General features: G+C 46.0%; 1 protein-coding gene across 1 annotated transcript; it reads left to right on the top strand.

The window, feature by feature from the left end:
- Positions 1-39,606: 39,606 nt before the first annotated feature.
- LOC136582280 (PRKC apoptosis WT1 regulator protein-like) lies at positions 39,607-87,840 on the top strand. Its single transcript, XM_066583182.1, has 7 exons — positions 39,607-39,755; positions 58,951-59,337; positions 61,715-61,786; positions 80,670-80,704; positions 82,206-82,290; positions 82,476-82,580; positions 83,766-87,840. Exons 2-7 carry the CDS (start codon positions 58,960-58,962, stop codon positions 83,850-83,852), a joined length of 762 nt encoding a protein of 253 aa, XP_066439279.1. The 5' UTR covers positions 39,607-39,755; positions 58,951-58,959; the 3' UTR covers positions 83,853-87,840.
- The last annotated feature ends 56,339 nt before the right edge of the window (positions 87,841-144,179 follow it).

Here is a 144,179-nt window from a genome sequence, read left to right on the forward strand (position 1 = left end):
TCAGTACCAGAGGAGTGGGGGCGGAGATCAAAGTAGAGCTTGCAGCTCTCTCTAAATGCAAAAAACTGATCTCTCTCTCCGGAGAAGCAATCCGGAAGCGTGGCTCGAGGTTCTGACATCGTTCCTGGAGCGGACGAGGGCTGCATGGGACCTGCAGCTGCCACTTGTTCCCGTGGCTGCAAGCGGGCTGTTAGGTCCTGGGCAAGGGTCGTAAGGACCTGGACCTGGTTCGCTACAGCCGCCACGGCCTCCATCGAGGGGCTCAAAGTTGCCGGGCGGATGCAAGGGTCTGACCTTAGTTCGGCCAGTGTTACTGTCAGGACAGTGTCCGGGATATGGGGGTCCCTGAGATATCCCGCAACCCCTGTCCCTGCCTACTTGCCCCCCTGGGCTAACCCCCAGGGCGACAACTGGGCGACGGTCCCTACCCTCACTAGGGAAGCGGGACACGGGAGACAAACAGACACTGAGACAAGCAACGGTAGAATGGTCAGACAATCCGGGTAGGCAACAAGAGGGTACGCAGTACGGAGGGGTCAGGCAAAAACGTAGTCAAGTCCAAAAGCAGGTGTCAGAAAAGCCGAGGTCACAAGAGCAGTCAGGATAAACGCGGGTGCAGCTGGAGAACCAAACTAACACTGGCGAGGCCTGAGAGGAAAACACACCTATTTAAATGCTGTCAGCGCTCCCGCCCCAGAAGCTGATTGGGGCGGGGAGCCTGACAGCAGCAGGGCTAATCAGGGCGGTGCTGGGGACACGCCCCCAGTCTAGCTGCACAGACAGTTACTAGGGAAGCCAGCCTGGTAGTCAGGACACTAGAAGCACCGGCTGCCTCCCTAGCAACCCGGCGGCGACCAGTCTTACAGCGGCCCGGGGAGATCACAAGAACCGGGGTACCTCTGCGCCGCGCTCCCGCACCCCGGGTGGCCGGACCGGTGGTGCGGGCACGGCGGCCCCGAGAGTTGCCGGTTCTGACACAACTCTTGGGGTACCATCAGGGGCGTAACTATAGAGGATGCAGGGGATGCGGTTACACCCAGGCCCAGGAGCCTTAGGGGGCCCATAAGGCCCCTCTTCTCCATATAGGGAACCCAGTACTATGAGTAAAGCATTATAGTTGGGGGTCCTGTTACAAGTTTTGCATCGGGGCCCGGGAGCTTCAAGTTACGCCTCTGGGTACCATGAAACGTGTACCACCACTTTCAGCTTCATGCCCCACCTGCAGGACACTGAATTAGTGTGCTGTGAAGGATATAGAACATCCCATGCTTACTGGAAGACGTGTCTGTGGTCAGGTGCAGCCTGCCGCTGACAGCTTTCTTCAATGCCATGGACACATTATCATTCACATGGCTGTCAAGGACAGGGACCGCTTTTTGAGCAAAGAAATTATGTCTCGGTATCTGGGGCTGTGGGTTAGCATCATGTTGCAGAAGGGGTCTGTGTCCATTAGCCTGTAGGGCAGCATTTCCATTGCAAGCAGCTGTGCCATGCTTGCCTTCAGGCTCTGTACTTGTGGATGGTTGGGGTGGTATTTTTTTTTTACATTCCCATACCTAAGGGATGGAGAACTGGCTGATGACCCGAGATATGCTGGAATATTGGGTAGATGGCAATGTCAGTGTAAGTGGTGGTGATGGTAGTGGTTGAGCTTCTCAACTGCGAAGGAGAGGCCTGAAGTAGTTGTGCTACTGCCCTACACAAAACTGTGCTCTCTGCTTGGAGACTACTGTATGAACAGGGTGGGAGATGGAGAAAGAGGCGGCTACAGCAGCGGAAGAAGGAGCAGGATGAGGCTGACTTTTGCCCTCTGCCCCAGATGGGCTTCCCAAGGCAGCTGGTGGTGGGAGTTCATGTTGGATGTTCATACATGTGTTGAGGTTGTTTACGTTCTTGCAATATTTTATACGCTTACTGCAGATCTTACAGATGACTGCTCCTCTGTCACCAGCTCTGCTTTCAATGAATGCCCAGGCTACACAAGTGCTGTGAGCAGACCTAACTGTGGCCTGATGCTGCTGATGCGACTAGTAGTAGCTGAGGGTGGTGGCACTGCCCTTTTGTTTTTCTGTGACACCCTACTCGCTGCCTTTGCAGAGTGCCCCACAATGTCCACCCCTTTTCCCCCTGCGAGCTGCTAGCATTACTTTCCATGTCTGTCCATGTTTGGTCAAGTACATTATCTTCCACCTCCTCTTCATCGTTCTTCTCCTGAGAGAGCTCTATGTCACAGCAAGCACAGGGAGCTGGCACCTCTATATCCACATCCCCCTGAGTACATATTAAAATACCCGCATGCACTGACCTACCCACACCTTCTGAGAAAAAAGTGGTTGGGCATCAGTGCATTCAATGTCTTGGTCTTCTCCCTCTGGTTGTTTGGACTATCCAGTTGCTATCCATGACACTAAATCATCAAACAGCCCCTTAGACTGATGCAGGTGGACTGCTTCGGAGGGTGGTCGGGTTTTGGCAGGGAACGAAGTAGAGAGCAAATGCTCATGGCCGACCGGTGTAGACTGTGTACCAGCGACTGAGAGGAAGAGGAGGTGGTGGTACTTGAGGCATGCTATGTCACTCACTCTGACCTGTTCTGTGTGCTCCAGATGTAACGAACAGGCAGAACCAATTCTAAGGAATGGCAGCAGGCGTGCCTTGTCCCCTGCAGAACATGGAGCCATTGATTCAGTGGGAGCCGCCTGACGTGCCAACTCGACCCGTCCCCTACCACCTCCAGCACCACAGACACGTCACCTACTTCTTGCTTTCTTCATGTTTCATTTTTCTTTGTTTAGTTTGTTCGGTTTACTTATTAGTGTAATTTTATGTAATTCATCAGCTAGCTTTGAAGTTCGTAGAAAACCACTGCTAGCTGCAAATATTTTGCTGGTCCCTCCAATATATCCCTGTTATAAAAACGTTCGCACAGCAATAATATATCCTCTGTTGAATATCTGTCCCTAACAAGACACTACATTATATATAGGCATATAAATGCGATGCAGCTTCTTTCTCTGCTCCCTCCAATAGAATCCCATTTAAGCTCTCTGCTGGTATACAAGCGTTTGCATCCAGCAGCAATATATCCTCTGTAAAATATCTGTCCCTAACGACAGACCATGTTATATAGGCATGTAAACGTTATGCAGTTTCTCTGTCCTGTGCTCGACTGGAAAAAAGTCGCTGATTACAATGTGCATATAAATATAAATAAGCCCTAGCTACGCTACATTAAAAAAGCAATACAATACCTAGCAGGCACTATTCGCTGGTCCTTCAGACTTGCTTGCAGTTCTCAGCCGTGGACAGAAGAACACTTGCTGGTAACGGGTTCGTAAACCCCACCTCCAGCAAACAATGGCTCTGATTTGTTCTCAAGCACAGCGGCTGAGCCAATCAACGCAGTGCTCGATGAACCAATGCGATTTCTGTGATTGGTTCTTCGAGCGCTGCATTGATTGGTTCTTGAGCGCCGCGGCTCAGCTAATCAGAGCCATCACTTCCTGGAGGCAGGGTTACAAACCCCATTACCAGGAAACGATCTTCTGTCGGCAACTGAGAACAGCAAGCAAGCCTATCGAGACTCCTGGGACCACCAGGAGGAACCCGGACGGTGCCTGCTAGACAAGTATGATAAAACATCCCCTGAAAATATGACTACATGCCTCTTTTGGGGCAAAAATTAATATACAACAGAGTCTTATCTTCAGGGTAAACACGGTATCTATCTATCTATCTATCTATCTAGCTATCTATCTAGCTATCTATCCATCCTACCAAAAGTAATTGAAGATATTAACAAGAATCAAAAGCAGTATTTTCTCCATATGGTAATACTTATTGGAGCTCCTTTAGCACTAATGACATCAGATAATCTCTGTGGCATACTTTCTACTAATTTCTGACACACTTCAGCTAGTACTTCCCTGTATTCATCCTGAAAACAACTGTCGCGTTCTCTCAAAAAAGATGCTTGGGCTCATCTACAATGATGCAAGGAGTGTCATCATTGAACAGTTGAGTGATGGAAGAACGTTCTATGAACTGATGAATCACACTACTCCATCTTGAAATCCGACAGGTGTGGAGAAGGCCTGAGGAACACCTTCTGCCTCAGCATGTTGTGCCAACAGTTACATACGGTGGAGGTTCTGTTATGGTCTTGGAATGTCTTACGTGGCATGGTCTCAGTCCATTGGTTGTAGTGTCGAGAACCATGAACCCGGAGGTATACCTTGTCATTCTAGACAACAATGTGCTGCTGACAATGTGGTAATACTCTGGGAATGGTCAGCCATACTTGTAGCAAGACACCGTGCCTCGTCACAAAACCAACGCTGTTTTTGAGGATATAGATGTTCCACAATTGGACTGGCCTGCACAACCTAAACCCTACTGAACATCTTTGGGACGAACTGAAATACCTGGTCAGGAATTATGAACGGCATCCATTTTCTTTGAGCGAACTGGCCGGATGTTTGCAGGATGGATAGAGGGGAATACCAGCTGAACTGTATCAGAGGTTGGCAGAAAGTATACCATGGAGAGTACCTGATGTCATTAGGACAAAAAGAGACCCCACTAAGTATTAACAAAGGTAATAAATACTACTTTTGATTCTTGCCCAGGTGTCAATTACTTTTGTCAGGATAGTCCGTCTGTCTGTCTGTTCATCTATCTCTGTCAGTCTGTCTATTGCCCATCAATCCCATTGTTTATTCAGTGTTTTGTCTCTATTCCGCATAGTGATTTGCTAAGATTTACTGGCTGCTAAGGTAACAAATTGGCAAAAACAAAGAAGTCTCATCTCTCCACGGGTCCTTGTGATAGGAAATTAAAGCTGAATAAGTGTATCTCTGTATTTGTGCATTGTAAGAAGCTCCCCTTTATTTCTGCAGAATCTGAAATTATGCAATACATGGCAGGCCCTGTCAAAAATAATCTAGTAAGCCTCGGAGGGAAAAGAACTTTTTTTCCTGTAATAACTCTTTCATATAAAGCTTAGTTTCTATAGCATCCTAACAATAACACATCCCCCTCGGATGGCACAGTCCCGTTATATCTACCTTTTATGGCTCTGTATGTTAAAGCCTATATAGCCCGAGGGACTGGGAGACGTTCTGCGCTGCATGTATAAACACTCAGTGTAACAGAGCAATATCTGAACATGTTACTTAACCTAAAGACGTCAGCTGAAGAGCTTATGCAGTTCCTACTTTGGACTAAAGCAGGATTTCACAGTTGTTCTTAGATCGCCTCTAGCCTGAAGCTTTTATTACATAAAATTATTATTTATGGGTCCTGGCCCACCTGCATGTTCTTAAAAGGACAGTAAGGTCTAATGCCCACGGCCGTGACGGGCTCCGCAAGCGGAATACCGCAGCGGAGTCCATCCTGGCCCTCCCCAAAGACCCCATACTCACCTCCGGATCCGTGGCGTAGCTCCTGCATGACACCGCCGATTGTATTAAAGTGCAAAAAAGTTTTAAAAAAGTTAAAGGTTCAGCTGCCCTCATGGATCGGATCCATGGGGGCAGCTGAGCATACTCACCCCTGTCCTCCGTGCACACACAAATCGCTACATCCATCCTGACCCCCACATCACACACACAGCTCCGCTAAATCCATCCTGATCCCCACATCCCACACACAGCTCTACTACATCATCCTGATCCCCACACAGCTCCGCTACATCCATCCTGATCCCTACACATCACACACAGCTCCGCTACATCCATCCTGATCCCCACACAGCTCCGCTACATCCATCCTGATCCCTACACATCACACACACAGCTCTGCTACATCCATCCTGATCCCAAGACATCACACACAGCTCCGCTGCATCCATCCTGATCCTCAGACATCACACACAGCTCCGCTGCATCCATCTTGATCCTCAGACATCACACACCGCTCCACCACATCCATCCTGATCCCCAAACATCACACACACAGCTCCGCTACATCCATCCTGACCCCTACACATCACACACACAGCTCTGCTACATCCATCCTGATCCCAAGACATCACACACAGCTCCGCTGCATCCATCCTGATCCTCAGACATCACACACAGCTCCGCTGCATCCATCCTGATCCTCAGACATCACACACCGCTCCACCACATCCATCCTGATCCCCAGACATCACACACACAGCTCCGCTACATCCATCCTGATCCCCGCACAGCTCCACTACATCCATCCTGATCCCTACACATCACACACACAGCTCCGCTGCATCCATCCTGCTCCTCAGACATCACACACAGCTCCACCACATCCATCCTCATCCCCAGACATCACACACACAGCTCCGCTACATCCATCCTGACCCCCACACACATTACACACACAGCTCCGCTGCATGCATCCTGACCGCCACACACATAGCTCTGCTACATCCATTCTGACACCCACACATCACATACTCAGCTCCGCTACATCCATCCTGACCCCCACACATCACACACACAGCTCCGCTACATCCAACATGACCCCCACACATCACACACAGCTGTACTACATCCATCCTGACCCCCACACAACACACAGAGAGCTCTGCTACATCCATCCTGACCCCCACACATCACACACAGCTCTACTACATCCATCCTGACCCCCAAACATCACACACAGAGCTCTGCTACATCCATCCTGATCCCCACACATCACACACAGCTGTACTACATCCATCCTGACCCCCCACACATCACACACACATCTCTGCTACATCCAACCTGACCCCCACACATCACACACAGCTGTACTACATCCATCCTGACCCCCACACATCACACACAGAGATCTGCTACATCCATCCTGACCCCCACACATTACACACAGACACACAGCTCTACTCCATCCACCCAGACGACTCCAGCTCCAACACACAGACAGATAGACATGGACAGACACAGACAGACACACACACACACTCTTACATTTACTTAGCAGTCGTCATGTGATTCCTAACTACTCCCACACATGGTATCACATGACATGACATCATCGGAGGCCTTGGAAGTTGTCAGCTCTGCAGGCCTGTGTTTTCCCTGATGTCAGGACTGCCGGAGGAGAGTTAACTGGCGCTAGGGGGTAGTGCAGGCTCTGAAAATACCGGCCTGTAACATAGTATGTAAGGCTGAATGAAGACAATGTCCATCTAGTCCAGCCTGTCTATCCTCCTTTGTTGATCCAGAGGAAGGCAAAAAACCCCAAGGCCAGAAGCCAATTAGCCCTTTTGGGGAAAAAAATTCCTTCCCGACTCCCTAATGGCAATCAGACTGTTCCCTGGATCAACCCCTAATAGTTCCTACCTTCCTATATACCCGGATTGACAATTAACCTAAGATTTATATCCTATAATGTCCTTCTTCTCCAGAAAGACATCAAGTCCCCTTTTAAACTCCTCTATGGATTTTGCCATCACCACTTCCTCAGACAGAGAGTTCCACAGTCTAACTGCTCTTACAGTAAAGAATCCCCTTCTATGTTCGTGATGAAACCTACTTTCCTCTAATCGTAGCGGATGTCCTCTTGTTACCGTCACAGTCCTGGGTGTAAACAGATCTTGGGAGAGATCCTTGTATTGTCCCCTCATGTACTTATACATGGTTATTTGGTCGCCTCTTAACCTTCTTTTTTCTAGAGTAAATAGTCCCAATTTGGATAGCCTCTCTGGGTATTCCAGTCCCGTCATTCCATGTATTAGTTTAGTTGCCCTTCTTTGAATCCCTTCAAGCACTGTGACATCTTTCCTGAGCACCGGTGTCCAGAACTGTGCGCAGTATTCCATGTGAGGCCTGACTAGTGCCTTATATAATGGAAGGATAATGTTCTCATCCTTCGCCCCTATACCTCTTTTAATGCACCCCAAGACTTTCTTTGCCTTTGCAGCAGCTGACTGGCATTGGTTACTCCAGTTTAGTCTATTATCCACTAATACCCCCTGTAATAGGGCCAGTAAAAAAGAAAATACAGGCACAGGCCTGTGAGAAAAAATACTGGAAAGTTTCACCTCCTTTCATGAATCGGATCCATGAGGGTAGATGAAAATACTCACCCCGGTCCTCCGTGCTGTCCCCTGGTAATCGGGACCTGCCACGGGCTTCTGCACATGTGCCAATTTGGTGTGCATGTGCAGCAGCCCGGAGAGCCCGGCAATTTTAAAATTCCACTGCACCCGGCTGTCAAAGATAGCTTAGTGGAGGGAGATGTGACTGGGGACCACTGTATGCGGTTCCTTGTCACATAATCACTGTTATCCACCGGATAACAGTGATCATGAAAAGCTAAAAAGTGTAAAAAAAAAGTTTAAAAAGTTAAAGTCCCATCTTCCCTTACGGATCGTATCCGTGAGGGGAGATGAAATTACATAACTAAGGTCCCCGGATTTTTCCCCCGATGGGATCTTTATCCGCGGAGCTTACCCCAGATTCAGCGCATGCGCCCATCAGCATAATGGTGGTTTAAAATCTCCCTGCTCCTGGCTACCAAAGAGCCTGGAGGTATTACGGGGACCGCGATATGCGGTTCCTGGTCACATCACCGTTATCCAATGGATAACGGCGATCACATAAAAGTTTAATAAAAAGTTGGCAAAATGACGGACACATGCGCAGGAGCCCAGGAAATTTTAAATCTTCTTGCTCCCGGCGACCACTGGTCGCCAAAAGCCTGGAGCAGTGACCGACAGCCTCATTGAAAGGGATCAATCTACCTTAGGCCGGTCTCACATGACCGGATAAAAATTGCAGATTCCGCATGCGTCTGATCCGCAGTAATACGCAGATCAGTCAAATGCACTGGATTACACAATTCGGCTCACATAAGAGGGCCGAAATTACGTAATCACTTGCAGAAAACAGAACGCAGCTCATTGTGCTCCATGGTTGCGGATATACCGGCAGCCCATATGCGACTACATTGTGCATGAGCTGACAAAAACGGTGTATTGCGAATGACCTCTTATGCGAGTACGCAGTTATGTGCAGTACACGGCCGTATGCAGGGTCACAGCCGGGCTCACAGCTTGAATCCATGCGGACCTCCGCAAGCAGATTCCACATCCGGCCGTGTGAATCTGGTGTTATTCAAACCGCTACCTGTAATACGTAATTTACAAGAAGCCCCGGGAACGTTCGCCTTCCTGCAGTTCCAGGAGCAGCTTGTCGAGCGCCTTCTGTGTGAGACCGCCGCATCTCAGCAAGCTTACGAAGCCTTACAGAGTGCCACTTTTTACACCCCATCCCTGCCGCTGGGGTCAAGAAATACCCCCCCAAAAAGCATTGGAGTGGGAGGGATACCTGGTTTAATTGCCCTATGTGCCCATCCCAACCAGCCTCTGTAATTACCCCTGTTTTCAGACATAAAACGCAGTTTATATTATTACTTTTATCTAAGATTTAGGGAATGGCAAAAAATGGGGATGGGGGAATTATTTTTAGGGAGTTAATTATTTTTCTGCACAAGTGGGCAATGGGGCCAGGAATTTATTTAGATGTGCCCTGAAATCCAATGGGTGTTCCCTCTATTATAGGCCTAGCCATGTGTCCTATAAGTAGATCGGGGCTGTAGTGGGTATGTTTCTGGACACGGGACAAACAGGGGGATCCATTTTGGGGTGCAAGTCTTCATTCATATGTATGCCATACAAAAAAATCTGTTTTTAAAATGAAACAATTGCTAAAAAAAATGAAAATCGTAATTATTTCCTTATGCTTTCCGTAGATTCATTCAAATACTGTGGGGTCAAAATACGCAGTACACCCCTAGATGAATTTATTAAGGGGTCTAGTTTTCAAAATGCAGTCATTTGTGGGGATTCTCCATCATTTTGGTGGCTTAAGGGCTCTATGAGTGTGCAATTGGGCCTAAAACACCTTCAAGCAAAATGTCTGTTCTGAAAGCCACCGGCTGCTCCTTTCAGTTTGGGCCCCGTTGTGCATAAGGACATAAGATTAGGGCCACAATGGATATGTTTCTGAACACAGGACAAACAGGGGTATCCATTTTGGGGTGTAAATTCTCATTTTCATGTGCACTATAGAAAAAAATCCTGTCTTTAAAATTACATGTTTGCAAAAATATGAAATTTTATTTTTTTTCTCCTCTAAATTGCATCAACTGCTGAAAAAACTGTGGGGTCAAAATACTCCTGACCCCCCTCAGTGAAAAAAACAATGTCAGAATCACCTGGATATGCAAAACCTTTATGGAGTTATTCTATGTTAAAGTAACACATGTCAGATTTCCAAAATTTGGCTTGGTCATTAAGGCGCAAACAGGCTTGGTCACTAAGGGGTTAATGCAAGTTGGGGCGTTACAGTCCATGTTAAAAGGTATATTTTCTTTGCTCAACTCTATAAATTACAAGCGTCTGTTTTTTGTTTTTTTTAAATAAATATTACTTTAATACAAATTTTAAAATTTTCAGCAGTTTTTTTCTTGGGCAGCCATAGCTGTAAAGGTGGGAAGCAGTAGTGGCATAGATGTCGTGCTGGACGGCCAGACTTGGAAGAAGGATCATATTATTTAAAACTGGCGGTACGCTGAGGACCTGATCCTCTTTTGAGTACTATAATAGAAGCAGTTATCAAAGAACTTGATATACTGAAATATAAAACTGCCAATATAGTGCCTTTCCCTGAAAATAAGACCCTGTCTTATATTAATTTTTGCCACAACAGAGGTGCTAGGTCTTATTTTCAGGAGGAGGTCTTATTATACTTACCTAGCAGGCTCAGTCCAGGTCCTTCCCGCTGCTCTCCGGAGCTCCAACTCAGTTCCTGCAGTCCTCGGCCACCCACAGAAGATCACTTCCTAGTTGCAGGATTCATAAATCCCACCTCCAGGAAGCGATTGCTCTGATTGGTTCTCGAGGGCAGCTCAGCCAATCAATGCAGCGCTTGATGAACCTTGAAGGGACACCTTGAAGGTGATTGACCCCTTCCCGCCCCATGACGTAAGAGTACGTAATGGGAGGCGGGTACTTCCCGCAAAATGACGTACCCTTACGTCATGGGGATAGCGCGAGATCAAAGCAGATCTCGCGCTATCCCGCAGCGGGAATCGGCTGTCACTAGTAGCCGGCGTCCCGCTGCAATAGCAGGGGGCATCGGAGATGCGCCCCCCCCCGCGCTGTTAACCCCTTCCCTGCCGCGATCTAAGTGTCTCCAGTCGGCTTTCGCGATGTTATCGCGTCCTGTACTGCCATAGCCTATGATCGCTATAGTAAGCGATAAGGCATGGCAGGGAAGAAGCCCTGCCATGCATTTTGCAGTGATCTGCAGTGCCTATCCCTCAGAGGGACACAAGTGTGGTAAAAAAAGAGAAAAATAAAGTTAAAAAAATAAAAATGTAAAAAAAAATGTTAAACCCTTTTTTTATGCTTTTTCTCATATTAGCATAAAAAAATAAAGAAAATTTAAAAACCCCACATATTTGGTATTGACGCCTCTGTAATGAAGCGTACAATACATTGAACATGCTTTTTATCCTGCATGGCAAAAAGCATAAAAAAATGCTAAAAAACTGAGGCAAAAATGCAACTTTTTAGCATTTTGCCTCCCATAAAACGCAATAAAAGTGATAAAAAAACGTATGTACCCCAAAATAGTACCAATAAAAACTGCAGCTCGTCTCACAAAAAATAAGCCCCCACAGAGCTCCGTCCATGAAAAAATAAAAAAGTTATAGGACTTTGAATGCAGTGAGTTTAGAAAAAAAAAATTATTTCCAAAAAAAGGGTTTTCATTGTGGAAAAGTGGAAAAACCTAAAAAAATAAGAATTTGGGCATCGTTGTAACCGTACCGACCCGCAGAAAAAAATGTGTTGTATCATTTATGCTTCATAATTAACGCTTTAAAAAAAAAAAAAAAAAAATGGCAGAATTGATGCGTTTTCTCTCCTTACGATCATAAAAAAAAATTATAAAAGTTTTACAATGTAGTCTATGTAACCAAAAATGGTTCCAAAACAATCTACAGTTCGCCACGCAAAAAACAAGCCCTTATACTGCCGTGTTGACGGAAAAATAAAAAAGTTATGGCTTTTGAAAAATGGAGATGGAAAAATACTAAAAATCGTTTGGTCCTCAACGCCAAAATAGGCCATGTCCTTAAGGGGTTAAAGAGACTTATAAGGCCATGCTAGCTTCTCTGGGTAATTTATGCAAATAAGGAAGATGGAAAAATACCTAATCAGTCAAAAAGATTACCTAAAAAAGCGTCTTGTAAATTATACCATCTGCTCGTGTCTACTAAAGATGAGCGAACGTACTCGTCCGAGCTTGATATTCGTGCGAATATTAGGGTGTTCGGGATGCTCGTTACTCGTAACGAGTACCACGCGGTGTTCCGGTTACTTTCAGTTTCCTCTCTGAGACGTTAGCGCGCTTTTCTGGCCAATTAAAAGACAGGGAAGGCATTACAACTTCCCCCTGTGACGTTCAAGCCCTATACCACCCCTCTGCTGTGAGTGGCTGGGGCGATCAGATGTCACCCGAGTATAAAAATCGGCCCCTCCCGCGGCTCGCCTCAGATGTCTTGTGAGTTAGCTGAGGGACAGTGGTATCGTGCTGGAGCTGCTGTAGGGAGAGCGTTAGGAGTGAGTGTAGGCTTCAAGAACCCCAACGGTCCTTCTCAGGGCCACATCTTAAAGTGTGCAGTACTGTGTTAGCACTGTATATATTTTTTTTTTCAAAATTGGATCTGCAGAGCATTGCGCCCTGCAATAGGGACAGAAGTGGTGGTTAGGCAGGGAGAGTGTTAGCAGTGAGTGTAGGCTTCAAGAACCCCAACGGTCCTTTCTAGGGCCACATCTATCCGTGTGCAGTACTGTCCAGGCTGCTGTTAGCAGTGTTGCATACTTTTTTTTCTTTCTCAAAACCGGCTGTGCAGACCATTGCACCCGGCATTAATACTACAGGGATAGAATTGTGTAGGCAGGGCCAGAAGACATACATTATTCATTGAATAGAAGCAGTGTGGCTTGTCCTTTGAAAAACAAGGGAAAAAAATCTATTTCGCCTGCCTCTGACAGTCCTCAGGGCTCTGGGTACGTGTATGCTGCGTGCAGAACGTAAAAAAAAATCAGACGCAGCCAGCTACGTTTTACTGCAGGCTTGCGCCAATTTTTTTCCTGCATGGGAAATCCCTGATCTGCTGGAGCCAATAACTTTGCATCACTGCAGTGCTGTGACACATTTGCAGGGCCACAACACAGTTATTAAACTTAGTAGTATTCATTGAATACACGCAGTGTGGCTTGTCCTTTGAAAAACAAGGGAAAAAAGTCTATTTCGCCTGCCTCTGACAGTCCTCAGGGCTCTGGGTACGTGTGCGCTGCGTGCAGAACGTAAAAAAAAATCAGACGCAGCCAGCTACGTTTTACTGCAGGCTTGCGCCAATTTTTTTCCTGCATGGGAAATCCCTGATCTGCTGGAGCCAATAACTTTGCATCACTGCAGTGCTGTGACACATTTGCAGGGCCACAACACAGTTATTAAACTTAGTAGTATTCATTGAATACACGCAGTGTGGCTTGTCCTTTGAAAAACAAGGGAAAAAATTCTATTTTGGCTGCAGGCTTGCGCCAATTTCTTTCCTGCATGGGAAATCCCTGATCTGCTGGAGCCAATAACTTTGCATCACTGCAGTGCTGTGACACATTTGCAGGGCCACAACACAGTTATTAAACTTAGTAGTATTCATTGAATACACGCAGTGTGGCTTGTCCTTTGAAAAACAAGGTAAAAAATTCTATTTTGGCTGCAGGCTTGCGCCAATTTTTTTCCTGGCTTGGAAATCACTGGTAATACAGCATGCTGAGGGGTAGGGGTAGGCCGAGAGGACGTGGATGCGGCCGAGGACGCGTAGGCCCAAGTGAGGGTGTGGGCACAGGCCGAGCTCCTGATCCAGGTGTGTCGCAGCCGACTGCTGCGCGATTAGGAGAGAGGCACGTTTCTGGCGTCCCCACATTCATCGCCCAATTAATGAGTCCACGCGGGAGACCTTTATTAGAAAATGAGCAGTGTGAGCAGGTCCTGTCGTGGATGGCAATAAGTGCTTCGAGCAAGCTATCATCCACCCAGAGTTCTGCGCCGTCCAGTGCTGCAAATCCGAATCCTCTGTCTGCTGCTCCTCCTTCCTCCCAGCCTCCTCACTCCACTACAATGACACATGCTCAGGAGCGGGAAGACTCCCAGGAACTGTTCTCGGGCCCCTGCTCAGATTGGGCAGCAGTGGTTCCTCTCCCACCAGATGAGTTTATCGTCACTGATGCACAACCATTGGAAAGTTTCCGGGGTCCGGGGGATGAGGCTGGGGACTTCTGGCAACTGTCTCAAGACCTTTCAGTGGGTGAGGAGGACGATGACGATGAGACACAGTTGTCTTGCAGTGAGGTAGTAGTAAGGGCAGTAAGTCCGAGGGAGGAGCGCACAGAGGATTCGGAGGAAGAGCAGCAGGACGATGAGGTGACTGACCCCACCTGGTGTGCAACGCCTACACAGGACAGGTCTTCAGAGGGGGAGGCACGGGCAGCAGCAGGGCAGGTTGCAAGAGGCAGTGCGGTGTCCAGGGGTAGAGGCAGGGCCAGACCAAATAATCCACCAACTGTTTCCCAAAGCACACCCTCGCGCCATGCCACCCTGCAGAGGCCGAGGTGCTCTAAGGTCTGGCAGTTTTTCACCGAGACGCCTGACGACCGACGAACAGTGGTGTGCAACCTTTGTCGCGCCAAGATCAGCCGGGGAGCCACCACCAACAGCCTCACCACCACCAGCATGCGCAGACATATGATGGCCAAGCACCCCACAAGGTGGGACGAAGGCCGTTCACCGCCTCCAGTTTGCACCGCTGCCTCTCCCGCTGTGCCCCAACCTGCCACTGAGATCCAACTCCCCTCTCAGGACACAGGCACTACCGTCTCATGGCCTGCACCCACACCCTCACCTCCGCTGTCCTCGGCCCCATCCACCAATGTCTCGCACCGCACAGTCCAGCCGTCGCTAGCGCAAGTGTTGGAGCGCAAGCGCAAGTACGCCGCCACGCACCCGCACGCTCAATCGTTAACCGTCCACATAGCCAAATTTATCAGCCTTGAGATGCTGCCGTATAGGCTTGTGGAAACGGAGGCTTTCAAAGCTATGATGGCGGCGGCGGCCCCGCGCTACTCAGTTCCCAGTCGCCACTGCTTTTCCCGATGTGCCGTCCCAGCCCTGCACGACTACGTCTCCTGCAACATTGTACGCGCCCTCACCAATGCGGTTAGTGGCAAGGTCCACTTAACTACGGACACGTGGACAAGCACAGGCGGGCAGGGCCACTACATCTCCCTTACGGCACATTGGGTGAATTTAGTGGAGGCTGGGACAGAGTCAGAGCCTGGGACCGCTCACGTCCTACCCACCCCCAGAATTGCGGGCCCCAGCTCGGTGGTGGTATGTTCGGCGGTGTATGCTTCTTCCACTAAAGCACCCTCCTCTTCCTCCTCCTCCTCAACCTCTGTCTCGCAATCTAGATGTGTCAGCAGCAGCAGGACGTCGCCAGCAGTCGGTGTCGCGCGGCGTGGCAGCACAGCGGTGGGCAAGCGTCAGCAGGCCGTGCTGAAACTACTCAGCTTAGGAGATAGGAGGCACACGGCCCACGAACTGCTGCAGGGTCTGACAGAGCAGACCGACCGTTGGCTTGCGCCGCTGAGCCTCCAACCGGGCATGGTCGTGTGTGACAACGGCCGTAACCTGGTGGTGGCTCTGCAGCTCGGCAGCCTCACGCACGTGCCATGCCTGGCCCACATCTTTAATTTGGTGGTTCAGCGCTTTCTGAAAAGCTACCCACGCTTGTCAGACCTGCTCGTAAAGGTGCGCCGGCTCTGCGCACATTTCCGCAAGTCCAACACGGACGCTGCCACCCTGCGCACCCTGCAACATCGGTTTAATCTGCCAGTGCACCGACTGCTGTGCGACGTGCCCACACGGTGGAACTCTACGCTCCACATGTTGGCTAGGCTCTATGAGCAGCATAGAGCTATAGTGGAATACCAACTCCAACATGGGCGGCGCAGTGGGAGTCAGCCTCCTCAATTCTTTTCAGAAGAGTGGGCCTGGTTGGCAGACATCTGCCAGATCCTTCGAAACTTTGAGCAGTCTACCCAGGTGGTGAGCGGCGATGCTGCAATCATTAGCGTCACCATTCCTCTGCTATGCATCTTGAGAAGTTCCCTGCAAACCATAAAGGCAGCCGCTTTGCGCTCGGAGACAGAGCCGGGGGAAGACAGTATGTCGCTGGATAGTCAGAGCACCCTCCTGTCTATATCTCAGCGCGTTCAGGAGGAGGAGGAGGAGCATGAGGAGGATGAGGAGGAGGGGGAAGAGACAGCTTGGCCCACTGCTGACGGTACCCATGCTGCTTGCCTGTCATCATTTCAGCGTGTATGGCCTGAGGAGGAGGATCCTGAAAGTGATCTTCCTAGTGCGGACAGCCATGTGTTGCGTACAGGTACCCTGGCACACATGGCTGACTTCATGTTAGGATGCCTTTCTCGTGACCCTCGCGTTACACGCATTCTGGCCACTACGGATTACTGGGTGTACACACTGCTCGACCCACGCTATAAGGAGAACCTTCCCACTCTCATTCCCGAAGAGGAAAGGGGTTCGAGAGTGTTGCTATACCACAGGACCCTGGCGGACAAGCTGATGGTAAAATTCCCATCCGACAGCGCTAGTGGCAGAAGGCGCAGTTCCGAGGGCCAGGTAGCAGGGGAGGTGCGGAGATCGAGCAGCATGTACAGCCCAGGCAGTGCAACAGTCTTTAAGGGCCTGGACAGCTTTATGGCTCCCCACCAAGACTGTGTCACCGCTCCCCAGTCAAGGCTGAGTCGGCGGGAGCACTGTAAAAGGATGGTGAGGGAGTACGTAGCCGATCGCACGACCGTCCTCCGTGACGCCTCTGCCACCTACAACTACTGGGTGTCGAAGCTGGACACGTGGCCTGAACTAGCGCTGTATGCCCTGGAGGTGCTTGCTTGTCCTGCGGCTAGCGTCTTGTCGGAAAGGGTGTTTAGTGCGGCTGGGGGAATCATCACAGATAAGCGTACCCGCCTGTCAACCGACAGTGCCGACAGGCTAACACTCATCAAGATGAACAAAGCCTGGATTTCCCCAGACTTCTCTTCTCCACCAGCGGACAGCAGCGATACGTAAGCAATACGTAGGCTGCACCCGCGGATGGAAGCTACGTTCTCTCTCACCATCCAAAACGGGGACATTTCTGCTTCATCAATCTGTGTCTAATATTCCTCCTCCTCCTCCTCCTGCTCCTCCTCCTGAAACCTCACGTAATCACGCTGAACGGGCAATTTTTCTTAGGGCCACAAGGCTCACTCATATAATTTTTCTAAAAATTTTTTATACGTTTCAATGCTCTTAAAAGTGTTGGAACTTTAACTTGAACCAATTTTTCGTTAAACTGGGCTGCCTCCAGGCCTAGTTACCACTTAAGCCACATTAACCAAAGCGATTAATGGGTTTCACCTGCCATCTTGGTTGGGCATGGCCAATTTTTACTGAGGTACATTAGTACTGTTGGTACACCAATGTTTTGGGGCCCTCACCTACAGTGTAATCATAGCAATTTGTATGTTCTTCGCCTGCACTCATGGTACAGAAGTGTGTGTGGGGTTGGCCTACACTTTAGCTACATAAATGTAACTTGGGCCTTTGCTTTACTGCAGCTACTGAAATGGAACTAAGACTGCGCTCCCACTATACTGCTGCTTCGGAATTGTTCCTGGGGCCTGTGTAGGCTGCTACTATTACTGAAATGGAACGAAGACTGCGCTCCCACTATACTGCTGCTTCGGAATTGTTCCTGGGGCCTGTGTAGGCTGCTACTATTACTGAAATGGAACGAAGACTGCGCTCCCACTATACTGCTGCTTCGGAATTGTTACTGGGGCCTGTGTAGGCTGCTACTATTACTGAAATGGAACTAAGACTGTGCTCCCCCTATAATGCTGCTAGTGATATGTTAGTGGGGCCTGTCGCTAATGCTACGGCTGAAATGTTACTAATTCTGGGCTCTGCCTATACCGCTGCTAATGGTATGTCTCTGGGGTGTGGAAACAGAGGCTTCCCAAAGACATGATGGCGGCGAGGCCATTTCCCAGCAACGCTGTTACTGTTAAGGTGCATATAACCACGGACACGTGGAGAGGACACGTAGTGCCTCCAAAACATCCCCCGCCACGGCCCACTTAATCCTGGCCACATTCAGAAAACCAACAAAATAAAACCGCGCTACTAGGTCCGCAGTCACCACCACATTACCACCAACGCGGTTACTGTTAAGGTACATATTACCAGTCTGACTGGGGCATGCAGTGTGGGCCGGAGCCCACCTGCATTAAGCACGACATTACTACCTCAGCTGTGTTGGGCAATGCAATGGGATATTTCTATGTACCGCCGGTGGCTTCCTGGCACCCACCCATGCTGTGGGTCCACAGGGAATTATAAATGCATCTGTTTCCACTTGTAAAGAACCCCAGTCAGACTGGGGCATGCAGTGTGGGCCGAAGCCCACCTGCATTAAGCACGACATTACTACCTCAGCTGTGTTGGGCAATGCAATGGGATATTTTTGTGTATCGCCGGTGGGTTCCAGGGAGCCACCCATGTTGTAGGTGCACACGGAGTTTAACCTACATGTGTCCACTTGTATAGAACCCCAGTCTGACTGGGGCATGCAGTGTGGGCCGAAGCCCACCTGCATTAAGCACGACATTACTACCTCAGCTGTGTTGGGCAATGCAATGGGATATTTCTATGTACCGCCGGTGGCTTCCTGGCACCCACCCATGCTGTGGGTCCACAGGGAATTATAAATGCATCTGTTTCCACTTCTAAAGAACCCCAGTCAGACTGGGGCATGCAGTGTGGGCCGAAGCCCACCTGCATTAAGCACGACATTACTACCTCAGCTGTGTTGGGCAATGCAATGGGATATTTTTATGTACCGCCGGTGGGTTCCAGGGAGCCACCCATGCTGTCGGTCGACAGGGACTTCACAATAGGGAGTTGTACCTGCCTGTGTCTATGAATTAAAAAGCCCGGTCTGACTGGGGCATGCAGAGACACCTTGACAGAATGAATAGTGTGTGGCACATAGGTTCCCCATTGCTATGCCCACGTGTGCAGCTCCTGATGGCGGTGGCACAGGATTCTATTTCTCATTGCTTCTGTACAGCATTGTGGGCTATCGCCCCGCCCCTTTTAAAGAGGGTCGCTGCCTAGCCGTGCCAACTCTCTGCAGTGTGTGCCTGCGGTTCCTCCTCATGGCAGACGCACTTCTAAATAGACATGAGGGTGGTGTGGCATGAGGGCAGCTGAAGGCTGCGCAGGGACACTTTGGTGTGCGCTGTGGGGGGGAGGGGGGGCGGTTGGGCAGCATGTAACCCAGGAGAAGTGGCAGCAGAGTGTCATGCAGGCAGTGATTGTGCTTTGTTGGAGGTAGTGTGGTGCTTAGCTAAGGTATGCATTGCTAATGAGGGCTTTTCAGAAGTAAAAGTTGTTGGGAGGGGGGGGGGCACTCTTGCCGCTATTGTGGCTTAATAGTGGGACCTGTGAACTTGAGATGCAGCCCAACATGTAGCCCCTCGCCTGCCCTATCCGTTGCTGTGTCGTTCCCATTACTTTCTTGAATTGCCAAGATTTTCACACAAGGAAACCTTAGCGAGCATCGGCGAAATACAAAAATGCTCGGGTCGCCCATTGACTTCAATGGGGTTCGTTACTCGAAACGAACCCTCGAGCATCGCGAAAAGTTCGTCCCGAGTAACGAGCACCCGAGCATTTTGGTGCTCGCTCATCTCTAGTGTCTACACAAGAAATATCTTTTTTATGCAAATGGGAGAAAGAACTGGACATACACTTGTTTAATGATGGTATCAAATCCGAGAACTGCTGCATAGATGTCATAGTTGGCCTAGGTTCAGGACGTGGGTTTGTCCTTGTCGGGCTGATCGCCCCACTTTAAGTAGGGGTATTTTCCCCCTTTTGGCTGATAGGGATAGACTCTCCATCTTTTCCCCTTGCTTGTGTTGGGTGGTGGTTTTAGTTTTTTATATGGGAATTTCTGGAGTTCATTTGTCCCATGTGAATGGTGACTGGCTTAAACGCTCAGCACAGCTGTGATAGTATAATTGATGCTAATCAACCCTTTGATTGTTGGCGGTGTAACAAAAAGATCAGCAACTTATCAGAGCTGCTGGCAGTGGTCTCATGTGGATGTTACATCCAATCAGGACATGCTATATCTGAAAATCTGAAAGACTCATAGGCTGTGAACAAACAGACGGCAACTACACCCAAAAGAGTGGTAAACAATAAAGAAAACAGACATCAGGGAAACACTGTCCCTGTAAACCCTTTACACAGAAAAGGGACTACCTCTAGGCAGATAACCCACCCTAACAAGGGCGAGCCTGACTACGTACCAAGGCCACTAGCAGACCCTACATGGGAGAGGAGAAAAGCACGGAGAAGACGATATCAACAATAGTAACTGTAGTACTTAGCTTAGTGAAGAATCAGGAAAACAGGAGATCCAGCACCAACCTCTAACTTCCACCACAGTCAGAGGGAGACTGAATTAAACAGCAATGAGCTAAGCACAAGGCCAGGTTAAATAGTCCTTCCAAATTACCCACAGGTGAAACCAAACAAATCTCACCTAAAACCACTCTCACCAGATCCACAATATGAAGAGAGCTAAATACAAGACCTGAACCAGATTGCTAGAAAGGAACAGATCCTAGAACCGCCACAACAGGGGAGCAATGAGTTTGAGCTGGATTATTATTTTTACACTTGGGGTACCTAATTTTATAGACAAAGATTATCTCAGAAAACCCCTTTAACATGATATTTTTGTCACACAATATAGTAACATAGTATGTAAGGCCGAATGAAGACAATGTCCATCTAGTCCAGCCTGTTATCCTCCTGTGTTGTTGATCCAGAGGGAGGCAAAAAACCCCCAAGAGCAGGAGCCAATTAGCCCTTTTGGGGGAAAAATTCCTTCCCGGCTCCCTAATGGCAATCAGACTAATCCTTGGATCAACCCCTAATAGTTCCTACCTGCTTGTATACCCGGATTAACAATTAACCTAAGATTTATAACCTATAATATCCTTCCTCTCCAGAAAGACATCAAGTCCCCTTTTAAACTCCTCTATGGATTTTGCCATCACCACATCCTCAGGCAGAGAGTTCCACAGTCTAACTGCTCTTACAGTAAAGAACCCTTTTCTGTGTTGGTGATGAAACCTGCTTTCCTCTAGACATAGCGGATGCCCTCTCGTTACCGTCACAGTCCTGGGTAAAAACAGATCATGGGAGAGATCCTTGTATTGTCCCCTCATGTATTTATACATAGTTATTTGGTCGCCCCTCAGCCGTCTTTTTTCCAGGGTGAATAATCCCAATTTTGATAGCCTCTCTGGGTATTCAAGTCCTCCCATTCCATGTATTAGTTTAGTTGCCCTTCTTTGAACCCCCTCCAGTACTGTAACATCCTTCCTGAGCACCGGTGACCAGAACTGTGCGCAGTATTCCATGTGAGGCCTGACAAGTGCCTTATATAGTGGGAGGATAATGTTCTCATCCTTTGCCCCTATACCTCTTTTAATGCACCCCAAGACTTTATTAGCTTTTGCAGAAGCTGACTGGCATTGGTTGCTCTAGTTTAGTCTACAATCCACTAATACCCCCAGGTCTTTTTCCATATCACTTTTCCCTAGCGGTACCCCATTAAGTGTCTATTGGTGACATCCGTTTCTCCTGCCCATGTGCATAACCTAACATTTTTCAACATTGAACTTCATTTGCCATTTTTCTGCCCAAGCCCCCAGCTTATTTAGGTCCGTTTGTAGCCGTACATTGTCCTCCGTTGCATTGATTATATTGTATAATTTTGCGTCATCTGCAAATATTGATATTTTGCTGTGCAGTCCCTCTATCAGGTCGATGATAAATATATTGAACAGAATGGGGCCTAATACTGAACCCTGTGGCACCCCACTAGCGACGGTGGCCCAATCTGAGTACGAACCATTTATTACCACCCTCAGCTTTCTATCTCTGAGCCAATTCTTTACCCAGATACACACGTTTTCACCCAATCCGAGCTGACTCATTTTATATATCAGCCTATTATGCGGCGCGGTGTCAAATACTTTAGAGAAGTCCAGATATACAAGATCAATAGACTCTCCCAGGTCCAGCGTAGAACTTACTTCATCGTAGAAGTTGATCAGATTGGTCTGACATGATCGACCCTTCATGAACCCATGCTGGTGAGGAGTTATTCCGTTGTTCTCCTTGAGGTTCTCTTCGATGACGTCTCTCAGAAACCCCTCGAATATTTTTCCCGTTACTGAAGTGAGACTTACTGGCCTGTAGTTACCAGGCTCACTTTTGGTCCCCTTATTGTAAATTGAAACCACGTTGGCAATGCGCCATTCCAATGGTACAACCCTGGTCTTGATAGTATCCACAAATATTAGATATAGCGGCCTAGCTATCACATCACTTAGTTCCTTTAGTACCGTTGGGTGTATTCCACACAGACAACACAGACAAATATAAAACTTACATTTTCCATGGATTGGCTGCGGGAGGACGCCGTAGGAGGTTCTCCGGCATTACTGTGTTGTTTCATTCTGTGTATATTTGAGCTTGAGAAAGGCTGCATGTATCCAAACGCGTTGCTCATATTTTATTATGTTAAAAGTCCGTATGAAGTACCTTTAAAGATACTGACTACTTTTATCTTATCCACACGAGGCGGAGATACATTTTTTGTTATTTTTACTAGATCCAGGATTTGGGCTTCTAAATGTGCGATGTGCACGCATCTTGCGCAACAGTATGCACCCTCGATCGGCTGATCAAGGAATGTATACATTGCACAAGTAGCACACTGGATGACATTGCCAGGCATGGAGCTCATCCTAGTGGGGATCTACAATTAAATTAAAGAAGTAGTGAAGATAGACTTGCTCACACTCCGCTCACACGCTGCCGCCTATGCACAAACGCTCACACGCTGCCGCCTATGCACAAACGCTCACACGCTGCCGCCTATGCGCAATCGCTCACACGCTGCCGCCTATGCGCAACCGCTCACGCGCTGCCACCTATGCGCAACCGCTCCCACGCTGCCTCCTATGCGCAACCGCTCACACGCTGTCTCCTAAGCGCAACTGCTCACACGCTGCTTTATTTTTTTTTCTTTCACTAAATCACCCAATCCTGCTGCACACGGACACTTATACACTCAAACTCTAATACCCCCCCCCCACACTTAGTCACAGACACACACACCCTGGGACACACACTTAGGTTCACGCACACACACTAAAAACACAGAAGAAACACACTTAAATTCACACACACACACACACTAAGACACACAGAAGATACAGCTCCTCGCAGCTCTGGTGACGTCACCTGCTCTCCCGGCGGCCGCGCTCTCTGCCCTCCTACCGCTCCGCTCCGGGATCTTCAGCGGGCAATCCTCCAGCCGCGCTCTCTCGGACTCCTGGTGGCCTCCGGGCACCGGTAACGGCTCCTGCGCCGCTTTGGTGTCCCCTTCAGCCCTGCTCCTGGTTCTGCCTCTGGCGCCTGTTTCTGGCGTCTGACGTCTGACAATGAACCCTGTAAAAATAAAAATCAAAATCCAATGTCAGAATGGCTTTTTTCCCCCAGTTCCACCCTAGAAGTTTCACAATACATTATATGGTACATTAAATAAAGCCATTAAAAAGTACAACGCATCCCTTAAAATACCAATTCATCCAACAAAAAAGTCCTGATATGGCTATGTTGATAGAAAAATAAAAAAAGTTATGACAGTAATAAGGGGGATGAAAAAACAAAAATGACTGCGGCTGGAATTGTTCCCTTGAACTTAATAGCTTATTGAACTCCCTTTTGCAGCAATAATTGCAACCAAATACGTTTGAGATCAGTCTTTCAGATCATTGCTCAGGAATTTTAGCCTAATCTTCTCGCTGAGCTACTTCAATTCAGACGTATTGGTAGGTTTTTGTGCTTCAGTTGGTGCAACAGCATCCCCGCTGGGTTTAACTCAGGAGGTTGACTAGATGAATTTAACATTTCATATAGTCTCTCCTCAACCACTTTGCTTTTGTGGTACAAATATTACTGTAACACCCGTATGCATAAGCAGGGCAGCTTACGGGGCAGTACTAGTGGTAGTGGGTATGGGCCCTGACCTGCAGGTGTAAGGCGGTTGTAATAGTCTTGTAATACAATGGACATTTTGCACCGTCACAACTTGATGTTGTTAAATGGGTCACTGTCTAAGATTTTGTGTACCATGTGTTTTGAGGTTCTCTTAGTATGTTGTGCTCTTTAATAAAGTCCTTGATCCCCTGTGTTGCAAACAGTAGTATTGGCATATCTATGTCAATTATAGACTTTATGACTGGTAAGAAAATGTTTTGTTATGTAACTGTTCCTTTAAATTTGCACCTCCAGGTTGTTGAGTGGAGTGGGGCAATGGTGCAGGGCATGGTAACTCCTGTAATCAGATGGCCTCTAGCTGATAAATCTCCATAGGGCAATGGAAGTCTTGATTAGTAGGTGACGATGAGTACGGAAAATAGCTAACGTTCCTGTTGAAGTAACCCGTTAATGAAAACTAGGTTGAGAAAGCAGACATGTAGTCTGTCCAGGAATATGTACCAAAGAGTCATAAGGTGCTGAGGCAGACCTTTCACCGGTCCTACTTCAAATGTTTCCTGGTGGTGCTATGAAATGAATCGCTTGCAAGTCCCATGGTCTCCCCTTTGGCAAGTCTAGAGTCTCAATAACACTTGACTATTAACAAGGCCATCTCAAAGAACTGTAGATGGTGGAATACAATGCATAACTTCACTTTTGTGATCATTACCCCAGCACAGTCTCTTAGAAAAGCTAGTTTCCCGAACTGGATTCCAGCACCAGATACTTGAACCAGGTTCAGTATCTGTAATATGAATCCTATCACCTAATGCAGGCATGCTAAAGAATTGCCTTAATCTCTTTCCTCAGTGTGCACATTTAACAGTTTTACTGAGGCTGACCTCACTTACAAGTCATTGTCAATAAACTCTATGATCTGCTTCCTTGTTGCCCTGTCCCTCCTGGTAGTGCAGGTAGTGGATTTCCCTGCTGTAGTTCGGTACTCTCACAGCACAGTCCAGCTCTTTCTTAGTCCGTCATACAGCCTCTCTTTTGGTCAGCAGCCTCTTCTCTCTGGATCCCAGGGTCTTCTCAATCAGTCAGGCAGGCAACAGGTCATCTAACTTGACTTTCAGTCCCTGCGCTCCTGTTGGGTAGGAAAATGTATCTTTATTAGTTGAAAGTCTTAGCCAATTAATAAGTGCCTACTGTGCATGCACAGTTCCACTGCGACAAAATTGGTTGCAAATTTTGAAGCATGCTATAATTTGGGGAAAATTTTGCACAAGTCCATCTGCAGGTCAGCTCTGCTGCAGCTCTCACTGACCTAGTCTCTCTTTCCTACACTCTCTGAAATTGCTGAGTCACACTAGAGCATGGGAACAGGACCTCTCTTTTAAATCCAGCACTTCAGCCAATCAGTGGGCAGATTAGTAGACCATAGCAACAAAAATCAGAGTGAACAAAGTCACGAAGATCCTGGCAGACGTATAAATAAAGTATAGCAGCAATATTCATAGATATATGAACCACTTACATGATTGTAGGGTGCCAAGGGGGTAGCAAGGTAACTGAGGGCCTAACAAGGACCCCCAAACCTGCCATTGGTATAAGCCCATCTGTTATTGCAATACTGACAGGCAATAATACTTCAGGTCCCCTAGCAGGACTTTGAAAAAAGTGAAATAAAATGCAATAAGGTTTAGCTAAAAAAAAAACCCTCCCACACCAATTAAATTAAACACATTTTTAAGATAACACCGTCTTGACATTCAGTATACATGTACGTAGCCTTCAAAATGACTTTCCACTATCTGCTGTATTTGTATGATGCTGAAAAGTAGTGGGCTCAGAAGCTGAGCACATACCATCTTCAACAGGAACTAGCTGAAATATACAGCCAGGTTGCTGCCAGAACAGCAAGATCAGAGTAAGGGCTCATTCGCACGAGAGAATTTGCACAACTAACTTACATGTGCAAAAAACCCCACGAATATTAGAACCAATGGTTTCCTATGGAAACGTTTAGATGAAGAAATTTTAGGCGCACGCAAAAAAAAAAACAAAAAAAAAACACACCTAAAAAGTTAGGACATTAGCGACTGAAATGCAGCAACTGACATTCCCTGCTCTGCGAAAATATAGGTCTTGCCCTATCTTTGGCGTACAAAGCACAGGAGTGTCCAAAAACTCCTATGGGAGACTATGAGAGCCAGCCGGCAAAGGGAGATGAACGATTTCCCTACAGTGGGTATACAGGGGTTCTCCTGCAGGGGAGATTAAGGGATTCCTGTACATTGGAGATGGAGGGGTTCCCCTGCTGGGAAGAAGAAAGTTGTGCTTCTGGGACTTGTAGTACTATGGGTTTCCAAGAGCACGTTCCCACAGGTGTAACATAATTGAGCTGGCTGGGTGTGGTGTTTTCCAGGCAGTCAATCACCACAGGTCTGTTGCACATAAATATCAGCCCTCTGGCTTGAGGGAGCTGCTGTTCCTCATTTCCCCTTGTGTTTGCATTCATGCTTGTTGCTCTGTGATTGTGAGCTGCGATTTGTTCTGTCTGTCTGAGCTGGTTGCCAGACATGTGGTGTGAACAGTCCGGTTTAGTTGTATATGCGTTCCATGCTGTTAGTGTGAACTGTGTCTTGTGCTGCTTGGTTCGTTTACCATCTCTGGGCAAGTTAGGTCCTTAGGTTCCAGCACGGGGCCATCCCTATCAGGACGATTGCACTGCTTGCAGGCAGGTTTCCTGGGGTTTGTCGGTCTCATTAGAGTAGGGGCCCGTGAGACAACAAGGACCCTTGAAGTGGGCTTACAGGCTTAAGTGACTTGGCCAACCCACAAACTAATACCTCGTATCTTAGTTATTCCCTCTGGCTATGTGTGCAGGTATGCTTGGTGAGTGTTTTGGGTCATTTGTCAGTCCCTGCTTTATGTCTGTTTTCCAGTCTATGTCTTTCCACCAGTCCACTGGTTGTTGGATGCCTGATTCTTGTTCATTTTTCCTGCCCGTTTGTTGGTGGGAGGACGCCAAGACATCGCACTCCCTTTGTCTTTTGGTAGGCGGACGCTAGGGCTTTGTTTGTCTGTCTCTGTGTCTAGCCACCCGTAAAACAAGCTGCCACGTCCGTCCTGGCTGCTCCTGTGCCATGTGATCCCAGAGTCCCATTGACAGGCCAGGATGAATGTAACATAATCATTGCCAATAAAATTGAGCTAGACGCAGTTTGTTTCCTGTTCTGTCACTTACTAGGACAGGTGGGTGTCTTGTGTTTGTTCAGTCTTTGGTTATGTCGGTCCACAAGTCCTGTTCGCAGTTTACCTTTTGTTTCAGTTCCCTGTGTATTTACCTGTGTTTTAGGCCCTATCCTGCTGTGCGTCCTATAATAGGCCCGTATGGATAAGTCCTATGCAACGTTGTGTCAGTAGAAGTGGTTGCCATCTTTTTTCCCTCTGGACTTGTGCATTTTTTTGCAGATTTCTGTGGCTGATGCCAGTTGTGTATGGTGCAGAGGTTTTGTTCAGAGGTGCACAATTTGTTATTTCTTCCTATATGTCATTTTTGCCTTGGTGTCAGGCCCCTTTTAGATAAGTCCTTTACAGGTGCGTGGTTTGGAGGAGTTCCTAATCTTTTATGCCTTAAGGTGTCCAGAGGCCCCCTTTTTAAAGAGGAGGTACTCTTAGGTTGTGCTTCTGGGACCTGTAGTACTATGGGTTTCCAAGAGCACATGCCCACAGGTGTGACATAATTGAGCTGGCTGGGTGTGGTGTTCTCCAGGCAGTCAATCACCACAGGTCTGTTGCACATAACTATCAGCTCTCTGGTTTGAGGGAGCTGGTGTTCCTCATTTCCCCTTGTGTTTGCATTTATGCTTGTTTCACTGTAGGTGTGAGTTGCGATGTGTTCTCTGTGTCTGAGCTGATTGCCAGACGTGCTGTGAACAGTCTGGTTCAGTTGTGTATGTGTTCCATGCTGTGTTAGTGTAAACTATGTCCTGTGTTGCTTAAATCGTTTACTCTCTCTGGGCTAGTTAGGTCCTTAGGTTCCAGCGTGGAGCCATCTCTATCAGAACAATTGCCCTGCTTGCAGGCAGGTTTCCTGGGGTTAGTTGGTCTCGTTAGAGTAGGAACCCGTGAGACAACAAGGACCCTTGAAGTGGGCTTACAGGCTTAAGTGACTTGGCCAATCCACAAACTAATACCTCATACCTAAGTTATTCCATCCAACTGTGTGTGCAGGTATGCTTGGTGAGTGTTTTGGGCTTTTTTCAGTTATGGTTTATGTCTGTATTCCATCCTGTATCTGTTCCACCCATCCACTGGTTGTTGGACGCTCGGTTCTTATTTGTTTGTCCTACCCGTCTGATACTCAATCCATATCCTGTCCACTTTGTTGGTAGGCGGATGTTAGGGCCTTGTTTGTCTGTCTGTTCCTGCCCCTAGCCACTAGTATAGTAAGCTTACACGTCCATTCTGGCTTCCCTTGTACTGGGTGACCTCAGATTTCCATTGGCAGTCCAGGTTTAACGTAAGAAAGAGATTCCCTCGCAGCGGGGATGGAGGGGTTCCCCTCCATCCCTGCTGTGGGGGTAATCCGTTCTTCTCCCCTGCAGGAGAACCCCTCCTTCCCCACTGAGATGAAGGTAGTGGCGGGTGATGAAGGGAAGGCCTTGGGGAACCCCCTTCATCCCTGCAGTGAGGCTTCCATTCACTGGAGAGAGAGAAATAAAGGGAAGCCCCAGGGAAACCCCCTTCATCTCTAGGGTGAGATATACCTTCACTGGAGACAGGGGGATGTAGGGAAGCCCAGCGGAGATGAAGAGTGTTCCCCTGGGGACTCCCTCCATCTCTCTCTCCAGCGGCACATCTTTTCAGTCAGTCCTGGCTGTGTGAACAGCCCTGATGCTTGCAACTAGTGCTACAGAAAACCGTTCATTCATATGATTTTCGGCAGCACTGGCTGCGATTTTTTTTTGCACAGCTAGCTTCTGCGTGCTTTTGATGTCCTTGTGAACAACCCCTAGACTTAAATCCCAGATTTCATAAAGAATTGCAGCATTGAAGTGGTTTAGGCCCAGGGGATTCTCTTGTATCCCATCAACCCATCATGGGAGGTTTATGGAACATAGAAGAACACCATCATTGGGTGCAATACAACTCCAGCAAAACTTAAGAATCGCTCCCATCTCTGCAATCTTAGTAAATCTATAAGGGGGTTAATAGGACGGAAAATGACAGGCAATAATGCACTGCAAAACGGCAGTATCTCAGTGTATTGATCAAGCCATCGCAAGTCCCTTAGGCTATGTTCACATCTGTATTCAGGTGTTCCGTTTTTTTCTCCATTATTGGAGCACGAAAGGGAATCCCTTGGCTGAGCAGATCCATCTTATGCCAAACGGACCTCATTAACTATAATGGTGTACATTTGGTCTCCCTTTAGCTGTCCAGTAATTTACTGGACAAAAAATTTCCCTCATTAAGAAGCTCTGTTAATGTAAAAATAAATACATTATTGCTCTTAGAATATGGCAACATAAAAACAGATAATTTTTGTAAAAAATCTTTTTAGTGCAAAAGTAAGCATGAAGAAAGTATATACATTTGTCATTACTATACTCATATTAATTCTCAGAATAATGTTAACATGCCCTGTATACTGCATGCTGTAAGAGCAAAAACAAAAATTGGGAGTGCCGCTGAAGTTGATAAACCAAAATTATGGCCCTTGAAAGTAGGGAATGGAAAATGTTACTGCATCATGAAGGCCAAAACTGACGGTGAGGATGAGGGGTTAAAACATACACCCATTGTAAAAAAAAAATCCCTTACCTAGAAGGAGTTGTCGGAATTGAATGAAACTTTTTGTGTGATTATAGTGTTGATATAAGAAAGTGATTACAATATCAGAGCAAAAGAATAATTTACTGTGGAAAACTGACCCCTTGTAGGGAGGCTCTAGTACCCTGTTGTACCACCTCTAGTTTGGATGCAAGATGTGATATGGGCGGGCATGGAGGCTCTAGTACCCTGTTGTACTGCTTCTAGCTTGGATACAAGATGTGATAACAGGCGGGCATGGAGACTCTAGTACCTTGTTGTACTGCCTCTAGCTTGTATACAAGAGGTGATACATAGGGCATGGAGGTTCTAGTACCCTGTTGTACTGCCTCTAGCTTGGATGTAAGATGTCATACTAGCGGGCATGGAGGCTCTAGTACCCTGTTGTACTGCCTCTAACTTGGATGTAAGATGTGATACTGCGGGCATGGAGGCTCTAGTACCCTGTAGTACCACCTCTAGCTTGAATACAAGAGGTGATACAAGTGGCATGGAGGCTCTAGTACCCTGTTGTACTGCCTCTAGCTTGGATAGAAGATGTGATACAGTTGGGCATCGAGGCTCTAGGACCCTGTTGTACCACATCTAGCTTTGATGAAAGATCTGATACAGGCGGGCATGGAGGCATACAGGTTCATTATCTCTCGTACCACTACTAGGAGTGACCGACTGTTGTATGCGATGGCCCCCAGACCATCACACCCGCATCAAAGGCAGGATTGGGGCACTCACCCCTAGGTCGACAGACATGAACATGACGGTTGTCAGTGCCCAAACTAAACCTGGATTTATCTCTGAAGACAACCCGGTTCCACTCCATAGATGTGTAGTTTTGTCGTTCGCAACACCACTGCAAATGAAGATGATGGTGAGTGAGTGCCAAAGGCCGTACATATAATGAGCACCCTGAGACCAAATGTCCTTCAGCCAAGTGCCTACAAATGGTTATAACAGACACAAGGGCCTGTGACAATGGTGCCTCCTATCTTTGGATGACGGACAACAAAACAGTTGGAGCTACTTGTAATTGTCGGATGATCAGAAGCTTCTCTCTACTGGTGGTCTGTCAAGGTCGTCCTGAGCCCAGTCGCCTTGTGTGCATGCCCTGACACATCTAATGGTCTCAACACCTTACAATCTAGTCAAAATGGCCCAGGTGGGGACGATTTGTCAATACGACCATCCAGCTTCTCACATCCCAATAATGCGCCCCATCACAAACTCTGTTAACTGAGAACAATCTCTTTCATTGGGTCGTACAGGCGTCTAATGGTTAACAATAACAAGCTCTACACAAGTTGTAAAAAAAAGTGCATTACAACCAAGTAGCCTCTGTGACCCTTTTTATAGGCCAAGGGGGGAACCACTTTTTGGTCCTCAGTTGGCAAGACCCTTTGTCTAATCACACCACAACTCTAATCATTTGCATATCTGCCTGAAATGTAACTGCATGTCGAGTTTTACAGCAAAACAAGCACTCCTTCTAGGGGCTGGATTTTTTTTGACAATGAGTGTATTTAACTGTTTCAAAACAATAAAAATAGTTAAATATAGGGCACCGCTACAATTTTAACAACCCTTAGAATAAAGTTAACTTATTATCTATACCGCATGGCATATGTTGTAGAAACACTATAGCAGCATTGCATTGTTTTCTCCATTCTCCATTAAAAATTTAGAAAAAAGATTCAATAAATACTCCAAAATGGAACCATTAAAATTTTCAAAAAAAGCAAGCCCTCATATGACTAGGTCAATGGAGAAAAAAAAAGTTATTGGTCTGGAATGTAATGACTCTTAAATGACTGATTTCGAAATAACATGTCTTTATTATGTAAAAGTACTAAAGAGTAAAACAAACAAAAACAAGACTTATATGGTATTGTCACACTCGTACTGAAGAGCAAACTAAAATAAATGCGATATTTTTACCACATGGTAAACACCGGAAAAAATGTAAAAAACAATGGCAAAAATGCTAGATAGCTTCCCATCCCCCCAGAAATAGTAAAAGTTAACTAATAAATTAGATGTACCCCAAAATGATAGCATTAAAAAATACTACTTGTCATAAAAAAGCAAGTCCTCATACAGCTACATGTACCTTATTATCTATACCGCATGGCACCCCATTTCACCCCACTTAAACATTTCTTAAAGTTTTTTAGTACATCATATGGTACATTGTAATTCAGCTTGTCCCACCAAAAACAAGCCCTCATTCAGTTATGCAAAGCAGGAATGAAAAAATGAGAAGGAAAATGCAGGGAAAGTGCTGTTTTTTTATAGGGTTATGGATCCGCTATGGATCTCTTTCGGCGGGCATCACATTATAGTGACAGTCGCACTGATTTCAGCGGTCTTTCACTTATACCGATCTGTTCTGTGGTTTTGTAAATCTTACTTATGATAGTGTGTAGCGCGGAGTCCAATATAGTTCTTAATATACATGTGTTTATTGTCCTCCACGTGCCATTCCCTGCTGCTGATTGACAGGTCATTCCATATTAAGGTACCTTTATATAGGGCGATTAGCCCCCAAATAATTGCTGGAAACAGAAATTTCAAGAGATGGTCGTCCTGTGCAAGTATGGCCACCGAAAGTTCACTGAGAGAAATTCGCTAACTTGTCACTTGGTATTTAGTTCACCTATTGTCCCGTGTAAATTGGTTGGTGCTGATTGCTTGGTAACTGCTCAGACCCTGCTGTCCTCCTTCTAGTCATCTGCTTCCAACTCTATCTGCAATGATAGAGGACCTGGCAAGCAGCTGATCAGCAAGGATCCTGGGCGATGAACCCCACTGATCAACTATTAATGACGAGAGATGAGCGAGCGTACTTGCTAAGGCAAATTACTCGAGCGAGTAGTGCCATATACGAGTACCTGCCCACTCGTCTCTAAAGATTCGGGTGCCGGCGGGGGGCGGGGGAGAGCGTGAGGAACGAAGGGGAGATCTCTCTCTCACTCTCTCCCCCCTGCTCACTCCCACAACTCACCACTCACCAGCGCCGACACCCGAATCTTTTGAGACGAGCGGGCAGGTACTCGCATAAGGCAATACTCGCTCGAGTAGTTTGCCTTAGTGAGTATGCTCACTCATCTCTATTAATGACCTATACTGAGGATAGATCATAAATAGTAAAGTTCCGGAAAAACTATTTTAAAGGGTTAAAATACAAGGACAATGCACACAGTAACGTTCCAGTACAGACCTAATAAACACGGGGATTCCTTTACGGGGCAGAGTAGCTGCTGCATCCATTGAGGCCTGCATGGTGTACGCTAAGTAGTCCTCCCATTCTAAGATTAGAATGAGAGGACTACTTAGCGTGCCGCTCAATGCACCGCAGCATTAAGTATAAAACATACATCCCAGGACTCAGCGGGTCACCTACTTTGAGCCCATAAGCCTATCTTGCTTTCACATATGCAGCAGGGGGTTCCATTTTCCTGTTCTGTTTTGGAAGGACAGAAAAGGGGAATCTCCTGGTTGAATGGATCTGTCTGTTGAAGAAACCATATGGCGGTCTCCGCTCAGCTGCCCGTCATTTTAACCAAATAAAAAGTGCTATTTCTTCTGGTATTTTTTGACGGTTCTGCAACGGAAGCTCCGAAATGAGGTTCTAGCACAGACGGGAACCCAGATTTATAGGGCTGAGAATATCTAACAGAGTCCCTTTAATATTGAAGGAAAACTATGAACGGCGTCATGACCCATTAATATTACATTTATTCCACTCTTTTAAAAGTTTCCTATTTATATACTAGGACAATGCCAGTCCCATTTTTTGCCCTTTAAAGGTAATAATTTCACCTCAGAGAATGGTCTTCGCTCTTCTCACAGGCCATGCTGGCAAGAAAACCGTCTCAGCCTGTCCTGTGACATGGACTGATAACTGTGCATACAGCTCAACTGCTAGACGGCACATTTCAGGCATACCGATGTCTGGCCTCCACTCACGTGCCGCACTTCACAGCAAGCCACTTGGCTGGCACAAAGCTATTGAACCTATTTATAAAACCAAAACAGCTCAGCTGCTGCAGAAACTCTTAAGAAACACTTCACTCAAATGATCTTTCAAATACATACGAAAATTATTTTCAGTCATCTGCATGTGATGGCCAATAAGAGCAAAGGAGCTACAAAAATATCAGTATAATAAGTACTAAATGGCGGTGATACCATGCCGATTATACGTAAAGTCTAATTCAGCAGTCATGGTTGAAATTGTTAAATGTCTGTTATAAGATTATCATTCGGGAACCAAGCGAAGAATTCCAAAAAAGGTTTAGCAAAGAGGTTTGTAAAAAGTGGCAGAGAGCTTGGAAGAAGGGGTTGGCGTCATCAAATTCACTATAACTTACAGCAGAAACTAGCCTAAATTATAGGTATAAATGTACTTATATTTCAGGAGGATTACTAGAACACTATTAATGTATGGAGGCACTATTTCTGCATGGGGACATAGTGAGGGCACTATTGTTGCACAAGGGCATTATTACTATATATGAGCACAAAGAGAGCACTAATACTGCATAAGTGCACAATGGTGGTGCTAATACTTTATGGGAGCACAAAGGGGACACTATTGCTATATGGGAACATTATTACTGTATCGGAACACAAAGAAAGCTTTATTATTATAATATAAGAGCTCAATGGGGGTACTATTACTGTATCAGTGCTTAAGGCAAACACTGTTAATGTATAGGGGAAAAAGGGGTGCTAATACTGCATGGGGTACTATTAGTGTATGTGGCACAAGAAGCACTAATACTGTATGGGGAAACTGTTATGGTATGGAGGCACAGAAGAGGCACTATTACTGTTTGGGGTCATTACTACTCTATGGGGATACAATAGAAATACTATTACTGTATTGGGGCACTATTAACATAAGACGCATGGAGGTACAACAGGGGACTTACACTGTACAAACAAGGGGGGCATGGTTATTGTTTGTGAGCACAAAGGGGAGGGGGCACTATTATATGGTGGGGCACAAAAGGGGAGTACTGGTACTAGGTAGGACACTATGGATGGAGAGTTTCAGTACTAGTGTGGAAAAATGGGGATGTTCTGTAAAAGGGAGACACCAAAAATGCCAATGAGTTAAATGCTGCAGAAATTAGTTGTGGCTGAAAAAGTTGCCATGATGGTCTGGGTAGGATGGAGAAGAAAATAGATTATGTCACTTATGAGTCAATGGATTTAATTGTACATATCTACTTGGGCCCAGAGGTCGATTTTTGCATCATTGATAAACCCCTTCCCTCCTCTACCTGCCTTCTATAAAGACATACAATGAATACCTCCTTTTCTGGAGGATTAAAGGGGTTGTCTCGCGGCAAACATCAAAATTTTACATTACCCCATTCCCCCTGTCACCCCCCTGGCATAAAATAGCAATTTAAAGCGGTTTTTAAACTGCTTGCTACTCACCGATCCGACGAAATATGGAGTTATAAAAATCTTCTCCCTAAGATAGCCGCCGGTCCTTTCCCAGGGATGCACTGCGGTTTTCTCCCATGGTGCACCGCGGGTCTTCTCCCATGGTGCACCATGGGCTCTGTGCGTTCCATTGCCGATTCCAGCCTCCTGATTGGCTGGAATTGGCACACGTGACGGGGCGGAGCTACAATGACGACGTGGTGACCAGCTCTCCGGCACGAGCGGCCCCATTCACCAGCCAGAAGCACGGACTGCACAAGCGCGTCTAAAAACGCCAGAAGACATCAGAATTAGACGGATCCATGGCGACGGGGACGCTAGCAACGGAGCAGGTAAGTGAATAACTTCTGTATGGCTCATATTTAATGCACGATGTACATTACAAAGTGCATTAATATGGCCATACAGAAGTGTATACCCCCACTTGCTGCCGCGAGACAACCCCTTTAATTCTGGAGGCTGCCATGTTACACTGCCTTTGAGCAGCTACATAGATTGACAATTGGGTGTTAGAGAAGCCAGATGTCATCAGATAATTGTGATGCCTTTTTGCTAAGAAGGGACTGTCCAGATGGGGGTGCTGGCTATGGAAAAAGGACCCTTTTTCTAATCTCAGACCTCGTCAAATGGAGCCAGTTGAGAGTTGGTGGGAGGGATAATAGAGCAAAACCAACTACAGAGCAAGCTGAAACGCTTCACTGGATTATTTTCTGTCTTGATCCCCAACTGTGATATTCTCGGTTCTTACCTCTTCTTGCTCATATAGTAAAAATCTGTGTGAGTCAAGCAAATGTAATGGGTTAATATATTTTTCCATGAAGGACCTTTTTCGGTAAAGGGAGCTATTACAGATTATATTAACCAGAACCCTCGGCTTTATTGCAAACAGGATTACGGGGATAAAGTAATGTTAATAAGAATTGTTCCATAATATAACTGGGGATCACTGGAAGTTGTGAAGTTAAAGTGGTGAAGTGGGGGAGGGGACACATAAGTTTTGGAAGAAGAGGAGCTCTTATTTTGTTTTGAATATAAAGACTGGAGGACCCTTATCATGCCAGAATTATCAGACTGGGGGGAAGTTTTACAGAATTAATACTAAATGTGTAGTGCCTTCACTGCAGTACACTGACCTCCATAACCATGTGGCTACATCTGGTACTGCAGCTCAGCTCCATTTATGCTTTTACAATCTTATAAAGCTTCTTACACCTACTAGGTGCTCTCCCTAAGGAGAAGCTATACTCTTGCTGTTCATGCATACATGACCACAGAGGCCAGTGCCTGGCTGCAGCAGTCAAGTGAATGATGGACGATACATAACCGCTGCAGAAGCATCCCTGACTGAAGCGGCGGTGTGGGAACGAAACTTGTGAGCAGATTTTTTTTTTTCCTTTTTCATGCCCATTTCTCTGTCCTCTGCCCATTTTTCTTAATCTTGAAAAGTCCCTTTCATTAATACGGGACTTTCATACTGAAGGTTCTACGTCCTCACAACTTAGTTTTATATACTTTGCTATGACCATCTGATAATTGAGAATATTTGGTCATGGCGTGCCAGCTGTGATGAAAGATTGGGCCTGAGGTGACTTCATAATTTAAGTCCTGGTCCACGTGATACTCACTCCAGCACATGCTCAGTATCATTTCAGCACTGGACACTGACCAGGACATTTCTCTGCCAGTTAGTAGACTGATTCAATGGTCAGAACTGGGCACCCCTAGCCGGCAAAAACAGCATAGGTGTGTATATATTTATTTCTGCCTCTCATAGAGGACAATGGTTATACTCTCTGTCTGATGGCGTTTCAAGTCAAGTCAGTGGTTCTGGATCCAAACCTGCGTCTGAGTTCATTACATCTGTCTGGTGATTTACTTTATATGGGTTGATGTTACGTCTTTTCTCCTCTACTTTTGTGGTTCAATTTATTGTGTTTGATATAGCATTTGCCACAACACCTTGTCATAATTTAGAAAAGTCAGCAACGCTCCAGGTTCCGGAAGTGGGGCTGCCCTTATCAGGGCGATCACCCTGCTTTTAGGTAGTGTTTGCATTAGTAAGTTAGGGTTAGATTCCCTTATTTCCCTATCTTTACATTTCCTTAAAAAATGTGTTATATTATCTGCGTAACTGTATATTTGTCCTTTAAGGCCACATTAGTTGCATCCAGTTTGTACAAAGCAATATATTTGCTGGGTCTGGCTCGGATGTAATCATTTGGTAAGAGAAGTGCCGTTAATAAAGTAATTTTACTGCAATATGATAAAATCTAATGAAATTATACAATAATATAAACAATATAATGCGCTTTAGCATCTTTATTCTTTACTTCATGTGAATTAGTCTATTACTTTCTGTTATCAATCCTTTCAAGCTGGATAAGACTTAAATGGGACTACAGCCAAAAATATATAAACAGCACTTTTGTTTATAAGAATAGTAGAACTGACTGAAGAGTTTGGAACCACATAACAGCCTGAGGCTGCAGGTATAATGACTTCTAGGTTTATTTTTTTATAATTTATAGTGGGTGTGTGTGTGTGTGTGTGTGTGGGGGGGGGGGGGGGTATTACTCCTAATGCTGTTTCAAAACTTCTTTTTACAACTGCCATTGATATGAACCTCTCTTCTTTTCCTAAAGTCAACAGCTGAGTTGTGTATTGTGATGTTCCACAGCAGCTGAGTTGCGTATTATGATGTTCCACAGAAGCAGAGGAGGTGTGTATTCTAATATTCTACAGAAGCTAGGATACATTTCCATATAAAATACAAATTGCAGCTGCTGAAGAAACTCTTTTTTAAAGTGAGAAGGAGCACTACTAAAGTTTTTGAACTTTTTGCAGAAGTGACAGAATGCCTCTTCAGGAAAAGATATGTAGCATTTGGGTGACACCAGTCATTTCTGTATAAGGGCTCTTTCACATGTGCGTCTGTGCAAATGAGCACGCTTGGAGGCACTTTTGTGATGCACATTTTAATGTACTTTTTTGCGCACACAGGGCCTGTTATGTTATTTTACCTATAGTTTTGCGCTGTATTTTACGCATCCTCTTGTGTATTGTGTGCCCTTTAGTGAGCAAATGTACAGAAAATAGAGCATGTTCTACAAAAGGAAATGTAAATGAACCCATTGCAATCAATGGGTTCTAATCTTTGCGTATTGTGTGCGCAAATACATGTGAAAATGGAGCCCTAATCATCAGGTTTTGACACCTGATTATGTGGTTTCTATACATCTACTTACAGACGTGACAGTAGATTTGACCTGTATTATAAGGTGATCATTTGAAATTTAGGGTTCATTCACATGGGGGAAAGCGTGTTTTAGCCATGTAAATATGCCCATGTATTTCGCCCGTTCTGGCATGTATTTGTATGGACAAATAAACTGTGTATTTGCACATGCAAACCCCCCCCCCCAAAAAAAATCGCATTGATTGTGCATAAATACGCACGTAGGTTTCCTGTATATTTCACATCTATTTAGGCACGCGCATTGATTTTAGTGGGCTTCCACGGTATGTAATATGCACCAAAATAGTACATGCCATGTATTTGTTTTCCCCGATCGCACATTGCGTGAAAAAAATATGCTCATGTGAATGAACCCATTGAAATCAATGGGTGCTTTTCACTGCATATTACGCATGCAAAATTTGCGCCCGTAACATATGGCACGAATACGTTCATGTGAACGACCCCTTTGAGGTCATTCCAGCAGATAAGATAAATTGCAGTGACTGGTGTGTTCCTCATTGTGTCAGGTGGGGGAGCTCACAGATCACGTTCTGCGGAGCTCTCTGCCCTCCCGTCATTATCCGCGCACTTGTTGGCTCCTGTAACCACAACAATTTATTTATTTGACTTTTTCCAAATTTTTTTGGGAAAGTAAAAAATCCGGTCTAAATTTAACCATCAATCCAGAGGAGCGTTCTCCCATTTTTGTTAAATGAAGGAAATGATTCACTGCCTTTGGAAGAAAAGTATGCCAAGTCGCAGGCACGTTCCTATATAAGGAGTCTGGGGTGTGCGGGAGGGGGGAGAGGGTTTGTGAGGCTTCTCCTGTCAGGATCAGAGGTTTCTGGTCCTTTGGGAAGCGGTGTCTGATCTGCAGAGCTTTGGGCAGGGGGTCTCACTCCTCCCCCAGGGAGTTCCCACACTGCAGGCGGAAGCAGAGGGATCCTCTCTCCAGCAAGGAGGTATCAGGCATGGGGTCATCTCCCCCATTTCTGGACTCATTGAAACACTTCACCAGCATAACTTTTCTGCAAATGTCCCCAGGGCAATTAACCATCTTCTTTTTGTGTATGCCTATGTCACCCCTTTACTGCTCACTATGCCTGCTTGGTTACATCACTGCACCTGTGTTATAGCATCACTGTACCTGTCTAATTGTACCTGTGTTATGACATCATCATCTTAGTGTATCATTGTACCTGTGTTATAACATCATTGTCTTATATTACCATTGTACCTGTTATATGACATCATTGTAGTACAAGACTCTACCTGTATTATTACATCACTGTACCTGCTATTGCATTCCTTGTGTTATCACATCACCGTACCTGCTGTTGCATAACTGTACTTGTATTATTACACCACTGTATCCGCTATTACATAACTGTACGTTTGTTAATACATGGCTGAACCTGCTATTGCATTGATATACTTGTCTTATTACATCACTGTAGCTGCTATTGCATTACTATACTTTTGTTAATACATTGCTGAACCTGTTATTGCATTGATGTACTTGTCTTATTACACCACTGTATCCGCTATTGCATTACTATACCTGTATTATTATATCACTGTACCTGCTCTTGCATAACTATATCTTTGTTAATACATGGCTCTACCTGCTCTTGCATTGATATACTTGTGTTATTACATTGCTGTACCTCCGATTGCATTACTGTACTTGTGTTATTACATAACTGTACCTGCTACTGTATTCCTGTATGTGTGTTAAAAGATTGCTATACCTGCTGTTTCATTATAAGAACTGTGTGATGACATCACTGTACCTTTTATTGCATCTATATATCTGTGTTATTACATCATCATACCTACTATTACATTACTGTACCTATTACCACCTCACCGTTCCTATTCGCTTATTACTGTGCTTGTAGTAATTGCTTTTGCTGTACCTGATATGACATCATTGAACCTGTGTTAGTTTATTCAGTGTCATATATAGAAGGTATGGGGCTATAGAGCAAAAACCTAAAGCCCCCACCCCCATCTCCATTAAGGTGTCTGGTTTTGACACCCAGGACAGAAGGGCCTGGTGAGCGTTTCCTGTTTTATGCCCTTCACGGTGACTATTGGGCCAGTTCTCTACCTTCTTGTTTGCTAATAGTGTAGTTCCTCTTTGGAGGGGGTCCTACATACATTCTTGTAATTGTAACGTTGATATAAGGGATTACAATATCAGAGTAAAAGGGTCATTTATTGTGAAAAACTGAACCCTTGTAGGGAGGCTCTAGTACCCTGTTGTACCACCTCTAGCTTGGATACAAGATGTGATACGGGTGAGCATGGAGGCTATAGCACCCTGTTGTATCCCCTCTAGCTTGGATACAAGATGTGATACAGGTGGGCATGGAGGCTCTAGTACCCTGTTGTAGCGCCTCTAGCTTGAATACAAGATGTGATACAGGTGGGCATGGAGGCTCTAGTACCCTGTTGTAGCGCCTCTAGCTTGAATACAAGATGTGATACAGGTGGGCATGGAGGCTCTAGTACCCTGTTGTACTGACTCTAGCTTGGATACAATATGTGATACTGCGGGCATGGAGGCTCTAGTACCCTGTTGTACCGCCTCTAGCTTGATACTAGATGCGATACGGGGGGGGGGCATGGAGGCTCTAGTACCCTGTTGTACCGCCTCTAGCTTGATACTAGATGCGATACGGGGGGGGGGGGGCATGGAGGCTCTAGTACCCTGTTGAGCCACCTCTAGCTTGAATACAATATGTGATACAGGCAGGCATGGAGGCTCTAGTACTCTGTTGTACCGCCTCTAGCTTGATACTAGATGCGATACGGGGGGGGGGGGCATGGAGGCTCTAGTACCCTGTTGAGCCACCTCTAGCTTGAATACAATATGTGATACAGGTGGGCATGGAGGCTCTAGTACCCCATTGTACCGATTCTAGCTTGGCTACAAGATGTGATATGTGCAGGCATGGAGGTTCTTGTACCCTGTTGGGCCGCCTCTAGCTTGGTTGCATGATGTCATATGGGCAGGCATAGAGGCTCTAGTACCCTGTTGGGCCACCTTTAGCTTAGTTACAGGATGTGATATGGGTGGGTATGGAGGAGTACAGGTTCCATATGGCATCCTGTGGCTTATTGTTCCACATTTGCTGTAACTGAGTGTGCAAACTCCAAGACTGTTGAAGTTGCTGTACCAGATAGTCCAATACATGTTCTATTGGCGATAAATCTGGTGACCGAGCAGGCCACGGAAGCATGGAAATGTTGTGGAGACATTCCTGTGACCCCCTTGTGTGTGCGGCCTAGCATTATCCTGTTGGAAAATGCTTCTTGGAAGCCACCATGAAAGGAACACATGTGGCTGCAGGATGTCCTGAACATATTGCTGAGCTGTCATTGTCCCTTGTACCACTACTAGGTGTGACCGACTGTTGTGTACGATGCCCCCCACACCATCCCACCACCAGTGGGGGCAGTGTGCCGCCCCAAAGCAAAGGTGGGATTGAGGCGTTCATCCCTAGGTCTCCAGACATGAACACAGCCGTCATCAGTGCCCAAACTTAACCTGGATTCATCGCTGAACACAACCCAGTTCCATTCTGTAGCAGTCCCGTTTAGTCATTGACTACAAGACTGCAAAGAGAGGCAACAGTGGCTGTCAAATGCAGTACACATAATAGGCGCCGTGAGACCAAAGGTCCTTCAACCAGGCGCCTGGAAATGGTTCTGATAGACACAGGGGTGTAACAATGGTGCCATCAGTCTCTGGATGGCGGAGAACTAAACAGTTGGAGCTGCTCCTGCTTGTCGGACAATCAAATGATCCCCTCTACTGGTGGTCTGTCGGGGGCGTCCTGAGACGGTCATCTTGTGTGATTTCCTTAATGCATCCACTGGTCCCAACTAGAGATGAGAGAGCACGCTCGTTTAAGGCTGATGCTCAAGAGAGCATCGCCTTTTCGAGTAACTGCTTACTCTTCTGAGCACCATGTGGGGCGGGGGGGAGAGTGAGACAACTCTCTCCCCCTCTCACTCTCCCCTGCTCCCGCCACCCCCACTGCATGGTGTAAAAAAAGAGGAACCAATTTTGGTGCAAGCAGGTACTACGCAAAAATAATTTGTTACCCTACAGCAATTGTTTCTGCAGGAGTATGGCCCCCTTGCTTGGCCTGTTAGATTTACCTAGAATTTATGCCAGAAATCTGCTCTAGCTCATTAGGCTAACTTCATATGGGTTAGCGCAATATGGGGTCAGCATGTGAATTCCCCGCATATGCAAGGCGTTTTTATGTAAAAACAACCTTGCAACACCAGTGAATTAGCGATGTTCTGCCGCGGTATCAGCCACAGTGGAGGATCGCAGAGTTCCTCCAATTGTTTACAATGGGAGACCTCGGATCGCGTGCACCTAGCATGTGGTGTGATGCCGCCACCAGTCCCTATGGAACACAATGGGAGATGCGAGATCGTGCACAAAGATAGTACATGCCGCGATTTGTTTCCCACATCACGTTGCGGTGCCATGTGGAAAAACATCGCTCATGTGTATGAAGCCATTCAAAAGAATGGGGTTCATATTTGTGCGAGAATTGTGCGTCTTGCAATGCACAAAAGCTGCGTGATTTTCTCGCCCGTATAAAGGCAGCCTAACTGATATAGTTTTTTAGGCGCACGAAAGATGTTTTTAATTTATTAAGAGACTAGCGCCCCGTAATACATTAGGCAATTCTTACTCGAGCAGAGAACATGTTAACACCAGAGTATATTTCTTATTATTTACAGTGCATATTTACCAAACTGTCTGAAAAAAACTCTTTGTTGCCCATAGCAACCAATCTTTGCGCAACTTTCATTTCGTATTTTGCTGTTTAAAAATGAGAGCTGCATTGTGATTGGTTGCTGTAGGGGGCAAAGACTGTTATTCTTTTAGATAGTTTTATAAATTTTCCCCTTCAAAAAGAACATGGTGACCTATTTGGACATCCGTGTATCTGGCCAATAGAAGCGTTGGGGAAGATTTATCAAGGCATTTTTGGCGTGAAAATGTTGCACAATCTGGCACCAGACCTGTTTGTGCAAAAAATTGTGGAACTTTTTGAGTGGTACTTTCCCCAAAAGGGGTGTGACTTGTTGGGATGGAGCGTGGTCACCCCGCATTGACACATTTAGGTATAATGTGAGCCAGAAAGTGACGTAAATTATACCAGAAGCTAGCGTAGCTTTCTGCGTATATACAAAAAGGAGTCAAGATGTGCCTAAGATATGAAAAGGCACGCAACTCTTCATATGTTGCATTGTGCGCTGTTGGAAATTATATTCAGACCAGCGTTAGAGTACATGACATGTACTTGTACTTGTGTAGCAATAGTACTGTAAGTTGTATAATTGGATATGTTTACTTAAAGGGTTTGTCCAGTTGAAAACTATTGATGGCCTATCCTTAAGGCCCATTTAGACACCATTTAAAATTCACTCAAAAGCCATCTTTTGAGCGATAATCATTGTGTGTAAATGTGCCCGTCTTTCACTTTTCTGCCAAATGATGAATTTCAGTTCTGCATGAAATCCATTATTCGTCAGAACAGATGATAAGCAGGACCGCACACTGTGTTCTGCCCGGGGAGCGCTGATTACAGCTGATTACATTGTCCCAGCTGTCAGCCCTGTGGCAGTTCAAAGGGAATGTACTCAGGGAACAGCAGGTGAGGCTCACATGCTACTAATTGGTACTAATAGGCATTAGTACCAAGTAGTAGTTTATGCAAAATGTTCGCTCAAAAGCCATATCTTGAGCGACCATTTTTGTGGTGTAAATGCACCTTAAGCATAGGCCATCAATAGTGGATCAGTAGGTGTCTGTCACTAGAGATCCCTGCTAATCAGCTGTTTGCTAGGCCGATGTGCTCCTGCCCTGAGCTAATTTCTGCAGGAGGCAGACAGCTCTGTTCCCACTGCAGTGGTCAAGCTTGGTATTACAGGTAAAGAATCCAATAACTTCAATGGGAACTTGGTCTGCAATACCAAGGCTAGCCACTGCAGTGGGAATGGAGCTGTTTGTCTCCTGCAGAAATTAGCTCAGGGCAGGAGCACATCGGCCCAGATAACAGCTTATTGACGAGGGTCCCAGATAGCTGACACCTGCTGATCTACTAATGATAGCCTATCTTATAGATAAGCCATTAATAGTTTACCATTGGACAACCTCTTTAAAGGGGTTGTGACAAGATGACAACCCCTCTTCATAGGTCCTATTCTGGCTCATGAAAGCCATTGAATAGGGGTTCCTGCTTATGAAACCACCCGTTCTGCAAGCTTTGAGCTATCCTTATATGGCTATTCAACAGAATGGCCGTCAGGTTAGGGTGGCTTTACACAAGACAACTATCATGTGCATAGTTGCTTGATAAAGCTAATGTAAGCAATGATTGTTCCGTGTAAACATGGCCACCAACCAGGTGACAAGCGAGAATTCGTCACTAGTCCCTTTGTTTCAGCTTACCTAAAAATAGAGGCTGATTATCTTCCCATGTAAAAAGGAAATTGTTTGTCTTTCAATGATTCACCAATAACTTTGCAGGGAGGTGTGCGCTTCAGTGACAGTGAAAATGAGCGCAAGTGAATAGTAACATATTATGTAAGGTCAAAAATAGATGTATCGCCATCCATTTCAGCCTATTACCCACCCAATGTTGATCCAGAGGAAGACAAAAAAAAAGACCAATGAAGTAGAAGAAAATTTTCCCAATTTAAGGGAAAAATATCCTTCCAATTTGGCAATCAGAATAATCCCTGGATCACCGACCCTTCCAATGACTCTCCTCGGTCCAGCTAAGATCTTACCTCCTCATAGAAGCTGATCAGTTTGGTTTGACAGTAATGATCTCTCATAAACCCATGCTGATACAGAGTTATACAGCCATTTTCCTTGCGGTTCTCCAGGATAGCATCTCTTAGAAAACCTTCAAACATTTTACCGAGAATAGGAGTAAGACTTACCAGCCTATAGTTTCCTGTTTCTTTTTTTGAAACCTTTTTGAATATCAGCACCACACTACCTACATGCCAAAACAGTGAAACAGACCCCTTCAATATTGAGTCCTTAAATGTAAAAAACAAGGGTCTGTCTATTACGTTACTTAATTCTCTTAGAACCCCAGGTGTATGTCGGGTGTATGCCATTGGACCTGGCGATTTGTTTATTTTAATCTTCTTAAGCCTGCTTTGCACTTCTTCCTGGGTTAGAGTGGTGATATTTAATAGGGAGTTTACTTTATCACTCTGCATCTCATCTGACATTTCATTTTCTCCTGTGAATACACTGGAGAAAAACCTATTTAATAGATTTGCTTTCTCCTCATCCACCTCTACAATTTTTCCTACATTATTTATTAAAGGGCCAACACGTTCAGTGTTAAACTGTTCTTTAACTAAGGAAATACTAAAAAGATTAGGGTTAGTATTACTCTCTCTGGAAATAAGTCTCTCTGTCTCCACCTTTGCTGCTTTTATCTGATTTTTACATTAATTTATTTTTTCTCTATAGGCTTTTAGTGCTTCTTTGCTGCCTTCTTCTTTTAGTAGAGTAAACGCTTTCTTTTTGCTGTTTATTGCGCCCTTTGCAGCTTTATTCAGCCACATTGGTTTTCTCCTATCCCTAACCCCTTTATTCCTGTAAGATATGAACCTCTCACAGTAAAAAATTAGAATATTTTAAAACATTTCCCATTTATTGTTTGTACTCTTATTCTTGAGGACATTATCCCAGTCAATATAGTTTAGGCATGGAACTTGGCCTTCCTAAAGTTTAGTATTCTCTTAGCTCCCCTATAATACTCTTCCTTGAAAGACAAGTGGAACTGTATTATATTATGGTCGCTATTTACCAGGTGCCCCCTAATCTGCACCCCTGTTATTCTCTCAGGTCTGTTTTTTAATATTAAGTCCAAAATGGCCATCCCTCTAGTCGGGTCCTGCACATATTGGGTAAGGTAATTATCTTTAGTAATTGTCAGAAAGTTATTACTTTTATGTGATCCGCAGGTTTCGGCTTCCTAGTTTATATCCATATAGTTAAAGTCCCCCATAATAATTACCTCATTGTGATTTGCTGCTTCATCTATTTGCCTTAATACTAGGTTTTCAGTGGTTTCTGTTATATTTGGTGGTCTATAGAAAACCCCTATGAGGATTTTATTGTTGTTTTTCCCTCCATGTATTTCCACCCATAGAGATCCCATATGTTTATCTCCGTCCCATATAACTTCCCGTAATGTGGGCTTTAAACAGGATTTTACATAAAGACAAACCCTTCATTCTTTCTGATTTTTATGATCCCTTCTGAACAGACTGTAACCCTGTTAGTTTACCGCCAGGTCACAGCTTTCATCCAACCAGGCCTCAGGTATTCCTGCTATGTCATAGTATGCACCCTGTTCAAGGACTGCATACATGGCACAAGATGTACACTGTACCGCATTGTCAGTCATGGAGTACATTCTAAATGGGGCCTGTGCAGATAGATTTACAGACCATCCATTTACTTTTCACCTGTCACTCCCTTTCAACCAGAATAAAAATCATCGCTGGATCGCTGACCTCTTGTTGCGTGTGAATGGTCCCTGCTCAGCTCAACTTAGCAGTGATGTCAGCACTCATGCGGTCATTTAGCCGACAGCCGTTCTGTGTAAATGAAGTATTAGCCTCACACGCTCACTTAGGTAATGATTTATATAGCTTTTATCTGTAGCCCTTCTGTAGTCGCTTTCACTCATTTGTACGCTATCAACTCACTTAGCAGCTATTTAGAGTGATGCTAGTTGTCCCAAGTCAACATCAGGGCTCAGTCAGCTGTGGCAATCTTCACTGTATGTTCTCAATGAGGTCGGCGCAGCTGCCACCGGCCTCATTGACCACAAGGTGAAACCCCTGTATGTGACAGCATCCAAGGGTTTCACATCCAAGGAATCCTCTGCTGCAGCTGTCACAGCCGCAGCAGGTGATAGCCGGCACTGCACTTTATGTGGAAATTTTAAACGCAGCCAAGTGCGTTTTTTTCAGCGTCACGCCTGCTTCAGGCACGCGAATTTCTGTGCACATGCGTTTTGCACAAAAAAATCTACAGCAAAGAAACACCCGCCGTTAACTGCGACTTCCTCTAGCAGGAAGTGGGACAATCAAATGTTCACCCCAGGTGCAGCACACATACTGAGGGTGCCTTTACACAAGCGTGTTTATGTACATTGGCATGCAGCCAATGGTCCTTTTGTATGGGACAACATGTCAGGTGCAATGTGCCCTACAATCATCCCAGCAATTTTACGCAGGAACGATCATCGCTCAGTGAATGGTTGGTTAGTTCTTAGTGACCATGTCAAGGCTACAGAATAGTGTTGGAGAAGGGCAGCCCACAAGAGATGTCCAAAAACTGTGGGGGGTCAAGACAAACAGAGTGGAAGGAGAGGAAATCTCCCTTCCCACAGGGGACTCAGTCCCTGAAAGCCACTGAAAACACCATGGTAGCGGCGAGAGCTACAAGAATAGTGTAAGACTGGTCCAACATGACAGTTAGCGTGCGCACACAAAAAACGATGCCTTTTACGGACAAGTTTAGACTAAGGGAAAATTTCCCCAAACGGACTGTGTTGCAATGGTTATGTGGTGTGTTGACGAAGTAGTATATGACATGGCAGATCTGCACTATTTCGTTAGAGAAAATTTTGTCTGGCACACTGGACAGACCCGATTAAGGTCAATGGGGTCCATCAGTTCGCACTCAGATCCATTTTAGGAACGGGCATTTTTGTTGTTCGGTTCGGAGGATAGAGTTGAACAATGAAAATCAGGTTGGCCGTGGACACAGGTGTAAACGTGGCCTAAGATCCCTTATAGAGATGAGCGAGCGTACTCGCTACGGCAAACTAATCGAGCGAGTAGTGCCTTATGCGAGTACCTGCCCGGTCGTCTCTAAAGATTCGGGTGCCGGCGGGGAAGAGCGGTGAGTTGTGGGAGTGAGCAGGGAGGAGCGGGGGGGAGACAATGAGAGAGAGATCTCCCCCCCTGTTTATTCCCGCTCTCCCCGCTGCTCCCTGCTCCCCGCCCCCCGCCAGCACCCGAATCTTTAGAGACGAGCGGGCAGGTACTCGCATAAGGCACTACTCGCTCGAGCAGTTTGCCTTAGCGAGTACGCTCGCTCATCTCTAATCCCTTAGGATCTGCCCTGTAGGACTGCTTAAAGCAACAATATTGCTTAATTTTGAGGGCTCCTTCAGACGAGTATGGTTTTCTCCCCCTACGCTCCCGGGATAATCATGGCAGTATATTGGGACAAAACAAAACCACTGATCTCTATGGGGTTTCAGTAGTTTCGTTTTCACCACCTCCTTTCCCAGCAATTAAACTACATGCGGGGAAGATTGGACAGCCCCTAACTTCTTGCCTCTTTTTTCAAACCCCTGTGCTCTGGTGCAGAGTTTAAACTACCGGGGAAGTTTAAACTAAACTAAAGAGAAGATCTTCCTCTCGTTCAGGCACAACTACGCTTCGTGCCCCCGTGCATAGTTGCGCTTGTGGCACTGTGAATAAGCCCTACAGATGGGGAAAACAGAGCGAGAGCAATATAGGTCTGTAATGGGTTATCAAGGCAATCCCTACTCATATACCCTACAGGGGCGTTTGTTATGCCCATATTCAGTCCGTATTTTTTACTGACAGAGTACAAACCCATTGAATTAAATTTTTGATGAGGACTGAAGGCGGATTCAGACAAATGTCTTGCAGAGGCATATAGACTTCTATGGCAGCTCAAAAAAGGCAGGAAGAGGGAGTTACCCTGCATACAACCAAGGGAAAAAAGACAGCTGGCCCTAATTAGGCATTTAATTACCTTTCTATTCCATGGGAAGGGTCTAATACACAAGAGTGTGAACTGGCATTTCGATCACAAAAACAAACGATCGATCTGCTAGCACGGACTCAACAGCCTGCTGCTTGTTATCTTCTAACTTCTTTATTGCGAAAATACATTTCCTACCAGCGAATGTATTGACGCATACGCTCGTCTGATTAAGCCCTGATGTGGTGCATTAAAAAAAAAATTTGCAGCAGGTTCTATTTTGGTCTGTATTTATGGACCAAATTGCTCATTAAAGTCTATGGATGTGTATAAGCATTAGCATCTGTATTAAATGCGTTTTTAATGCACCCTATTTTCTGTGGACTGTGACAATGCTAGCATCATTTGGGCCTTCTTGCTCTTTTTTTGTGCGTGAAAAATGGAGGACACACGGATGTAATATGGCTAGAGATGAGCGAGCACCAAAATGCTCGGGTGCTCGTTACTCGAGACGAACTTTTCGCGATGCTCGAGGGTTCGTTTTGAGTATATTTTTGTATATCGCCGATGCTCGCTAAGGTTTTCATTTGTGAAAATCTGGGCAATTCAAGAAAGTGATGGGAACGACACAGCAACGGATAGGGCAGGCGAGGGGCTACATGTTGGGATGCATCTCAAGGTCCCAGGTCCCACTATTAAGCCACAATAGCGGCAAGAGTGGGCCCCCCCCCCTCCCAACAATTTTTACTTCTGAAAAATCCTCATTAGCAAGGCATACCTTAGCTAAGCACCACACTACCTGCAACAAAGCACAATCACTGCCTACATGACACTCCGCTGCCACTTCTCCTCGGTTACATGCTGCCCAACCCCCCGCACGACCCAGTGTCCACAGCGCACACCAAAGTGTCCCTGCGCAGCCTTCAGCTGCCCTCATGCCACACGCTGGCCTCATAGCCACACCATGTCTATTTATATGTGCGTCTGCCATGAGGAGGAACCGCAGGCACACACTGCAGAGGGTTGGCACGGCCAGGCAGCGACCCTCTTTAAAAGGGGCGGGGCGATAGCCCATAATGCTGTACAGAAGCAATGAGAAATCCAATCCTGTGCCACCTCCATCAGGAGCTGCAAACGTGGGCATAGCAATGGGGAACCCATGTGCCACACACTATTCATTCTGTCAAGGTGTCTGCATGCCCCAGTCAGACCGGGGTTTTTTATAAATAGTCACAGGCAAACAACTCCGCAATGGGAATTCCGTGTGCACCCACAGCATGGGTGGCTCCCTGGAACCCACCGGCGGTACATAAATGTATCCCATTGCAGTGCCCATCACAGCTGAGGTAACGTCCGATTAAATGAAGGTGGGCTTCGGCCCACACTGCATGCCCCAGTCAGACTAGGGTTCTTTAGAAGTGTACACATGGAGTTACAACTCCGTGTGGACCGACAGCATGGGTGGCTCCCAGTAAGCCACCGGCGGTACATAAATATATCCCATTGCATTGCCCATAACAGCTGAGGTAACGTCCGATTAAATGCAGGTGGTCTTCGTCCCACACTGCATGCCCCAGTCTGACCGGGGTTCTTTAGAAGTGGACACATGGAGCTACAACTCCATGTGGACTGACAGCATGTGTGGCTCCCTGGAACCCACCGGCGGTACATAAATATATCCCATTGCATTGCCCATCACAGCTGAGGTAACGTCACATTAAATGCAGGTGAGCTTCGGCCCACACTGCATGCCCCAGTCTGACCGGGGTTCTTTAGAAGTGGACACATGGAGCTACAACTCTGTGTGGACCGACAGCATGTGTGGCTCCCTGGAACCCACCGGCGATACATAAATATATCCCATTGCAGTGCCCATAACAGGTGAGGTAACGTCCGATTAAATGCAGGTGGTCTTCGTCCCACACTGCATGCCCCAGTCTGACTGGGGTTCTTTAGAAGTGGACACATGGAGCTACAACTCCGTGTGGACCGACAGCATGGGTGGGTGCCAGGAAGCCACCCGCGGTACATAAATATATACCATTGCAGTGCCCATCACAGCTGAGGTAACGTCAGCTTTAATGCAGGTGGGCTAAAAATTAGTAGGATTACACTGTAGGCGAGGGCCCAAAAAATTGGTGTACCAACAGTACAAATGTACTTCAGAAAAATTGCCCATGCCCAACCAAGAGGGCGGGTGAATCCCATTAATCGCTTTGGTTAATGTGGCTTAATTTGTAACTAGGCCTGGAGGCAGCCCAGTTAAAATAAAAATTGGTTCAGGTGCAAGTTTCAACGCTTTAATGAATTGAGAATTGAAACGTATAAACATTGTTTACAAAAGTTATATGACTGAGCCTTGTGGGCCTAAGAAAAATTGCCCGTTCGGCGTTATTACATGAGGTTTCAGGAGGAGGAGCAGGAGGAGGAGGATGAATATTATACACAGATTGATGAAGCTAAAAGGTCCCCGTTTTTCATGGTGATAGAGAACGATGCTTCCATCCGCGGATGCAGCCTATGTATTGTTTAGGGTGCAGCCTATGTATCGCTGCTGTCCGCTGGTGGAGAAGAGAACTCTGGGGAAATCCAGGCTTTGTTCATCTTTATGATTGTAAGCCTGTCGGCACTGTCGGTTGACTGGCGAGTATGCTTATCCGTGATGATTCCCCCAGCCGCACTAAATACCCTCTCTGACAAGACGCTAGCCGCAGGACAAGCAAGCACCTCCAGGGCATACAGCGCGAGTTCAGGCAACGTGTCCAGCTTCGACACCCAGTAGTTGTAGGGGGCAGAGGCGTCACGGAGGACGGTCGTGCGATCGGCTACGTACTCCCTCACCATCCTTTTACAGTGCTCCCGCCGACTCAGCCTTGACTGGGGAGCGGTGACACAGTCTTGCTGGGGAGCCAGAAAGCTGTCAAAGGCCTTGGAGAGTGTTCCCCTGCCTGTGCTGTACATGCTGCCTGATCTCCGCGCCTCCCCTGCTACCTGGCCCTCGGAACTGCGCCTTCTGCCACTAGCGCTGTCGGATGGGAATTTTACCATGTTTGTCCGCCAGGGTCCTGTGGTATAGCATCACTCTCGAACCCCTTTCCTCTTCGGGTATGAGAGTGGAAAGGTTCTCCTTATACCGTGGGTCGAGCAGTGTGTACACCCAGTAATCCGTAGTGGCCAGAATGCGTGTAACACGAGGGTCACGAGAAAGGCATCCTAAAATGAAGTCAGCCATGTGTGCCAGGGTACCTGTACGCAACACATGGCTGTCCTCACTAGGAAGATCACTTTCAGGATCCTCTTCCTCCTCCTCCTCAGGCCATACACGCTGAAAGGATGACAGGCAAGCAGCATGGGTACCGTCAGCAGTGGGCCAAGCTGTCTCTTCCCCCTCCTCCTCATGCTCCTCCCCCTCCTCCTCCTCAACGTGCTGAGATATAGACATGAGGGTGCTCTGACTATCCAGCGACATACTGTCTTCCCCCGCCTCCGTTTCCGAGCGCAAAGCGTCTGCCTTTATGCTTTGCAGGGAACTTCTCAAGATGCATAGCAGAGGAATGGTGACGCTAATGATTGCAGCATCGCCGCTCACCATCTGGGTAGACTCCTCAAAGTTTCCAAGACCTGGCAGATGTCTGCCACCCAGGCCCACTCTTTGTAAAGAATTGAGGAGGCTGACTCCCACTACGCCGCCCATATTGGAGTTGGTATTCCACTATAGCTCTACGCTGCTCATAGAACCTGGCCAACATGTGGAGCGTAGAGTTCCACTGTGTGGGCACGTCGCACAGCAGTCGGTGCACTAGCAGATTAAACCGATGTTGCATGGTCCGCAGGGTGGCAGCGTCCGTCTTGGACTTGCGGAAATGTGCGCTGAGCCGGCGCACCTTTCCGAGCAGGTCTGACAAGCGTGGGTAGCTTTTCAGAAAGCGCTGAACCACCAAATTAAAGACGTGGGCCAGGCATGGCACGTGCGTGAGGCTGCCGAGCTGCAGAGCCACCACCAGGTTACGGCCGTTGTCACACACGACCATGCCCGGTTGGAGGCTCAGCGGCGAAAGCCAGTGGTCGGTCTGCTCTGTCAGACCCTGCAGCAGTTCGTGGGCCGTGTGCCTCTTCTCTCCTAAGCTGAGTAGTTTCAGCACGGCCTGCTGACGCTTGGCCACCGCTGTGCTGCCACGCCGCGCGACACCGACTGCTGGCGACGTGCTGCTGCTGACACATCTAGATTGCGAGACAGAGGTTGCGTAGAAGGAGGATGAGGAGGAGGAGGGTGGTTTAGTGGAGGAAGCATACACCGCCGCAGATACCAGCACCGAGCTGGGGCCCGCAATTCTGGGGGTGAGCGGTCCCAGGCTCTGACTCGGTTCTAGCCTCCACTAAATTCACCCAATGTGCCGTCAGGGAGATATAGTGGCCCTGCCTGCCTGTGCTTGTCCACGTGTCCATTGTTAAGTGGACCTTGGCAGTAACCGCGTTGGTGAGGGCGCGTACAATGTTGCGGGAGACGTGGTCGTGCAGGGCTGGGACAGCACATCGGGAAAAGTAGTGGCGACTGGGAACCGAGTAGCGCGGGGCCGCCGCCGCCATCATGTTTTTGAAAGCCTCCATTTCCACAAGCCTATACGGCAGCATCTCCAGGCTGATCAATTTGGCTATGTGCACGTTTAACGCTTGAGCGTGGGGGTGCGTGGCTGTGTACTTGTGCTTGCGCTCAAACACTTGCGCTAGCGACGGCTGGACGGTGCGCTGAGAGACATTGCTGGATGGGGCCAAGGACAGCGGAGGTGAGGGTGTGGGTGCAGGCCGGGAGACGGTCGTGCCTGTGTCCTGAGAGTGGGGTTGGATCTCAGTGGCAGGTTGGGGCACAGGGGGAGAGGCAGTGGTGCAAACCGGAGGCGGTGAACGGCCTTCGTCCCACCTTGTGGGTTGCTTGGCCATCATATGCCTGCGCATGCTGGTGGTGGTGAGGCTGGTGGTGGTGGCTCCACGGCTGATCTTGGTGCGACAAACCTTGCACACCACAGTTCGTCGGTCGTCTGCACTCTCAGTGAAAAACTGCCACACCTTTGAGCACCTCGGCCTCTGCAGGGTGGCATGGCGCGAGGGGGCGCTTTGGGAAACAGTTGGTGGATTATTCGGTCTGGCCCTGCCTCTACCCCTGGCCACCGCACTGCCTCTTCCAACCTGCCCTGCTGCTGCACTTGCCTCCTCCTCTGAAGACCTGTCCTCAGTAGGCTTAGCAAACCAGGTGGGGTCAGTCACCTCATGGTCCTGCTGCTCTTCCTCCGAATCCTCTGTGCGCTCCTCCCTCGGACTTACTGCAATTACTACTACCTGAGTAATAGACAACTGTGTCTCATCGTCGTCGTCCTCCTCACCCACTGAAAGCTCTTGAGACAGTTGCCAGCCTCATCCCCCGGACCCCGGGAACTTTCCAAAGGTTGGGCATCAGTCACGACAAACTGCTCCGGTGGGAGAGGAACCATTGTTGCCCATTCTGGGCAGGGGCCCGAGAACAGTTCCTGGGGGTCAGTCTGCTCCTCAGAATGTGTCATTGAAATGGAGTGAGGAGGCTGGGAGGAAGGAGGAGCAGCAGCCAGAGGATTCAGAGTTGCAGCAGTGGACGGCGTAGAACTCTGGGTGGTCGATAGATTGCTGGATGCACTTTCTGCCATCCACGACAGGACCTGCTCACACTGCTCATTTTCTAATAAAGGTCTACCTCGTGGACCCATTAATTGTGAGATTAATCTGGGGACGCCAGAAACGTGCGCCTCTCCTAATCTCGCAGCAGTCGGCTGCGATACACCTGGATCAGGAGCTCGGCCTGTGCCCACACCCTGACTTGGGCCTCCGCGTCCTCAGCCGCGTCCACGTCCTCTAGGCCTACCCCTACCCCTCAGCATGGTGTATTACCAGTAGTGCAGAAACAGAACGCTGTAATTAAATGTGCCGCTTATTGGCCTGTGGTTGGAGGCTGACTTCGCTTACGGAACGCACAGCAGAGCCAGGAAAGAATTTTGCGCAAGCTTGTAGTGAGATGTAGGTGCGTATGACTGAGCTAGTGGAATTCACAGCGCAGAAGCAGTCAAGTGTCCAAAGGCCACTAGTAGGCCTTAAGTATTTTGCTTCTATTTTTTTAAAGGCTGAGCTGAGACAGCAGACAGATACTGTATGTAGAGTATATATGTATACTGTTTCCCTCTGGACGGGATGACGGCGGTGATGTAACGGGCAACGCAGAGCCAGGAAAGAATTTTGCGCAAGCCTGCTGTAACACTTAGCTGCGTAATAATTAGGACTACTACCCCCAGCAGAGATGCAGTACACTCAAGACGATCACAGGCAGCCCAAAGATAGTATTTTTCCCAAATTTGTTTGAAAAAGCCCACTGCCTATATAGACAGTATATCTCTTTCCCTGCCTCACCAGTACTGGCCCTATACTATGTACAAGGACTGCAGACTGTTTCCCTCTGGACGGGATGACGGCGGTGATGTAACGGGCAACGCAGAGCCAGGAAAGAATTTTGTGCAAGCCTGCTGTAACACTGAGCTGCGTAATAATTAGGACTACTACCCCCAGCAGAGAGGCAGTACACTCAAGACGATCACAGGCAGCCCAAAGATAGTATTTTTCCCAAATTTGTTTGAAAAAGCCCACTACCTATATAGACAGTATATCTCTTTTCCTGCCTCACCAGTACTGGCCCTATACTATGTACAAGGACTGCAGACTGAGGACGCAATGCTCTGCACGCCCGATATGCAAAAAAAAAAAAAAGGACAACACTGCTCACAGCAGCCTTAACAGTACTGCACACGGTCAGATGTGGCCCTAAGAAAGACCGTTGGGGTTCTTCAAGCCTAAAATAACTCCTAACGCTCTCCCTATAGCAGCAGCACTGTCCCTGATCTATGTCAGAATGCATCTGTGGCGAGCCGCGGGTGGGGCAGATTTAAATACTCGGGTGACACCTGATCTCGCCAGCCACTCACTGCAGGGGGGTGGTATAGGGCTTGAACGTCGCAGGGGGAAGTTGTAATGCCTTCCCTGTCTTTCTATTGGCCAGAAAAGCGCGCTAACGTCTCAGAGATGAAAGTGAAAGTAACTCGAGCATCGCGTGGTGCTCGTCTCGAGTAACGAGCATCTCGAACACCCTAATAGTTGAACGAGTATCAAGCTCGGACGAGTACGTTCGCTCATTTCTAAATATGGCCGTAAAAAAAAGCACACACGCACCAAACAGGCACTAAAAACGCACATACACATGCATTGAAAATGGTGCGTTTTGTTACAGACAAAATTGAATTTAGCAGTGTGATTGAGCCTTAAAAGGAGTATTAAGGGAAACTCCCATCACTACGTCCCCCATGCATTAAAATAAAAAATTAGCAGTTAGTCGCCTCTCCCCCATTTGCCCTCCGTCGCTAGTTCTTGTCTCTCTGTGATGCCACTTTGCATGCTGAGCCTGTCCACAAAGAAGCTGCAGCAGTTATTGGCAGCGCTCAGCGATAATGGCTGAGCGCTGTCACTGGCTGCTACAGCAGGTTTATAGGATGTCACAGCTGCCAACAAACAAACAGAGGAGACCAGAGCCAGTGGTGGGAACCGAACGGGGGACCGGAGAGAGGTGAGTAACTGCGTTTTTTTTTATTTTATTGCATGGGGAACCTGTTGATGGGAGTTTCCCTTAACTCGGACAACCTCCTTAATGTTTATTATGATTTTGAACCTTTTGTTATTAAAGAGTTTTTTCCATTATTGCAAATGATAGCGTATTGTTGTTGTTAGATATTTAGTCGTTCACGATTCTAGGCGACCCTAAAGGCGAGCTCCCTCCATGTTTTTCGGGTTTTGCACTGCTTCTTTCAGTTGTGTGATATTCACGCCAGTATCTGCTCTGATAGTATCAGCCATCGTGTTCTTTGGAGGCCGGGTCTTCTTTTGCCACTGATATGTTCAAGCATTATAGATTTTTCTAGCAACTCTGCTCGCATTACATGGCCAAAATCCGTGAGTCTGAGCCTGGCTGTCTTGCCCTCTAGTGATATATCGGGTGTAATACGATTCAGGACTTCTCTGTTACTCTCGACGTCCATGGCATGAGTTAGCATATTACCAGTATATAAGATCACATGTTCATTGGTATAGATCTGACTATAGGAAGGGTCCACACTAATTTACCACAGTGGCACCTTCAAAGATTTTTCAACTACAGTGATGCACCATTTCAAGTCCTGGTCAAGTTAGAGGGGCTTCTGACTCTTCAGAATTGATCGGGTCCAAGAGACCACAGCTCTGGAATAGGATTGGGATAACGGGGTGTCAGCCCCGACTTATGTGAACTGTTTATTGACAATAGCTCTCTGTCATTCTGGTGATAGGCACCGACAGGAGCATGTTTCTACATGGTTCAGATAGCCGGCTCAAGGTTGACTCATCCTTCTGAGGTCGGTAAAATGAGTACCCAGCTTGGTGGGGAAAAAGGAATAACAATTACCTGAAAGCACTGCGGAATAAGTTGGCACTATGCAAATAACAAGATTTATGTGTTTAGGGTTGATTGGTTGGCTGAGGGGTGGATCAGCTCAGTCAGCCAAGCAACATTTGTCTGTGCACATTCACTCCAATACCTCTTTCAGAGGGCGCCGGTTATACTCTCTAGTCTGGTTTGAGCATGCATGCTGGTCAGATCTCTAGCTGTTTTCGGTCTGCATCCTGTCTGAACCCAGTCAGACTCTTGTCTGAGTCTTGTCTGACTCCCATCTGAAGATACTCTGTCTGAAGTTGTTTCTGGTCTCGTTGACAGCACCTGGTTCAGCCCTACTTCTTTGTTAAGATAAGATCTGTTTTACTGATATGTTGGGGTGTTGCAACATTATGTTTCTTGTACACTGGTGGTATTATACGGTGTGTCATCTTTGCTGCTATTTCCTGTTTCCATCTAGCGAAAGTCAGGGTCGCCCAAGGTTCCTAAAGTGGGGTTGCCCTCATCAGGACGATCACTCTACTTATAGATAGGGTTTGTCTTTGTCTGAGAGGCCAGGGCCACTTTCTCTTAATTACCTGTATTTATATCTCCCTATTTGACATTTTTTGTTATCTGCAGTTGTAATAAATAAAGTGTATATGTTTTGTCTATCTACATTTGTCGTGTTTGCGTTAGTCTGTCCATTTGTCCATTTAAGACATTCTATTTACTCCCGTGTAGGCCACGTAGGTTAAGTCCTGCATGAATGTAACAATATCCTAGCATTATGCAATAACATTATATGATAGAAACAGCTCTTTAATAAAACATTCAGAGATTTAGTGTAACACTCTTTTTCTAGAATCCAAAGATGTCCAGAGATATGAGAAGTAATAGTTCAGAGCAAGTCCCATTTATGGAAGAATGGAAAGCACGGAGAGAAAGAATGAGGCTGCGCTCATCATCTAGCCTTGTTAGTAACAAGTCCACAGATATCCAGGTTCAACAAGAAGTGTTACTCCAAACACAAAGCTGGTCCTCACACATAGGACAAGCATGTGATAAAGATGCAACTTCCAACAAAGTCCAGTCTCAAGCTGCTTTAGACGTCGAAGCCCATGATCCAGTGACTTCAAAAACCAAGGAGAAAAAAGGAAGCACACAGAAAAAACACCGAACCCAAATTGAAAAAAGGAGACTTAGGGAGAAAAGGCGACCAACAGGAATAGTTAACCTGATTATAACAGCGGTAAGAACCCATATAGCCTCACTGAGCGCCCCATCCTTAGTCATGAAGTATATTCGGATGATGTTTTTAAATGAAAGGGGTATATCTGTCTTACATATGTATCACCTACCTCTGGGGAGCTTCAACTATGCAGTTCTGTCCTTTTCCCTGAACATTTGTTGCCCAATACTCCCTACAATTCAATAGGGATTTGTCCCCTTTTGTGTGCAGCAATCGCCATTAAAATCTAGTCATTGGAGCAAGTATGTCCACTGCTCCATTGAACAATATGGTGAGTCTAATGGCTGAGAATGGATGGAAGGAAGAATCCAGGACTCCTATTTTCACAATAGTTACCTATAATAACTTGAACTCAGCTATTTGAGCATTCCCATGATCATGGCTGTTCCAGCAGACCGACCCCCACCAATCAGATACTTATCCCCTATTCTACGGATAAGGGATACGTTTTTATTCATGGTACAAACCCTTGAAGATGGGAATACCCTTTTAAAGTTGAGCAATTAAACTGAGAATTCTATATAAAATGAACAAATATTACTTATTTTAATGTATTTCTTTGAGGCTTCAAACTACAGAATGCTGTAACTAAATGACTTTCAATTACCCCTTAAGGACCAAGCACAGTTAATTTATGGCGCTTGGTTCTGGGCTTTAATCCCTGTCAATAGTGAAATTTCAGCGTGGAATTAAAGCTCCTGCAATGTAGCTAGTCACAGCTGAGGACCCAGAGGAGAAGGTAGAAGCGTTTTTAAACTACTTCTGCCTTCTCTTTTACAGGCTACGTAGCACTCAATGAGTGTGCTATGTAGTGCAAAGAGAAAGCAGAAGTATTACTTCCGCTATTTGACCTGGTTGTCAAGGGCTGTTGGGTGTCCCCTGCAACTGCAATGCTGCAGGGTCCTAGCAGACCCTGATCTGCTCTGTTAGTGACTACTGTCACTACAGTGGGATGTTTTCTCCTATAACTGGGGCTCCTATGGATGCCCAGGTTACAGTGGTAAAGTATGAGATTAAAAAAAACAAACAAACAATGGGAATGACCCCTATAAGTCTTATATGACGTCATAGGGGTCATAGATGTTAAAAAAAATAGTTACAAAAATGAGTACAAAATTAATTACAAAATAAAGTAAAAAATATATACGTAAAAGAGGAAAATGACCCATCGCTGACACCAATCGAAACCGTCACCATATGCGCCCTGTAATCCAAAACTATACAAATGATATAATGAAATGTTTCAAACAAAATGAGGAGCCCATTTCGGTACTTTATTTTAGTGTAAATATACTAATTTTAAAAATAAACTATAAATTTAAAAAGATGTATATTTTTTTAGCTGTATACCCTCAATAAAAAACGGGGGAAAAAGTCAGTGAAAAAGACATTAAAAACTAGCCCTACATGTCATGGGGGAAAATGTAGCAAAAATAATTCTGGTAGCTGAAGGAAAAAAATATGACAGTAAAACCACCACATGGGTAACATCCCTAAAACGTGTCTGGTGCTTTATGACCAAAACCCCCTGGTCCTTATGGGGTTAACGACAATAGTTCACTTTTACAACGGTTTCTATTAGTCCAGTGCATGTTACATTACATTATAAAGCAATTTTGCAAATACTTCAGGTAAAAAATGAGTCCTCATTAGAGATGAGCGAGCACGCTCGGATAAAGCAGTTACTCGAGCAAGCATTGCTCTTCTCGAGTAACTGCTTACTGGTCCGAGCAGGCTCGGGGGACAGCGGGGGTGAGCGGGGGACGGCGGGAGGTAGCGGGGGCGGAAAGAGAGATATCTCTGTCACTCTCCCCACCGCCCCCCCGAGCCTGCTCGGACCAGTAAGCGGTTTTTCGAGAAGAGCAATGCTCGCTCGAGTAACTGCCTTATCCGAGCGTGCTCGCTCATCTCTAGTCCTCATGGTTCGAAATAACAAGCAAATCCTATAGAGTGATTTCATGCTCTGTACCATCTGTCCCCTACTTCTTACTAACTTACATTTTGTAGGATGCCAATAAGTAGGGGATAGATAGAGCTTTCTGGTATAAATACTTAAAAAAATATGGTACAGGGTGATTCAAAAAGAGTTGATTTCTTCATTGATAAATTGACATATAACAGCCAGAATGACATGAAAATGTGGAAGAATTCTTCAAATTTTGAATGCACCTTAAAGATATTCGATGTGGGCGCCATGGGTGACTCTGGGCAGAACTGGACTACTGACTTGATATCTGCCGTATCACCAAAGGTGCCCAAATTGAACATCTCTAAAATGCCAAAGTTTCTGGAAAAAAAAAACTTTTCAAAAACTGCTGAACAATGTATCTGTAATGAATACTGCTTCCAATGAATAACAGCGATTGTTGACTTGTAGGATACCGATATAAATGAAGAAATTAATGCAGATGAAGGGAATAAAGAGCAGGATACTGTTATACAGAGTCAGGTGAGTCTAAACATTCACTTGGAATCACATTCTATATACATTCTATATACCCTGTAAAAAATCTGCCTTTTTTGTGTCAGAGAGTAAAGTTCAAAAACAGCAGCTTATGGCATGGCAATGACGGCAGGGAAATGCAACTTTACTGTACAGTCATTTACATATAGGAGGTTGACAGCAGCAGAATACAGGATGGCGACTCCCTCCCCTCCTGCGATCTCTATAGGCCGTAGGAGGTTATATTGTAGTCGCTCAGCCCCAGCAGGGGGGAACTTCCAGGCCAGGTTTGCTGCAGCCCATATTTAAACCCATCAACCTACTTTGCCATGTGTGGGGGGCCAACCAAGACTCCCAGAAGGGTAATACAGCAACTGAACAACCAGCAAGATGGTGGCCATCGGAGCTTATGTGTCGCCCCTCCTACTGCCCCAAGCATGGGGGCGCACTAGCTGCATCACCCTTTGTGTTACACAGGAAGTGGCACCTTCCTTCTTATTCATGGTTGGCGCAGCAGCAGCATCATCTAACATGTCCAGGGAAGCCAGACAGTGCCACGAACATTCATATGCACGGGGGAAAGGGTTTGCAAATGTTAGAGAGGCTCAGCTCTTCAAAATGGACTCTGTTAAGGTAGGCTCAACCCCCACCTTACAAGACATATAGGCACTAAAGAAGTGCCTATAATAAACCCTTGAATATTTCACTTTGGTGGTGCTTTGAACTTTGTATGGGATTTTGTGGTGAGTCTGGTAAAGCTCAGTCCAATTAAGCCATTGTTCAAAGGGCTGATTATAATTGTAAGACTGTATAGTAATACCGCCCCCAGTAATAATACTGACCCCCATAGTAGCCCCGATAATAATAGTGCCGCCACAATGGCCCTGGTACTAATAGAACCCCCTACAGTGCCCCCATTGGTAATAATGCCTCCTATCGTGGCCTCAGTAGTAATAGTGCTCCCCATAGTAACCTTAGTAGTGATAGTGACACCCATAGTGTCTGAGTAGTAATAATGTCCCCCATAGTGGCTCCAGTAGTAATAGTGTCCCTTATATTGGCTCCAATAGTAATAAGTGACCCCCATAGTAGTCCTAGTAGTAATAGCAACCCCCTAATAGCCTTTGGCTGGGCAACATCCCTACAGGCATTCCCCTCATCCAGCCTGCAGTCCTACTCCAGCGCTGCTTAGTCTGTAACACTGACCTCTCTCCACTGTATCTGCACTACATGCAAGATGGCGCACGCAGATGCTGCGGGAAGGGGGGGGGGGAATGGTCATCGGTGAATGTCTGTTAGGTTGTTGCATGGCTGACTGCCCACATAAAAGGAGATTGGGAGCCGGGATTGGCTGGGAACATGGATGTCGGTATGCTGCCCATTAATGTTGTGGTCTTATTGCATTATGATTGGATTATGTTGGTGGTGGGTGGCACTTGCTGTATATTTAGGTCATGTCTGTTCTATTGGAAACCAGCTTGAAAAAGACCCATTGGGTTGAAACGTTGTGGCTGGTCTTGTGCACCATGGGCCACGATAAAGTCTGTTGACTATACTAATTGCGCTGTCTGGAGTGCTGCCTGCATACATTACTGTTGGACTGTTCTTAGAACCTGGGATCCGGTTCCTTCTGACGTGCAGCATTGTACCTTGAGAACTCCTGCCCTTTATTGGTGTTGGTGAGTGCTACTGATACTGTTTTTTTTTATTGATTGGGCCACATAAAAGGAGGTGGTTGGCTGGATTCAGCCTGTGGGCTTTAGGTTTGACGTGTGTTCTAGTAGATAGATTTTCCTAAGCTTGATATTAAACAGAATGACCAGTCGTCTGCTATTAAATCCAACAATCTGCAATGGTATTACTCATCTGACATTGATAAAGTAAGACAATAAAACTGAATGGCACATCCTCCAGGAGACACTGTGTGTCTGGTAGCATGCCCAGCAATGCCACTATGTGTTGTGTTGAGTAGTATGCCAAATATAGTAATACAGTACATTGTAAACTATGCAAATACACAAGTCAATCTCTAATGTCATGCCAAGCAATGAACAAAGAGCAGTTATAACACAATGGTGTACCCAGTACTAAGATTTAATGAGCAGTAAAATATAAAGCAGCAAGCTATGTAGCCTGCAAATGTTTTTCAATGCCTTTTTTAGGCTCAATACGCCCTTAACCCCTTTATGACTGCCCAATAGTAAATTTACGTTGGCCGATCGTGTAGGGTGTATGAAACAAGCTCAAGAGCCAAGTCCGCACCATACCATGTGGCGATTAGTCATTTCTTACAGCTGACAGCTGCTGGTAACTGCCACGATCAGAGTTAGCTCTGATTGCAACAGTTAACTGTTTAGATGCAACAGTCAAAGCTGACCACACATCTAAACAGTCAGCAGTAAGGGGAGATCTCTTCTCGCTCCTCATTGGCACCCTCCCAATCCAATGCGATTGGGAGATGTTGATGGGCTAGCATGGCAGCCCACAGACTACTGAAGGCAACACCAAAAATTGCTATGTACTGCAATACTTCAGTATTGCAGTATATAATAGAAGACAAAAAATGATTGCAAGTTCAAGTCTCCTGTGAGGTCTAAATAACGATGTAAAAAAAGATATAATGACATTTTTTTGACAGTTTGATTCAAAAATAAAAGTTTTAAAAGTTCAACACCCCCTTCCTTTTGGCCATTTTACTCATAAAAAGGCTAAACAGTTTTTAAAAATTCCACGTTTGGTATTGCCATGTAAATAAAAGTCCAAAATATTAGAATATCACAATATTTATCTCACATGGTAGAGGCTGCAAAATCATATGGCCGTGTCAATGGAAAAAAGCACCTTTTAAATGCCCTTCTGTAAGCAGATCGTATCAATTCCTAGCGCAGGAGTTTCCATTAACTTTCTCTCCCATAGGAGTCAATGCGCAAAACACACCTATGCTCTATCTTTTTTAGGTACATACTATTTTGCGCTGCAAATACTGCGCATATGAACACTTGTATAAGAACCCACTGCTTATTTTAGAAGCGTTCATTTTACATGGACCTAAAACACGCTCATCTGACCGAACCCTTAAAGGGGTTGTCCCGAGGCAGCAAGTGGGTCTGTACACTTCTGCATGGCCATAATAATGCACTTTGTAATGTACATTGTGCATTAATTATGAGCCATGCAGAAGTTATAAAAAGTTTTATACTTACCTGCTCCGTTGCTAGCGTCCTCGTCTCCATGGTGCCGACTAATTTTCGCCCTCCGATGGCCAAATTAGCCGCGCTTGCGCAGTCCGGGTCTTCTGCAGTCTTCTATGGGGCTCCGTGTAGCTCCGTGTAGCTCCGCCCCGTCACGTGCCGATTCCAGCCAATCAGGAGGCTGGAATCGGCAATGGACCGCACAGAAGAGCTGCGGTCCACGGAGGAAGAGGCCATCTTCAGCGGTGAGTAGAGAAGTCACCGGAGCGCGGGGATTCAGGTAAGCGCTCCGGTGAGCTTTCTTTACCTCCCTGCATCGGGGTTGTCTCGCGCCGAACGGGGGGGGGGTTGAAAAAAAAAAAAAACCGTTTCGGCGCGGGACAACCCCTTTAAAATAAAGAAAAATTGGCAGTGAAAATTTACCAACTAACAATTTTCCAAAAGGTCCTAAAATAACTAAAAATCTACATGAAACGCAAATGGAAGAATTCTTTATGGTTAGCTTAATTTTTTGCAATTCATTTAGTTTTATCCACTTACTACTAGAGATGAGCGAACACGTTCGGCCCCGCCCCTTTTTCGCCCGAACACCGAACTTTGCGAACACCTCGGTGTTCGGGCGAAAAAGTTCGGGGGCCGCCGTGGCAGCGCGGGGGGGTGCGGCGGGGAGTGGGGGGGAGAGGGAGAGAGAGAGGGCTCCCCCCTGTTCCCCGCTACTGCCGCCCGCGCCGCCGCGCATCTCCCCGCCCCCCGGCGGCACCCGGACACTTACGCGCGAACACTCCAGTGTTCGCTAAAGCCGGTGTCCGGGTGCGGATGTGTCCGTTACGGACACGTTCGCTCATCTCTACTTACTACATTTATAAACATTCAGGTGCAAAGTTGCTTAAATAGATTATTATATTTACTGACATATAAAGGCGTGAGGTTCTTAGCACACATTTTGGTCAAAACATGTGAGCCCATCTGCCACGTCTAGGCGACCTCTTGTAGATGGGGCCCTACACTACACTAACCTCTCCTAAAGCCTGGTGGGCTAATCCCTTTAGGTTCTCACTGCCGCCGGCCCAATTGAGAACAATGGGCGATATCGCAAAAAGATGCCGTGAAACCATTGAAAATCACTGGTTTGATAATTCTGCGTTTTCACTCCCTCTCGCATTGTGCAAAAATCCCGCAATTTTTTCACCATTGTGAAGCCAGCCTGAGGGTTTGTTTCTAGCAAACGACTTGTATTTTTCAATAGGACTATTTAAAATACCATTATTTCTCATTACCTTTAGGAGAAAAATGCAATTGGAGATCTTGTTTTCCCTTCTTACACATTGATGCAAAAATGACATGATAACTGTTGGTCAGTAAGTTTACAATGGTTTCAAATCTGTATGTTGTTTTTTTGTTGAACTACTTAAAAAAAATCAAATATAGTTTTTTTTTTTAAATTTTCACTCGCCATCTTCTGACCACCATAAGGTTTGTATTATTCTGTTGATGCAGCGTGTGAGGGCTTGTTGTTTTCAGGATGACTTGTGGTTTCTATTGGTGCTATTTTGGAGTTGATATGACTTTGTGATCATTTTTTATTTAATTTCTTTTCTTGGTAATTCAGTGACTGGAAAGTAGATTTTGGCAGTGGGTATTCGTGCAGATGGCGTTCACTGCGTGGGCTAAATAATGCCTTATTTTAATAAGTTGGAATTGTATAGGCTCAAAGATACCAAATATGTTTTTTCGTTTTATTTTATTATAAATTATGGGGTAAGGGTTTTTGTTTTTTTTTACTTTTGATATTTATTTTTCGTAATTAAAAAAAAACATGACTTTTTAGTCCCAGAAGGTAACTTGTAACTGTATTTGCAATTGTTTGATTGCTTATACAGTATACTGTAATACTACAGTATATTGCAATATATTCTATTTCTGCAGACTATCTATTCGGACATGTCACAGGCACGTCTTAATAGGCAGAAATACATGGCAGTCCTGAGGGTCTTTATAAGCTGTCAGAATTGACAGCAGCATTTAAATGTTGAACAGTCGCAACTGGAGATATCTCCGATGGCAGCTGTTGTGGCCAAGTGTGAGCTGTCAAATTCAGCCAACACCCTCAGTATATGGAATGGGCTTGGCTTCCCAGCCCACTTCATACGAACCCCATCTCACATCCACTATACATATACAACAAATGTGCATGGGTTAAAAAAAATATATCCGGCCTCCTTCACCCCTTAATAGCCGGCCATCACACACCTCGTTTCCCCATCGCTCATTACAGTACTGTTATGGGAGTGAGGAAATGCAATTACCAGTAAATGAAAAATAGTCATAGACATGTGCTAAGATGTCATTAAGCAAAAAAAAAAATCTGGCCTCCTTCCACCCATTAATAGTCGGCCATTGCGCACCACTGTATTTCCCTGCACCCTGTGGCAGCACCATCAGCTGCTGCTGTCATTGGTTCGGGAAAATCCGTTTACTGGTAAGATAAAAAAAAGGTTTTAAGATACAGCACATGTCTATGAGTCTATGGGGCACAGATGTTGTGGCGCCTGTACTTACCGCCAGCTGGGTGGTACTGCTGGCTCTCTTCTCAGGGGTCCCTCGCCGTCCTTCCTCATGATGTTCCTGCAGGGCTCAGGAGTGCCGCTCGCTCAGGTGGTTGTAGAGCCGGTGTCTAAGAGGGTTTTCAAGTTGGAGAATGAAAACCCTCTAAATTTGGCCTGGTCATTCAGTGACAGCTGGAACTGCTTGGTCTCTTCTGCTTCCACGGTGTCCAAATCAAATTGCAGATGGAATTCAGGCTTAGATGGCGCTGGAGTGTGCGGTGGGCCATCCTCAGGGTTTCCACAGAGTCCCAATCTATATGGTGGAAGAAGCAGTATCTTCGGATGTTACCATGGACTCCTAAGCGTTTGGCCGGATTTCTCTGGAGGAGCTGAAATGAGAAATGTATTTATGATTTACAGACTTTAATTACAATAATCTGACTAAGAAAACAATAAAACCATTAAAAGTTATTTTTGCAAAGTTAGTAGCACAAAAAGTAAGCATAGCGCACTTACCTGTATGATGATGATCATAGCGCTGAACGTAGACCGGTCAAAGAGTGTTGGATAGTACTTACGTTCTCCAGTTATCATTTCGTTAACGATGACACCAAACGAATACCAGTCTACTCCAGCATTATATTCCTCCTCAGCAGTAATCTGCCATAGAAAGAAAACAGTTCATAAATAAGCCTTACATCATTGAAAAACCACAACCCAACAAATATTGGAACGATTCTTCTCCTCTCACCTCAGGAGCAACATATCCTTCACTTCCGGCATAGTCGGTGGCTGCTCGGTCTCTGTCCATGTTGTCCAAGGAGAGACCGAAATCGGTGATCTTCAGATGCCCCGTCTCAGCCACCAAAATGTTTTCAGGCTTCAGGTCTCTGTGGATGATCCCCTTGGTGTGGAGGTGCTGGATGCCGCACACCAACTCCGCAGCGTAGAATCTGTCAGAAAAAAAATAAGAGGCCCAAGATCAGCCGGCGGACTAGCAAATACTTGTTCGTTGGCCAATGAATCATCCTTAATGCGGGGATAAAAGTGTTCACTCATCGGCAGCACATCTCCCCGTGTAAACAGCGGGATGTGCTGCCAACGAATTCTATCTGTATGTGGATGAAGGAGCATCGTAACGATCGTTCCTCCCCATACTAGTGATCACCTGCCCATATCAAACCACTTTGAATATTCACCTTGCACTTGTGATGTTAAGTGGTCTATTTGGCTGCAAGAAGTTGTCAAAGTCCCCGCAGCTGAGATATTCAAGTCCAAGCAGAACGTGCATCTGTAATACAGAAGAGACAGATAAGGAGGTTGGTTAATATGACATTATAACGTTATAATATTACAAAGTCCACATCTACATTGCACATAGCGGGGGAGTTTGGTGACTTGTGATAACTATACCTTGGTCTGAAATGTCCTTGGACAAGGAAGGGACTGCCACTTGTTAGCTGCAACACGCGGTTCTCCACCATCACATCTCGCAATTTGATTTCAGCAAGCAGGCCGCTCTTGCGGATGATCTTCACTGCAAATTGCTGGCAGGTGGCGGTATCCTCTGCCAGCACAACGCTCCCATAGGCTCCGTGGCCGAGCACATGATCGAATCGTAGTCTATCTCTGATGGCCGTAGAGACGGTGCTACTGGAGCCAGTTGGCCGAACACCGCTGGGTCCTCCTAACAGGGAACATGATAGCAGAAGTGATGATATTTCTAATAGGACCAACTGATTATAACGTGTTTGTTCTCATGAGTGTGTTTTGCATGTGCATTTACACGTGTGCGGGAAAAATAAGACCTGCTCTATCTTTCTGCATTTTGTGCAGCAAAGGTCCACATACAAGTCTATGTGACGTGTGCGAATACACAAGATGATGCGTGAAACACTGTGTTAAACCACGGGGAAAAGTACACATCTGGACCTCATTAGGCTAAATAGCCTTTTAATCCATGGGAGGGGGGTGTCGTGTGCACCTGTGAACTGGCCCTGCGTGCGCAAAAAGTGCAGTACTGTGTGCAACCTCATTTATGTGCAAATAAGCCACGCTGAGGTGAGTATTTTTGCGCATATGCTTATATGAAGCATTCCTAAGATTGTATTAACCCTTTAATGACGCGGCCATTTTTTTTTCATTTTCGTTTTTTCCTCCATTTAAAAAAATCGTAACTCCTCTATTTATCCATCGACGTTGCTGTATGAGGGCTTGTTTTTTGCGGGATGAGTTATATTTTTCAATGGTACTATTTATTGTAGCATATAATGCACTGAAAAACTTAAAAAAAATTCTAAGTTTAGTAAAATAAAAAGAAATGACGTTCTGTCATCTTTCAGTGCGTCCTGTTTCTACAATGCAAAAACTGACAAGATAACTTTATTCTATGGGTCGGTACGATTACTACGATACCAAACTTGTATAGTTTTTTTTTCCGCTGTACTACTTTTATTTTTTTTCAAAAACATTTAATTTTTTACAATTATTTTCTGCTGCCATCTTCTGCACGCTATAACTGTTTTATTTTTCATCGATGTCATTGTGCAAGGGTTCATTTTTTGCGGGACGTTCTCTTGTTTGCGTTGGCACAATTTTGGAATACATACGACTTTTTAATCGCTTTTTATTGCAGTTTGTCTAGGAAACAGGGTAACTGAAAAAGTGCATTTCTGGCATTCTTTTTTTTTTCGGACGACGTTGACTGTACGAGGTAAATAATGTGCTACTTTGATAGATCAGACTTTTAAGGACGCGGTGGTACCCAATATGTATTTTTCTTTTATGATTTAGATTTTTTTTATTATAGATATGGCAAAAGAGGGTGATTTAAACTTTATTACTTTTTTTTACAATTAATAAAACTTTATTGATCAGGGACGGCTTGATACACAGTTTGCTAAGGCAGCCCTGGGGCCTTTCAGAAGGACCCCGGCTGCCATGACATCTGCATGGCTCCCTGCGGTCTCACGCATAGAATTCAATGAATGGCCAAGTGCTGCTTGTGATTGGTTGAGTGCTTTGACCAATCACAGGCAGCACTCAGCTGTCATTCAATGAATGTCTGAGAGCTGCCTGTGATTGGCTGAGTGCTTAGCCAATCAGATACAGCCCTTTCAGCAGGCGGGTTTTTAAATCCCCGCTGGCTGAAAAAGCTTCAAAGCAGTGGAGAGGTGAGTATAATTTTTTTTAACACATTCTAGAGATTATTTTCAGGGAAGGGCGTATATTTAAAGTCCTTCCCCGAAAATTCCTGCAGGGGTTGCCAGTAGCCCATTGCTTTCAATGGGACTGCAGAAGTGCCGGTCCCATTGAAAGCAATAGGAGAACATTGCGATCCTCTTCCACAGCTGTAGCAGGAGATTCTTAACTCCCCACAGGGAGTCCCATTGTCACTGAACACTGTGACAGTGCTGTCATAGTGTTCAGTGACACGGGGACTCCCTGTGAGGAATATTTACACAGCAGCGCGCGGAAAGGTGAGTGTATATATATTTTTTATTTTTTTATTTTTAATTTTTTTACACAAATAGGGATTATTTTCAGGGAAGGGCTCATATTTCAAGCCCTTCTCTGAAAATCACTGTAGGGGTTGCTGCATCCTATTGCGTTCAATGGGGCCGCTGCACTGCTGCAGGGACCTGCATTCACGCGTTTTTGTGCGCACCTATGTATGGCACATGCTCCTGTGAATGCACCCTAACAGTGAGTTTTGCATTTCCACCCTAACCCCTGACTCCTGGAGCTCCTGATCACTAGGAATCATCTGCACTACATAACATCTTACACTACCCTCAAAGAGCGGGGACTGCAACCCCCATCATCCATAAACTTTGCTCCTAGCATGGCCAGGTAGGAGCGCAACCAGCAAGCTGCCCCTCACTCTGGGCTTTTGTAGACTGGCGTCACGAACTGCAACAACCATTATCCACCATTACTCTTTCACTTGTAGCATAGTGGATGGGAGTCAGAGTACATTAGCCACCATGAACTCAAGCTGATGCCCAGCTCTAAAGGATGCTGTGTGCGATTGTAGCTTCTACTGCCTCCAGTTCTCATGTAAATAACCCCTCAACACTAGAGGACATACATTTACATCCTGTAGGTTTGGGGTATGTATGGAGGGGAATTGTTGGTCGATCCTGCTCCGTACAATGTGGATGCCGGCTGCTTACTACATCTGACACCTGTCTGCAACAGCTCCGATAAGCAGCGCCGCTGATCGGAGCTGTTAACCCTTTAAATGCCGCGGTCAATTCTGACAGCGGCATTTAAATGCCCTGATCGATGTCCAGGGGTCCCACACTGCCCACCACGATACGATTGCCATGGCAATGGCAGCTGTTGTTTTTCTGAAAGACCCCAGAGCTGCCATTGCAGATTGCCTATCAAACCATGCCTGTGGTGTGGCTTGATAGATTGCCTATCAGATTGTGGTATAATTTATGCTATGGCATTATATCATACTACAGGAGCGATTAAGCCATCGCAAGTTCTTGTCCCCTCTGGAGACTAAAAAAGTTTCATTAATTAAATTAAGAAATAGAAGTAAAAAAATTTTTTTTGCCATATTTATACTAAAAGAATCTATATAATAAAACCCAAAAACATATTGGTATCCCTGCGTCCATAAAAGTCTGATCTGTCAAAACATTATTTACCCAACGTAGTGAATGTTGTCAGAAAAAAAGATCCTCCTAAAGATGGCGGAATTTCATTTTTTTCCATTTCACTCCACTTAGATTTTTTTCAGTACATCATATAGTACCAGTGAAAAATACAACTAAACCCCTCAAAAAACACGCCCTCAGACAGCGACAGGGATGGATAAATAAAATAGTAAGGATTTTTTAAAAGTGGGGCGGAAATTTAAAATGGAAAAAAAGGGCCGCGTCCTCAAGGGGTTAAAGAATTTCAAAAGCAAAGCAGTCGCCCCACAGACTCTTGGAATAGGACGCACATAAAAAGTCCTGTTTTATTTCATTCCACAATAGAACGTTCCATATATAAACACACATTTCAGCAGAGATGAAGCGACGTTTCAGACAACAGTGCCCATTATTATGATATTGAGGCGTTAGGCTGCATACAGCAGGAACCCTATTGGTATCAGGGCGAAGTATGGAGAAAGGGGGGCACAGAAGCAGGTCCCTAGCAATGAAATGCAATGCAACCTGGGTAAGACAGTCTGCGGTGTGGACAGTGCATTGGGGTTAGTACGCTCATACATTGTTCTCTATGGGAGTGCGCTTGCATAGCATGCAGGGAGGAGCCCAATGCCCTGTCCACACACTGACTTCCCCAGGTGACAGCATGAGGATGGGGAGGCAGGAAGACATTCTAAGCCCATCTCCAGACTCTATGAAAACCATAACTTAGTATATGGCACACCAAAGTGATGACAGGTTCCCTATAAGACCCTAGTAACACCCTTGGCTGCTAATGATGCATCAATTGGCCACTTGAGAGTCTCCGTAAGCGCTTGGTAGACCACGGTCAACAGCCATGAAGAGTACTCGGGGATGCTGAGATGAATTCAGCTCAGGATCCCCGCCTTTCAGTTGATCGCTGGGTCTGCTATTGATGTAGACAGCTCTGGAAGCAAACAGTGCTGTCTGTATTGTAGTGGCTCGGTTTGGAACTGCAGGCACAGATCTCATTGAATCAGCGGGAGCTGTGCCTGTACTATCAACCTGGGCCGCTACAATGTTGACAGCACTATCCGCTTCCAGCGCTGTGAATACGGACAGAGAACCCATTGATCAGTGGGAATCCCGAGCGATGGAACCTCGATGATCAAGTGTTGGTGACCTATGCTGAGGATAGATCATCAATAGTAAAAGTCCCAGACGCCCCTTTAAATATGTTTCTGTCTGGCAAATGGACAGTGTGGTGAAGGAAGAAGCAAAGTGTAGCAGGTAGCAGCCAAGTAGTTCATGGTGTCTTTGTGGAATCTTTGTAGTGATATATAGTAAATCATATAGCGATAGTCTTGTATCACACATAGGGGGGATTTATCATGTAAAATACTCAAACATTTCAGCACGACAAATTTGTGTATAAATGTGCGACTATTTAGACTGTTCCATCGCCCTTGTCTCTTTTTAAAAAAAATAAGTGGGCTCACCAGTAGGGGGTGTCACACTTACCATAGTTTACAACAGAAAGTGGCATAAATTATGGAAATCTATTGCAGCCTTGTGGCACACAGTCAAAGATGGACTTTATTAACATCCATTATTAACATACCTAAATTAAGGGCAGATTGCACACCTTTATATAGCACTTACATATTCCACAGCGCTGTACACAGTTTGTCATCAGTTACATTGGGCTTTGTCCCCATGGGGGCTCACAATCTATGTTCACCCATATGTTTTTGGAGTGCAGGAGGAAACCCACAAAAACACTGAAGCAGATATGAACCCCGAAACCCATTGCTGAAAGGCAATGGAACGCATCACCCATTAACATTTGTAATGTTTCCTTCCCTCTTTCTCTCTGGGAAACAACATAAATGAATTATCACAGTGTGGGACCCTCAGGGTGTGTTCACATGTAGTGAATGTGGTGTGGATTGTGGTGCAGATCTGCAGCAGATTCCATTGTTTTAATTGACGGGATAAAATCTGCTGCACCAAATCAGCTAGATGTGAGCGCTCCCTGAGAACATGGAATCTACACATGAACTGGGAGAGGGCAACGAACCAGAAAACTGCATATCAGCAGCACATCTATAAATCACAGTAACATTTCACATTATACAATGTACAGAAGTATGATTTATGACAATGTAACATTTGTATCACTTTCCCCTTCCTTCTCCCCAGAATACAACACACATTATCCGATATGGCAGTACATTGTGTGGGACTCTTATGATCTGCTCACATGTAGCAGATTTCTGCTCTGGAAAATCTGCACCAAAATCTGTGTCAAAATCCATTCAGATTTTAGTGCGAATTGACAGATTAATCCCATCAAAATCCACATCCACAACACCATATAGTTCACATTTTGACACATTTTGGTACAGATCAACACCAAAATCTGCAGCACTAATTATGCTGTGGACTTTGGAGCGGATCTGCACCAAACCCTTCCACGTGAAACGGCTTCCCAGATGTTCGGCGGTACCTGAGCCTCCCGGGTCTTCTTTCTGTATCTTTACAGGTGGGTCCTTTTCTTCCTCTGAAGAATCCAGATGCCTCTTCTTGGGTCGCTTCTTCCCACTGAGATCTTTCTTCACCGAATCAGTCGGTGGAACGATGGACTTCGCTGAGCTCGATGACTTCTTCCTCTTCTTCCTCCTCTGGCTCTTGCTTGAAGCCTTATCTGAAGAATCCAAGACGCCTCTTGGTCTTCTGACTCCTTTTTCTCTCCGAATCCGCTCCTCTTCCTCCATAAAGTCGCTCTGCCCTGGTCCAGCAGACATCGCCTCCTTCTCCATCGCCAGTCTCCAACATTCTCAACTGCCAACTTCCGTGAAAACTCAATTGCCATGGATGTAACCATGGCAGCAGTCATGTGATCGGTAACTGACCAATCACAGCCAACCAAGACAAGTTTGAAATCGTATGTCTGCAATTACTGAGATGTGAGGAAGGACATTTACAGGAGTATTCTCAATTTTCCTAAGACTTATGACAATCTTTATTAGTAAAGTGGGCGCCCGTCATGTCCCTGTGCTGAAGCTGTCCCGGACTTGGTGTGGGGTGATGTTTGGGGGCGACATTCACATATTTAAAGTTTGTCCTTCTTAGTACCAGAAACTATTATTATATACAATATCACTGAATTGTAGAACAACTTGAATCCGTCCGCCATATTCAGCTTAGTACAGAGATGAACGTCTGTAGATATCCACTGTGTCCAGCAATTAACCCTTTCCAATCCACTGTCTGACCTCTGAAGACATTATGATTTAAGGTTGTACAGCTTCGATGTTGGAAGACATCTGTCGGGGTTCTCTTACTGTATATTGCCAGCCTCTATGTTGTCGGAGCCTATCTAACGTGTCACCTCATGCAGTACTGGCTTTAGCCAGCATATGGCGCTGTTGCATAACGGCAGAAAAAGAGTAACCCCCCTAGGAAAACCAGTATACAAATTGGCTTGGAAAAGGGTTAAATCTAATACACCGCCCCAGCGTCCGACACTAAGTAATGTTACTAATACACACAGGAATTAATATTAGTTTAACTATTATTACTTCCTTTGTAGTAAACTAGCAGAATGTTAGTCTCATTCATACTAATGTTTAAATTAATGCCAACAATATCCATTTGAATCAATATTACTTATGTTATTTGTATATGTGTCTGTGTATGTAATATATATATATATATATATATATATATATATATATATATATATATATATATATATACACCCTGTTTCCCCGAAAATAAGACAGTGTCTTATATTAATTTTTGCTCCGAAAGATTTAACTTTTTTACATGTATAGCTGCCTGGACACTATTTAAATAGCTTTTTCTTATTAACTGTAACTAGGCCTTAATTTTGGAGCAGGGCTTATATTTCAAGCATACTCAAAAAGCCTGAAAAATCATACTGCATCCTCAAAAATCCTGAAAAATCAAGCTATGTCTTATTTTCGAGGTATGTCTTATTTTCAGGGAAACAGGGTATATATGCATTTTTTTCCCCTATGCGCAAAAACATTTGTGATTGGTTGATGGATACTCTGCTGTGCCTTTTTATTAAGTGTAGGCTTGCATGCCACGCGGGTGGCTGCCACGCGAATATGAGCTGTATTAAAGTATGAGCTGGAGAAAGTATGATACAGTTCCATCATGGTAGTTTGACAGGGTAGGAGACAGCTGCACCTCAAGAACATCGCAAGAATCCGCTCTTTTCTCACTGTGGACACGCTAAAAACGCTTACTGTTGCCCTCATCCACTCCCGGCTTGATTATTGCAACTCGTTGCTGATCGGCCTCCCCTGCACCAGACTCTACCCTCTCCAATCCATCCTGAATGCGGCAGCCAGGCTCATCTTCCTGTCCAGCCGCTACTCGGACGCCTCTGCCCTGTGCCAGTCACTGCACTGGCTGCCCGTTAAATACAGAATTCAATTTAAACTCGCCACCTTCATCCACAAAGCCCTCCACAGCGCAGCGCCCCCCTATATCGCCCCCCCCTATATCGCCTCCCTCATCTCAATCCATCAACCAGCCCGGGCTCTCCGCTCTGCTAACGAAACCAGACTGAGCTCCCCTTTAATTCGAACTTCTCTTTCCCGCCTCCAAGACTTCTCCAGAGCAGCACCGGTCCTCCTGAACGCACTACCAAAGGCTATCCGAGCAATCCAGGACTCGCAGAACTTCAGGCGTGCTCTAAAAACGCACCTCTTCAGGGAGGCATACCAAATTCCCTAAACAAACCCCTCTGTACTCCGCCTGATAACATGCTCCCTGACCTACTGACTGCAATCGCTGCTAGCCATCATAAACTGCTCCTGCAGTCATACTGTTTCTGCCATCACACGGCTGAACGTCTGACCATTGTCTATGTGTATAGAATCCCTCACTCTCCACCTCGCCATACCGCGCACATCTCCAGCCCTTTACCTTCTGTATCACCCCACTATTCGTAGTATGTAAGCTCGTTGGAGCAGGACCCGCACCCCTATTGTTTCCATCAATTGATTACTATGTAACCGTGGTTCTGTAATGTTTGTACTTTTGTCTTTCTGTATTCCCCCTGTCTATGTAAGCGCTGCGGAATATGTTGGCGCTATACAAATAAAGTTTATTATTATTTTATTACTATACACTATGCATTCTATAATTTTTATTCAGTTTTACTATTATACAGCCGGGCATTATTTTATAGCATTGATACTATCTTATCATTTGATGTCCTTGGAAATAATACATCTGTTATTATCTTCCTTTACTTATTAAATGTTTAAACCAAAAAAGAAGAGTGTTATGCATCAATCACTTTGACAACATGATTTTTACATTACACTTTTTTGTTTTCATATTGCTTTATGTTTCATGTAATTACTATATTGTTTATGCAATTACTTTAGATATATTAGGTTTCACATAGCTGTCTATTGTCCGCATCTTAGGAATTGTTTGGTATTTATTGCTATTACTTATTGTTGTGCCTATTTTTTCTTTATTTTTATTATTGTCTCTCTACTTTTACAGTTTTCCGTATCTTTCTCTATATATTGTATTATTGATTAGGCCATTTCTGAAGAAGGGGATGCATCCCAAAAACGCGTTATGTGTGCTGGCTATTAATCAAGTCATTGAATTGATAAAGAAGAATTGGGTCATTCTCCTCATCTGAATGTGCTTTATACCAAAAGGGTTGTGCTGACGGTCCATTATAAAAGTTCTTTTAGATATCTTTCACACACAAACGTATTTGTAAATGTGAAGATGAAATTGTATCAGTATTAGAGAGGAGCGAGCATTGCCCTTAGCGAGTACCTGCCCGCTCGGAAGAAAAGATTCGGGTGCCAGCGGGGGGCTAGGAGCGGTGGGGGAGAGCAGGGGGGAATGGAGGGGAGATCCCTCTCTCCCTCTCTCCCCCCTGCTACCTCCTGCTCACTGCCGCAACTCACCGCTCACCCGCACCGGCACCCGAATCTTTTCTTCCGAGCGGGCAGGTACTCGCTAAGGGCAATACTCGCTCGAGTATTTGTCCTTAGCGATTATGCTCACTCATCTCTAATCAGTATGTCATCAGTATTACATCCGGATTTGTTTATATTAGTTTTATTTGCTTCTGGGCAAAATAGACGCGTTTTACACAATAGAAAATAATACCAATGAATACAAATACTGATGAATGGAATACAGGTGTAAGGGCTAATGCCCACGGCTGGATTCCCGCCGTGTAAAACGCGTCAGAAATCTCCGGCAATTCTCCGCAGCTATTAGGTTCCATTGAACCTAATAGCTCAATGTACGTGCTGCGAAATTCCACCACGGAATTTGGCAGCGTGAAATTACCCATGGCATATCCTATTTGCCGCGGGTATACGTGTAAGCCGCCCGTCACGCTATACTTCCGCTGTAGCACATATGACACCGCCGGCGCATCATACGCTGTACTGCGCATTCACACAAGCAGTGTCATGCAGGAGCTACGCAGCGGATCCGGAGGCGAGTATGGAGTCTTTGGGGGGGCGCCGTGACGGACTCTGCTGCGGTATTTCACTTGCGTAGCCCGTCACGGCCGTGAGCATTAGGCCTAATACTGAGGCAACTGTATTTTGAACAATCACTCTCCAGGGACTTCAATCGCCGTATCACATCTGTAAAATTGATGAAACTGGGGCATGCAGGGTTTTTGAAATATTGCACATTCTTAGATTTTCCTTAGCTCTGGGTTACAGTATGCAGACATGGATTAAATCTGAATATGAAGTACGCTCATCTGAAAGAGGCTTTAGGGTTAGTTCACACATGGAGAAATTACTGTGGATTTTCACCAGTGGAAAATCCACAGCGCCAAATCCACACCAAATGCTGCGTATTCTGATGAGGATTTTGGTATGGAGCCACCATGAAGTTCACCCCCTCAAATGAAGCACAGAAGTATCTGCAGCAAATCCGCACTAGAATCTACATCATAATCCTCGCCATTTGGTGTGGATTTGCGGCTGGGAAAATTCAACACCCGTGAAACATGGGGATTCACTGCCTGGGACCCTGTAGGTGTCCATAGAGAAGTAGTCTGTGAGACGCCAGAGGTACAGAGATTTACTCCCCACCCTCCCCATAAAAATGCTCACTAGCTGGCTTCACACCTCCCCGTGTACTTCTCCATGACTAATAACAGGTGTATGGGGATGAACGATGGTGTTAACGATGGGACGTCCCCGTAGAGCAGGTAATCTACCTGTGTGCACTGACACGCTCATTGACCGTTGGGGGGCGATAGTACGGGCAGGTTATCTGCCAGTGTAAAAAGACCTTTAAAGAGTTGTATGTGATAGATCTGTCACTGGGGAAGATTCCTAATTAAATACCTGATCACATGAAGTCCTGCAGGATCTCCTGTTATCTTGTTGGAAGATCCCCCTTAGCAAGTCACGTCCATACAGTAATACATAGACATAAATAGTCACTCCCTACTATAAGACCACCTTCTATTACTGCCATGTGACCTCATGACAAGGAAAGGGGGTATTCATTAATCTGTATAGTGACTTATATCTAATGGAGTCCGACCATACCGCTGCTATGGGCTGAGGATGACCTGCCTGTGTGAACAAAGACTTTACACCTCCGACACACTTGCCCTTTGCACACATTGCACCCACGAGGCTCAGGTGCAAATTGCATTAGGCACCATACAGACATTTGTCCATGTGCTGCCCTATCCATGGACGCCCTGTAGTTTCTGCTGGTACCATTTTGGAATACATACATTTTGATCCCTTTCTATTACATTTTTGCTTGAAGAAGGGAGGACCAAAAAAAAAAAAACCGCAATTCTGTCGCTCTTTTTTTTTTTTTAATGACGACGTTCACGGTAAATAATGCATTATTGATAGATCAGACTTTTACAGATGTAGCAACACAAAAGATTTTTTCTTGTTTTATTTATCTTATTTTATTATAAATACAAAAAAGGCTTTTTTTGAAAAAACTTTTAGGCACTTTGCAATGGCAGCACTGGGGGCTTACAGAAGGCCCACAGCTGCCATAACAATCGTACGGCAACTGTCAGAATTGAGGATCGGGAAGGATCGCAGAGTGTTTTGCATTGTTTTCAATGGGTAAACCTTGCATTGAACTTGTGTGCACCTCGTATGCCGTACAAAGCTGTGCCGGCCCCATTGGAAATAATGGGTGAAGTGACGCCTTCCAAGGGAACGCCCAAAGACAGGACATGTCATGATATTTTCCAGCACTGCGATGTGGAAAAACATCACTCATGTGTATGATGCCCCTGTATATATGTGTGTGTGTATATATGTATATATATATATATATATATATATATATATATATATGATTTTGCTCAACCTATCCAGTTCTATATCATGTTGACCTCAGATTGGACTGCAATTTCAATACGACAAATTCCCCTACAAGAATTGATAAAGCATGTATAGAATTATATAGTTTACATCTTGGTTTCTTTGTTGCTTTGCAGGAAATGTGGATATCAGATGCAACTTGCACAGACAGGTTTGTATCTATTTACTTTTAAGCTAGATATATTAGATGTGTATATTTGGTTGTGCTTCGTTTCAAACTAGTCCACAGAGTAGTTGTGACTGATCCAAAAGGAAATGTAGTAGTAATCATCACACAAACTTCATATACACGATGGACTGTTTGTAACTTATAAGGACTTATTTCCACCACCGTAGGCGCAACTATGCTCGGCAGCACGAAGCGTAGTTGCGCCTAAATAAGGGAAAATTCCGTCCTTTTTGACGGCTTTTTAATCTCTGCGCCAGAGTTTGAAAATTACCACGGAAAGACAGGGGCGGCCCGATCTTCCCTACATATAGGTAAACATTTAACGGCCAGGAAAAGAGCTATTGAAAACGAAACCGCTGAAATTTTATAGAAATCAGTGATTTCGTTTTATCCGTTAAATGGCCATAATAATCATGGCCATACAAGGGGACAAAGCCACGTTTATCTGAATCCGCCCTAAGACACTAGTTAAAGGCTACAGAAACCTTTGTGCATGAACAAGCAATACACACCCATCTTAGTCATTGCAGAAAAAAATCATGCACTTATCTGTTTTCACACTGAGTTTTCTTTCTCATGCATTTAGAAAGCATCCTACTTGGTTTGCAGGCTATCCTAAGTTCAAGTTCAGCTCCTCTGTTTCCTAAATGCACACAAGCTCAGAGGTCTATGTAGCATAACTAGTCTCACTGAATACTACACAGCTATCTCTCCATCCTATCTGGTCTGTTCCCCCTCACTGCTGATCAGAGCAGAAATAACCTATGGAGTGAATTACAGCCCTCTGTAATAGTAGCTTTTTCTGCTTTGCTCTTCTTCACCATTCCCCGGCACTATCATATAGCCCTCTGTAATACCGTAGCTCAGTGGAAAAGCAGGAAATACACATTCACAAAATGGAAACCAAATAGGGGAAGTTTCCACTGTGGTGGGTTCAACTTTTGAGAGAATTTTTAAATTCAGCTTTTTACCTTAGAAATGTAGGAAAAAATGAAGTAGTGTCTTTGCAAATGGTCATGATTAAAAACTCTCTACTGCTTTGTGTCTTCAGCTCTTATGCAGAACTATGTGTCTCTCTGGTTACAGACTACCAATACATCTCTAGGGTATGACACTTATAATTGTCCAATACTCTTTGGGGGTTAAGAGAAGTGTGTGTGTGTGTGTGTGGGGGGGGGGAATAAACTTTTGTACCCAGGTCCATGAGCCTTTAGCTACGCCCCTGCTCCTTGCTCACCTATTGAATGTATAGTAGCAAAAAATAGGGGACAGATGAAAATGATTATTGTTGCAGAAACAGATAACTCAGAGTTGTTATGTAGTCTGCAACCATGGAGACACATAAAGTTCTCAAAAGAGCTATAGTCACAAACCGGTAGTGTACTTTTACATTCATGACTTTATAAAGTTTCTTTATTTTTTGTTTTAATTACATTAACTCCCTACAGGACATACCTTTTTCAGTATTTTATGCTTTTTTCAGAAATTCAGAGACTCATTCGAACGCTCCTACTTCAGAAAATGGAAGCTTGAACGCAAGGCAGTCATGGTTGGAAGAACTTCAGAAGGTATGGCCACTGCTAACCAGTTTTTTGAACTTGGACAATAGTAATTTGTGATTTAGTAACTATGATTAGATGATTGTTCTGAGTGACAGAGCTTATTATTGCACAAGTCTACTCAAAGCCTCTCCAAATGTATGATGGGATCATAAGGTAATTGGTACTGTGAACTATATTTGTCTTTTTATTAGGCAGTTAGCGGAAACAGAGAAGACAATCATAAGCTGACCAATCAGCTCAATGAAAAGGAGGGGTCTCTGCTACTTCTCCAAAAGGAAATGAAAGCCCTAACTCAGGTAAAGCTTATACACAAGGGTGGCGTATTGGAACGTCCTATAAAGGTGCTGTCCAAAAAGACTTAGAATACTTCAAAAGAAGTAATACTCAGCTTACCAATCTCCTGCCACTCCTGATAGGACACATCCCAGGGTCTTGTGCTGGTTTCTGTACTTCCTGGTCTCCGTTGACATGTACATTTGGCTGCTGCAGCCAATCGTTGACACAGCGGTGACCTGCTTCAGCTACTGATTGGCTGCAGTGGTCCCATGTATGTGTCATCAAGGACCAGGATGGCCTGTGATTGGCTACAGCAGTAATTTGTTCCTGTTAACAGGGACCAGCAAGTACAAAAACAAACAAGGGACACCGGGAAGCATAAGAACATAAGTGGTGGAAGAACGGTAAGGTGTCTATTACTTCTTTTGTTATTTTAAAGCAAAATATGAAGTGGCCCAACAACCCCTTTAAGCGATTTGGAAAATAATGATGAACAACCACTCAAACGCCTACCACATACAGGGGCCGGGGGCTGCTTGATTTTTACTTGCACATAAATAAGGCATAGAAAGTGTAGAGGTTCCACCAATATGTGTAGTGCATCATACCTATTAATGACACCCCATGCAATAAATGTACCTCCAAAGTCAACCACACTGGTTCTGACACCCCGGGTTCACCAGCAATTTAAAATTAGACTGCTTACTGCAAAAATACCAATAAATATAAGGTATTTGCTATTATTTTGACCAAAATACGGAAGCTTGCAACCCATGCCAAGGGTCTTCATTTTCTTGCATGCCCCTACAAATAAATCACAAAAAAAATACATATTAAGTTAAAAATCCCAGAAGGCGGTCATATTTACTGGCATACTGATACAAAATACAAGGGCAGGTATAGACCCCACATCCCTCAGCATGCAGACAGGAAAATGTTCCTGTCTGCATACTGTGGAATACGATGTTTGTACCTGCCCTTGTAGTTTGTAACGGTATATCAGTAAGTATGGCCGCCTTCTGGGATTTTTGCGTTAAGCAGGCACTTTAATTGGTACAATATGCATTTGCACTGTGTAGTGCGGTTCTGGAAAGCCTTTCTTCATGGCGTAGAGCTTCTTATGATCAGTGGTGAGGAACTGGTAACTAATTTGGGAGGCATACCCATTAGGAACAACTTCTAATGACTTGTTATGTCTGTTGCAGAAAATGAAGAGAGCCAAGGATGAAAATGAAAGGTTGAAGGAAGAGAACCAGATGCTGCTTAAGATGATGGGTCAGTTGAGCAGCTAAGACTCAAGACTGTCTTAGCTACTCAACTTACTGATACTTTCTTCTCATGAACTGAGAAATTGACTGACATTTTCTCACCTAAGTAATCAGTTAAATGATTAAATGATGAATGAGCTGTTCATCCACAAGTATGGACATTAGAACATTGGAGAACTTCAAAGTTCCTGGTTTAAGTGTATGTGAGGAATATGTGAAAGAATATATAATATACACATTAAAGGGGTATTACAATAATATTAAGTGATTGGATATTGCTAGGATATGCAAGGAGGGGATTAACTCCCACAATCCCCAGAATGAAGGAGTAGTAGTGCTGGTTGAGCACTGGTGTCCCATCATAGATCTTCCCTACACAGAGACGCTCCTGGCCAATGTGAAGGGGACTAGAACACCACTCCCTTCAATTGAATATGAAAGTGTTGCAGCTACCTGCAAGCAGATACCAGGAGTGCCATTACGTAGGGAATTAGCTGCAGGGACCCTGGTCCTTAGTTCTCGTGAATGGTAACTGCTCCCGAGGTCGGACCCTTCCAGTCTTAATGTTATGATGACATATCCTAGAAATGTTCCATAACTAGCGTTGAACAGACTGAAACAGTAGAACCCTGTTTTAGGTCAAACTTTGTTCAAAGTTCAGTCAGGTGGCCAACTCGAACTTGGGCAGTTTGTCTTGGCTGAACCAACCAAAATTCTTCTTCCTTCTTTCTTTTTCTAGCTTTTTCTTGTTTTAAAAAGAAGGAAAACAAGGCGAAAAAAAGGGGAAAAGTGGAAAAATAATCTCTTTAATTTTCCTCCCCCTTCTTTTTCCGTCTTTTCTTTTTCTTCCTTCTTTCCTTTTTCCTTCTTCCTCTTCTTTTCCTTTTTTCTTCATTAACTTTGACTTAAAAACAGAAAGCTCAAACGTATTAAGATACACTTCTAGGTGACCTGCAAGGCTCTTAGTGTTATATACCAGTTTTATATGCAGTTTTAGGGCGCCCACCCACTGGCGTTTGCGATTTTCGTGCGTGAAAAACGCAGCGTTTTCCGCGGCGTTTTTTGCGGCGTTTTCGCGCCTTTTCCATTAATTTCCATTGACATTCATGGGTGCATTAAGAGAAAAATAAGGACACATATGCAACTGACAGTTCCTATGTTAAAAATCGCAACGGACCGAAAAAAAAAACGCCAGTGGACAGGAGTACATTCAATTCTAATTGCTCTTGAGAAAAAACGCAAAACGCAAAGAAAAAAAAATCGCCAGTGGGTGGGAGCCCTTAGACAGTGTTATATATGAGTGAAGTTCTGGATCAGTTTAAACCAATTCAGACAAGCCAAACTTTTTGCCAAAATTCGACGAATTGAACTTTTGAAACATTTGTTCACTGCTAGCCATAAAATTACAAGATGGGAATACCCCTTTAATGCTTATTTTGTAAACTACAAAGTGCTGCTCAACCTACACTGCTTATATTATGTATTTATTATCATGAATTATTGTGTGAGCTTTGCTGCTTAAACATATAATATTTTAATTTTTCTTCATGTAATGTTTCACCTTCACTGATGATGGAAAAGCTAATTTTTCTGTAATTATAAGAGAGATTTAGGGTTTAAACAGGTATTCACATGCCCAAAATGTGCTATATACCTCAGTAGGAGGGGCCCATATTCAGAATTATGATGTAATAGCCAGATGGAGAGCCACTAACAAAGAGCTGCTCCTGCTCTCGTAGCCTCTAGCCAGTCCATTAATTATATTACATGGTTGCCTATGTAATACTTCATCCTCTCTGTGGCAGCCAGACTGTTGGCGGTAAGAGTTCATAGGGTTATTCAGAAGCTGGACCAAACTTTGAGCTGGACGTATTGTCACATAAGAAGGGTTTCCAAGATTTTACATGGTTGTTCAATTCTTAGGATAGGACAGCCATGTACTGTATGATTGGTGATGGTCTCATGCCTGGGACCCCCACTGATCAGTAGATCAAAGGAGCAGCTGTCCTTCCCATCTGTACCCTACTCAGAGATTGGCAAACACTTACTAGGGGGGTCCCTAGGAACAACCAAAAACCCTCCAGTATGATAAGTAGTGTATGTTGGTATTAATAGGAAGTTAGAGAGCCTTTTATGTGGTCTTCTAAAATGAGTATTTTTTAGATGCTGCATATTATTTGGGCGCTAAGTGGTTATATTATGTGGTTTGTGTATGACAGTATATGGCAGTTTTATTTGGGCTGAGAATAGTGCTGAGCAAATAGAGTCAAACTCTGTTTCAGGTTGAACTTTGTTAAAAGTTTGGTTCAGAACAAGCCCAAACCTTAGGCAGTTTGTCCTAAGCAAACCCACTGAAATTCTTTCTCCTTCTTCTTCATTCTTCTTTTTCTTTATCCTCCTCTTCTTCTCTTTCTTCTCCCTCTTCCTACTCCTCCTTTCTCCTCCTTTTTCTTCTTCTTCCTTCTTTATCTTCTTCCCTCTTCAACCTTCCTCTTCTTCTTTCTCCTCTTATGCAGGGATTTTATGCCTCTTGGGCTGGGTTTATATGGGGCGGATTCTCAACGGAAATCTCGCGGTTTGGCTGCAGCGAAAAAACGCGAGATTTCCGTCGGGAGAACCGCTGCTTGAAAACCAGCGGCGGTTTTGAAGCGGCCCGGCCGGTTGCTCTTCCGCTGCAGCCGGCACTCCCATAGAGTGCGGCCGCAGCGGAAGAAAAAAAAAATGAACGTGCTGCGGCCGGCAAATCCGCACTGTAGCGGCGGCTTCTGCCGGCTTTGCCGCAGCGGATTTTCCGTCCCGTGTGGACGAGATTTCTGAGAAATCTCATCCACATGGCTGGCTAATCCCGGGATTAGGAGCCGCATGCGGATTTGCCTCGGTGAAATTCTGGATGGAATTTCCGCGGCAAATCCGCCCCGTGTGAACCCAGCCTTAGTGTTATACACCAGTTTTATGGGGATTTGTGAAAGTTGGGTTTGGTTTGAACTAATCTGGACTGAACAAAACTTTTTACGCGCATGTGGGCAAAGAACTTTTGAAAACTTCACTCATCACTAACTGAGAACTGTCAAAAATAGGAAACGAGGAGGACGCTACTGTTCATGTTTCCCAGGTCCCAGTATAAAACCTGCAATGAAACAGAAAGTGAGACTGTAACTGGTTTCAGTTTAAAGTACGAACTCCGGACATATAGTAGTATTTATTGTGGTACTTGGAAAGGGTTTGGCAGTAAGTGTGTATCTCAAATAACCAAAAGCTTAGTATTAGGATAAAAAATATTTTAGTTGTGATGGATTTGGCAGCTTGATACAATCGTGCACCATTTTTTTTGTTATTGGCAAGTGTAGAGGGAAGCTGTTCCAGATGTCAAGGTGCGCCATATCTTAGCCATATGGATATCCAACTTCCATATCTTGGCTGCACAACACTGCAGTATTACACAGGGACCATGGTGACACTATCAGGAAAGGTGGAACACTAAAATTCTAGCATGAGAGGCCAGACGCTTTGTTATGTCTCCTACTTTGGAGCAAAAAAAAGTAGAGGCTGCAGCAGCTATAGTTTTGGTTGGACTTCAAGGATTCATACTGTCGCTCATTAAAGCAATCTTCCGGTCCCGGACAAATAAAGATGGCTGCAGCGCTTCTCTGACTACCTGATGCACACTTAGTATGCATCACTAGTATACAACACTACATGCAGACCTGACTGGCTAACGCTGCTCATGTGAGAAGCACTGACCAATAAAAGCAGCATGTAGTGCCTAAGCCTAATGGCGCATACTAATGCTCATTGTCCATCAGGTAGTCAGAGAAGTGCTGCAGCCATCTTTGCTTGTCCAGGATCAGAGGGTCACTTTAACTATGATCCCGTGTTCCCATAAATGTATTCATGATGGGTGCTGACCTACACATTGTGCCTAAATTAATCCTAATGAGATGTACCTCTAATACCTTCTCCTACAGTACAGTTGTAAGGAAAATGGGACTATATGATAAAATAAAATGAACATATTCTTATTGCCAAGTTGTACTCTAAATGTTGCTATTGTAAGCATGTCTACTACTGTATGTCTATACAACTGTTGATAAAGGCTGCAGAGTAAAGGCCCATTTAGACAAAACGATTATCGCTCAAAATTTCGCTCAAAAGCCATCTTTTGAGCGATAATCGTTGTGTGTGAAGGTGCCCATCTTTCACTTTTCTGCCGAATAGTGAATTTCAGTTCGGCATGAAATCCATAGTTCAGCAGAACAGCTGATAAGCAGGACCACATGCTATGTTCTGCCCGGGACCACTAATAAAAACTGATTACATTGTCTCAGCTGTCAGCCCTGTGGCAGAACAAAGGCAATGTATTCAGCGAACAGCAGGTGGTCTGTCCCCTGAATACAGCTCCTGGTAGCTCACATGCTACTAATTGGTACTAAAAGGCGTTAGCACAAGATCACATGATGTACCAGCACACCTAAACAATTATTTTTCCACAGGGGGGAGGGGCAAATTAATTATCATTAGTCTTCTATATTCTTCTAAATAAGCTGCAAGCCATGTGTGTACAGTATGGAGGGTGAGCTGTGATCTCCTCTATCATAACTGTGTTACAGGGGCAGTGTGATGATCATCATCAGTAACTGTGCCCCCTGCAAACAAGTCCTGTATATCAGCATCACAGAAACTGAGAAATTGACTTGAAAAGGAACACACAACCCCAAGAAAATCTGAGCTGGTCAAAACGGAGATCACATGACCATCTGAGGAAAAAGAGGCCAGGCGCTTTAGATAGGGAGTAATGGCCAGCCAAGGTAGCACTAGCCGTCTTATGTATACTGGGGGATAACTACATAATGAATGAATAAAAAAAAAACTCCCTGGAGTGTCCCTTTAAGCTTTTACTAGCAAATACAGTAAAACAATGCCAAGTATCAATATTCCCGAACCCCCATCTCTTCTGTTAAGGCTGTGCTATGGTGCACATATATGGGGTCCGCTAGGCAGTGCCGCTAATGGCTGCAGTCCAACTTTTCCTGCATCCTTCATGACTACTTCCTGCGCCAAGTGCATTATATGGAAGGCATCCATCTATGCAGTAGTATACGTGTAAGCACCCATACAGGCAAGCAGGTCCCAATGGTCCTTCTACATAAGGTACAGGGAGATGTGAGGCTGCACATCTGTACCTCTTATAAATGGGTTCCATCTATTCCAGGTCTCCCATTTGCAGTAGCAGCAATCCAGACTAATGTACTACAGCAGCCCCTGCTGGTGGGTGCCCTCCGAGAGCATAAATACAAAAGGTCCATGTCTGATACTGCCATTTCCCCCTCCACACTTCTTCTAGCATATAAAAGCCATTTTTTGTTTGTTGCGACACTCGGATGAGGTGGGCACGCTGCACCTTAGGTGAGATTTGTAGGTCTTGCTGAGGCTGGTCATGCAGTATTTGAGCAGTTTTACATTGTCCTCCTCTGATGCTCCCAGAATGCCCAGCAGCTTCTGTGTCTCGTCTTTGGGGCGACTGTCCACTTTGGTGAACCTGAAAAGTAATTTACTAAAATGTAAATAAACATATACATCATTAATTAGTATTAAAAGCCCTGACATCCTTGGGGGCTACATACAGAAGCGAAAGTGTAACATTTTTAGGCCGGCTTCACACGCGCGTATTTATGCACGCAATACGCAGAGAGTAGAACCCATTGATTTCAAGTGGATCATTCACAATTCTGTATTCTTCACACAAGAACAAAAATGTCCCCCTTGAAGGTAATGCGGGGGTATGCCAATACATGTGCAATACGCAAGGAGATGCATGAAACCCTGCGTAATCCCACTGAAAAAACCCCAAAAAACACGCATCTAGAACTAGGTTAGCCATGCCAATCAATGCATCTGTTTGCCGCGTGTAAATGTACACGTCTTGCAAAAAGTATAGTAAAATACAATGATGGATGCAAAAAAAACATCGTTGATGCCGCAAAAATGCTACACTCATTTACGCGCAAATACGCATACGCTCGTGACACGCCGGCCTTAAATGAACTTGTCAGCAGTTCCCAGCATGTAAAACTGCCCATACCAACATGGCGGTGAAGTCTCCCTGTTATATTCTCTGTTTGTACAACTAAAGGCGGCATACCTTGCTAACGGGGTCCCACCCGTCCAATGAACAGGCTGGTCAGTCTCTTCTGATGAGCTCTTTTCTAAACTCCGCCCCCTCTGCCAGACCGAAGGGGATTAAACTGCAAAGTCATCCATAAGCTGGGTGAAATCTTACGAGATTGTCACTGGCGCGCGTGTAAATCACAGCGGCGAATCTCTTCAGAACTACTAAAATCTCACACATGCTCCGATCCGCGGTGTCCCAGCGCACGTGCAAGAGTTTAGTCCGGTGGAGATTGGACCTGCTGACAGGTTGCCTTTAATTAAACTGTTCTGCAAAAAAATGACTGTCAGCCCAAAATACACGCAATCAAGAAAAAAAAAAAAACACCTCCAAATCTGAACGCAGTCTTTAACCCCTTCCCTCCCCATGACATAAGGGTACGTCATGGGAGCGGGGTACTTCCTGCAAAATGACGTACCCTTACGTCATGTAGATAGCGCGAGAGCATTGCAGAGCTCGCGCTATCCCGCAGCGGGAGCCGGCTGTCACTCGTAGCCGGCCTCCCGCTGCAACAGCGGGGGGCAATCGGAGATGCGCCCCCACTGTTAATCCCTTCCCTGCCGCGATCTAAGTAGATCACGGCAAGGAAAGTGTTCACAGAGGGAGCGCGCTCCCATTGTGACTTCAGCCGGCTCTCGCGATGAGAGCCCGGCAGGTTGCCATGGCAACAGGACGCCAGATCCCAGTGTCCTGTATTGCCATTGCCTGTAATAAGCGATAAAACATGGCAGGAGAGAAGTCCTGTCATGCCTTATCGTAGCGATCATCAGTGCTGCAGTAATAGTCCCTCAGAGGGACACAAATTGTGTAAAAAGAAATCAAAATAATGCACAAAAAATTAAAGTAAAAAAAAAAAAGTTTAAAACCCTTTTTTGCTTTTGCTCATATTAGCATTAAACCCCCCCCCCCCACATATTTGGTATTGACGCGTCCATCAAGACCCGTACAATAAATCAAACATGCTTTTTATCCTGCACGGCAAAAAGCGTTAAAAAAACTGAGGCAAAATGCTAATTTTTAGCATTTTGCCTCCCAAAAAACAAAGAGTGATAAAAAAACAAAAAAAAAAAACGTATCTACACCAAAATGGTACCAATAAAAACTACAGCTTGTCTCGCAAAAAATAAGCCCTCACAGAGCTCCGTCCATGGAAAAATAAAAAAGTTACAGGACTTTGAATGCAGCGATTTTAGAAAAAAATTATAATTTCCAAAAAAAAGGGCTTTTATTGTGGAAAAACCTAAAAAAATAAATATAATAATTTTGGTATCATAACCGTACCGACCCGCAGAAAAAAAATGTGTTATGTCATGTATGCTGCATAATTAACGCTTAAAATAAAATAAAATGTATGGCAGAATTGATGCGTTTTCTCTCCCTATGATCATAAAAAAATAATAAAACTTCTACAATGTGGTCTATGTACCCAAATATTGTACCAATTAAAACTACCGTTCGTCACACAACAACAAGCTCTTATATGGCCGGGTCAATGGAAAAATAAAAAAGTTATGCCTTTTGAAAAATCGAGTTGAAAAAATACCAAAAATCATTTTGTCCTCAACACCAAAATAGGCCGGTCCTTAAGGGGTTAAAGCTCGGGCTACAAAACTAAACAATACCAATTATAATCTGCTGTAAGTTCCCAATTTCAATGTCTCCACATGAAAAAAGTGGCGAATCCGTGTCCGTCCACACTGTCATACGGTCATCCATGAGATGCAGACATTTACTCCAAAAAAATGGATGAAAACGTAGAGTTTACCAGACCTGCAGGCGATAGTGGGATAAAACGGAGGCAAACAACGCATATGTTTAACCCTTTCCAATCCACTGTCTGACCTCAGAAGACATTATGATTTAAGGCTGTACAGCTCCGATGTTGGAAGACGTCCGTCGGGGTTCTCTTACTGTATATTGCCAGCCTCTCTGCTGTTGGAGCCTATCCAACGTGTCACCTCATGCAGTACTGGCTTTAGCCAGCAGATAGCGCTATTATATAACGGCAGAAAAAGAGTAAGCCCCTTAGGAAAACCAGGATACAAATTGGATTGGAAAGGGTTAACCCCGTTCAGCAAGGCATACACTTCTGGGCGCTTTTTTGTGGGATTGAACAGTGTAGCCTACTACGCTGCACTGCCCCCCAATACAGACATATGGAAACATACTTATTGTTAACATTGCAGTAAATAGAAAGTGTGTGAAACTATATCGCTTTCCATACGCCTAACCTGCAAGGTTTTTGTGATCAAATGCCTTAAAGTGGTAAAAAAAAAAGAAGAAAAAATAAGGTGTTGAACTACAAAACTTTATTAAAAGAAAAAAAAAAAAAGGTTACAAAAAATGGATCAAATGTATCAAAAAGGCATACAGTGCATACAATATTAAAAACAATAAGGTATGCTTTACATGCATTTTTACACATTTTTCACGTATGTTTTCCGTATATGTAAACGTATATAAAAGTGCTAACGGACTGACTTCAGACTTTGTGACAGTTCAATGTCACTTGCAGTTTTTCCATAGGAAACTTTGGACTTTGGGACTCAGTTTTACAGAGCATGTAACTTCATGTTCCTGGAGAGTTAAAGTTTTATGGTAAAATAAACAAAAAAAACCAAAAACCCTTAAGGCTGGATTCCCACAGGGTGGAATCCCGCCGGAAATCTTGCGGTTTGGCCGCAGCGAAAATCCGCAAGATTTCCGCTGGGAAAGCGCTGCTTCAAAACACACAACACTTAGTGCGGGTTTTGGAGCGGCTTGGTCAAGCATGGCCGCAACGAGAAAAAAAAAAAAAGAATTGACATGCTGCGTCCTAGGAAACCGCGACAGATTGGCCGTCCCGTGTGGACGAGATTTTTGACAAATCTCGTCCACATGGCTGGTCAATTCTAGGATTAGCGGCCACAGGTGGATTAGCCGCGGCGAAATTCCGGACGGAATTTCTGCGGCAAATTCGCCCTGTGTGAATCCAGCCTAAGGCCTCATGTCCACGGCGAAAATCAGGCCCGCTACGGATTCTACATGTAGAATCCGCAGCGGGTCCCTCCTGCCCCGCGGACATGAGCGCTGAAAATAAGAATTTAAAAGAATTTACCTATCCGTAGCGGGCGGGGAAGGTCTGCTGTTCCTCACGGCCGGATCTTCTTTTTCGGCCGGCGGATGAATTCGTCACGCCGGCGGCACGTCGCCGGCACGTCGTCGACGTGCCGCGCGCATGCGCCGGGCACATCCGCCAAGCCGAAGCAAGAAAGATCCGGCCGTGAGGAAGAGAAGACCTTCCCGGTCCGCTCCGGATGGGTAAATACTTTTAAATTCCTATTTTAGGTCTCCCGCGGATCCGGACGGCTTCCATAGGCTTCAATAGAAGCCCGCGGGAGCCGACCCCGCGGGAGACCCGCACGAAAATGGAGCATGGTCCAGATTTTTTCATGCTCCATTTTTTTAAAAATCCCTTTTATTGACCATCCGCGGGTATTTATCTACCCGCCGGTGGTCAATGCATCCCTATGGGATGCGGATCCGCATGCGGGAGATCCGCTGCGGATCTTAAATCATATTTTGCCCGTGGACATGAGGCCTAACCATTAAAAGTTTAGAAACTTTCTAATATACTTTGTCATATTGACCGTTTTCAAGACCTCCATCTTCCGTCAGTAAAAAATTGAAACAAAAGCACTACTTTTTGTAAAGGATCAAAACTTTTTATGAACCTGCATCAAGAATATTTCCATTCACAGCAGCTAGCAGAGATCTAGAAAATGGGGAGGAACGGATTACAAAGTAGATTGGAAAGTTGCAGAACTTTTATGTATAACCAGACTACTTGGACTACTTCACCTCAGAATTTACAAGACTAAAAGGATTCTGCTGCCATCATCTGGTACCATCAGAGGTTTTGTGGAGTCCAGGCCTTGACATCTTAGAGAGGGGAAGCCACACAATATAAGGCAAGTGGTGCTAATATTTGGGCTGATCACTATAGATAACATTTGTCGACTACCAGCATTTCCTCCAATTCCCCCAACAGAAGTGAAACTATAGCCCCTTACTTCATCCACTCCTCCTTAAGACACACTAACACCTGCTCCACCACATCCATTGACAGGTTCTCGTTACTTAGAGCAGCTTCGATCTTGTCCAGGATAGTCAGTCCCACTGTGGGAGATAAAGTATCCGCTAACAAGATATTTATATGCAACTCTGGAAAAGAGGAATACTGTAGGGACTGTGGATGTGGAACCACTGTGTCAACCCACCGAGTAGGTGAAGATCCAATCCAGCACGGCTGACAGCTAACCCCGCCCTGGGAGGTAAGATACCAGATGAACAGCCCCGGATATAGATGGAAACTAGGGAACGTATCTTGCCCTGAACTGATAACCAGGATAGGGAGACCCCGGGCTATAAGCAGAGCACTCATCCCAATAAGGATGACCCCACAATCTTCCTCTAGGTGCCAACTTACCCTGGCGGGCCAGAACACCTATAAGACAAAGGTAGAACAACACCAGGAAGTAAAGAAACAAAGGAGGAACAAGCAGACAAGGATAAACAGAGAAACAGACAACGGGAACAGCAGACCACAGAGTACACGAACGAAGAACGAAGAACACAGAACACAAGGTAGCAAGGTAACTGCCAAAGCAGCAGCTGGGCATGAAGGGAGCAAACTCCCATCAACACTGCAGCAAGGTCTGAAAGGCCCAGGGCAGCTATAAAGGGCAGTGATTGGAAAAGGTGCATCAGCTGAACAGGAGGCCTGAAGCTATTAACCCTAGAAGTGCTGGAAGAGAGCAAACACAAGCTCAGGGAACAGACAGATTAGGACGACACCCATGTTTGCCAGACACAGAAGCAGAAGACCGTGTCTGAACAGTGCACCTAACAGGTACAAAGTTATAGATTGAGACATCAAGATGTCAATAGACAATGTAAGAATATCTATATGCAAATCTCATTAATCTCCAAGATGCTCACCCCTGTCGGTGGCCATGGGGCTCTCACTTGTCACCAAAAAGTCATACTTGCTGAGCGGCTTGCCATCTACAAACAAGACTGGGTAAGGGTGGATTCAGACGACCATATATAGGCTCGGTTTTCACGCCGAGCCGATATACAGTGTCCTTATCTGCAGGGAAGGGGATGGAAGAGCCAGGAGCAGGAACTGAGCTCCCGCCCCCTCTCTTCCTCCTCTCCACCCCCTCTCCGTCCCTCTGCACTATTTGCAATGAAAGGAGGCAGGACGGGGGTGGGGCTAAGTTCCGAGAATTAGCCCCGTCCCTGTCCCGCCTCTCCCCATTGCAAATAGTGCAGAGGGGCGGAGAGGAGGCAGAGAGGGGGCGGGAGCTCAGAGCACTGCTCCTGGCTCTTCCAGGCTCCCTTCCTGCAGAGAGAGACAACGTATATCGGCTGGGCGTGAAAACCCAGCTGATATACGTTCGTCTGCATCCAGCCTGAAGGTTGAATCCTGGAGCTGTGCGGACATCAATCACGACTGCAAATTCTGTCAAGGCAAAAGAAGGCATTACTGGTACCATGTACAACACATACTGAGGGGGTAATGCCAACCTGGCACCAGTGCAGGGCAGTCACCATTTTCTGAACTGAACAATTACTTATGAGAATGCAGTCAGATTTTCTTCTATCTGCTGCACTATGTTTTTTTGTATAGTTGAGTCACTCGGTCTTGTTTCTACTTGGAAGGTTTGGCTTTTTGGCCACAAATCATCCATGAAGATCACTTCTGGCCAGACTTCTCTGAATAGTAGATGGGTGTGCCTGGGTCCCACTGGTCTCTACTAGTTCTGAGCTGGTGGCACTATTGGACATTTTCTGATTTGGAAGGGTAGAAAGCATGATGTGTCTTTCATCTACTCATCAACCTCTCTTGGCCGACGGCTGCATCTACGGTCCTCAATTTTGGCCCTCTTTTTTTTTTTGCTTCTTCAAAAAAACATGAACAGCATATGTTGAAACTTCATTTTATTTTGAAATCTTTAGTTTGAAAACTGGGAAAACAAGGATTCTGAATCTGGCACCCAATGTCCTCTGCAACGTTCCAGTTGCAATCCTACAGTGAAGATGAATCTATATGGCATCTGGACAGCTCTCTTCCCTCCAGAACTTCAGGCTGGGGTCGGGGTCAACCTTCCTCTTCCTCATGACTCTTCCAGGCCGCACACTCTTCTTCCAAGTCTGCAAAAAAGTAAAACCCAAAATGATTTGAATGACCTCATTAAGATTCTCAAGTGCATAACTGCCAGCACCCAGTCTTTGGTGGCCAAGGCGACCCAGCGATATCCAGAGGCCCTGACGACCTGGCGATATCCAGAGGCCCAGGCGACCCGGCGATATCCAGAGGCCCTGGCGATATAGTTCCTATTCCTTTGTGGTATATTGATAGCTAGAGCTCCCAGTCTTCTGTAGCACATCGGTAACTGGAGCTCCCTGGTGGTTCAGCGATGCGCACCACACCAGCTCCTACCATAGTTTATTACATACCAATAAGTGGATAATTTCACATACCTGCTTGTTTCTCCATCTGCACCAAAGTATCTTCTGTGGGGGCTTCCTCCAGTAGCTTCTCTGCCAGACGACAACCACAAGCCTTCAGTAACCTGCCAAAAACTTTGTCAGGTTATATCACAATACCAAATAAGACGATGCAACCAGAAAATAAGCATTAACGTCCTTAGTTTTCGATACATCAGCCCCATACCTTACATATGGTTTGGAGATCAAATTACTTCATTTCCACAATTTTTAGTCCACCATAGTAGATACAATACATAGGCGGATACAGCAGTTCCTTTCCTATTCCTATGTATTGTGGACTTGACAGCTGATGACCCCGGTGAAGAGAGCTAAAAGGTGGATCCTAGATTTGTCAATGAAATGATTAGCCATGCATTGGCTGTTGGTTGTCCTTCTGTGTCACAGGGAAGATATATACCAAGTGAACACTAAAAATCTGCAAGAAAATCCCCCTTAAAATTTAAAAAATTTGGGCCCCCTAGTTGGAATTAGCCGGCTCCCGGCTTGTTCCAGTTTTTCCTGGCAAGAGACCATCTCTTGGGTATTCCAATCCCCTTGCTGACGTGAGTCATTAGTGACCCGGTTATACATTTCATTTAAAGGCTTTTTCTGGGACATTAAAAAAAAAACTCTAAGGCCTTGATCAGACAAACGTTTATTTTTTGCACGTGCAAAAAGAGCGCTTTTAAAAGAACCGATGGGTTCCTATAGAAGCGCTTACATGAAAGAATGTAGGTGCGCACATAACAAACATAGGACATGCTGCAGGTCACATGTAGCTCTGCGGTGTGCACCAAAAATAGAACCTGTCCTATCTTTGGTTCACGCTGTGCAGGAGTTTCCATTGACTCCTATGGGAGCAGGACTTTATGGAAACTCCTGCACAGAAAATAGACTCGCTGCTTACAATAGGACATTTAAAACCTGCTGTCCAGAAGCACATTTTAAATGACCACTGTAAACTCATATTGGTCCTTGCAGGGATGAGGGGGACTCCCTGAGGGTTCCCTTAATCCCTGGGGGGACAAACAGGAATTTACAACAGGACATTTACAATGTGCTTCTTGGCAGCATGTTTTAAAATGTCCTGCTGTAAGCAGCGAGGTATTCCTCCAGCTCTGCTGGTGGGCAATTCCCTAGCAGTTGGGGGCAGTAGGGGACTCTCTCCCCCAGGGATTTCCATATAGCGGGAACAGAGAGGGGGTGGAGTTACAGGGCTTTCCTGAGGACTTTCCAGAAAGCGTGGGTGGAGGGGGCGGGACTAGAGGATCCACCCTCTATATATTTGGTATGGGAAATCTGAGAGAAGCCCTGTAGCTCTGTCCACTCTCTAGCCCTACCCACTCTCTCTGCGCTATGGGGATATCCCTTGGGGGTACCCAGAGCAGGGAGAGAGCACCCTGCTATGAGTTAATCCCCCATAGCTTTGCTCTCTCTTTCCCTGCTATGGAGAAATCCCAAAGCCCTGAGGGGCTTCTTCTCTCTCTTCTCCTGGAGCAGCTGCACTTTTTAAAGCGCAGCTGCTCCAGTGAACAGGCAATTTTCATGGGCATGAAGCTCAGGTCTTCTGCGCTGAAACATTGCTCATTCACCTGATTTTGACACATGTGAGCGGCGTTTTTTTTTGCGTGCCTATTAGTGCGCAAACAAAAGGCTTGTCCGCCTGAGGCCTAAGGGATGCGCTGCTCTGAAGTTCTTTCAGCAGGTGGGGATTTAAAATCCCCGCTTGCCTAAAGGGCTTTATCTGATTGGCTGAGCGCTCAGCCAATCACAGGCAGCTCTTAGCCATTCATTGAATGACAGCTGAGTGCTGCCTGTGATTGGTCACAGTGCTCAGCCAATCACAGGCAGCACCTGGCCAATCAGATACAGCCCTTTCTGCAGGCAGGGATTTTAAATCCCCAGTTGCAGAAAGAGCTTCAGAGCAATGCAGGGAGAAGACAGGCTAGACGCGCCTGAGCCCCGGCAGCTGAGGAGAGGTGAGTATATTTTTTATTTTTAACACATTCTAGGGATGATTTTTCAGGGAAGGGCTTATATTTGAAGCCCTTCCCTGAAAATCTCTGCAGAGCTTGCCAGTAGCCCATTGCTTTCAATGGGACTGCAGAAGTGCTGGTCCCATTGAAAGCCACAGCTGTGGCAGGGGATTCTTTACTCCCCGCAGAGCTAAAGAAATCCTCTGGCACAGCTGCGCAGTGTTCAGTGACAAGGGGACTCCCCGTGCGGAATATTTACACGGCAGAGAGGCGAGTGTGTATGAATATATATACACACACGGAATATATATATATATATATTTTTTTTTTTACACAAACGGATGATTTTTAGGAGAGGGCTTATATTTAAAGCCTCTACCCGAAAATCACTGCAGGCGTTGCTGGCAGCTCATTGCTAGCAATGGGTCTGTCGGCAGCAGCAGCCCTATTAAAGGCAATGGGCACAGACCTGCATTCATTCTGCAGCATCTTAGGCCGCCTGCACACGGGCGGAAATCCCGTGGCGGGATTTCTGCCACTGAAAGCCTGCATAGGAGTGCATTACAATACGCACTCCTATGCAGACGGCCGCGGTTTGTCCACGCGAAATCTCGCGTGGCAAACAAGCCGCGGCATGTCCTATTTTTGTGCAGGGCTCGCACATGAAAGAGCCGGGGCTGCTGGGGCGCGGGTGAGTACTCGCTCGTCTCTGCAGGCGCTCGGGTCGGGTCGCCGGATCCGACCCGCTCGTCTGCAGGCGGCCTTACAGTACGAGCATTATGGATAGGATTTCAAGAGATTTTATCTACAGGCTGCAGAAATAAAATTGCAGCATAAATTGACCTGTGCAGCGGAGTGTGTATGAATATATATACACACACGGAATATATATATATATATATTTTTTTTTTTACACAAACGGATGATTTTTAGGAGAGGGCTTATATTTAAAGCCTCTACCCGAAAATCACTGCAGGCGTTGCTGGCAGCTCATTGCTAGCAATGGGTCTGTCGGCAGCAGCAGCCCTATTAAAGGCAATGGGCACAGACCTGCATTCATTCTGCAGCATCTTAGGCCGCCTGCACACGGGCGGAAATCCCGTGGCGGGATTTCTGCCACTGAAAGCCTGCATAGGAGTGCATTACAATACGCACTCCTATGCAGACGGCCGCGGTTTGTCCACGCGAAATCTCGCGTGGCAAACAAGCCGCGGCATGTCCTATTTTTGTGCAGGGCTCGCACATGAAAGAGCCGGGGCTGCTGGGGCGCGGGTGAGTACTCGCTCGTCTCTGCAGGCGCTCGGGTCGGGTCGCCGGATCCGACCCGCTCGTCTGCAGGCGGCCTTACAGTACGAGCATTATGGATAGGATTTCAAGAGATTTTATCTACAGGCTGCAGAAATAAAATTGCAGCATAAATTGACCTGTGCAGAGGATTTTAAATCTACAGCATGTCAATTTAGGGTGCGTTCACACGAGCGTAGAAAAACGTGCGCCTCTTAAAACCATGTTTTTCCTGTGAAGTGTTCATACGACCGTGTTTTTCCTGCGTGCCAACGCACGCACCACAGGAAGAGGGACATGCGTGGCTGTTTGGTCCGTTTTGCGCTGATCTTTATATTGGCTCCTATGGGACACACAGCACAGGAGTCCGGCCGTGTGAACTAGCCAATATACAGCAATGTATTATTATTTATTTTTTTTCTCTGTAGTGAGAAATAAATTTAAATAAACCATAGATGAAGAAAAAAACCCCAAAACTCTGAAACGCAAGAAAAGCAAAGTATATACAGGCTGCAACATACATTCACACAGCCAGCTGAGGTGGAGAATAGATTAAAAAAAATAATAAATTATCGCTAATGGTTGTGGGTAAAGGAAAAAGGGTAGGAATAAAAGAATCGCTGTGGCGGCAATAAAATCCTGTCGCTCAGAAATATCAATGCCTAACTATTGGCGCCGTGCATATTTCCTGGTATGCTGATAGAGCGCAAGGTATGGAGTGCATCTATGTGCCCTCCACGCAGCCAAAATTCAACGTTCTTACACGCATATAATGAGCACGGACCTTCGTTCACGCGTATCTTTGCACGTACGTGCACGCATATTAAGGCACACGCTCATGTGAACGCACCATGAGGCCTCGGTCACACGGGCGTTTTTTCCCGCGATTTGCAGATTGCATAACGGATGCGCATCCGCAAATCGCGTGACCGGGGCCGAAAAATCTGCTCCTAGCGCATTTCATTAGAAACGGGCCGGAGCAGTGCAGCGCTGTCCAGCGCATTGAATTCAATGGAGCCGGCAATACAGGCAGCTCCATTGAAAGCAATGGGCTGCGGGTGATCTCAGGATGAATTTTCGGGAAGGGCTTAAAAATATAAGCCCTTCCCTGAAAATCATCCAAAACTGTGTAAAAAGTACAAAAAAAAAAATATACTCACCTTGTCCCGGCAGCCGGAGTTCAACCGCAGCAGGCCGGCAGTTCTCCTGAACTGCTGTGAGTAGTATTCAGCAGCCGGGGATTTAAAATCCCCACCTGCTGAATGGGCTGCCTCTGATTGGTCACAGCCCTCACCAATCAGAGGCAGCTCTCACTCACCCATTCATGAATTCATGAATGGGTGAGTGAGTGCTGCCTCTGATTGGCTCAGCGCAGGGACCAAACAGGGGCAGCTCTCAGCTGTCATTCAGCTGAATTCAATGGGCAAACATCATTCTTCTCTGACACAGCTGTTACAGCTGTGGCAGAGGAGAATGATTTGTCTAGTATATGTTCTCAATGGGGTCGGCGCTGCTGCCGCCGGCCCTATTGAGCGCATATAGAGAAGAACAGGAATTGCAGATCGCAGATAGGCGCGATCTTTGATTTCTGTTCTATAATAAATCGGACGAGCGCATAAAAGGCGCTTTTTGTTCGATACCATTGCAAAGCAATGGTTCTACAAAAACGTCGATCACATGCGCAGATCGCACCAAAAATTGCCCGTCTGACCGAAGCCTCATACTGTGAATTTTCACACTTTCATATGAAGGGCTGAAATCCGTGGCAAATCTACATGAAAACCTGCGCCATTTAGCACGGATTTGGTGCAAATCTCATAGCTGCAGAAAATCCAGTGAATTTGCAATGTGTGAAGAAACCATAAAGCTGGAAAAGTCTAAAAACACATAAAACAAACATTCGCTGTTTTTCAACTTTAGGCCACTCCCACACAAACATTTGTAAACACGCTGTGTTTTCCAGCGTTGACAGCAGCGTTTTTACAGTAACATGCAGGCAGAGTACGCCGATGACATCTACTTTTTTCCCTCTCCCAACGGCATTGCAAGCAACATAAAAAACCCAATACACAGTGTTTCTAAACGCACTCCATTAATTTCAAGGGCGCAAGAAACGCTGCAACGCCCAAAAGTAGAACATACAGCGTTACATATAGCGTGCGTTATAAGAGCCAAAATGATCTTTTCGCCACACATGGTCAATCACACTGCGGGCATCTTTTTTTGTCTTTCGACACACATGGGCAATCGCACCACAAGCACCTTTCATTTTTTTTACAACACACAGCCAATCTCACTGCAGGCATTTAAAAAAAAAAATTTCTACACACACACAGCGTTTCGCACCAAGGGCACTCTTTTTTTGTCACACACAGAGAATTGCACTGCGGGCATCTTTTTTTTTTCTTTTTGCCACACATAGCCAATCACACTGCTGGCATCTTTTTTTATCTTTTTTGCCACACACAGCCAATCGCACTGCGGGCATTGTTTTTTTTCCTTTTTGCCACACACAGCCAATCGCACTGCAGACATCTTTTTTTTCCTTTTGCCACACACAGCCAATCGCACTGCGGGCATCTTTTTTTTTCCTTTTTGCCACACACAGCCAATCGCACTGTGGGCATCTTTTTTTTTTCTTTTTGCCAGACACAGCCAATCGCACTGTGGGCATCTTTTTTTTTTCTTTTTGCCACACACAGCCAATCGCACTGCGGGTGTCTTTTTGTGCTCTTTTTGGCACACACAGCCAATCGCACTGCTGGCATCTTTTTTTTTCTTTTTGGCACACACAGCCAATCGCACTGCTGGCATCTTTTTTTTGCTTTTTGTCACACACAGCCAATCGCACTGCGGGCATAGTTTTTTTTTCTTTTTGCCACACACAGCCAATCGCACTGCGGGCATCTTTTTTTTTTCTTTTTGCCACACACAGCCAATCGCACTGCGGACATTTTTTTTTCTTTTTGCCACACACAGCCAATCGCACTGCAGACATTTTTTTTTTTCTTTTTTGCCACACACAGCCTATTGCATCACAAGCAACCTTTTTTGCCACACACAGCCAATCGCACTGCGGGCATCTTTTTTTTTTTTCTTTTTGCCACACACAGCCAATCGCACTGCGGGCATCTTTTGTTTCTTTTTGCCACACACAGCCAATCGCACTGCGGGCATCTTTTCTTTTTTCTTTTTGCCACACACAACCAATCGCACTGCGGTCATCTTTTTTTTTCTTTTTTTTGCCACACACAGCCAATCGCACAGCAGGCATATTTTTTTTTTCTTTTTGCCACACACAGCCAATCGCACTGCGGGCATCTTTTATTTTTTTTCCTTTTTGCCACAGACAGCCAATCGCACTGCGGGCAACTTTTTTTTCTTTTTTGCCACACACAGCCAATCGCACTGCGGGCATCTTTTTTTTTTTCTTTTTGCCACACACAGCCAATCGCACTGCGGGCATCTTTTGTTTCTTTTTGCCACACACAGCCAATCGCACTGCGGGCATCTTTTCTTTTTTCTTTTTGCCACACACAACCAATCGCACTGCGGTCATCTTTTTTTTTCTTTTTTTTGCCACACACAGCCAATCGCACTGCAGGCATATTTTTTTTTACTTTTTGCCACACACAGCCAATCGCACTGCGGGCATTTTTTTTTTCCGACACACACGCAGCCTAATGCACCACCAGCAACCTTTTTTGCCACACACAGCCAATCGCAATGCGGGCATCTTTTTTTTTTCTTTTTGCCACACACAGCCAATCGCACTGCGGGCATTTTTTTTTTTTCTTTTTGCCACACACAGCCAATCGCACTGCGGGCATCTTTTTTTTTTTTCCCTTTTTGCCACAGACAGCCAATCGCACTGCGGGCAACTTTTTTTTTCTTTTTTGCCACACACAGCCAATCGCACTGCGGGCATTGTTTTTATTTCTTTTTGCCACACACAGCCAATCGCACTGCAGACATCTTTTTTTTCTTTTTGCCACACACAGCCTATCGCATCACAAGCAACCTTTTTGCCACACACAGCCAATCGCACTGCAGGCATATTTTTTTTTTCTTTTTGCCACACACAGCCAATCGCACTGCGGCCATTTTTTTTTTTCCGACACACACGCAGCCTAATGCACCACAAGCAACCTTTTTTGCCACACACAGCCAATCGCAATGCGGGCATCTTTTTTTTTTCTTTTTGCGACACACAGCCAATCACACTGCGGGCATTTATTTATGTTTTTTCTTTTTGCCACACTCAGCCAATCGCACTGCGGGCATCTTTTTTTTTTTCCTTTTTGCCACAGACAGCCAATCGCACTGCGGGCAACTTTTTTTTTCTTTTTTGCCACACACAGCCAATCGCACTGCGGGCATTGTTTTTTTTTCTTTTTGCCACACACAGCCAATCGCACTGCGGGCATTTTTTTTTTTTTCTTTTTGCCACACACAGCCAATCGCACTGCGGGCATCTTTTTTTTTTTTCCCTTTTTGCCACAGACAGCCAATCGCACTGCGGGCAACTTTTTTTTTCTTTTTTGCCACACACAGCCAATCGCACTGCGGGCATTGTTTTTATTTCTTTTTGCCACACACAGCCAATCGCACTGCAGACATCTTTTTTTTCTTTTTGCCACACACAGCCTATCGCATCACAAGCAACCTTTTTGCCACACACAGCCAATCGCACTGCAGGCATATTTTTTTTTTCTTTTTGCCACACACAGCCAATCGCACTGCGGGCATTTTTTTTTTTCCGACACACACGCAGCCTAATGCACCACAAGCAACCTTTTTTGCCACACACAGCCAATCGCAATGCGGGCATCTTTTTTTTTTCTTTTTGCGACACACAGCCAATCGCACTGCGGGCATTTATTTATGTTTTTTCTTTTTGCCACACTCAGCCAATCGCACTGCGGGCATCTTTTTTTTTTTCCTTTTTGCCACAGACAGCCAATCGCACTGCGGGCAACTTTTTTTTTCTTTTTTGCCACACACAGCCAATCGCACTGCGGGCATTGTTTTTTTTTCTTTTTGCCACACACAGCCAATCGCACTGCAGACATCTTTTTTTTCTTTTTGCCACACACAGCTAATCGCACTGCGGGCATCTTTTGTTTCTTTTTGCCACACACAGCCAATCGCACTGCGATCATCTTTTTTTTCCTTTTTTTTGCCACACACAGCCAATCGCACTGCAGGCATATTTTTTTTTTCTTTTTGCCACACACAGCCAATCGCACTGCGGGCATCTTTTTTTTTCCGACACACACGCAGCCTAATGCACCACAAGCAACCTTTTTCGCCACACACAGCCAATCGCAAAGCGGGCATCTTTTTTTTTTCTTTTTGCCACACACAGCCAATCGCACTGCGGGCATCTTTTTTTTTTCTTTTTGCCAGACACAGCCAATCGCACTGTGGGCATCTTTTTTTTTTCTTTTTGCCACACACAGCCAATCGCACTGCGGGTCTCTTTTTGTGCTCTTTTTGGCACACACAGCCAATCGCACTGCTGGCATCTTTTTTTTTCTTTTTGGCACACACAGCCAATCGCACTGCTGGCATCTTTTTTTTGCTTTTTGTCACACACAGCCAATCGCACTGCGGGCATAGTTTTTTTTTCTTTTTGCCACACACAGCCAATCGCACTGCGGGCATCTTTTTTTTTTCTTTTTGCCACACACAGCCAATCGCACTGCGGACATTTTTTTTTCTTTTTGCCACACACAGCCAATCGCACTGCAGACATTTTTTTTTTTCTTTTTTGCCACACACAGCCTATTGCATCACAAGCAACCTTTTTTGCCACACACAGCCAATCGCACTGCGGGCATCTTTTTTTTTTTTCTTTTTGCCACACACAGCCAATCGCACTGCGGGCATCTTTTGTTTCTTTTTGCCACACACAGCCAATCGCACTGCGGGCATCTTTTCTTTTTTCTTTTTGCCACACACAACCAATCGCACTGCGGTCATCTTTTTTTTTCTTTTTTTTGCCACACACAGCCAATCGCACAGCAGGCATATTTTTTTTTTCTTTTTGCCACACACAGCCAATCGCACTGCGGGCATCTTTTTTTTTTTTTCCTTTTTGCAACAGACAGCCAATCGCACTGCGGGCAACTTTTTTTTTCTTTTTTGCCACACACAGCCAATCGCACTGCGGGCATCTTTTTTTTTTTCTTTTTGCCACACACAGCCAATCGCACTGCGGGCATATTTTGTTTCTTTTTGCCGCACACAGCCAATCGCACTGCGGGCATCTTTTCTTTTTTCTTTTTGCCACACACAACCAATCGCACTGCGGTCATCTTTTTTTTTCTTTTTTTTGCCACACACAGCCAATCGCACTGCAGGCATATTTTTTTTTTCTTTTTGCCACACACAGCCAATTGCACTGCGGGCATCTTTTTTTTTCCGACACACACGCAGCCTAATGCACCACCAGCAACCTTTTTTGCCACACACAGCCAATCGCAATGCGGGCATCTTTTTTTTTTCTTTTTGCCACACACAGCCAATCGCACTGCGGGCATTTTTTTTTTTTCTTTTTGCCACACACAGCCAATCGCACTGCGGGCATCTTTTTTTTTTTTCCCTTTTTGCCACAGACAGCCAATCGCACTGCGGGCAACTTTTTTTTTCTTTTTTGCCACACACAGCCAATCGCACTGCGGGCATTGTTTTTATTTCTTTTTGCCACACACAGCCAATCGCACTGCAGACATCTTTTTTTTCTTTTTGCCACACACAGCCTATAGCATCACAAGCAACCTTTTTGCCACATACAGCCAATCGCACTGCAGGCATATTTTTTTTTTCTTTTTGCCACACACAGCCAATCGCACTGCGGGCATTTTTTTTTTTCCGACACACACGCAGCCTAATGCACCACAAGCAACCTTTTTTGCCACACACAGCCAATCGCAATGCGGGCATCTTTTTTTTTTCTTTTTGCGACACACAGCCAATCGCACTGCGGGCATTTATTTATTTTTTTTCTTTTTGCCACACTCAGCCAATCGCACTGCGGGCATCTTTTTTTTTTTCCTATTTGCCACAGACAGCCAATCGCACTGCGGGCAACTTTTTTTTTCTTTTTTGCCACACACAGCCAATCGCACTGCGGGCATTGTTTTTTTTTCTTTTTGCCACACACAGCCAATCGCACTGCAGACATCTTTTTTTTCTTTTTGCCACACACAGCTAATCGCACTGCGGGCATCTTTTGTTTCTTTTTGCCACACACAGCCAATCGCACTGTGATCATCTTTTTTTTCCTTTTTTTTGCCACACAGCCAATCGCACTGCAGGCATATTTTTTTTTTCTTTTTGCCACACACAGCCAATCGCACTGCGGGCATCTTTTTTTTTCCGACACACACGCAGCCTAATGCACCACAAGCAACCTTTTTCGCCACACACAGCCAATCGCAAAGCGGGCATCTTTTTTTTTTCTTTTTGCCACACACAGCCAATCGCATTGCGGGCATCTTTTTTTTTCTTTTTGCCAGACAAAGCCAATCGCACGGTGTGTATCTATTTTTTTTCTTTTTGCCACACACAGCCAATCGCACTGCGGGCATCTTTTTTTTTCTTTTTGCCACACACAGCCAATCGCACTGCAGGCATCTTTTATTTTTTTTTGCCACACACAGCCAATCGCACTGCGGGCATCTTTTTTTTCTTCTTTTTGCCACACACAGCCAATCGCACTGCAGGCATATTATTTTTTTCGAGACACACACAGCCTATCGCACCACAAGCAACCTTTTGTGCCACACACAGCCAATCGCACTGCGGGCATCTTTTTTTTTTCTTTTTGCCAGACACAGCCATTCGCACTGCGGGCATCTTTTTTTTCCCGACATACACGCAGCCTATCGCACCACAAGCAACCTTTCTTGCCACACACAGCCAATCGCAATGCGGGCATCTTTTTTTTTTTCTTTTTGCCACGCACAGCCAATCGCACTGCGGGCATCTTTTTTTTTTTTTCTTTTTGCCACACACAGCCAATCGCACTGCGGGCATCTTTTTTTTTTTTCCTTTTTGCCACAGACAGCCAATCGCACTGCGGGCAACTTTTTTTTTCTTTTTGCCACACACAGCCAATCGCACTGCGGGCATCTTTTTTTTTTTCTTTTTGCCACACACAGCCAATCGCACTGTGGGCATCTTTTGTTTCTTTTTGCCACACACAGCCAATCGCACTGCGGGCATCTTTTCTTTTTTCTTTTTGCCACACACAACCAATCGCACTGCGGTCATCTTTTTTTTTCTTTTTTTTGCCACACACAGCCAATCGCACTGCAGGCATATTTTTTTTTTCTTTTTGCCACACACAGCCAATCGCACTGCGGGCATCTTTTTTTTCCCGACACACACGCAGCCTAATGCACCACAAGCAACCTTTTTTGCCACACACAGCCAATCGCAATGCGGGCATCTTTTTTTTTTCTTTTTGCCACACACAGCCAATCGCACTGCGGGCATTTTTTTTTTTTCTTTTTGCCACACACAGCCAATCGCACTGCGGGCATCTTTTTTTTTTTTTCCTTTTTGCCACAGACAGCCAATCGCACTGCGGGCAACTTTTTTTTTCTTTTTTGCCACACACAGCCAATCGCACTGCGGGCATCTTTTTTTTTTTCTTTTTGCCACACACAGCCAATCGCACTGTGGGCATCTTTTGTTTCTTTTTGCCACACACAGCCAATCGCACTGCGGGCATCTTTTCTTTTTTCTTTTTGCCACACACAACCAATCGCACTGCGGTCATCTTTTTTTTTCTTTTTTTTGCCACACACAGCCAATCGCACTGCAGGCATATTTTTTTTTTCTTTTTGCCACACACAGCCAATCGCACTGCGGGCATCTTTTTTTTCCCGACACACACGCAGCCTAATGCACCACAAGCAACCTTTTTTGCCACACACAGCCAATCGCAATGCGGGCATCTTTTTTTTTTCTTTTTGCCACACACAGCCAATCGCACTGCGGGCATTTTTTTTTTTCTTTTTGCCACACACAGCCAATCGCACTGCGGGCATCTTTTTTTTTTTCCTTTTCGCCACAGACAGCCAATCGCACTGCGGGCAACTTTTTTTTTCTTTTTTGCCACACACAGCCAATCGCACTGCGGGCATTGTTTTTTTTTCTTTTTGCCACACACAGCCAATCGCACTGCAGACATCTTTTTTTTCTTTTTGCCACACACAGCCTATCGCATCACAAGCAACCTTTTTGCCACACACAGCCAATCGTACTGCAGGCATATTTTTTTTTTCTTTTTGCCACACACAGCCAATCGCACTGCGGGCATCTTTTTTTTTCCGACACACACGCAGCCTAATGCACCACAAGCAACCTTTTTTGCCACACACAGCCAATCGCAATGCGGGCATCTTTTTTTTTTCTTTTTGCCACACACAGCCAATCGCACTGCGGGCATATTTTTTTTTTTTTCTTTTTGCCACACACAGCCAATCGCACTGCGGGCATCTTTTTTTTTTTCCTTTTTGCCACAGACAGCCAATCGCACTGCGGGCAACTTTTTTTTTCTTTTTTGCCACACACAGCCAATCACACTGCGGGCATTGTTTTTTTTTCTTTTTGCCACACACAGCCAATCGCACTGCGAGCATCTTTTTTTTTCCGACACACACGCAGCCTAATGCACCACAAGCAACCTTTTTTGCCACACACAGCCAGTCGCAAAGCGGGCATCTTTTTTTTTTCTTTTTGCCACACACAGCCAATCGCACTGCGGGCATCTTTTTTTTTCTTTTTGCCAGACAAAGCCAATCGCACGGTGTGTATCTATTTTTTTTCTTTTTGCCACACACAGCCAATCGCACTGCGGGCATCTTTTTTTTTTCTTTTTGCCACACCACACAGCCAATCGCAGTGCGGGCATCTTTTTTTTTTTTTTTTTTGCCACACACAGCCAATCGCACTGCGGGCACCTTTTTTTTTTTATTTTTGCCACATACAACCAATCGCACTGCGGTCATCTTTTTTTTTCTTCTTTTTGCCACACACAGCCAATCGCACTGCAGGCATATTATTTTTTTCGAGACACACACAGCCTATCGCACCACAAGCAACCTTTTGTGCCACACACAGCCAATCGCACTGCGGGCATCTTTTTTTTTTCTTTTTGCCAGACACAGCCAATCGCATTGCGGGCATCTTTTTTTTCCCGACATACACGCAGCCTATCGCACCACAAGCAACCTTTTTTGCCACACACAGCCAATCGCAATGCGGGCATCTTTTTTTTTTTTTCTTTTTGCCACATACAGCCAATCGCTCTGCGGGCATCTTTTTTTTCTCTTTTTGCCACACACAGCCAATCGCACTGCGGGCATCTTTTTTTTTCTTTTTGCCACACACAGCCAATCGCACTGCGGGCATCTTTTTTTTTTTTGTGCCACACACAGCCAATCAGATTGCGGGCATCTTATTTTTCCTTTTTACAACACACAGCCAATCTCACTGCGGGCATCTTTTTTTTTTCTTTTTGCCACACACAGCCAATCGCATTGCGGGCATCTTTTTTTTTCTTTTTGCCACACACAGCCAATCGCACTGCGGGCATCTTTTTTTTGCCACACACAGCCAATCTCACTGCGGGCATCCTATTTTTTTCTTTTTGCCACACACAGCCAATCGCACTGCGCGCATCTTTTTTTTTTTATTTTTGCCACACACAACCAATCGCACTGCGGTCATCTTTTTTTTCCTTCTTTTTGCCACACACAGCCAATCGCACTGCAGGCATATTATTTTTTTCGAGACACACACAGCCTATCGCACCACAAGCAACCTTTTGTGCCACACACAGCCAATCGCACTGCGGGCATCTTTTTTTTTTCTTTTTGCCAGACACAGCCAATCGCACTGCGGGCATCTTTTTTTTTCCGACATACACGCAGCCTATCGCACCACAAGCAACTTTTTTTGCCACACACAGCCAATCGCAATGCGGGCATCTTTTTTTTTTTCTTTTTGCCACATACAGCCAATCGCACTGCGGGCATCTTTTTTTTTTTTTTTTGCCAGACACAGCCAATCGCACTGCGGGCATCTTTTTTTTTTCTTTTTGCCACACACAGCCAATCGCACTGCGGGCATCTTTTTTTTCCCAACATACACGCAGCCTATCGCACCACAAGCAACCTTTTTTGCCACACACAGCCAATCGCAATGCGGGCATCTTTTTTTTCCTTCTTTTTGCCACATACAGCCAATCGCACTGCGGGCATCTTTTTTTTTTTCTATTTGCCAGACACAGCCAATCGCACTGCGGGCATATTATTTTTTTCGAGACACACACAGCCTATCGCACCACAAGCAACCTTTTGTGCCACACACAGCCAATCGCACTGCGGGCATCTTTTTTTTTTCTTTTTGCCAGACACAGCCAATCGCATTGCGGGCATCTTTTTTTTCCCGACATACACGCAGCCTATCGCACCACAAGCAACCTTTTTTGCCACACACAGCCAATCGCAATGCGGGCATCTTTTTTTTTTTTTCTTTTTGCCACATACAGCCAATCGCTCTGCGGGCATCTTTTTTTTCTCTTTTTGCCACACACAGCCAATCGCACTGCGGGCATCTTTTTTTTTCTTTTTGCCACACACAGCCAATCGCACTGCGGGCATCTTTTTTTTTTTTTTTTGCCACACACAGCCAATCAGATTGCGGGCATCTTATTTTTCCTTTTTACAACACACAGCCAATCTCACTGCGGGCATCTTTTTTTTTTCTTTTTGCCACACACAGCCAATCGCATTGCGGGCATCTTTTTTTTTCTTTTTGCCACACACAGCCAATCGCACTGCGGGCATCTTTTTTTTGCCACACACAGCCAATCTCACTGCGGGCATCCTATTTTTTTCTTTTTGCCACACACAGCCAATCGCACTGTGCGCATCTTTTTTTTTTTATTTTTGCCACACACAACCAATCGCACTGCGGTCATCTTTTTTTTCCTTCTTTTTGCCACACACAGCCAATCGCACTGCAGGCATATTATTTTTTTCGAGACACACACAGCCTATCGCACCACAAGCAACCTTTTGTGCCACACACAGCCAATCGCACTGCGGGCATCTTTTTTTTTTCTTTTTGCCAGACACAGCCAATCGCACTGCGGGCATCTTTTTTTTTCCGACATACACGCAGCCTATCGCACCACAAGCAACTTTTTTTGCCACACACAGCCAATCGCAATGCGGGCATCTTTTTTTTTTTCTTTTTGCCACATACAGCCAATCGCACTGCGGGCATCTTTTTTTTTTTTTTTTGCCAGACACAGCCAATCGCACTGCGGGCATCTTTTTTTTTTCTTTTTGCCACACACAGCCAATCGCACTGCGGGCATCTTTTTTTTCCCAACATACACGCAGCCTATCGCACCACAAGCAACCTTTTTTGCCACACACAGCCAATCGCAATGCGGGCATCTTTTTTTTCCTTCTTTTTGCCACATACAGCCAATCGCACTGCGGGCATCTTTTTTTTTTCTATTTGCCAGACACAGCCAATCGCACTGCGGGTATCTTTTTTTTTTCTTTTTGCCAGACACAGCCAATCGCACTGCGGGCATCTTTTTTTTTTTCCTTTTTGCCACAGACAGCCAATCGCACTGCGGGCAACTTTTTTTTTCTTTTTTGCCACACACAGCCAATCACACTGCGGGCATTGTTTTTTTTTCTTTTTGCCACACACAGCCAATCGCACTGCAGACATCTTTTTTTTCTTTTTGCCACACACAGCTAATCGCACTGCGGGCATCTTTTGTTTCTTTTTTGCCACACACAGCCAATCGCACTGCGGGCATCTTTTCTTTTTTCTTTTTGCCACACACAACCAATCACACTGCGATCATCTTTTTTTTTCTTTTTTTTGCCACACACAGCCAATCGCACTGCAGGCATATTTTTTTTTTCTTTTTGCCACACACAGCCAATCGCACTGCGAGCATCTTTTTTTTTCCGACACACACGCAGCCTAATGCACCACAAGCAACCTTTTTTGCCACACACAGCCAGTCGCAAAGCGGGCATCTTTTTTTTTTCTTTTTGCCACACACAGCCAATCGCACTGCGGGCATCTTTTTTTTTCTTTTTGCCAGACAAAGCCAATCGCACGGTGTGTATCTATTTTTTTTCTTTTTGCCACACACAGCCAATCGCACTGCGGGCATCTTTTTTTTTTCTTTTTGCCACACCACACAGCCAATCGCACTGCGGGCATCTTTTTTTTTTTTTTTTTTGCCACACACAGCCAATCGCACTGCGGGCACCTTTTTTTTTTTATTTTTGCCACATACAACCAATCGCACTGCGGTCATCTTTTTTTTTCTTCTTTTTGCCACACACAGCCAATCGCACTGCAGGCATATTATTTTTTTCGAGACACACACAGCCTATCGCACCACAAGCAACCTTTTGTGCCACACACAGCCAATCGCACTGCGGGCATCTTTTTTTTTTCTTTTTGCCAGACACAGCCAATCGCATTGCGGGCATCTTTTTTTTCCCGACATACACGCAGCCTATCGCACCACAAGCAACCTTTTTTGCCACACACAGCCAATCGCAATGCGGGCATCTTTTTTTTTTTTTCTTTTTGCCACATACAGCCAATCGCTCTGCGGGCATCTTTTTTTTCTCTTTTTGCCACACACAGCCAATCGCACTGCGGGCATCTTTTTTTTTCTTTTTGCCACACACAGCCAATCGCACTGCGGGTATCTTTTTTTTTTTGTGCCACACACAGCCAATCAGATTGCGGGCATCTTATTTTTCCTTTTTACAACACACAGCCAATCTCACTGCGGGCATCTTTTTTTTTTCTTTTTGCCACACACAGCCAATCGCATTGCGGGCATCTTTTTTTTTCTTTTTGCCACACACAGCCAATCGCACTGCGGGCATCTTTTTTTTGCCACACACAGCCAATCTCACTGCGGGCATCCTATTTTTTTCTTTTTGCCACACACAGCCAATCGCACTGCGCGCATCTTTTTATTTTTATTTTTGCCACACACAACCAATCGCACTGCGGTCATCTTTTTTTTCCTTCTTTTTGCCACACACAGCCAATCGCACTGCAGGCATATTATTTTTTTCGAGACACACACAGCCTATCGCACCACAAGCAACCTTTTGTGCCACACACAGCCAATCGCACTGCGGGCATCTTTTTTTTTTCTTTTTGCCAGACACAGCCAATCGCACTGCGGGCATCTTTTTTTTTCCGACATACACGCAGCCTATCGCACCACAAGCAACTTTTTTTGCCACACACAGCCAATCGCAATGCGGGCATCTTTTTTTTTTTCTTTTTGCCACATACAGCCAATCGCACTGCGGGCATCTTTTTTTTTTTTTTTTGCCAGACACAGCCAATCGCACTGCGGGCATCTTTTTTTTTTCTTTTTGCCACACACAGCCAATCGCACTGCGGGCATCTTTTTTTTCCCAACATACACGCAGCCTATCGCACCACAAGCAACCTTTTTTGCCACACACAGCCAATCGCAATGCGGGCATCTTTTTTTTCCTTCTTTTTGCCACATACAGCCAATCGCACTGCGGGCATCTTTTTTTTTTTCTATTTGCCAGACACAGCCAATCGCACTGCGGGCATATTATTTTTTTCGAGACACACACAGCCTATCGCACCACAAGCAACCTTTTGTGCCACACACAGCCAATCGCACTGCGGGCATCTTTTTTTTTTCTTTTTGCCAGACACAGCCAATCGCATTGCGGGCATCTTTTTTTTCCCGACATACACGCAGCCTATCGCACCACAAGCAACCTTTTTTGCCACACACAGCCAATCGCAATGCGGGCATCTTTTTTTTTTTTTCTTTTTGCCACATACAGCCAATCGCTCTGCGGGCATCTTTTTTTTCTCTTTTTGCCACACACAGCCAATCGCACTGCGGGCATCTTTTTTTTTCTTTTTGCCACACACAGCCAATCGCACTGCGGGCATCTTTTTTTTTTTTTTTTGCCACACACAGCCAATCAGATTGCGGGCATCTTATTTTTCCTTTTTACAACACACAGCCAATCTCACTGCGGGCATCTTTTTTTTTTCTTTTTGCCACACACAGCCAATCGCATTGCGGGCATCTTTTTTTTTCTTTTTGCCACACACAGCCAATCGCACTGCGGGCATCTTTTTTTTGCCACACACAGCCAATCTCACTGCGGGCATCCTATTTTTTTCTTTTTGCCACACACAGCCAATCGCACTGCGCGCATCTTTTTTTTTTTATTTTTGCCACACACAACCAATCGCACTGCGGTCATCTTTTTTTCCTTCTTTTTGCCACACACAGCCAATCGCACTGCAGGCATATTATTTTTTTCGAGACACACACAGCCTATCGCACCACAAGCAACCTTTTGTGCCACACACAGCCAATCGCACTGCGGGCATCTTTTTTTTTTCTTTTTGCCAGACACAGCCAATCGCACTGCGGGCATCTTTTTTTTTCCGACATACACGCAGCCTATCGCACCACAAGCAACTTTTTTTGCCACACACAGCCAATCGCAATGCGGGCATCTTTTTTTTTTTCTTTTTGCCACATACAGCCAATCGCACTGCGGGCATCTTTTTTTTTTTTTTTTGCCAGACACAGCCAATCGCACTGCGGGCATCTTTTTTTTTTCTTTTTGCCACACACAGCCAATCGCACTGCGGGCATCTTTTTTTTCCCAACATACACGCAGCCTATCGCACCACAAGCAACCTTTTTTGCCACACACAGCCAATCGCAATGCGGGCATCTTTTTTTTCCTTCTTTTTGCCACATACAGCCAATCGCACTGCGGGCATCTTTTTTTTTTTCTATTTGCCAGACACAGCCAATCGCACTGCGGGTATCTTTTTTTTTTCTTTTTGCCAGACACAGCCAATCGCACTGCGGGCATCTTTTTTTTTTTTGCCAGACACAGCCAATCGCACTGCTGGCATCTTTTTTTTTCTTTTTGCCACACACAGCCAATCGCACTGCGGGCATCTTTTTTTTTTTTTTTTTTGCCACACAGCCAATCAGACTGCAGGCATCTTATTTTTCCTTTTTACAACACACAGCCAATCTCACTGCGGGCATCTTTTTTTTAATTTTTGCCACACACAGCCAATCGCACTGCGGGCATCCTATTTTTTTCTTTTTGCCACACACAGCCAATCGCACTGCGGGCATCTTTTTTGTCTCCCATAATATATATATATATATATTTTTTTTAGGGCTCTGTCAGATGAGCGTTTTTTCCCCTGCATTTATAGATGGAAAAAAAAACGGCTCCACTAGAACAAATGCTTTCCAATGAAAGTGGTCACATGTCCATTTATTTACAAGTGAACAATTTGCACCTGCAAAAAAATAGGACAGTGTTTTCATGCAAAATGCTGTTTTGTTGCAAATAGATGCACCTTTGATATTACGGAAACTTACTGGATTCCGTAATGTCCGTTACTGGAAAATCCCACTGTCAAAGCCCCTAAATGAACCCTAGATGCAGGGAAAAATAAATAATAAAAAAATATATATTATAGCTGTGATTGGTCAAAGCGCTCAACCAATCAGGAAGAGCTGTGGCAGAGGAATTCTTCAGCCTGTGTATATATATATATATATATATATATAATTTTTTTTTTCTCCTTAAAGACAAACCATGGCTGATTTTCAGGGGAGGGCTTACATTTCAAACCCTTCTCTGAAAATCACTGCAGGGGTTGCCGGCATCCTATCGTGTTCCATTGAAAGCAATGCTGCATGGACCTGCATTCACGTGTGCTTGTGCATGTACGTGGGTGTGTGGTTTTGTGCGCACCTATGTATGGCACACGCACACACTCGTCTGAATGCGCCCTTATAAAGCAAAAAATACGGTATATACAGTTAGTTATATAGTCTTTTAAATGTACATTTTCTTTTGCCCTATAGCTGCCATGCAGGGACTAACATTATGCCAAGACTCATTTTATTTGATAGTCTCTATTGCCATTATCGCTACTATTGGTTTTATTCCTATGAGGGCTCTTTCACACGGCCATTGGGTTTTTTATGTGTGCCCACCGGCGCCGTAAAAACGTGTGAACAGGCACAGAAATCTAACGTTTGTGCGCCTGTTCAGACGGCCTGAGCCCAGTGCATATACGCCGAAGCCGCAATGCCACTGGACTGGAGTTGGGGAACACTCTACACCATATATGTATGTGTTGTATCGTGTAACCCCAGCAAGTACTGAGGAAGACGTTCCCAAACCCCCAGACGCGGATACAAGCTGGTTTTAAATTAAAAAAAACAGGTTTTTTTTGACAAAACACCCAAGATCAAGCTGTCCCACTTCCATTTTTATGTCATCCCCCCCCCCCCCCCGGGGTCGCTCCATCCATTTTTCTTCCCCTCCTCCACACTATTGTCACTATAGGGGGATGTCTCCCCTGTAAGGGCTCATGTCCACGGGTGTATATATAAAACACTCCGGGTCTCCTGCAGTGTTGTACACATATATAGCCAATACACTCCTCTAGCAGAGACCGTTTATGGGCTGCGTATGGCACTGCGCATGCCTGGGAATCTGTAGTCACGCACATGCGCAGTCTGCAGGGATGTGTATGGAAACGCTGCCTGTATGCAATGTATTGTGTATGGACGGCGTATTGATACGCAGCCCAAACAAGCTTCGATAGGCAGTGCCCACACGCAGGTGTGTATGGAGCAATGGAAGCCATATACTTTCATTGCCTCCATTCTCCGCATATCACTCATGCATGCGTAATTCGTGGTGGGAAAACACCCAACTGGGGCTCATATGGATGCTTCAGCTATAGTGGAAAAGTGTGAAATAGAAAAAAAAGAGGCAATATAAATGACCCCCCAGGAGGTGTTTGATGATAAAAAAATACAGAATTAAATGTATTAAAAAAAACAACCCTAGCCAAAATCGTTACCATTTGCGCCCTGTAATCCAAAACTATACAAATTATGTATCTATATGGCCAAAACAAAATGAGAAACCCATTCCCCTACTTTAGGTTAGTGTAAATATACTAATTTTACAAATGAACAACTATTATATAAAAAAAACTAAACTTTTTTTATGTATTAGGGTGCGTTCAGACGAGCGTGTTTTGGTGCGTACTTAGGTGCGTACATACGTCCGCACCTAGGTACGAGCAAAAGCACGCGTGAACACAGCTGCGTGCTTGTTGTCAATGGAGCCGCGGCTGCTGCCGGCGGCTCCATTGAAAACAATGCTCTGCCGGTCCCCTGCATTCTTTTCCAGGGAAGGGTTTTACATATAAGCCCTTCCCTGAAAAAGAAACATTTTAGTGCAAAACAAAAAAGAATTAAAAAAAACTTACCCCTCCGCCACTGCTGTGACCCCCGCGGGCATGAAGAACACATCTGCCGCATGCGCCCGATGTATCCTTCACCCCCGCTAGTTAAGAGAATTCCCTGCTGCTACATCTGCCACATCTCTGGCAGATGCAGCAAAAGGAATTCTACAATTCTCAACCGCAGCTGTCACACATGACAGCTGCGGTAGAGAATCCTGCTGCCGGCATCCTGTCAATGGCTTTTCAGGGAAGGGCTTCATAAACAATTCTCACCTCCGTTCAGCTGCCGGGGCTCTGCCGCGACTTCTAGCTCTGTCCCTGGCTCTGTAGTTCTGAGCTATCAGCAGCCGGGGACTTAAAATCCCCGCCTGCTGGTCGCTCTGATTGTGGTTGGCTGAATTGCTTCAGCCAATCACAATCAGAGCTACCAGCAGGAGGGGATTTTAAATCCGGCTGCCGGGAGCAGGTGAGTATATATATTTTTTTATTTTAACACATTTCTGGATGAATTGCAGGGAAGGGCTTATATATTTAAGCCCTTCCCGACAATTCATCCCACACTCGCCCGCAGCGCATTGCTTTCAATGGAGAATGCAATGCGCTGGACAGCTCCGGCCCGTTTCTAATGAAACGCGGCTAGGAGCAGATTTTCGGGCGATTTTCGGGCACCGGTCACGCGATTTGCGGATGCGCATCCGTCATGCGATCCGCAAATTGCGCGAAAAAAAGGCCGCCTGACTAAGGCCTAAAGGATTAAAAAAAATTGAAATGATGTTTGCTGCACTTTAGCAGCAAAGCGCATCAAAAAGACACAAAAAAATGCGCCTGCAGTATAAAGGAATTACTTGTCTATTAGATGTTCTCTAGCGAGCGGCTGGGAATACAATCCCCTCATATAAAAGGGTTCCCCATGATATCTAACAATCACCGGCTCAGTATATAAACATGGAAACACAATTAGTGTAGAGAGATGTGACACTTATCTGTGAGCGGCCAGAAGCTCCTCCGGACAGGAATGATGTAGGCTGCTAACAGCGAGCAACAGCAGTTATATCCATGTAACGTCCACCTGGAGGGTCCAGAAGCTCCTCTCGGACAGGGATGATGTAGGCTGCTAACAGCGAGCAACAGCGGTTATATCCATGTAACGTCCACCTGGAGTGTCCAGAAGCTCCTCCGGACAGGGATGATGTAGGCTGCTAACAGCGAGCAACAGCGGTTATATCCATGTAACGTCCACCTGGAGTGTCCAGAAGCTCCTCTCGGACAGGGATGATGGAGGCTGCTAACAGCGAGCAACAGCGGTTATATCCACGTGACGTCCACCTAGAGCGCCCAGAAGCTCCTCCGGACAGGAATGATGTAGGCTGCTAACAGCGAGCAACAGCAGTTATATCCATGTAACGTCCACCTGGAGGGTCCAGAAGCTCCTCTCGGACAGGGATGATGTAGGCTGCTAACAGCGAGCAACAGCGGTTATATCCATGTAACGTCCACCTGGAGTGTCCAGAAGCTCCTCCGGACAGGGATGATGTAGGCTGCTAACAGCGAGCAACAGCGGTTATATCCATGTAACGTCCACCTGGAGTGTCCAGAAGCTCCTCTCGGACAGGGATGATGGAGGCTGCTAACAGCGAGCAACAGCGGTTATATCCACGTGACGTCCACCTAGAGCGCCCAGAAGCTCCTCCGGACAGGGATGATGTAGGCTGCTAACAGCGAGCAGCAGCGGTTATATCCATGTAACGTCCACCTGGAGTGTCCAGAAGCTCCTCTCGGACAGGGATGATGTAGGCTGCTAACAGCGAGCAACAGCGGTTATATCCACGTAACGTCCACCTGGAGCGCCCAGAAGCTCCTCCGGACAGGAATGATGTAGGCTGCTAACAGCGAGCAACAGCAGTTATATCCATGTAACGTCCACCTGGAGGGTCCAGAAGCTCCTCTCGGACAGGGATGATGTAGGCTGCTAACAGCGAGCAACAGCGGTTATATCCATGTAACGTCCACCTGGAGTGTCCAGAAGCTCCTCCGGACAGGGATGATGTAGGCTGCTAACAGCGAGCAACAGCGGTTATATCCATGTAACGTCCACCTGGAGTGTCCAGAAGCTCCTCTCGGACAGGGATGATGGAGGCTGCTAACAGCGAGCAACAGCGGTTATATCCACGTGACGTCCACCTAGAGCGCCCAGAAGCTCCTCCGGACAGGGATGATGTAGGCTGCTAACAGCGAGCAGCAGCGGTTATATCCATGTAACGTCCACCTGGAGTGTCCAGAAGCTCCTCTCGGACAGGGATGATGTAGGCTGCTAACAGCGAGCAACAGCGGTTATATCCACGTAACGTCCACCTGGAGTGTCCAGAAGCTCCTCTCGGACAGGGATGATGTGGGCAGCTAACAGCGAGCAGCAGCGGGTATATCCACGTAACGTCCACCTAGAGCGCCCAGAAGCTCCTCTCGGACAGGGATGATGTACGCAGCCAACGGTTGAGGAGAAGTTATGGGGTGTAGCAGAGGCAGCAGAGCTCCGGTGACTGTTGTAGTGCCGCTGCTGCAGGAACTGCCTGTGTGGACGGGTTCTATCTGCTTCTAGAACTGCAGACCGCTCTGACCTCACAGGAATTCTATGGAAACCCCTGTGACCACAGACGACCACACATACACACACCCTCACAGGTGGGCAGGACCGGCCGCAGGCCTCTCAAACCAGGGCGCTACCACCCTTCTCTGGCCTTCATTTATCAAAACTGTCTGAAATAAAATTGGGCCTTGTTGTCCATAGCAACCAATCGCAGCGCAGCTCTGATTTCTGAAACTGCTCTAAAAAAATGACACCTGCGCTCTGATTGGTTGCTATGGGCAACAAGGCCAGTTTGTCTTCTAGATAAATTGGATTAATGAGCCTGTCTGTTCTTCCTGTCCCAGCGCTGACATGTCCGCACCACATACGATGCGGCGACCTGCAGTAATGCCAAACCTGCAGGATGCTGCGATTACAAAAATAGCCACTGACCCAAGAAACGCACGACTAAAGAAGAAAACCCCCACAAAGGATCCCTGTAGTGTTTATGGCGCTCCACACTTCACTGTTGATCTGCTAAAATCCGGCCGCAGGATTTATGGAAAAAAATAATGCAGAAAAACGTCCCTAAAAATACGTCACTATAAGGGCGGCCACCCACTGGCGATTTTTTTCCCTGCGAAATTCGCAGCATTTTTTTCTCTGCAGGGGTCTATGGGACTTGTAATGTTAAAATCGCGATCGCGCAAAATCGCAATTTACCGCGAAATCGCGATTTTGCGCGATCGCGATTTTAACATTACAAGTCCCATAGACCCCTGCAGAGAAAAAAATGCTGCGAATTTCGCAGGGAAAAAAATCGCCAGTGGGTGGGCGCCCTAAATGTGCGGGAGTAAAAGCGTCCGTAAAGCGTATTCACGTGTCGCAGTCAGGATGCGGCTGAGAACCACATCAAAGACCGCGTGTACTTTTACCTGTAAAAACCATGTGACCAAAAAACACATCTCACATCTGCGGCAAAACTGCCGGGGTTCTCAGATTTGGTGTGACTATACCCTTACGCACCGCGCTCTGCACCGCGTGCTTTAGGGTGCCTTTCCACTAGGGTTTTTTTTAACGCTGCAGTATCGCTGCGTTTTTTTAACGCAAATGTCAATGGGACTCTCTAATGTTAAAAACGCATCGCACAAAAAAAAAAAATAAAAAATCGCAAAGCAGAAACTTGCAATGCGTTTTTAACATTAGAAGGTCCCATTGACAAGTGCGCAGCGATATTGCAGGGTTAAAAAAAACGCTAGTGGGAAGGCAACTCGCTTTTCTGCCCCACTGCTTCCGCCGCCCCAATTGAAAACAATGGACGCTGCAATGCGAGATCACGCAGCCAGATAGAACATGCCGCGGTTTGTTTCCCACATCGCTCATGTGTATGACTCCATTCAGAAGAATGTGGTTCAGTTTTGTACGTCTCAAAACGCGCAAATCTTGCAAGATTTTACCACCCGTGTGAAGCCGGCCTTATGGTGCCCATAGTTCAGGTCTGGAGGAGTCCGGGGATGTGAGCGGGACTTTTCAGTCAGCGCAGGCGCATACTCTTAGAGAACAGTATGTGCGCACACTGACTGAAGAATCACACAGACCGCGTATCGACTTCCAGAGGTGACAGCGCAGGAACCGTGAGCTGGGGAGGTAAGCAGAACACATCCTGGACTCCTCTGGACCCATCCTATGTGCACCAAAACTTCATAGTGCTTATAGGGGACGGCTGGTTGCTTTTAAAGGGGTTGTCCAATTACCGGACAGAATCTCTCTAAAGCTGTGTTCACACACGGCGTTTTTTGTTGCGGTTTTCAATCACAATTAAAAACTGCATTTAAAAAAAAATTCTCAACAAAAAACGCCATATGTGAACGCAGCCTAATAGGGCTGTCTACTAAATTAATAAATTGCTATACTTACCACTCTGATAGGATCCAGCGCTGCAGTTCCGCTGCGATCCTGGTGTTTATTGTGATCGCGGCTGTCGTAGGAAGTCAGTTGATTGCAGCCAATCAGAGGCTGCAGTGTCATGTTCCTGAACTCCGACCATCATGGAGCACCAATGCCAGGAGAACAAACAGTGACGATGTGGCCTATATTCGGCTGCAGTGGTCACCTGACTTCTTGTGATGGCCGCTGTCACAACAACAGTCCGGACCGCAGCGCTGGATCCCGGTTATGGCGGAGGGGTCCGTATAGCTCTTTATTATTTTAGTACAGACGGCCCTATTACTGGCATGTTGTCCTCTAGCAGCCATATTACTTATCACCCTACTTTCTCAGAAACAAAACTTGAAAATTTGTGACTCTGCGGCCATGAATGTCGTCTTTATTACTACCAGAATTCTGTAATTCACAGAATATTATTAATCTGGTTATTATTATCACCGAGGAGGGGATGTCATTCAGTGACCCGGAGGTGAGGGGCACCGGGAAGCCCAACTATATGTAATGGACCACTAGGCCTCAGTGTATTGCAGAACTACAACTCCCAGGGTGCAGATATAGCAGGGGCGTAACTAAAGGCTCAGGGGCCCGGGGGGAGAAGTTCAGCTTGGCCCCCCATACCTAAACTGTGCTGCATACAGCTACAAAACAAATTTCCATACATGATCTGGCCCCATGGCATGAGCTTTCCAAACATGACATATTTCTGGACCCCTTAGGCCACTACCACACATGGCCCTGGCAAAGCACCGCGCTTTTTCGCTATTTTACTTTGTTTTCGGAGGCAGAGCTCCTACCTCCAACAGTGGCTTTAGCACACCATATCATTGATGAAGTGCGCTAAATGCAGAAGATAGAACAGAAAGCGCTAGAAAATTGTGGCGCTTTCCATCGCAAGGCTGCGAGCATCATGGAGTTCAAAAAGTCGCAGTAATCGTAAAAATATGTCTGCGCGAGAGTGGCCTTAGGCGAATTTTACACTGGCGAGTGTGATATCGGGCCATGAAATACAGCCTGATATAGTGCTTGCATATTGGCGAGCGCAATTTTTATATCAATATAGCAATTCACTGCAGATGCGAGGCATTTTTTATATCAAAAACGTCTCGCATCACTCCAGGGAAGTAGTTTCAATAGGGCAACCTGGCATCGCACGGCATGCACCCAGCACATGGTACGATGATGCCGCCAGCCCCATTGAAATCTATGGGAGATGTGATGCGAGGGCACGCACAAAGAAAGGCTGCAGGGGCCATATATACCTGTATATATGTACAGCTGGTATAAGTTATTCATCTTCTGTATATTGTCCAGCGAGATAATACTCGGCCGCACACACAAGGGGGTCACAGCAGCCCCCACAACATTGTCACACTTCTGCAGCTGCTTAGTCACCGGATTAATATATGGGACCATCTGGGACGCCAACTTCGACAGCCAACGAGTTTGGACGATCTAGAGGCTCAGTAACAGCAAATGCAGAGCGATATGCCACAGGGTCCCATACAGAACCTGTATATCTCCATGCCTGCCCGTATCACACCTTGTATCCAAGCCAGAGGCGGTACAACAGGGCACTAGAGCATCCATGCCTACCCGTATCACATCTTGTATACAAGTTGGAAGCGGTACAACAGGGTACTAGAGCCTCCATGCCTGCCCGTATCACATCTTGTATCCAAGCAAGGAGGTTGTACAACAGGGTACTAGAGCCTCCATGCCTGCCTGTATCACATCTTGTATCCAAGCTAGAGTTGGTGTAACAGGGTACTAGAACCTCCATGCCAACCCGCATCATATCTTGTAGCCAAGCTAGAGGTGGTACAATAGGGTACTAGAGCCTCCAGGCCAGCCTGTATCACAACATGTATTCAAGCTAGAGGCAGCCCAACAGGGTACTAGAGAGTCTATGCCCGCCGGTATAACATCTTGTGTCAAAGATAGAGGCGGTACAACAGGGTACTCGAGCCTCCATGCCCACCTGCATCGCATCTTGTATGCATGCTAGAGGTGGTACAACAGGGTACTAGAGCCTCCATGCCCACCTGCATCGCATCTTGTATGCATGCTAGAGGTGGTACAACAGGGTACAACTAGAGCTTCCATGCCCGCCTGTATCACATCTTGTGTCAAAGCTAGAGGTGGTACAACAGGGTACTAGAGCTTCCATGCCCGCCTGTATCACATCTTGTGTCAAAGCTAGAGGTGCTACAACAGGGTACTAGAGCCTATATGCCAGACTGTAGCACATCTTGTGTCAAAGCTGGGGGCGGTACAACAGAGTACTAGAACCTCCATGCCCACCAGTATCACATCTTGTATCCAAGCTAGAGATGCTACAACAGGGTACTAGAGCCTCCATGCCTGCCCGTATCACATCTTGTATCCAAGCTAGAGGTGGTACAACAGGGTACTAGAGCCTATATGCCCCACTGTAGCACATCTTGTGTCACAGCTGGGGACGGTACAACGGAGTACTAGAGCCTCCATGCCAACCTTTATCACATATTGTATCCAAGCTAGAGGTGGTACAACAGGGTACTAGAGCCTCCAGGCCCGTTCGTAACACAGATTTGATCCAAGCGGGGGCTTAGCAACAGAGACAGGGTACTAGAGCTTCCATGCCCGCCCGTATCACATCTTATATCCAAGCTAGAGGTGCTACAACAGGGTACTAGAGCCTATATGCCAGACTGTAGCACATCTTGTGTCAAAGCTGGGGGCGGTACAACAGAGTACTAGAGCCAACATGCCCACCAGTATCACATCTTGTATCCAAGCTAGAGGTGCTACAACAGGTTACTAGAGCCTATATGCCCCACTGTAGCACATCTTGTGTCAAAGCTGGGGACGGTACAACGGAGTACTAGAGCCTCCATGCCAACCTTTATCACATATTGTATCCAAGCTAGAGGTGGTACAACAGGGTACTAGAGCCTCCAGGCCCGTCCGTAACACAGATTTGATCCAAGCTAGAGGCTTAGCAACAGAGACAGATTTACTTTCAGTCAGATTTTGTAAGGGGTTTTAACCATTAGAGTTTTTTTAACGCTGCGATATCGCTGCGGTTTTTTTTCTGCAAATGTCAATAGGACTTTCTAATGTTAAAATCGCTTCGAACAAAAATCGCAAGTTTGTGCTCCTGCGATTTTTGTGCGATGCAATTTTAACATTAGAAAGTCCTATTGACATTTGCAGTAAAAAAAAACACGCTAGTGCGTAAAAGCGCTCAGTGTGGCGCCGTGATCCACTCTGTATTTACATACACAGCTCTGCTACACCCAGCACAGGACAAGCCATAATGTGTACATGTATACATCAAAGATATAACACTCACACAGCTCTGCTACATCCATTTAATACTACCATGGAAAATTACAACTCTGCCTGCAAAAAAAAAGCCCTCAGACAGCGTCCTTAGGCCTCCTTCCCACGAGCGTGACGGGGTCCGCCGCGTAATATTACGCAGTGAAGCCCGTCACGGCGCCCCCCAGAGCCCCTATACTTACCTGCGGGAGATAGCGTGAAATCGCTTCCCCGCCCACCGCCACCGCGTCACCGCCCGTCACCACCCACCGCCGCCGCGTCACCGGCCGTGTCACGTGCACGGCCGGCCGTGTCACGTGACGCGGCCGGCCGCGTCATATGGCGTCATATGACGCGCGGCGGTGGGCGGGAAAGCGTTTTTTCACGCTATCTCCCGCTGGTTACAGCGGGAGATAGCGTGAACGGACGGCTTCCATTGACTGCAATGGAAGCCGTCAGTGCGTACAGCCCGTCCTCACCCGCAGAAAATAGAGCATGCTGCGGGTGAGGACGGGAGAAATCGCGGTGCGTAATTCCGCGGTGGAATTACGCATCGTGAGCATTGTGCTATTAGGTTCAATAGAACCTAATAGGTGCGGGCAACGCAGCGGATTTTCGCCGCGAATTACGCGGCGGAAATCCGTTCGTGGGAAGGAGACCTTAGGGCTTATTTAGATGAGCCGATATACGGTGTCCTTGTCTGTAGGGGGGAGGATGGAAGAGCCAGGAGCAGGAACTGAGCTTCCGCCCTCTCTCCGCCCCTTACCACTATTTGCAATAGGAGGGGGCGAGACAGGACGGAGTTAAGTCCTGCCGTCCCACCCCTCCCATTGCAAATAGTGGTGAGGGGCGGGGAAGGGGCAGGAGCTCAGTTCCTGCTCCTGGCTCTTCCATCCTCCCCCCTACAGACAAGGACACCGTATATTGGCTCGTCTAAATAAGCCCTAAGGACGCTGTCTGAGGGATTTTTTTTTTTTTTAGGCAGAGTTGTAATTTTCCATGGTAGTATTTAATGTACTATATAATGGACTGAAAAACCTTTAAAAAAGTTTAAGCCAAGTGAAATGGAAAAAAACTAAATTCCACCATCTTTGAGTGCATATTGTTTCTACAGCGTACACACTGCAACAAAAATGACCTGATAACTTTATTCTACGGGTCGGTGCGATTATTACGATAACAAGTTTGTATAGCTTTTTTTTTGCTGTACTACATTTTATTTTTTTCAAAGATTAATTGTTAAAAAATGTTTCTGCCGTCATCCTCTGACTGCCATAAATTTTAAATTTTTCCGTTGACATAGTCGTGCTCGTTTTTTGCGGGACGTCCTGTAGTTTCTATTGGTACCATTTTGGAGAATATATGACTTTTGTATCGCTTTGAGGGTGCATTCAGATGACCGTATATCGGCTGGGTTTTCACGCCATGTCTGCAGGGGGAGGAGTCTGGAAGAGCGGGGAGCAGTGCTCTGAGCTCCCATGACACCCGCTTGGCAACCCGCAATCACATTGCATGGGGCCATATGGGACCCCCGAACATCGGTCGGGGCATTTAAATGCCGCTATCAGAATTGAGTGGGGCATTTAAAGGGTTATTAGCTTCGGTGAATGGCATGGCTTATTGGAGCTGTTTGGGTGGGTGCCAGTTGTAAGAAACAGCCGGCACCCGCATTGCATGGAGTGGGATCGACCACCGATCCCCCTCCATACATAACCTGAACCCGCAGGACGTAACTGTACGACATCTAGTGTTAGGGGTTAAAGGGGTTGTCCCAGAAAATGGAAATTATTCCACAGGATAGCGATTACTACGTGATTGGTGAGGGTCCGACCGCCGGGACCTCCACAGATCATGAGAATGGGCATCCCAAATAGGGTGGTGATGGAGCATGCGCATCGCATCGCCACTTGTTTAATGCGCAAGAGCTCGACTATGTCCTGGCAGTCCCATTGACATGAATTAATCAGCGGCGCCTACTTTTAGCCACTTCTTCATTCCGGGACCCCTTGTACCTGTGATCATTGGCGGTCTCGGTGATTGGATTCAGAGGGCTATTGATCAGAGGGTTATTTGATAGGTGAGGGTGCATTAGCCATCTGATCAGTGAGGGTCTGACTCCTGGGACTCCCCACAAGAATCGGGGTCCCTGAGGTCCCTGCATGCAGCAGCGGCTGAGAACGGCTCCACCGCTTCATTCATGAACAGGATAGAACTTCATTTAAAGGCTCAGGATTCGGCCATTTATTTCTAACCTCTTAACGCACCATAACGTTTCATCATTAAGGGTCGCGGTCTGTATGGAGCGGGATCATGGGGTGACCCCCATCTATACAATGCGGGGGTCAGTTGTCTTTAATGCTGATCGCAGCTCTTAACCCTTTAAATGCCACAATCAGTGCTGATAGCGACATTTTAAATGCCCAGATCAGTTTTCAGTGGTCCCAAATGACCCTCCTGTGATGAGCTCGTAGGGGATGACCGTTCGGTTGCGATGGCAGCCTGCGGCCTTTTGAAAGCTGCCGTTGCAGGTGGCCTATGAAGCCATGCCTGTGGCTTAAGGCCGCTTTCACACGGGCAACAAAATCATGCAATTTTTTTTGGGGGGAGGGGTTTTGCGATGCGACATCGCTACAAATCACATGTATGTGAAGCCCATGATTTCCAATGGGCTACTTCACATTAGCGATGTTTTGTAGGCTGCTACATAGCGAGGAAAAAAATTGCAGCATGCTGAATTTTGCCACGATTTGCGATGTTTTGTAGCCCATGATTCCCTATGGAGCTACAAAATGGTGTTGCATCGTATCGCACGAAATCACAGTTTTCATGTAATGCGATGCAACTTTTACAGTAGGAAGTTCTACTGTTTGGCTCTAAAATAAGCCCTGGCTACATTAAAAAAAGCAAAGCACAATACATTACCTAACAGGCGCTGTCTGGTCTGCCGCACTTCTCCTCTGGCAGTTCTGTGGCACTTGCTTGTAGTCTTCAGCCAACACTTCCTGGTCATGGAATTAAAAAATCCCACCTCCAGAAAGCACAGGCTCTCATTGGCCGAGCCGCGGCGCTTGAGAACCAATCACTGTAGAGCTCGATGAACCAATCACAGCCAAGCAAGTGCTGCAGAATTGCTAGAGGAGAAGTGCGGCGGAGTCAGTCAATTTTCTCGCAAGCAATATCGCTGTCGCCTGTGTGAAAGAGGCCTTATAGACTGCCTGTCAGATAGCAGTGTGATGTGATCCGGAATACTAGATCAGAGAAAAAGGACTTTTCAATCAAAGCTTACTACCAGCTGACAGTAATTGTAATAATCAATAATCAATGTTAAATTTGTACGTCTCCTAAATGGTTAACAAACACGTACATTTTTCCAGCGTGTGTCCAGAATAAAGTAAACAGATAGAATTATATATCTGATTTAAAAATTTCTATATTATGTTTGCACATATTTGAGATATTGCAGTTGAAAATGAAAAAAATGCCTTTTTTTTATTTTCCCAATTTTGGCACTTTTAATAAATATACACAAATTCTTTCATTCTATTTGTACCACCTAAATGAAGTACAACATGTGGCAAAAAAAAACATGTCAGAATCACTTGGATATGCAAAACCTTTACGGAGTTATTCCATGTTAAAGTGACATGTCAGATTTCTAAAATTTGGCTTGGTCATTAAGGCGCAAACAGGCTTGGTCACTAAGGGGTTAAGTGACCAATTTACTGGATTAAAATGGTAACATCCGGCTTTTCATCACCTTTATGACAAAATAATGCAGCTATTTACATAGAACATAAAACCGATTTATTAAAATACAATTTTAGAGCACAAAACTTTAGGAAATCCCTGTGAAAGGAAATCTGCAACAAATTCTACATTTAATTAATTACACCACATTTATAATATATATATATATATTTTTTTCTTAAAAGCCAGAGTCGGGACATTTCTACCGACTCCACCAAAATGGGCCTCTGCCCTCGACTCCATGACTTCAGCTCCATAGTCCTGCATGTCCATCTTGGCTACTCTTCGTTAGCAGGTTCCTTCTCCGGCTAAGGATGCTTTCACACGTGGCAGATTTTGGTGTTGCAAATTCGCACCAAATCCCCTAGGTGTGAACACACACTAAGGGTATGTTCACATGGCAGGATTGGCGCAAAATTTTCCACAGTGAATTCCTTCTCACAGTATGGAATTGCAGAAATGATCACCCCGTTCTCATAGACTTCAGCACGCGTGGGTGTCAGTTGAAGGGTGCATTCAGACGACCGTATATCGGCTGGGTATTCACGCCGGCTGATATACGGCGTCTCTCTCTGCAGGGGGAGGAGGCTGGAAGAGCTGGGAGCATTGCTCTGTGCTCCCGCCCCCTCTCTGCCTCCTCTCCGCCCCTCTGCACTATTTGCAATGAGAGGAGGCAGAATGGGGTGGGGCTAAGTTTTAGGAATTAGCTCTGCCTCCATCCCACCTCCCCTCATTGCAAATAGTGCAGAGGGGCGGAGAGGGGGCAGGAGCTCAGAGCACTGCTCCTGACTCTTCCAGCCTCCTCCCCCTGCAGAGAGGGACGCCGTATGTCGGCCGACGTGAATACGTGGCCGATATACGGTCATTTAAATAAGCCCTAATGACGCTGTCTAAGGACTTTTTTTTGCAGGCCGAGTTGTAATTTTCCATGGTAGTATTTAATGTACCATATAATGGACTGAAAAAACTTAAAATTTTAAGCGGAGTGAAATGGAAAAAAACTAAATTCCACCATCATTGAGTGTGTGTTGTTTCTACGGCGTACACACTGCAACAAAAATGACCTGATAACTTTATTCTACAGATCGGTATGATTATTACGATACCAAGTTTAAGTAGTTTTTTTTTCTTGCTGTACTACTATTTTTTTCAAAGATTTATTTTTAAAAATATTTTCTGCTGTCATCTTCTGACAGCCATAACTTTTAAATTTTTCTGTTGACATAGTCGTGCGGGGGCTCATTTTTTGCAGGACGTCCTGTAGTTTCTATTGGTACCATTGTGGAGAATATATGACTTTTGTATCACTTTTAATTGCTTTTTTTCTTGGAAACAGGGTAACATGACACCCGCTCGGCAACTCGCAATCACATTGCATGGGGCCATACGGGACCCCCAACATCGGTCGAGGCATTTAAATGCCACTGTCAGAAGGGAGGGGGGCATTTAAAGGGTTATCAGCTCCAGTGAGTGTCATGGCTTATTGCAGCTGTTTGGGTGGGTGCCAGTTGTAAGAAACAGCTGGCACCTGCATTGTATGTAGCGGATCGACCACTGATCCCCCTCTATACATAACCTGAACCTGCAGGACGTAACTGTACGCCATCTAGTGTTAAGGGGTGAAAGGGGTTGTCCCATAAAATGGAAATTATTCCACAGGATAGCGGATAACTACCTAATTGGTGACGGTCCGACCGCAGAGGCCTTCACAGATCATGAGAATGGGCGTTCCAAATAGGCCGGTGATGGAGCATGCGCATCGCCTCGCCACTCGTTTCATGTGCAAGAGCTCGACTATGTCCTGGCAGTCCCATTGACATGAATTAATCAGCAGTACCTATTTTTAGCCCCTTCTTCATTCTGGGACCTTCGAGCCCCCCTGTTCCTGTGATCATTGGGGGTCTCGGTGATTGGATTCTCACAGATCAGAGGGCTATTTGATAGGTGAGGGTGCACTAACCATCTGATCAGTGAGGGTCTGACTCCTGGGACTCCCCACAAGAACGGGGGTCACTGAGGTCTCTGCATGCAGCAGCGGTTGGGAACGGCTCCACCGCTTCATTCATGAACAGGATAGAACTTCATTTAAAGGCTCAGGATTCGGCCATTTTTTTCTAACCCCTTAACGCTCCATAACGTTTCATCATGAGAGGTCGTGGTCTGTATGGAGCGGGATCATGGGGTGACCCCCCTCTATACAATGCGGGGGTAAGCTGTCTTTAATGCTGATCGCAGCTGTTAACTCTTAAAATGCCACAATCAGTGCTGATAGCGACATTTTAAATGTGCAGATCAGTTTTCAGTGGTCCCAAATTACCCTCCTGTGATGAGACGGTAGGGGGGCGTTCGGTTGTGATGGCAGCCGGCGGCCTTTTGAAAGCTGCCGTTGCAGGTGGCCTATGAAGCCATGCCTGTGGCATGGTTTAAGGCCGCTTTCACACGGGCGACAAAATCATGCAATTTTTTTTGGGGGGAGGGGTTTTGCGATGCGACATCGCTACAAATCACATGTATGTGAAGCCCATGATTTCCAATGGGTTCTTTCACATTAGCGATGTTTTGTAGGCTGCTACATAGTGAGAAAAAAAAATGCAGCATGCTGAATTTTGCCACGATTTGCGATGTTTTGTAGCCCATGTTTCCCTATGGAGCCTTCATGTTGCATCGTACCGCATGAAATCATAGTTTTCATGCAACGCAATGCATCTTTTACAGTAGGAATTCTACTGTTTGGCTCTAAAATAAGCCCTGGCTACATTAAAAAAAGCAAAGCACAATACATTAGCGTACCAGGCGCTGTCCGCTCTGCCGCACTTCTCCTCTGGCAGTTCCGTGGCACTTGCTTGTAGTCTTCAGCCAGCACTTCCTGGTCATGGAATTCAAAAATCCCACCTTCAGAAAGCACAGGCTCTCATTGGCTGAGCTACGGTGCTTGAGAACCAATCACTGTAGAGCTCGATGAACCAATCACAGCCAAGCAAGTGCTGCAGAATTGCCAGAGGAGAAGTGCGGCGGAGTCAGTCAATTTTCTCGCAAGCAATATCGCTGTCGCCTGTGTGAAAGAGGCCTTATAGACTGCCTGCCAGATAGCAGTGTAATGTGATCCGGAATACTAGATCAGAGAAAAAGGACTTTCAATCAAAGCTTACTACCAGCTGATAGTAATTGTAATAATCAATAATCAATGTTAAATTTGTACGTCTCCCAAATGGTTAAAAAACACGTACGTTTTTCCAGCGTGAATGTCCAGAATAAAGTAAACAGATAGAATTATATATCTGATTTAAACATTTCTATATTATGTTTGCACATATTTGAGATATTGCAATTGAAAATGTGAAAAAAATGACAAATTTATTTTTTTTAATTTTCCCAATTTTGGCACTTTTAATAAATATGCACAAACTCTATCGGTCTATTTTTACCGCCTAAATGAAGTACAACATGTAGCAAAAAAACATGTCAGAATTAGAGATGAGCGAACGTACTCGTCCGAGCTTGATGCTCGGGCGATTATTAGCGGGTTCGGGATGCTCGTTACTCTTAACGAGTACCACGCGATGTTCGGGTTACTTTCAGTTTCCTGTCTGAGACGTTAGCGCGCTTTTCTGGCCAATTGAAAGACAGGGAAGGCATTACAACTTCCCCCTGCGACGTTCAAGCCCTATACCACCCCCCTGCAGTGAGTGGCTGGGGAGATCAGATGTCACCCGAGTATAAAAGTTGGCCCCTCCCGCGGCTCGCCACAGATGCCTTGTGAGATAGCTGAGGGACAGTGCTGCTGGTGCCGGAACTGCTGTAGGGAGAGCGTTAGGAGTGAGTGTAGGCTTCAAGAACCCCAACGGTCCTTCTTAGGGCCACATCTAACAGTGTGCAGTACTGTGGAGGCTGCCTTTTGCAGTGGTGCACATTTTTTTTTTTTGTATATCGGCCGTGCAGAGCATTGCGCCCTGCAGTAATTATACAGGGACAGAAGTGGTGGTTAGGCAGGGAGAGTGTTAGGAGTGAGTGTAGGCTTCAAGAACCCCAACGGTCCTTCTTAGGGCCACATTTAACCGTGTGCAGTACTGTGCAGGCTGCTGTTAGCAGTGTTGCATATTTTTTTATTTTCAAAATCGGCTGTGCAGAGCATTGCGCCCTGCAGTAATACTACAGGGACAGAATTGTGTAGGCAGGGCCAGAAGACATATATTATTGATTGAATATAGTCAGTGGGCCTTTTCTTTAAAAAAAAAAGGGAAACATTCTATTTGGCCTGCCTCTGACAGTCCTCAGCGTTCTGGGTACGTGTGTGGTGGGTGCAGAACGTAAATAAATCATACGCAGCCAGCTACGTTTAACAGCAGGCTTGCGCCAATTTATTTCCTGCCTGGGAAAAATCACCGCTCTGCTGCACTTTATATAACACTGCAGTTCTGTGGAACACATTTCTTATCTGATTGAATATAGTCAGTGGGCCTTCCCTTTAAAAAAAAAAGGGAAACATTCTATTTGGCCTGCCTCTGACAGTCCTCAGCGTTCTGGGTACGTGTGAGGTGGGTGCAGAACGTAAATAAATCATACGCAGCCAGCTACGTTTAACAGCAGGCTTGCGCCAATTTATTTCCTGCCTGGGAAAAATCACCGCTCTGCTGCACTTTATATAACACTGCAGTTCTGTGGAACACATTTCTTATCTGATTGAATATAGTCAGTGGGCCTTCCCTTTAAAAAAAAAAAAGGGAAACATTCTATTTGGCCTGCCTCTGACAGTCCTCAGCGTTCTGGGTACGTGTGTGGTGGGTGCAGAACGTAAATAAATCATACGCAGCCAGCTACGTTTAACAGCAGGCTTGCGCCAATTTATTTCCTGCCTGGGAAAAATCACCGCTCTGCTGCACTTTATATAACACTGCAGTTCTGTGGAACACATTTCTTATCTGATTGAATATAGTCAGTGGGCCTTCCCTTTAAAAAAAAAAGGGAAACATTCTATTTGGCCTGCCTCTGACAGTCCTCAGCGTTCTGGGTACATGTGTGGTGGGTGCAGAACGTAAATAAATCATACGCAGCCAGCTACGTTTAACAGCAGGCTTGCGCCAATTTATTTCCTGCCTGGCAAAAATCACCGCTCTGCTGCACTTTATATAACACTGCAGTTCTGTGGAACACATTTCTTATCTGATTGAATATAGTCAGTGGGCCTTCCCTTTAAAAAAAAAAAAGGGAAACATTCTATTTGGCCTGCCTCTGACAGTCCTCAGCGTTCTGGGTACGTGTGTGGTGGGTGCAGAACGTAAATAAATCATACGCAGCCAGCTACATTTAACAGCAGGCTTGCGCCAATTTATTTCCTGCCTGGGAAATCAAATCACTGGTAATACAGCATGCTGAGGGGTAGGGGTAGGCCTAGAGGACGTGGACGCGGCCGAGGACGTGGAGGGCCAAGTGAGGGTGTGGGCATAGGCCGAACTCCTGATCCAGGTGTATCGCAGCCGACTGCTGCGCGATTACGAGAGAGGCACGTTTCTGGCGTCCCCACATTCATCGCACAATTAATGGGTCCACGCGGGAGACCTTTATTAGAAAATGAGCAGTGTGAGCAGGTCCTGTCGTGGATGGCAGAAAGTGCTTCGAGCAACCTATCGTCCACCCACAGTTCTGCGCCGTCCACTGCTGCAAATCCGAATCCTCTGTCTGCTGCTCCTCCTTCCTTCCAGCCTCCTCACTCCACTACAATGACACATGCTCAGGAGCGGGAAGACTCCCAGGAACTGTTCTCGGGCCCCTGCTCAGATTGGGCAGCAGTGGTTCCTCTCCCACCAGAGGAGTTTATCGTCACTGATGCCCAACCATTGGAAAGTTCCCGGGGTCCGGGGGATGAGGCTGGGGACTTCAGGCAACTGTCTCAAGACCTTTCAGTGGGTGAGGAGGACGATGACGATGAGACACAGTTGTCTATCGGTGAGGTAGTAGTAAGGGCAGTAAGTCCGAGGGAGGAGCGCACAGAGGATTCTGAGGAAGAGCAGCAGGACGATGAGGTGACTGACCACACCTGGTTTGCAACGCCTACTCAGGACAGGTCTTCAGAGGGGGAGGCAAGTGCAGCAGCAGGGCAGGTTGCAAGAGGCAGTGCGGTGGCCAGGGGTAGAGGCAGGGCCAGACCGAATAATCCACCAACTGTTTCCCAAAGCGCACCCTCGCGCCATGCCACCCTGCAGAGGCCAAGGTGCTCTAAGGTCTGGCAGTTTTTCACAGAGACGCCTGACGACCGACGAACAGTGGTGTGCAACCTTTGTCGCGCCAAGATCAGCCGGGGAGCCACCACCACCAGCCTCACCACCACCAGCATGCGCAGACATATGATGGCCAAGCACCCCACAAGGTGGGACAAAGGCCGTTCACCGCCTCCGGTTTGCACCGCTGCCTCTCCCCCTGTGCCCCAACCTGCCACTGAGATTCAACCCCGCTCTGAGGACACAGGCACTACCGTCTCCTGGCCTGCACCCACACCCTCACCTCCACTGTCCTCGGCCCAATCCAGCAATGTCTCGCACCGCACCATCCAGCCGTCGCTAGCGCAAGTGTTTGAGCGCAAGCGCAAGTACGCCGCCACGCACCCGCACGCTCAAGCGTTAACCGTCCACATAGCCAAATTTATCAGCCTTGAGATGCTGCCGTATAGGGTTGTGGAAACGGAGTCCTTCAAAAGTATGATGGCGGCGGCGGCCCCGCGCTACTCAGTTTCCAGTCGCCACTACTTTTCCCGATGTGCCGTCCCAGCCCTGCATGACCACGTCTCCCGCAACATTGTACGCGCCCTCACCAACGCGGTTACTGCCAAGGTCCACTTAACAAAGGACACGTGGACAAGCACAGGCGGGCAGGGCCACTACATCTCCCTGACGGCACATTGGGTGAATTTAGTGGAGGCTGGGACAGAGTCAGAGCCTGGGACCGCTCACGTCCTACCCACCCCCAGAATTGCGGGCCCCAGCTCGGTGGTGGTATCTGCGGCGGTGTATGCTTCCTCCACTAAAGCACCCTCCTCCTCCTCCTCCAACGCAACCTCTGTCTCGCAATCAAGATGTGTCAGCAGCGCGTCGCCAGCAGTCGGTGTCGCGTGTCGTGGCAGCACAGCGGTGGGCAAGCGTCAGCAGGCCGTGCTGAAACTACTCAGCTTAGGAGATAAGAGGCACACGGCCCACGAACTGCTGCAGGGTCTGACAGAGCAGACCGACCGCTGGCTTGCACCGCTGAGCCTCCAACCGGGCATGGTCGTGTGTGACAACGGCCGTAACCTGGTGGCGGCTCTGCAGCTCGGCAGCCTCACGCACGTGCCATGCCTGGCCCACGTCTTTAATTTGGTGGTTCAGCGCTTTCTGAAAAGCTACCCATGCTTGTCAGACCTGCTCGTAAAGGTGCGCCGGCTCTGCGCACATTTCCGCAAGTCCCACACGGACGCTGCCACCCTGCGGACCCTGCAACATCAGTTTAATCTGCCAGTGCACCGACTGCTGTGCGACGTGCCCACACGGTGGAACTCTACGCTCCACATGTTGGCCAGGCTCTATGAGCAGCGTAGAGCTATAGTGGAATACCAACTCCAACATGGGCGGCACAGTGGGAGTCAGCCTCCTCAATTATTTTCAGAAGAGTGGGCCTGGTTGGCAGACATCTGCCAGGTCCTTCGAAACTTTGAGCAGTCTACCCAGGTGGTGAGCGGCGATGCTGCAATCATTAGCGTCACCATTCCTCTGCTATGCATCTTGAGAAGTTCTCTGCAAAGCATAAAGCCAGACGCTTTGCGCTCGGAAACGGAGGCGGGGGAAGACAGTATGTCGCTGGATAGTCAGAGCACCCTCCTGTCTATATCTTAGCGCGTTCAGGAGGAGGAGGAGGAGCATGAGGAGGATGAGGAGGAGGGGGAAGAGACAGCTTGGCCCACTGCTGACGGTACCCATGCTGCTTGCCTGTCATCCTTTCAGCGTGTATGGCCTGAGGAGGAGGAGGAGGAGGATCCTGAAAGTGATCTTCCTAGTGAAGACAGCCATGTGTTGCGTACAGGTACCCTGGCACACATGGCTGACTTCATGTTAGGATGCCTTTCTCGTGACCCTCGCGTTACACGCATTCTGGCCACTACGGATTACTGGGTGTACACACTGCTCGACCCACGGTATAAGGAGAACCTTTCCACTCTCATTCCCGAAGAGGAAAGGGGTTCGAGAGTGTTGCTATACCACAGGACCCTGGCGGACAAGCTGATGGTAAAATTCCCATCCGACAGCGCTAGTGGCAGAAGGCGCAGTTCCGAGGGCCAGGTAGCAGGGGAGGTGCGGAGATCGAGCAGCATGTACAGCACAGGCAGTACAACAGTCTTTAAGGCCCTGGACAGCTTTATGGCTCCCCAGCAAGACTGTGTCACCGCTCCCCAGTCAAGGCTGAGTCGGCGGGAGCACTGTAAAAGGATGATGAGGTAATACGTAGCCGATCGCACGACCGTCCTCCCTGACGCCTCTGCCACCTACAACTACTGGGTGTCGAAGCTGGACACGTGGCCTGAACTCGCGCTGTATGCCCTGGAGGTGCTTGCTTGTCCTGCGGCTAGCGTCTTGTCAGAGAGGGTGTTTAGTGCGGCTGGGGGAATCATCACAGATAAGCGTACCCGCCTGTCAACCGACAGTGCCGACAGGCTTACACTCATAAAGATGAACAAAGCCTGGATTTCCCCAGACTTCTCTTCTCCACCAGCAGACAGCAGCGATACCTAAACAATAGGTAGGCTGCACCCGCGGATGGAAGCATCGTTCTCTCTCACCATCCAAAACGGGGACATTTCTGCTTCATCAATCTGTGTATAATATTCCTCCTCCTCCTCCTCCTCCTGCTCCTCCTCCTGAAACCTCACGTAATCATGCCGAACGGGCAATTTTTCTTAGGGCCACAAGGCTCACTCATATAATTTTTCTTAAAATTTTTTATACGTTTCAATGCTCTTAAAAGCGTTTAAACTTTAACTTGAACCAATTTTTCGTTCAACTGGGCTGCCTCCAGGCCTAGTTACCACTTAAGCCACATTAACCAAAGCGATTAATGGGTTTAACCTGCCATCTTGGTTGGGCATGGCCAATTTTTTCTGAGGTACATTAGTACTGTTGGTACACCAATTTTTTTGGGCCCTCACCTACAGTGTAATCATAGTAATTTCTATGTTCTTCGCCTGCACTCATGGTACAGAAAGGTGTGTGGGGTTGGCCTACACTTTAGCTACATAAATGTAACTGGGGCCTTGTCTATACTGCAGCTACTGAAATGTGAAAGAGACTGTTATCTCCCTAAACTGCTGCAATGGGAATGTTACTGGGGCCTGTCTTGAGTACTACTATTACTGAAATGGAACTAAGACTGCGCTCCCCCTATACTGCTGCTAGTGATATGTTAGTGGGGCCTGTCCCTAATGCTACCGCTGAAATGTTAATAATTCTGGGCTTTGCCTATACCGCTGCTAATGGTATGTCACTGGGGTGTGGAAACAGAGGCTTCACAAAGACATGATGGCGGCGAGGCCATTTCCCACCAACGCTGTTAGTGTTAAGGTGCATATAACCACGGACACGTGTAGAGGACACATAGTGCCTCCAAAACATCCCCCTCCTCCTCCAACAATGAAAACATTCTTGGCAAATACCTTTGCATTGGTCCGTCTGGTGGCAGTCCAAGAATTTCACCTTTAACGACACAACAAGAGAGCACCACCACCATCCCCCCGCCACGGCCCACTTAATCCTGGCCACATTCCGAAAACCAACTACATTAAACCGCGCTACCAGGTCCGCAGTCACCACCACATTACCACCAACGAGGTTACTGTTAAGGTACATATTACCAGTCAGACTGGGGCATGCAGTGTGGGCCGAAGCCCACCTGTATTAAGCACGACATTACTACCTCAGCTGTGTTGGGCAATGCAATGGGATATTTTTATGTACCGCCGGTGGCTTCCTGGCACCCACCCATGCTGTCGGTCCACAGGGAATTATAAATGCATCTGTTTCCACTTCTAAAGAACCCCAGTCAGACTGAGGCATGCAGTGTGGGCCGAAGCCCACCTGCATTAAGCACGACATTACTACCTCAGCTGTGTTGGGCAATGCAATGGGATATTTTTATGTACCGCCGGTGGCTTCCTGGCACCCACCCATGCTGTGGGTCCACAGGGAATTATAAATTTATCTGTTTCCACTTCTAAAGAACCCCAGTCTGACTGGGGCATGCAGTGTGGGCCGAAGCCCACCTGTATTAAGCACGACATTACTACCTCAGCTGTGATGGGCACTGCAATGGGATATTTTTATGTACCGCCGGTGGGTTCCAGGGAGCCACCCATGCTGTCGGTCCACAGGGACTTCACAATAGGGAGTTGTACCTGCCTGTTTCTATGAATTAAAAAGCCCGGTCTGACTGGGGCATGCAGACACCTTGACAGAATGAATAGTGTGTGGCACATAGGTTCCCCATTGCTATGCCCACGTGTGCAGCTCCAGATGGAGGTGGCACAGGATTGGATTTCTCATTGCTTCTGTACAGCATTGTGGACTATCGGCCCACCCCTTTTATGGGGGGGTCGCTGCCTAGCCATGCCAACCCTCTGCAGTGTGTGCCTGCTTTTCCTGTGGCAGACGCACTTATAAATAGACATGAGTGTAGCGTGGCATGAGGGCAGCTGAAGGCTGGGCAGGGACAGTTTGGTGTGCGCTGTGGACACTGGGTCGTGCAGGGGGGGTTGGGCAGCATGTAACCCAGGAGAAGTGGCAGCGGAGTGTCATGCAGGCAGTGATTGTGCTTTGTTGGAGGTAGTGTGATGCTTAGCTAAGGTATGCTTTGCTAATGAGGGCTTTTCAGAAGTAAAAATTGTTGGGAGGGGGGGGGCCCACTCTTGCCGCTATTGTGGCTTAATAGTGGGACCTGTGAACTTGAGATGTAGCCCAACATGTAGCCCCTCGCCTGCCCTATCCGTTGCTGTGTCGTTCCCATCACTTTCTTGAATTGCCCACATTTTCACACATGAAAACCTTAGCGAGCATCGGCGAAATACAAAAATGCTCGGGTCGCCCATTGACTTCAATGGGGTTCGTTATTCGAAACGAACCCTCGAGCATCGCGATAATTTCGTCCCGAGTAACGAGCACCCGAGCATTTTGGTGCTCGCTCATCTCTAGTCAGAATCACTTGGATATGCAAAACCTTTACGGAGTTATTCTGTGTTAAAGTGACACATGTCAGATTTCTAAAATTTGGCTTGGTCATTCAGGCACTAACAGGCTTGGTCACTAAAGGGTTAAGTGACCAATTTACTGGATTAAAACGGTAACGTCCGGCTTTTCATCACCTTTATGACAAAATAATGCAGCTATTTACATAGAACATAAAATAGATTTATCGAAATACAATTTTAGAACACAAAACGAAATACCTGGGAGAGGAAATCTGCAACAAATTCTACATTTAATTAATTACACCATATTTATAATATATCATTTTTTTATCTTAAAAGCCAGAGTCGGGACATTTCTACCGACTCCACCCAAATGGACCTCTGCCCCCGACTCCATGACTTCAGCTCCACAGTCCTGCATGTCCATCTTGGCTGCTCTTCGTTAGCAGGTTCCTTCTCCGGCTAAGGATGCTTTCACACGTGGCAGATTCTTGTGTGGCAAATTCGCACCAAATCCCCTAGGTGTGAACACACACTAAGGGTATGTTCACATGGCAGGATTGGCGCAAAATTTTCCACAGCGAATTCCTCCTCACAGTATGGAATGGCAGAAATGATCACCCCGTTCTCATAGACTTCAGCACGCGTGGGTGTCAGTTGAAGGGTGCATTCAGACGACCGTATATCGGCTGGGTATTCACGCCGGCCGATATACGGCGTCTCTCTCTGCAGGGGGAGGAGGCTGGAAGAGCTGGGAGCATTGCTCTGAGCTCCCGCCCCCTCTCTGCCTCCTCTCCACCCCTCTGCACTAATTACAATGGGAGGAGGCTGGACAATTAGTATTTACTCTCAAAGGCTCATTAACAGGACTTTTGGGGAAAAGCGCTCGGGCTCACTCCAATTCTCCGTCTCTTCTTAAACGTGAAGTCTTTCTTTCTCCTCCATCTTCAGCAACATAAGGGCTGATAGCAAACCCTCAGGTGGAAGATGGGTGCTCCTCAGCAGACAAGATGGAACTCTGAACTCCTTTCTGGAACCCAATCGCTCATATTTACAGATTCATCCATACCATGTAACATGACACAGTAAGATAGATACATTCAACACACAGCAGACAGGCAATGATTTTATTTTAGTTAACCCCTCAGACGCTGCAGCTGTGCAACACACATACAGAAAATTGACATGACAGTTTTGCACAGTGCATCCACATGAGACAATACATGTATGACAATTATGGAGGGGACCAGGATGTTGTTCTGGGACACTACACCTTCACCTTCTGGACGAACAGCGAGACTAATGCCGCCCATACACCTTCACCTGTTGGACGAACAATCGTTTATCCAACAGTTTCCCCCAACTCCCCCATATGCATAAACTTTCGACTTGGTCAATTGTTCATATATTTAGGGAGTGAAAGAGGTTTTCTGGGCTATTTCTATCAATGACCTATTCTCAAGGGGATTAATAATCAATGCACTGGGGTCTGCTGCTGGGGACCCTGGCTCATCATTTTTTCAGGCTCTTGCAGTCAGTGACACCACACGGTGTATGGAGTGAAAGCTGATTACTCCAATCCCTGGCGCTGGTAATTAAATGCACAGCTGTCATTGATTTCAATAGGAGCAGCACTTCCAATTACCAGTTCCGGCCACTACATAGGGGGTGTGTGATCTGCTTCTGCTCTGTACGCTTGTGTTTTTGCACTGACAACGGGCGTCCAACCATCTGATTGGCCAGGGTCCCGAGTGTGGGACCCCAGTCGATCAAATAAGGATAGGTTATCAATAGGAAAAGCCCTTCAATCCACAAGCAGGCAGCTCTGGTGGTGGCTTATTTCCTAGGAAACAAAAGAATGGGGTATTAAAAATCAATCTTTCCCGTCCTTCTTTCCCTTGATATCATCTGTTAGGGAAAAGTTGAGCCACCCTCATACCCATTAGAGGGTTGCCTGGCCACAGCGTTATCAACAGGTTTGGATGACTAAACTCTGACACGTATTGGGGCCTTGAGGTCTGGGTTAAATGTTGACTAACTACAGCTACAAAAAAATGTCTGGGACTTCCATGAATTGAAGTAGTGGGATTTGGCTGCAAGGCATGAACAATTTTGAATTTGCACTGTCTTTTAGACAGTAAAACTAGTTTAGAGCTACAAGAAACTTTAACGCCTCGATCACACGGGTGATAAAGTTGCGTTGCTTCAATGCTACAAATCGCATATATGTGAAGCCCAAGTTTTCCTATTGGTTAATTCACATGTGCAATGTTTTGTAGCATCTGACATCCCGCCACAAAAACCTTGCAGGTCTGGCAATATGCGCACGACTCGTGAGGTTTTGTAGCCTATGTTTCACTATGGAGCCCTTCTCTCTGTTGCATTGCAAGAAAACGTGATTTTTGTGCGGTGCGATGCAACTTTGACAGTAGGAAATCCTACTGTCAAAGCCATAACCTAAGACCTAGCTGAAGGGGGGAAAAAAGTATATATCACCTTAGAAGTGCTGTCAGCCCGGCCGCATCTTCTCCCCGAGTCCTGACTCTATTCTCCTTTATCTCTTCTGGCCAGAGATTGAATAACCCCCACCTTCTGGAAGCGCTGCCTACGATTTGCTGACGCTTAGCCAATCACAGCCAGCACTCAATGAACCAATCACAGCCATTCATCGAGTGCTGGCTCTGATTGGCTAAGCATCAGCCAATTACAGCCAGCGCATCCAGGAGGTGAAGATTTTTCAATCCCCGGCCAGAAAAGATGAAAAACAGAGTAATGTGACAGTAAGTCCTGAACAAATTGCTAACATATTTTGGTCGTGTGACTTGATGTAGTCAACAACAGTTGCAGTGTAACCCACAGGACGATAATCGTTCACTTTTGAACGACTGCTTACTGTGAATGAAGGCGGGCGGGGGGAAAACACTTCATTCTAGCAGCACTGTTAACAGCACATATATCTTAGATTAGAACATCTAGCATATTTCTACTGGTCTAGTAGGTAAATTAAGGTGTCTGTATCTCCAACTAGTACCTGCTATTATCAGCTGGGGCGCTGGGCCTTTGTTGGTTTCCAGGAGTGACCCGGATGGTGAATTATAGCCCCATGCACTGCAGCCAGATGAGGCGATACAATTGCCCCTGTTTCCCGTCAATAATTTACTTGTAACAATATTTCAGCTCCATTTTCCTTGAGTATGCATTAGGGTTGGGACATCGAAAACCGATATATCAAAAT

This window comes from Eleutherodactylus coqui, chromosome 11 (genome assembly GCF_035609145.1).
Source record: "Eleutherodactylus coqui strain aEleCoq1 chromosome 11, aEleCoq1.hap1, whole genome shotgun sequence".
Taxonomy (NCBI): Eukaryota; Metazoa; Chordata; class Amphibia; order Anura; family Eleutherodactylidae; genus Eleutherodactylus; species Eleutherodactylus coqui.

What these genes read in the sequence shown, in the direction of transcription:
- LOC136582280 (XM_066583182.1), top strand. Translation starts at nt 58,960, where the DNA reads ATGTCCAGAGATATGAGAAGTAATAGTTCAGAGCAAGTCCCATTTATG. An exon ending in ATACTGTTATACAGAGTCAG is followed by an intron (nt 61,787 to 80,669) that starts GTGAGTCTAAAC and finishes GTTGCTTTGCAG; the next exon opens with GAAATGTGGATATCAGATGC. An exon ending in GATGCAACTTGCACAGACAG is followed by an intron (nt 80,705 to 82,205) that starts GTTTGTATCTAT and finishes TGCTTTTTTCAG; the next exon opens with AAATTCAGAGACTCATTCGA.